General features: G+C 38.6%; 1 protein-coding gene across 1 annotated transcript; it reads left to right on the top strand.

Moving 5' to 3' along the window:
* Positions 1–4784: 4784 nt before the first annotated feature.
* Positions 4785–92126, top strand: GREB1 (growth regulating estrogen receptor binding 1). Its single transcript, XM_066547204.1, has 33 exons — positions 4785–4964; positions 37237–37393; positions 41498–41623; positions 42333–42509; positions 49190–49372; positions 49649–49792; positions 51083–51208; positions 53113–53235; positions 54101–54238; positions 54405–54590; positions 55104–55454; positions 56167–56295; positions 57867–57992; positions 58444–58641; positions 58732–58912; positions 60396–60588; positions 61175–61311; positions 62425–62764; positions 64329–64444; positions 65146–65345; positions 67078–67167; positions 68549–69123; positions 76116–76218; positions 76934–77092; positions 78805–78947; positions 79705–79866; positions 81618–81822; positions 82646–82820; positions 83737–83955; positions 86247–86382; positions 86930–87130; positions 88603–88741; positions 90394–92126. The coding sequence occupies exons 2-33, from the start codon at positions 37237–37239 to the stop codon at positions 90555–90557; spliced, it is 5802 nt and encodes a 1933-aa protein (XP_066403301.1). The 5' UTR covers positions 4785–4964; the 3' UTR covers positions 90558–92126.
* The last annotated feature ends 23151 nt before the right edge of the window (positions 92127–115277 follow it).

Here is a 115277-nt window from a genome sequence, read left to right as displayed (position 1 = left end):
GTGTGAGTTTGAGGGAAGATTTGAGTCAGTTAATCCGAGCAGCACAGTGCTAAACAGCATTTGTTTTTTTCATGTCGTGAATGACACTTAAAAGTCATGGATGTGGTATCACATTGGGGAATAGGGTTTAGTTCATGATATAAACTGAAGCTCCTGCTTCTTCTGCCTGTAATTCAGAAAGAAGATTATATAGATGGAAAAAGGACCCTTAAGGTGACATTAGGGTTGTGTAAATAGCAAGTCCTTGCTGTATATGAACACTGGTGTCTTACTGAAAAAGTTCAGAGAATATTGTGTTCTTAGGAAGGTTTGGAAATTTGACAGTAAGCCATCTGCCATGGTCTGACAGAGCCTGGGGGTTTCTAGGCAAAGATCTTTACAGAGCCTGCTGGATGTTTTCATCCATGCTAAGGAATTTATCAACAGAAGAAGATTCCTATTGCAAAAGGTCATTATTATATTGTTTGTATCTTTTCTGTGGCAGAGGAAGTGCCCTGATATATTCCCTGATATATTTAATTTTGTCAACTTTAAATGTATGGAAAAGTTGAAGTACGTTCTTGTAAGGTGGTTGTCTTTATATCATGAGTTTAAAAGTATCCTTGAAATTAATTGGGGTTTTTTTTGGTTGTTTTGGGTTTTTTTTTGTGTGGTTTTGTTTTGTTTTGTTTTATTTGGGTTTTTGTTTTATTTTTGGGGGTTTGTTTGGGGTTTTTTGTGGTTTTTTGGGGTTTTTTTTTGTTTGTTTGTTTTTGGTTTGGTTCAGCTTTTTTGGGGATTTTTGGATGGGTTTTTTAGAATTTATTTTATTATTTAATTTTACCTTATAATGTGAAAAAGTGTTATACAGTACCTACTTGAAATAAGAGTAGCTTGCTGTTATGTGTTATGCAGTGAGATTTATGATTTAGCACAAAAAGCATAAAAGTAATTCAAGCCTAACACATTGGCCACTTCCATCCTTTCCTCCAGTTTCTCACTCTCTAATAGCAGTGAGAACTTGAAATGGATGAGAAATGTTGGGGCACCTGTTTGTGCTGAGGGAAGGTGTAGGAGAAAGAGATTCTGGGATAGTGGGTTACCTGCTACTGTGAGGCAAGCTGTAGACAGATGCTGGAAAAACAGAAACCACTGGAAAAACTCAGGTACTTGTTTCCATTTTTGAGGCATCTGCATTCCTCCATGCTCTGCTAGTACAGCCCCAGTGCTTCCATGTCTTACCATCAGGGAGTAACACCCCTTGTGAACAGGTCCCAGGCCTCCAGTATGATGAGATCACCTCCAGCCCCAGAGGAGTAAAGCTAAGCAGACTTTTCTGCCTCTCTTCTCATCCTTCCCTTCCTCTCACATTTCCACCACAAGCAAAATGGAAGGTAGCTATTACAAGTGAATGGTAATACTGTTGTTTTACCATTACTCATTGTTTTACCATTGAGGAATGGCAAAATGCAGTTTTGCCCACAATACTGAGGAACCTTAGAATCAGGGATTCATTTAGGTTGGAATAGACCTCTAAGATCATCAAGTCCAACCATTAACTCAGCACTGCCAAGTCCACCACTAAACCATGTCCCTGTGTGCCACGTTGGCACATCTTCTAAATACCTTCAGGAATGGCAACTTAACCACTTCCCTGGACAGCTTGTTCCAAAGCTTGACAACCCTTTGGGTGAAGAAGTTTCCCCTAATATCCAATCTAAACCTCCTCTGGTGCTACTTGAGGCTGTTTCCTCTCATCCTCTCTCTTATTACTTGGAAAAAGAGACCAACACTCCCCTCCCTCATTTCAACCTCTTTACAGGTGGTTGTAGAGAGTGATTTGGTCTCCTTGAACCTCCTTTTCTTCACCTTGAGTTGGTTCTGGATCAGAAGACAAATTCTAATAAATAATAATAAATTACTAATTGTAAATGACAATTTATATAATTACAGGAAAGCAAAAATGATCAGGTTTTTACAGCAGTGACTTCTATAATTTTAACTTGTTAGAAAAAATGAAGGAATTCTTTTTCAAATATGTTCCCTAATCATGTAATTTGGTACTCCACAATTCCTGTGTTATGGCAAACTGGAAGAATTTCTTTTCAGTGTGTTTTTTCCATATTATTCTCAACTAAATATCTCAATAGATATTTATCATCTCAGTTGCCAGTTTTCCAAATTGAAGATTCTTAACCTATGTAATCTGTTTTGTGTGGAAGTTATTTCAAATCTCTAGTCACTCTTGTATGCTGCTTTTCTGTTCTGCTGTAGCCTTTTCAAATGTGACATTTGAAAGGAATAACACTGTAATCTGAAAGGGAAAAAAAAGCAGGGGGGAAAGGAAATTTTTCCCCCAGCATGAGAACAATAAAGCTGTGGATCAGATTGTCTAGAAATGTTGTATAATCTTCAACCTTGGAAGTTTCCAAGACACAACTGGATAAAGCCCTCAGTAACCTCACTGCATAGCTGACTTGTCTTTGACTGTGAGACTGGGTTAGACACAGCCAGTGGTCCCTTCCAAGAGGCTACCTATGATCCCATGATCAAATACCCAGTCAGGGTACCAGCAGTCTTAAATGTAGACTTAATGCAATGTCAAACTGATGTTTTCTTCTTTATTCTCTATTCTTTCCCTAAAACATTGTGTGTGCCTTTTTGCCAACTGGTGAGCATTGAGCTGTTTAGAGAAAACTGTCTATGGTGCTCAAGCCCCTCTTTACTAAGTGGGTAGGAGACCATTATTACGCGCATAGTTGGCAGTTGTATCCAGAGCAGGGAAAAAAGCATCAAAGGGTGGTATTGTGAAGTGTGGTGTTGGGAGCAACATCCCTCCCATCTCTCTGTGCCAAGTTACTTTCCTGAATGTGGACAAAAGCAGATAGTAAGGAGAAAGTTTGTTTGGGATTGTTTGGATCTGTGGCTGCTGCTGTTGGCTGAAGGAGTGGCAAAAACATTGGTTCAAAGGGAGCAAGTTGTCTGCTGCAAGGGAAAAGGACTGCGCTTCATGCCACTGGCGTGTCTATTGCACCTGCACTGGAGAGACTCAGCAGAGTTGGACCCAGTTTTAGCTCCCTGACCATTCTTCTCCTGCTCTCTGGATAGGTGACTCTTCTGGCAAGCTGCTTTTGTTCTTCCACTGATCTCCAAATCTCTGTAGAATACCCAGACTGTCAGCATCTTGGCTCTGAGTGCCACAGTGGCTTGTTAGAACCACAAGGCACATATTTTCTTGGATATCCATTGTTTTTCATTTATTAGTACTTAATTTAACCTGGCCTTTCAATAATCCACTGTTGTGAGATATGCCTGCAACATTTCACTGTCTATGTTTGTGTATCTTGAATAATTTTCTGTCACTTCAGTGTTCTGTGCTGCACAAGGTTATCAAGCTTCATTAAAGTCGTGTTCACCTCATCAGTCAGCCATTGGTGATCCACTCTTATATAGCACTCTTCTACTACTGAAGTTGGTTTAAGGTATATATATATAGGTCTTAAGCTTATAGCTGGTAGTTCAGCAGTTTTGTATTTTGTGTAAAAAACCTCTGGTCCTGATGATACGTTACTTCCTAGTGATCTGTCTGTTCTAAAGCTTCCTTTGCTTTAGAAAGAAGTTCTGACCTTCAGAAATTGTGCTGACAAATGTGACATCTCTGGAGCGTTCTAGAAAAGAACATAGATGATTTTATAGAGATATTTTAGTACCAAAATAGTTAGAAATCTTATTCTCTCTCCTTGTTTTAGCCTTTTTTATTTTTGATGTTTATCTGTTCTTAAAACAAAACCTCTGACTTAGCACAGATTAGGAGTGCCATGGTTTGGTGGCCATACATCACTGGCGAGAGCCAGAAGCGTCTCCAGACCTCCAGAGGGAGACCCTGTCCACCTAAATAAGGTGTGCAACCTTAAGCAGTCAAGATCTTTTAGAAGTCTTCAGCATCCCTTACCTCTCTCCACAGTCTCTGTAACAAACATAAACACTTCATAAGGACTGTTTTGTCATGTGTCTAAAATTAGGTCCTTAAGAAAAATATTCTGGTTAGCTGTAATTATATGTGACTTTTGGGAGCCATGTACTGATTGCCTGAAAGAGCTCCTAATCACCGTAACTGCTCAAAGTGAAAAAAGACCCCTTGAACACATTTGTCATTCAAGCTGAAAAGTCAGAATACTTGTTCTGGTGTTTTCTGTGATCTTAAAGGGGTTATTTCTTAGCTCATAATCTTAAAAAATATTACTGATTACTGGCTTTGCAGGGGAAAAGTTTCTTTACAAAAAAGCTATTTAGCATAAAGCTCAAGAAACAAAGAGTAAGTAAAAGACAGTAGGTAAACTGGATTTGGGAGATAACTTGCTATCCGGGGCACTTTTCTTTATCTGTATAGATCTCTTAAACTAATCTCCAAGTGGCAGGCTTTGGCTACTGTGACTTGACTTTCTAAATTATTTTTTTTTAACACACAGATAAACCCCTAAAGTTTCCAATTTCCCCAAAAGGCTTCCACTTTCCCTTTGTATCCCCAGTCCTCCCTATGCATTTTCTATTTTATAACTCTTTTTTCCCCGGGGCTGGTGAAATTGTCTGCACTTTAGATCCCAGAGCCGACCAAGGCACGTCTGGTTGGGAAGATACCATATTCCGTGGGAAGCAGGGGTGAGGATGCCTGGGCGGAGAGGAAAAGGCGGGGGAAGGGTGAGGGGTTGTATTCTTGACCTTAGGTAGCTGGTGCTGAGAGGTAGCGCATTGTGTGGGAGCGCAGAGAGAGCTGGAGCTCTCTGTGGATGGGAAGGAGGGAGCAAGGAGGAGGGAGGAGGAAGCTGGGACAGCGAGGGGGGAGGAGGAGGAGGAGGGAGCAGCATCTCTATCTTTCTTTGCAGACCACGCTGCTAAACAGCGAGGGGAGGCTCATGCTTCCCTAATGTTCATCACTCCCTGCTTCCAGCGTGGTCGCAGACAGAGCAACAAAGAGGGTCTCAGAGGTAAGAGCCGTGCAACTTGCAAAGCTGTAGCTTCTGCCAAAATAAGGGGAAGCAGCACCAATAATAGAGAGAAAAGCTTATCAGCACCTGGGAATGCTCCGAGACGGCGGGGGGGTAAGTGGAAACCCAGGGCTCCTGAAGGTTAGGGAAGTGTTAGTCCCAGCAGCAGCAGCAGCAGCAGGAGCAGCAGCAGGAGCGGAGTGAGAGGGGAGCAGGGCAGGTCCAGGGGGATCGGGACAGCAGCCAGCAGTGCTGAGCTGCGGGCAGCTCGAGTCCAGCTGCCTGGTGGGAAGAGGAGGGAATGGGTATAACTGGTACATGGATAAATGGGACTTAGCAAGGGATAGAAATAGTTTATTTACCCAAAATATAGTTTTGGAGTGAACAAAACAATCCATTACTTTGCGCGTGTCAGAAGAGAAGAAAAAAAAAAAAGTGAAGTTTAAGTCTGCATATTGTTTTGACTTTTTTTTTACCTGAAAGTTTGATTTTTAATTTTAGGACAACGTGTCAGATCAAAAATGCACTTAATAGCAACAAGAAGGAAAAAGGACAACATTCCAAAAATAAATGTGCTTTTGTGCTTTTAAAGTCAAACAAAATGGGCTGTTTGACAATTATTTTAAGAAAATATTTGTGATACCAAAACAAGGCATGGTGTTTGACCAGAGAAATACTGTTTCATTTCATTTAGGAAAAAATCAAACCACAATTTTATACTTGCCTGAAATGAAATTTCTAGTTTTGTGTTTTCATCCACTCAGACTAAAAAATCAGCAATTAGTTTAGGTGTATTTGTAAAGTGAAATGTTTATTTTTACTTGTGGGTACTGGAATCTTAAATGAAGGAGACAGAATCTATAGCATCTCTACATTGCAAAAATTGATGTTTGCTTTTTTTCTTGTGCTTTGTCTCATTTACTTTACTTTTTGAGGTATGGGCTACATTGGTTTTGATCTAATATTTCATAGACCCTTCTGAAATTATTAATTAATAAAAGTTATATTGTCAGTGTTTGTTGTTAAACATGTAGAATAGAACTGCAAACAGAGAAGATTAACAGTGGTTAGTATGTCTTATGAATGAGAGTCTTCAGGACCTAATGTTGGGTTTTGTTTGGTTTTTTGTTTGTTTTTGGTTTTGTTTTGTTGGAGTTTTTTTTCTGTAAAACATAGAATCATTCTTGGAAGCTGGACATTCTGGAATATTTGTGCTTAATTGGAAGTTTTTGTGTTTTCATTTCAACATTAGGTAATTAAAATAGCTGTAGTGAGTTGATTTGTTGTTTGAGGGAGGAAATTGGAGCCACCTCTCTGGTGCATTGGGAACTTGGAGGTGGTAGAGCTACATTTGATTTGCTTTTTTGTCAGTGTAAATTTACTGCTACATGGCACATCAGATCAGCATCAGGGTCTGTACTGGTCTACATTGCCTCATTTTTCTTATAAATGAGAGAAAAGCCACATCACAGCAATGGGACTTCTCTTCCATCAGTTTTTACAATGATCTTAATTGCTATTTCAGGGCTTATTTAATTTATATTATTATTTTCAAAATATAAATAGGAGTCTGACATTGCTCACCATGTCTGGTATGGTAGTTATCATCTCTAGCTTTGAAATTTACTTAAGTTAGTAAACGATCAGGGTTTTTATTATAAAAGAAAAACAAAATAACTTGCTTTCCTGTCAGCCCACCCCCTTGCTTATACAACTAATTTGGCTTTGTTTGGTGGGTTTTTTAAAAATTTTTTATTCTATCTTTTGATTTTCTGACTTAGAAACAACTGATAAATTTTTGAAACCTCTTGTTCTGTTTTGTCCTCAATGTACAGCTGTTTAAGAAAATATTGAATTAATTGAGGCCTTAAAAGTGATCTTTTGTTTCCTTAGAAAACCTAAATGTACTATGCACAAAATGATATTTTTACTTTTCGGTTTTGACTACAGTTTTGATTTTCTGTGGTGTCTGTTAAAAACTCACTTTGGAAAGTTTTAGCTGTGTTAGATGCATAAAGAAACAGTAATAAAAGAACCCAAACGCAAATCTACCATTGCAGGTAAATTTCATTTGAAGCTAACATTCTTTTCTACTTAGACAATAGTTAGCTATTTTTCTCTTAAAACAACTTTCCATGAATTGTATTGTTCTTGAAGTTTATAAGGGCTGGATGCAAAGCTCCCTTAAGTCAGGAAGAGACATTTCATAGACTTCAAATGGCTTTGGATCAGGCCTGTCACGTGAGATTAGCTCCTGACAGAAGATGTAATAAGCACAAGCCCAGAAAGGAATGATTTAGGGATGGAATTTCACTCAGGCTGTGATAATCTTTGTGTTGTGAATATCTCTTAGTCACAATGTTTTTATTTTCTGTTTTTCCTTGGTATTTGGAATCTAGGGTTTTTCTTCTCACTTATGCCTCAAGTCTATTGTCTATTTGTGTCTGTATTTAAATTCCTTGTTAGGGTGGTCTGTCTTTGGATACAATAGCTCTGAATCTCTCAGATGAGATTTCATGTTACTCAATAAAACTATGCATAATATGCACAAAGTTAAGGAAAGAGTTTTCTAATGTGAAATACCAAGTTAAAAACAATGGTTTGAATTCTGTTTTTCCTTGTTAAACCAAAAGAATGTATTCTGTATGAGAAATTACTGGCTTTCATAGTTTCTCTTTTAATAAAACAACACCTGTCCCCAAAACCCAGAAGATACTGCTCTATAAAATGTGAAAAGTGGCAAAGCAAGACATTTACAATTTTTCTGCATTTGAACCTTATGGAACTTGCACTCTGTAAAAGTAACCATGAGAAAAACAGCAGGATTTTGTTTAACAAAATAAAAGGAGAGCATTTTACAGCAGAGTTAAGTGAAGTGACCTTTGGATTAGGAAGTTGTAAACTTTAAAAGGTGATTCTTACTAATAAATCAAAGCCTGTGAGACTCCCAGACCCTCTAGTGATGCTGGACATAGTTATCTTTAGGGGAAAAGTGCCTTTGGTTCTTATTGATTGTGGTTTTTCTAATGAATACAAAGCCTGCAAGGTGAATGATAAGTGATCTCTCACTCCTTTTTTTCGCCTTCATGCAAAATAAAGCATTTACTTACTATCAGCTGAGATCAGGCAGAGCCAGAGGTTTATTTCATGTGAATGAAAGCTACATGAGGGGCATAAAAGGCTAGTGGAACTACAATAATACAAAATCTACATGAAAACATGCCTACTTTTACAAAATCATGCCTGCATTTGTATATTCCACATGTGCACAGGGAAAGTATTGCTTCCTGAACTACAGCTGAATATTTCTTCGCTTTTTTCCCCACACAGACTATGGTTCATGATTCAGTCAGTCAGGAAATCTGACTAAATCTTGCAAACTTCTTTTATGCAGATTGTGGCAGGAAATACTATAATTTACTAAGGAAATTCAAATGTATCCCTAATGCTCATTTTATAGATATTTGTGGCTGTAACTTTATAATTATACTTAAGGATTCCAAAGATTGTTGGTTTGTTTTCAGTTTGTCTTTATTTGCCATTACCCATGTGCTGCCTTTCATGTTTAAATATTTATGTGAGGAATAAAGGAAGTCTAAGAAGTAACATTGGCGCTGGTGTATGTCTGAAGAAACAGTAAAAGAAAATTGCCATTTATCTACATTGTATACTGTAGAAAAAATGTTGTAAAATATAAATACTGATCAAGTGTTTTATGAAGAAAATACCTTTTTTTCTAGTTGAACAGCACAGCAGTACTTCATGTACTAAAAGCAATCTAATAATTATGTTGATGGCATATTTATATAATTATGCAGCAGATAAAAATGAAAAATTATTTGTAGAAAGTTTATTAACATCACAGGAAAGATGTATAGTAAAAACATGGAATCATAGGATATCTCAATGGAGAAGACACTTATACACATCATCAGGTCTAACTCCCTGCTCCTTGGAGGACAACCTAAAACTAACATAACTAAGAGTGTCATCCAGACACTTCTTGAACTCTGTCAGGCTTGGTGCTGTGACCCTGTGCTAGTGTCCAACCATCCTCTCAGTGAGAAACTTTTTCCTAATGTCCAACATGATGCTGTCTTTCCCTGGTTCAGCTTCATTCCATTCCTTCAGCCACTCCCCTAAATTCTTGTCTTTGACACCATCTTGTCACCCTCCTCTGGACAGACTCTAGTAGTTTGATGTCCTTCCTAAGTTGAGGCACCCAAAATTGCACACAGCATTGGAGGTGGGGCTGCACTACTGCAGTGCCCAGAGGGACAATCACTGCCCTCGACAGGCTTGCTATGGCTTGTAGGACATGGCTGGCCCTTGTGGCTGCCAGAGCACACCCAGATTCACATTTCCATTGATCCAAACCCTCAGATCTCTTTCTGTGGGGCTGCTCTCCAGCCCAGTTTGTATGTTTAACCAGAAATGCCCCATCCTAGATGGAAAATCCAGCACTTGCTCTTATTAAATTTCCTGTAGTTGGTGATTGTGCTGCTTCCTAATCTCTGCAGGTGTCTCTCTATATTAGGCCTCTAGACCCTCGACTGACTCCACAGCTCCTCCAGTGTTTTCCAGCAAACTTACTCCTGTGTCCAGATAATTTATACGAATGTTGAATAACACTGGCCCTAAAATTGAGCCCTGTTGAACCCTGCAGCTGACTGGCTGCCAGCCTGATGACACCCCATGTACTATAACTCTTTGAGCCTTCATTATGTCATCTTAGAAAAAGATGTGATCTTACAAGAATCTTCAAGAGACTTTTGTCTTCAAAATGACAGTGACTTTTGTTCTGTATGAAATAGAAGTTATGTAACTGTCTTGAGCATCTTTGAAGTATCATCTGGGAATTTCACAGTATTGTAACTTAGAGAAGACAACCTGCCTTTTTCTCCCTGCCTAAGGCAGCAAGGAAATTAAGAAAGGCATGAAATCAGAATTATAACAACTTCAATTTTTAGAGTATCTCCTATTTGCCTACACTAGACCACTGATGAACATTATTACCCATATGTTCATGTGGCCTCCACTTGATCTGTACACTATTTCTTTTGTAATTTGTGCATAAACAGTTTACAGCCTAGACAGACAACATGTGTTTTAACTTATGTAAATTACCCTGGCCTAAGTGTGTCCATGCCTCTTCAGCTGCTCAGTCATAGCTACTCATGGCTAAAAGCTTTTGTTTTTGAGGCCTTAAGAAACAAGGAGACCTTCAGTTACTTTGCACTAAACCACTTCTATTTTGAAAGATGTGTTTCCAGCTTCGTGCTCAACATATCTTTAATTTTTCTGCCATTTACTTCCTCTTTCATCAAACCAAATCATAGTCTTATTTTCTTTTAGAGGGTTGGGAAGGTGGAAGTGGAATTTTTGGCAAGCTGTTAATTTAGTGTACTGGTCTACAATCCTACATCTGCCAGTTCAACTGTGACATGGGGAGGTTTAATACAGGAGGGAAAAAAGCTCCTGTTCAGAGAAATAATAGGAGGAACAACTAGAAAATCAGGCTGTGTTGCTGTTTTCTGGGGAGATGTGCTTAGCACTGGTGACAGAATAAAAGGGAAATACTGTCTTTTCCTTGGTATTATTAAGCAGGCATTGGGTTTGCTGATGCAAAAATTAGTATTACTCATACCAGTTCAGATAGCTGTGTTAATGAATTTCTTTGGTTAATGGACCTGACTTTGCTCTTCCACTGATTATTCCTTTTTTTCTGATATGTTCCTGCCATATATTTCTATAGCTTAATTCACATATGTTTTGTATGATCTAAAAGATTGCTTCATCTGGGTAATTTTGTGCTCCCATGCATCGGAGTTATGAAGCCATAACATCACTATGCATATGGATGTTTTTGTATGGAGGCTCAATCTATCTGTGGACTGCCTTCCCATATGGGGAAGCCAATGATTCCAGGTACTGTACATATCATAGTAGATACCTGTCTTTATTTGCAGTTTGGTTGATTACTAGAGAGCTTAGAAAATTGTAATATTCTCCAGCTATAATGCAGGTCTTCTTCTGAATTTCTCACTGCATATGTTATAAAATAGATGTCCCTAATAAAGACTGAGATAATGACTTTAAAATACTCAGAAAAGGCAAATGCTTCATTATACCTGTGCATTTCAGCATTTAGTTATTACTGTGCCATAAAGGATCCCTACAATCTCAAAAGGTCAGGTCCCATTTTTCAGTTAAGATACCAACATCTGTACATTTCAGGCAGTGATTGTGGATAGTCTTCTGTAGATTTTCATATGTCTTTCCTTGTGTGTATGTCTTCTTTTATTCAATGAAGTTTCCCAATATGTTCTGATGCTTATTTTTATTTTATTTTATTTTATTTTATTTTATTTTATTTTATTTTATTTTATTTTATTTTATTTTATTTTATTTTATTTTATTTTATTTTATTTTATTTTATTTTTATTCAGCCAGCATTTCATATGCACAAGGGAAAGACAAAGACAGCTGAGGGATCCACTTGAGAGTATCAGTTGGTGTGAAAAAGAGTGCAGCAAGGGGGGAAGGTGACTTGGCTTGAGTTCATTCCCAGGTTTCAGCCCACTGACAATGTTCACTGTGTGAATTGTGTTCTCTCTTGGGTTCTCTTTAAGGGAAATCCAATGATTTCCCTCTGAGGCAAAACTTAAGCATTATTCTGGAGCTAATTTATTTCAAAGGCTGCTCCCACTCAGCAAAGTGGATGACACAATTACCTATGACTCTCCTAATCCCACGTGATTTTCTAATACTTTTGAAGTAGGTCTTGTATCCTGGGTGTGATGTGATGCAACATTCCCGTTCATGTATCACAAGCTTTTAGTTCCATGCCAAAAAATGCTGCTCTGATAAAAGCTTCCATACAGCCTGCATAATAATGAAATTAAACTGAGTGGGAGAAGGACCACACAGAAATGCTTATGTCAGGGCCATGGAGGCCCAGCTGAGGCCCAGAGACACTTTGGCCCAGCATCAGGTGATGTGAACACGGTCCTGCATTGTGAATGCAGGCGATTCTCCAGCCCTGGACATAAAGGCCTGGCATCTCTTCCTGGGCCAGATGCTTGTAGCAGTAGAGGTGTAAGGTCATGCTGACAGGTCAGTCTGGGTGGGAAGTCATGGTGTATAGGCTGGCAGCAAGAAAACAAAGCTTTATGGATGGAAGCTATTCCCGTTTCAAATTAGCTATACTGCTTCACTGTATTTTTACTGCTAAGTGGCATTGCTTTTGTGTGTAATTTGGTTTCTTTGGCATTGTGCTCACTTTCTAAAGACAAAAGGCTGTCTCAAATTCAAGCTAAATCTTACTCAGTTGGAATGATCCCTTTAACCTTGCAAATGAGATCTTAATCTATAGGGAAAACTTTCTGAGTTTTGTTTGTTTGTTTGTTTTTCATTGTGTGCTTCTGTGGGTCCAGGATGAAATAAAGTTTTCTTCTTAAGGTGCAATTTTTGATACATCCAATTAGAAATTTCTTTCACGGTTGTATTTTTTTAGGTTATGTAGTAAGAGTCTGGAAACTTCTAAAGATGATGTCACAATGGCGAAAGAATAGTCTGACAAACAGCAGGACTTCAAAGGAATAATCTATTTCTTATATCTTCTACCTACATCAGAATTAAGTGTAGCTGCAGCCACAGAATTTGCCAACACTCAGGGCTGTGTATAAATGCATGCACATGAAAAGCTAGTGTGTTTTACTAAGGATTTATTCCCACATCCTCTTCTGACTGCAACTGTGCTGGCTGAGATGGTTCCTAATAACCATAGTTCTTGTAAAGCTCTGCCTCCAATAACTCCTTACTGTACTTCTGCCAGAGAGGTGACTGTGCCAACAGAGCTGCTCCTGTGCATGGCTCCTAATCCATTCCTCTTGAATTGAATAGATCTGCTGAAGATCTATTACTATAACAGTGTTAACTTCTTTTTACTAAAGAGAGTCAGAGATTGCTCGCAAGGAAAACAATGTATATAAAACAGGCAGGGCAATAATTTCCCACATCAGAGGAGTAATGAGCCTCTATAAAATAGATTGTAATCTTCAGTGGGCACTGCCAGAACTGGAAGATTTGTTGATGGCCATTTAATTTATGTCACTGATTTTTCAGTATTTTCCTCTTGCTATATAGGTATGACCTTAGGTTTGTATACATGGTGCCTGTTCACAGGTAGTTTGTGTTAGCCATGGTCAGGATTCAGTTAAATGAAAATATTTATAGACTTGGGGTTCATTAAGTTTCTTCCCCCCTGGTTTAACTTTATCTGTTTTACATTCTTGCCAGAGCTGCTCTGAGGGCTCTGTACTGATTCAGAATCTGGGCTCCTGTTCTTTTTAAACACATGCAATTTATTTTAAAAATAATGAGATTAAACACTGAAAATAAATCATCAGGATCTATCACTGAACAGAAATCCTTGGGGTCTGGTTTAATTCAAAACCCACCAAAATCAGAAAGATCCATTAGAACAGCCCTTATGTGGCTATTATCAGCATTTTGTCTGAGAACTTTATGAATTCCTAAACTCTTTAAAAATTCCTTTTTTTCCCCTTTTTGCTACTTTTTTTTCTTGTTTGTTTATGCCCTATTTTTTATGGTAGTAAACTAATAGAAAGAAGAGAGTTTTTGAAGATCTCAAGATTCTTGGCTGTTTGAATCCCGTACAATTCCTTTTGTGAATTCAGTTTCACTCTTTTCTGGCAGACATTAAAATAAATAAACATTGGCTGAGCTGAGTAGATAATATTAGGTGATTTAGAGCTGGCTTTAAAACAAGCATTATTAATCCCAGTGTTTGCATAATAAATGATGAATAGTTTAGTTTTTAAAATGTTGACATTTATCTGTTATTCTATATCTGTTGCATTAACACTGGTACATCATTGACTTTTAAATTATGAGGAATATTATCAGTGTAGAAAACAGTGGTATTGATGCCAGTTTGAAAAAAAAATCAGTGCAAAACAATTTATGATTTGGGCATAGTTTATTAAAGATAGTTTAGAAGCTTGTATACTGTGAAATCCATCACATTTTGGACCAGACTTTGTCCTCATTTCAAGCTAAAGTACTTCATGGCAGGATAATATTTTAGCACTGTGTTACAAAAAATTGTTGTCAAAGCACAAGAGACTGAATATAAATACTAGTTTGGCTAAACTCCAAATTTGTGCATACATATGGATTGTCAGTAGGTTGGTCTTGTTAAGCGGTTTTACACGTATATGTGATTTCACTTACATATTTGGAGTGGGTCTTCAGCAGGACCTCCCATAAGAGTAAAGGAGAGAAGGGTGTTTCTCTAGGTGTTTGCCTGACTTCTAGTGTTTTAGCTGGATGTGTACTATTTCTGTTTGACCATTTTGTCCAATTTCAGTCCCTCAGAAAGGTGAAAAATGAAATTGTCTAAAAGCACCCGTGATAATCTCTGGTAGTTTCATGGAAAATTATTCTCTAAATATTCTGGGAAACAGGGGAAAAGTGATCCAATTATCAATCACACAGGTGTGTAGAGAGCAAAACAGTTTGAAAAAATGTTAAAATCACCTTTCTTTTTAAAATATGAATGAATAGAAAATTATATCTGTCCTTAACATACAGCATGCACACCATTTAAAATGTATAAGTTTATTGAATGAAGTTATGTCTGCAAGCAACATCTGCATGTTAGAAGTAGAAATCTGTGTGACACTGGCTAGGTAGAAATACTCTGGGTACATGTGCACATTATGATGACAATGTCAAGGCACTTTAGACAGAGTGGTTGGCTTTTAGAAGGCAGATGTTTGAGAATGGTTTCAAAACCAGAAAATCAAAGGCTTTTTTTTTTTCTTGTTGACAATTTTCCTTCTACTCTTTTTGTAAAATCTTCGTGTTCCCACAGGTACATTAGGATACAAAGCAATTTTGAAAAGCAAAATAAATCCTTAGTTTATTGGCTAAATTTGGAAACAATTTTTTTGACATTTCTGACCATCCTTCAAATAAGGATGTCAGAGTGCAGAGGTCAGGGTATAGAAGCCTTGGGATATCAAAAGGTGGTGAGAAGAATGGCTGGGATTTCCAGCAGCCTGAGAATACTCTTTTGTCTCTGGTGGTCGGTTGTCGAGGATGATGCCTGTGGACATCAAAGAAATGTACAAACAGTGTTATCAAGGCCTGTCCTTTGCCCCCTGCCATGTAATGGGCCTCTTTTCAGGAAAACATTGGGAAAGCTGCGAAAGCGAGCTGTCCTATCATAGTGCTATTAATTCAGCAAGAAAGCGGATCAATAACATTTGCACTAACCAGTAAAACAATCAGTTAGTTTCTAAAAATGCAGATTAGTCAAGCTTGTAAATTAGACGCTGCACATCCAAAAATCAATTTTAATTTTTTTTTTTTTCATAATGTGTGTGTAATGAGACCTTAGTTTCAAAGAATTTTTTGCCTTCTTGGAAATACTATGGAGAACTGGTCTGAGAAAATGAAACAAAACAAATCCCCTATCTTCCTTTAACACTTGCAAAGGGGTTTGGTTTGTGGGGTGGTTTGTTTGGTTGGTTTTATTAATGTGTTATATGTACTGAGGTATTGTTTAAAACAAAAGGGAGCCAGTATTTCATGCAATTCATGCTTGAAATATTGACTTTGATGCCTGGAAGAGTTATGCCAACATTTTAAAGATAATATATTTCAAATCCATTCAACCTTTTAATATACTGATGAAGGAAGACCTATTGTGAGCTGTGTGTGCTAAATGCAATAAAATGTTATGAGAAAAAAAAAACAACAAACCCCAACTGTTTACTTCTTGTAATATTGTATTTCTTTTTAGAGATCAGAGCTTTAAAAACCCTCAGTTTTGAAAAGAAATATTGCAAATTCTAGTGGAGAGCAGCTGGGGTGAATAATCTGGTCCTGAACCATGTAACAGCTTATTAAGCCTAAAATAGGGACTAACAGAGAGGAAGGCAGCCTAGAAATAGGCTTGTGCTGGTGATTCCTATGAACCAAACTCTGGGGTTTTTTAGCTGATTCAGAGCCAGTGATAGTGCCTGTGTCATTATGCAATGCTGCTGCCATTCTTGAACTAAGTAGACACAATGTAAAAGACATTCTTCACAGGACTGAGGGCTCAGAAAAATTTGTGACTATGGATCAGTCTCTATAAATATTTGACAAACTCAGTTTTTTGCATTCCCTGCTGTGCACATTTTGCTAAGAGTATATTATTAATGAGAATGTACTTGAAATCTTTGATAAAATTAGACCACATGAATACACATAATTGCATTATTGTCATAAGAAAACTACATGAATTCAATATGAAGATACTTAAACCAAGTGGTAATGTAAATAATAAATGTAAAACTGGGGTCGAATCGACAGCACACCTAAATAGAGGAAATTGGAGCTGTGATTTTTCAGCACGTGGTTATGTGACATCTTTAAATACAGCTAAAAGTGTAAGTGCAATGTGCTTTTGAAAGTCTGAAATGAAACTGTTTAAGGAGCATGTGTTTCTCTGCCATACTTCATTTTACTGTAATTTAGGAGTGAAGAGAAAACTTTTATATAAACCTATGAGTTAAGTATAACTAGGAGAACATGGATAATAATATCATTGTTGCTGCATTAAAGTTTATAACAAGCAACTGATGTGCTGGGATAATTGTTATTTATTTGGATGGATATTGAAAACTGGCATTTGGGGCTGCTAATATGACTCATCATTACTATCTTCCTGTACCCTCATTTAGTAAAGAAGATGAAGAGCTGCAGATGTGCTTGTGTGCTTGAGTGACTGCAGAGAGGCTACATGATCATATTCATTTTCCTTGCTCTGGAGAGCAAGGAAAGAGAGTCCAAATGCTTTTCACTTTCAGAGTATGGATCTTGAACACAGATACTATGTATTCCATAGTTAGTATATTTTATAATAGATCATATAGTGCTACCTCTGGAAAAAAACATGGAAAACAAAGTATTGCATCTATCTCCTATAGCATTTTAACCTTTTTCTTACTACATCTGTGGTTTTTTTCCTTGTCATAGTTGCATCCTGATTTTGCAAACTTCTCTGTCCTTAACTTTTCACAAGAGAATATTTTCAGTGAGTGAAAAACATCCTTCTCTATTAATTGGAGAGGTACAGACTTGGTGGATGGAGTGTTCAATGCATGAAACGTTAGTAGGGTCTGTTGTGATAGGACAAGGAGTAATAGTTTAAAAAAAAGAGGTTAGATTAAGATTAGATATATAAGGAAGGAGGTTTTTTTGATAGAAGTGGTGAAACACCAGCATAAATTGTCCAGAGAGATGGTAGTAGCCTGTCCCTGGAAACATTCAAAGTCAGGTTGGATGGTCCTGTAAGTGACATGGTCAGGTTGGAGATATTCCTGCTTGTGGCAGGGAGGTTGGACTAGATGACCTTAAAAGGTTGTTTCCAAAGCAAAACTTTCTGTGATTCCATGGTTCAATGTTTTTCTTTGTGGAAGAAGCAGGATAGCCACTGGAATTATCATGAAACAGAACTGAAATGAAGAAATGGCTTGCTGTTATTGCTGCTTATCTTCTGGCATTTTGTTTTTCTTTGTTTTTGATATGGTACAATCAGATTAGTTAATTCAAATAGTTAAATTTGAATTTTATGATAATTTCTGAGGAAGTGGTCTCCTATGGTCTTCTGTTTTGATCTAACAGTTTTTCAGAAGAGTTTTGATTGTGGATATCTAGAGAGGTATTGATTACTAATATCTTTGAATTCTGTCACAAATTTATAAGAAAGAATCCTATAAGAAACCTGTTACATACCATGGGAAAATGCACGAGAATTTGGGTAATATGAAAGAAAGTGAAAAGCAAGTGCTGCTGGATAACACACGTTTTGTGTTTGGAGAAGTTGCCACCTATGTTTGGATGACAGTGCAACAAACTGTATCACCTCCCATTCAAGATGAAGTTCCTGTCTTTAATTTCTGTATTTTAAATTAAGGCTCATTATTACTTAGCTCTTCTCTTTAATGTGTGCTGAAACACATGTTTAGTCTGACTTGCCTCAGAAAATGAAGAGTACAGTCAGTGCTCATTGATACTGCACAATGATGGGACAGAGTAAGGGAGAGGAAGTAAAAACAATTTAAAACATATAAACTAATAAGGATACACATAAAAAATGTGAACCTGTTTGTGAAGAGAATGGGAATAGCCTAAAGAAATTTGCTGCTGAGTGGCATGAGCAGCATTACTCTCAATAGTGTTGTGCGTAACCAAAGGCAGGAAGCAAACACAAGGTTTAAATTATAGTTTGGACAATCTACCCACAGCAAATCAGGAGCTGATGTAGAAGCTTTACTATTATAATGAACCAGATATTCAGCTTGTTTCTATATTTACTTAATCTATGAAGTTTAAAGGTAAAGAAAACAATGTCTCTTATTGCATGGGTATATGTGCAGCTGCAATATCATTATAGTGTCTACAGGTTTGCAACAGTCTCAAAATGCAACCTCTTCATCTTTTTAACAATGATAATTTTAAAGCCTAGTGCTGTCCAAGTGCCAGTATTAGTTGTTTCATTGTTCAATATTCCAATTCTTGGAAAGGGGAGGTAGGTGGAATTGGAATTATGGATATAATTTTTGGGGAGGGCATTGAGAGTAAAAAGTTTTAAAATGACAATGAGTAAAAAAGAAGTCAGAGAAAGGAGGACAAAGGAGGGAAAACTGTGACCAGAGTGCACATGGACTTGAAGGCAGAGTCTGAAAGGCTAAGGAAGGCAGTTTGTGGTGGGCCTGAGCTGAAACTCCCAGTCAGAGGGGTTCCTGGTACAGTTTTGGCCTGTGGCACTCAATAGTCTTCCAGGCAGTGCTTGGGCTGGGAATGGCATGCACCAGGGACTGCTCCCAGAGCACATGGACCTCACATGCTGTCCCAGCAGCCTCTCCCCACTAAAGCATTTCCACAGCCGTTCCCTTCCACACTGTGAAGGCACCACTGTGATGACTTGCAGCACAGCCCCGGCCCTGGTCAAAATTCTGACTCATACCACACTCAATGTGCCCACAAAGCCACAGGGCACTACATGTATTCAGAGGAGTGGGCATAACTGTGCCAGCACCAGTGGCCTGGTTTTATCTAGCAGTATAGACATGGCAAAAGAGCAACATTCCCTGTTTGTATGTAGCTGATAAGTGGATGGGGTTCCTGAGAAGCTGCAACCTCACCTGAGTGGGAGTGGTTGCCTTTTTGAGTAGTGCTAATGGCAGGGGCTTCATCTGTATGCACCTTCTGATAAACTCATTTCTCTGGAGTCTATCACTAAGGGCTGTTGAATGGGGCATACAGAGAAGTCACTAATAGCAATAACTAAAAGTTACATTTCTGCATAAGGGTCATATTTTGTCTTTGCCTTTTATGCAAAATTCTTGTGAGGTCATGCAAGTAGAGTGATGAATGTCAATTAATGAAGGAAACTACAGTATATACACAACTAAGTGTTGTGCATTGATAGCTGAATCTCAGCCTGAGAACACATAAGATTCTCTGTGTGTGTGTGTGTGTGTGTGTGTGTGTGTGTGTATGTGTAGGTATTAATAGGTATGTATGCACAGGTATTTCCTACCCACCTGATTTATTTTTATCCATCACTGGGATGTAGCTATTGCTTGAAAAGCACTTCTTTATAGCATACTGGGACACTGTTGTGTGAAAAAAACAAACCAAAGTGATACGTGGAATTTATTTAAAGGAAGCAAAAGCTTCAAAACTGCTTATAAAGTAAAAACCTATTCAATCAGAGAAAGTTCTGTAAAGCTCTGCTTTGGTAAAGGATATCACCTTAATGGGAAGAGGCTATTCATGTAGTATATAGACTGGTAATTGAATGCAGGAGATGATGAGGCCAAGATAATTATGTTTATTTTTCCAAGTTCATAATGTTAAGCACTGAAAGAAGTCATCAGTCAGAGTGTTAGGAAGAGTGACTTAGATAACAGAATTCTAGAAGAGGTAGGGTTATTTTCTGTGAACCAGTTATTCCTACCTTTTCTTCTTCAGAATTTTTAGCACAGGAGACAGTGAAGAAGGATAATATTTCAATCTGAAAGTGACCTGGGCCCTCCTATAGGCTTGACTCATACTTTTCTTTAGGCAGAGATGATGTTCCTAAGACAGCTTGTAAACAAGCAATAGTTATGATTATTCCCCAGTAATTTTTCACATATTTCCCTGCATAGGATAAATTCTTGAGAACACTTCATTTACAGTTCATCCCATATTCTGTCATAGAGGTAGTGTTTGGGCACCTTTGATAGGATGTTTTTCTTTATTCTTCAGGCAGGTGAACTACTCAGAATCAAAGACAGTTGAAGCTTTCAAAGTTTTTATTAGAAGTTTAAATTTGTTTCCAGCTGATCTTGTGCTAACATTTCTGAATGCATCATCTTCATGCTTTCAAATTATACCATAGATTGTGATATTTTTCGGAAAGAGCCTTTATCAAATGTCTAATAAAAAGATTGTCCTTTATGTGAAATGATTACTGCTATTGGAAAAATTATATTTGTGTGTAAAATATCCTGGATATATAATTACAGGGAAAATAGATGCTGGCAGTTGTGTAAGAGCCACCCATTAAAAGAAATTTGCTTTTACATAAAACTTTTTCCTAGCATGTCAGTTGGTGCAATCTGTCCAGCTGTGGTGTTTCAGACATATCATTTTGTACTGTTCCTGCTGACTGTTTAGAGTGCTGTTCCATTCTTTCATCCAGTCACATGAACTCTGTTCTTTTAGTGTCTCTCGATCATGAGAGACTGTTCTCTGCTGCAGGGACAATGTACAATGGGTAATACTCAAATGTGAGAGCAATGCCCAGCATTTCTGAAAAATGTGAGACACTATCAACCAACTGAAATAATACTATGGACAATTTGTACTGCCTTTTTAAATAGATCTATTGCTCTGGATTGCCTTTCCTACTAACACTTCTTATGTATATGTTGCAGAACATGCAATCGTGATTTCAAAAAAGGACAAGGCAAAATGTCAAACAATAAAAAAAGTCATAATGACAGTGTTTCCCCTCCAGCTTCTTTTTTGTAGTACGATGTGTCAAAAATGCTAAAGATTTTAATATTGCTTAGCATAATGTCAGAAATCACACATCTGTCAAACTGAGTCCTAATTTTGTTGAAAAATTTGTTATCATACTGGCATACTTGGGTCCAGAATAGCTTTTTGATAAATACTTAGAATAAAAGAGCAAACATTATACTTGATTATGTGATTATGTAATGAATACTTGCTTTTAAAACATTTTACTACTTTTTCCATAGGTCAGCAGCAGCATATATAGTCACTATGCTATTGCAGCACCATATTTTGGCTGTCCAGAATGCTAAACTAAAGTAGATTTTGTAGGACCTTTGCCTCTGCAATTTGACACTCAGTATTCTGTATAAAGTGAAGTTTTGAGACCTTGGAAACTGCATTGAATTTTATCTGGTGGTAGCATAATAAAAGTATTTTCACACTGTAATATGTTCACAGTAGGTAACTTTAATGTTAGTTGAAAAATATCAGTTGAAAAGTGCAATTATTTTAATATATGAGAAAATGATGAAAAATTTATCCCTTTGTATTTTTTGCTTGGGGTGTATTGATAGACTAAACTTGTTTACATGGCTGTGCTGTTTTGAATTAGATATACTAAAACCTAAAGATTAAATGATTCTTAAGAACAGAATGAGAAAAAGGATACAAAGTTTGCAAAATAATGTCTATAGCTCCTCCAAATAAATGCCTGTTGTTTTTATCTATAAAAAAACAGGGGCAGCTGGCTTCCCAGTCCTTAGTACTATTTATTCTATTTGCAAATACGAGACCTGTTTCAATTTTGGTTTTTAATGTTAGAAAAATCCCTATGTTTGAGTCTCTCTTCCAGCTTTCTTGTAATGCCCTTTTAGGCACTGGAAGGCATTCTAAGGTTTCCCCAGAGCCTTCTCCTCTCCTGGGCTGAACAACCTGAACACTCCCAGCCTGTCTCCATGGCAGAGGTGCTCCATTCCTCTGATCATCTTTGTGACCTCCTGTGGACTCACTCCAACAGGTCCATGTCCTTCTTGTGCAGGGACCCCAGAGCTGATGCAGCCCTGCAGGTGGGGTCTCAGCAGAGCAGAGCAGAGCAGAGGGACAGAATCCCTCCCTCACCTGCTGCCCACACTGCTTTGGATGCAGCCCAGGACATGTTTGCCTTTCTGGGCTGCCTTTCATGTGCAAGGGCGCATGGCTGGGTCATGTTGATTTTGTTACTGCAGCTCAATTAAGGAGCAGTAGAGAAACACAACAGGAGATGTGAAAACTTTATGCTTTATTTTTCCTCATCTATGGCTTATAGTTTTTCAAAAGTGACAGGGAATTTCTAGCACTACCCAAATAAGGAAAAAATATCTATTTTTTGTCAGAAAACTTACTTTGAAGATTGTTTTTATGTGACCATACAGTTAGGCTTTCCAAGTAGAATTACAGAAATAGAATGATTTATTTCTCTAAACTCCATATGCATTTCAACATTTAAATGAAATAATAAATGAGCTGCATTCAAATCTGCACTTTTCCACAGTTTGACACTGAAATTTTTGAACTCAGACTCTTAAAAGAATTTAGATAACATTACCTGGCATGGATTTAATTTGTTATTAGAGATTCAGATGCTGCTACACTAATTTCACTTCAGACTGTAAATCTGAATGTAAGTCAGTAAAATGGAGGAAGATACCCTTACTTCCCTGTTGTTCTCTGGGGGTGATATTAAGTAATCACTGAAGTATTCAGGAATTGTGATACATAGTCCATGATCTGAAAGAAGAGAAATTGGATGTTGTGGTGTCTCTCAAAAATAATGTGGTACAGTTTTTAAGTGAGATTGAACACTATACTGTTGTGAGCATTCTCAATTAATGCATCCAAATATACAGCACTAAGGTCTTTAGTATTATAAGTGACCAGATGATAGAATTATTAAGAAAAAAATATACAAACCCAAGGTGAACTAAAGAGATTAAAACTCTAATGATTCATAGTGATTCCTTCCAAAGAATATGTGGAGCTTGGAAATATACATAAGTGGCAAATTGGGAAATGGGTACAAAGCAAGGCAATGAGTGGGGATGGTATGAATATCTTCAGTAATTTGCAGTGGAATAGCCTCCTCTCTGGCTCAGTAGCTGGAGAGAGGCAGTGGGTTAGCACAGGCATATCAAATCCCACACCCTAAGCACAGGATTTGTTCAATTAGTTTCAGTTCACGTTCGCAGCAGAATGCAATGTGCCTGCTCCCCAGGTATGAGATGGTGCCATGTCTCATCTCCTGACCCAATGTACTGTACAGCATCCTCCATCACATGGCTTGGCATACGAGGTCTTTCACAAAGAGAGTGCAGAAAGTTGAGAGTTCTTAAGAGCTGTTTTTCTAAGCACTCAAAGGGATGTTACTCATCCTGAAGGTTCAGAGGCTTTTTTGCCCATTACAATTACTACAGATGAAGGAACACTCTTAAAGAAGTGTTTTGAACAGTTAGAGTCTTTAATAGCTACAGAAGTATGGGTCAGGCTGTAGCTTTCAAGTTTTTAAAAAATGGTCTGTGAAAATTTATTTAAGATTTTTACACAGATACAGCATGACTGAATATGTGGTAGATGCTTTTGTGCAGTGTGGGAATAAAAATCAAATGTGAGTAAGACATGAAAGCAGCAACAATTTGTGACTGTTAAGAGTGATGAAGAAACAGATGTGACATTCTGAAACATTCCTGTTGTGCCCTGAAGAAAGGAAGGATTTTTCTGGTGTAGGTTGTACCAGTTGTAAAGCAATGTGTCTGATTAATAATGCATTCTGTTAAAAAGGAATGAGAGGTTTGCTGAAATATGATTCATTGTTGTCTGTTGCAGTAATTAAGTCTGTTGCTTGCCTTGAGGTCAGCATGACCCTGTTTATTTTAATTTTTCAGTCTGTGGGGAAAGGAGGGCCTTATTTAACTACTTGTGGAACTAAACCTGAGTGCACAGTGCCTGGATGTAAACCAGTGTGTACACAGTGAGATCAGGTGATGGGGAGCTGGAAGCAAACTGGAAGCAGCTGAGTCACTTAACAATCTAGATGTAGCCATAGTTGTGCCAGTTTTTGACTTTGAGAGTAGGATTTTGAGATGGAGGATGTGATTCTGTGTCTTGTTTATGTGCTTCTTTTGCAATTTGAGATGCCCTCAGGTATCCTGCCTGGCATGATCTCCTGCAGATGTTTGTGGTGCCTGTGTTGCTGCCTCAGATACCCTGGAGCATATCAAAGAGCACTAAACATCCTTGTGTAAGCAACTGAATTGAGCCCCAAGACTCCTCAATCTAGACGTCTTCGTGCAGCTACAGCTGCAGTGCCTTGTGGTCAGTGAAGCCAAGTGTGGTCACTGGAGCTGGGGCAGGGAGTCAGCTCATGTTGAGCTAAATAAACACTGGCAGCTGGTCAGCTGAATCATCTCTCAGATCTCTCTCAGATCCCTTGGTTTTATTGATTATAATGGAAATTTCTGCCTAGTGAAACAGTAGATATCTGGAATCTAATTCACATGTAGGTGCCTGGTTTCGTGGTTTGCCCACTGGTTTACCTGAGGTGTCAGTAAAAGACTGGCACAAATGACAGAGGACTTGCTGCAGAACTCTGCATCTTTGGAGCACAGTCAGAATGCAGGCAGAACTACCCAGAACATCTCCAAGTTAGACAATGCCTGTGGTTAGGCAGCTGAACTGCAGTCTGTATTTCTAGGTGATCTTAAAGATCTCCTTCTGTGCATCTTCTAAGTACAAGACTGAGCATGTTTCTCATGGAGGAGACAGTCTGGGCTCCACATAAGTACCCTCCATACCAGTGTGGTATGTATTTTTAGCTTATATAGATGATATTTTATGTAACATTTCATACACTCTCCAGTAATATTTCTGTATAAACCCAAAAGGCAGGTGTGCCTACAGCTTTTAAAAACATTTTGAGAAGAAAAATAGTTGTCTCACAATTAAACCAGTCATTCTGATTGGCAGGACCCAGTTTTAGTTCTTTCATACACAGTCTGCATGCAAAATGCTTCAAATAATAAGTTCTTGGGGACTTTCCAAGTAACAGTCTCCACTTTACCTGCAAAAGCTGCTGGCTAAATCAGTGATTTGATCATAAACAACCTCTCATTTTCTTGGGGGAAAAAAAACCCCAAAACATTAAACTTTAAAATCATATCTTAATTTTCCTTTCTGATTGCACAGGAGACAACTTATTCCTCATTCTGCCTCATAAATGCATGTCCTGGGAAATTGTTTTTATGATGCCATTTATCATTTTTGTGCTCGTGTGCTTTAGACTTTTGAAAATCTTGTAACCCTGAGGTTACAACCTCAAGATACATGCTGTGTTTCACTTCTATTCCAGTGTTCTCAATATGTGAAAAACATGTCTTATAGAGTCCTGTAAAATATTATTCTCTTCTTTAATGCCTAGGGTACAAGGTTACAATTTTACATACCTTTTGTTGGGATAATTATATGAGCAGCTTTCCCCTAACAACTGTTCTGTCAATTCATCACTTACTTACATTACTGACTCATTTCACACAGATTCAGCAGCTCATTTCAGCAGGCAGAGCCCCTCTTTTCCAGTCAATGTGGTATCAGCAGCTGCATAGTGACTGACTCTTCACTGCTTCTGTATACAAAATCTCTTATACATAAACTCCATGCTCATTGCCCATTCCTGGAATTCCTGCTCTGGCTACTAATCAAACACAATAGAGCCCTTTGTGCCCTCTTGCCCTTTCTTCTCCTCTGGAACTTCTTTTCCATGCTTATATCCAAAGCAGGCAGGCTTCTTTTCCTTTCTGCATTCCATTCCTGGATATCAGGTTAACATGTTCTTCTTTAACATCTCCCCTATGCTAATATTGTTTAACAGTGATGTGGTGCTTCCAGCCACAAAGCAAAGTCAGAGACAGACACTGCAGCATCCTAGATGTCATTCTAAAAAACATCCTGGGCAGTGCATCCTAGAGAAATTTTGCTTGTGAATGCACTACAGCTATGGGGCAAATATGTTAGGCTGGCATTAGTCAAGTTATACTTCTTTAAAAGGTGAATTTCCTGGCTTTTTTTTTGGTTGGCCTGGTAAATTATTAAAAGTGACTCTTTCAAAAATCACCTCTCACACACATATCTATTTCTTGCAATGTTTGTTTTCCTTTTGGATTTCTCTAAACTTTGGCTATCAATATAATACTTCAAGTGCCAGTTTGGTTAAGCTAATATATTGAAAATACACAGTTGTACAGTGCTGGTAGGAAACCAGTCAGTCATTCCTGCATTTCTTGGCTGAAAGAATTCGTTCCCTACTTCCAAATGAATGGCTGAGGTCTCCTGTATCTGGTGTCAAATATAGAACATTTATAAAGCTTCTAGTTCACTTCCATAGAAACAGAAAAAGATACCAATCACTCTCCTAAATAATTATTTACTACTTTCTGGACAGTTTCTCTTTCAGGTTCTTCAATGGAGTGCTTTTATCTAAAATCTAAGAATAGAATTGACTAGACTAGAGTAGAGCCTGTCAGTTGAAAGAGACCCACAGTGATCATCCAGTACAACTACCTGACCAGTTCAGGGCCAATCAAAAATTAAAGCATGTTGAGTATATAGAGAAAGCATATATTAAAAAAAATTACTAAAGAAACAATGAAAACTTGCAATTAATATGAAAATTGTTTTCAGTGAAAGCATTAAATCACCAAAGTTCCTAACATTTTAAAGCTTCAAGAAGGTTTAAAATTCAGGTTTTTCCCTCTTATGTTACAGAAGAATCAGAAATTGTATCTTTCAAATTTTAAAATATTATTTAAAGCATTTTTATAGAAAAAGATACTATTCTCACCATCCTCCCTAGCCATGTACTGGTACTTTCCTTTTGCAAATATTAATGGCCATATACTTTATGCATAGCTAGATGAGGGATCTGATCTAGCAAAACATGACCCTACAAAAACTATGAGTCTTCAGTTATATCAGCTGACATCAATGCCACTGAACAACAGAGGGAGAATATACAATCAGCAGGGAGAGATGTTGCTTTTCAGCAGTAACCTGAGTACAGAGTATCTTGAGCCAGTCATGAAACCATGTCCTGAGAGTGAAGGGTGAAAATCAAGTTTCACAAGCTGTACCAAAAATACTCTGCATATAAGGTTACACAGAAACTTAATTCAACTGGGAGCCAAGACTCCCAGTGCTTGATTCAAGTAAAATCAAGTGCTTGATTTTACTAATTTCAGTAATATTTAACTGAGTTTAAAATCAAACATGGATCTGAACCTTGCATGACTTGGAGATGCAAGAAAAAGAAAATTCAATTATCAGAATTATTGCTTTTATCTTCTGAAATTATTTTGTTACCTAAAGAAATGTTTGATAAATATGTTTTTATGAGAAACATTCTCTGTACCTGTACTTTAGCTGTATCTTGAAAAGATGCAGTGTTTGTTTAAATATGATGCAACAGCTGTTTCTTTGTATATCCAGTGTTGTATTGAACATGTTCTCTCAAATATTGTTTTGACTTCCTATCCTTTTGTACAGGAGATATGGGCAAAGTACCAACACAAAGACACAAAGATAATATTGCTACATACCTGATTCCATTCTCCTGTTAATCTTTTCTTCTGTTAGCAAAAAAAATACCTACAGCACATACTTCATGCTTTCTTTAGTGATTTTGATATCTATGTAGTACAAAAGGACACACTTATTTCTTAAAAACCCCATACTGTTTCAGTCCTTCCAAAAGCCTCCAACAAAACTGTTGATTTTAATAATGTTTCAGACTGATAGATTCCTGTGTGCCTGGCTGGGAGCACCATGACCCAGCACAGCACTTTTGTATTAATAAGACATAAAGTCAGACCATTTATCATTTAGTATAGCCAGTACACAGAGAACAGCTTGCCAGGGTATATTGTGGTCTCATTACTTAGTTTTTGCCACAGTTGCAGAAGAGATAGCTTTGAAATCTTCTTGTGCTCTACTGTGACAGGAGAGTGTTTGTGTCATGGTGACCTGACTGAGTTGTTCAGTTGTGCACTGTGCTGACTCAGGAGCCTTAAGTGTGCTCACCAGTTTGCCAAGCAGCACTCTCCTAAATGAAACAAAAAAGAAAACTCCACAAATCCTAATCACTGGCAGTTAGTATAGATGTAAGGTATTCAGCACTGCAGTCAGGACATGAAACTTCAGGAGTCATTTACTGGAAGTTGCTGAGGAGCACGCGCTTTCAGTACGGTACAGTATATTTTCTATTGTATATTTCCATACTGAGAAATACTGTTACTGTTTAATAAAAATATTAATATATCATAACATATACCATCTTATATTGGTTACTGTTCAAATATAATATTCGTGAGACATTTTACAGCTAATAAGAATGCTTTAACTATATTAATTTGTCTGCATTTTTTGTCTCTTGTTTGCTGTTCTTGGTTTGAGTGATTTCCTCTTAGGAAAACTTTGAAATACTAAAAGTTCAGACAACTTGAATTTTTAAACCCTCAAAGTAGACAACTCATATAAAACTGCTAAGTTCACTTTCTTAAATGAATTAAATTTGAGGATTCACTGATACTTTTAACTAAAGATATTTGATTAATGCTTTGGATTGCATATTTTTGTTTGCAAATGTTTCTTATTTAATGCATTTTCACCATATAATACTTGTGCAATCAATCTCCTGATTGAGTAAACCTTGAGGTTCAGAGCTATTTGTAATGTGATACACTCATCTACAGATGTATTTGCTATCCACAGATGGTGAGGTACATTTTAAACCACTCTCATTGTATTTGTGTCCACTCTTTGTTCATTAGATGGAAAATATGACCTAGATTCAGTAGAGTGTGCTCTGCTATTAGACATCAGTGAAGCTCTCTTCAAGCAGTGAGGCCATTTGCTGTGAATGAGGTGGAGCCTCTGAACCTGGGCACTGTGTGTGCATCCTTAGAGAGCTGCCACAGGCACTGGCTCTGCCTCTGCTGCCCTGGCAGATGGCTCCAAAGTGTGTTTAAGCTGTCGTTTCTGGTATCTCTGTGTGCATGTGGCTGCTGCACTGCTTCCAGGGATGAGCCTGGAGGGGTGGGGGTAGGAATGAGTCTGGAGGCTTGGGGGAAGGAAAAGCAAAAGTCTGGTTTTGAGGATGGCTCAAAAAGCTAACCAGTACAATCAGTACAGCTTTACTCTTTGTATACTCCTTTTGGACTTGGAAAAGATTCTTGGAAACACTCTATAGTACCAGTAACCAGAAGAAAGAGTAGTATTGGTTTCCTAGAATTTTCTTCAGAAAATATGCATTTCAAGATTATCTCTCTCCTGACTTGCCAATCTGCTCCCTACTGCTTTACTCTGAGATCTCAAGTGGCTCTTCTCCAAGCACTGAAGGAGATGTCTGAGACAGGTCTTGGAGAGGGAGTTGTGTCTCCTTAGGTAATAGTGAGAGAGCCTTTGCAATGCCCCAGACCTGTACAACTTGGAGATAATTTTTACTAATTTCCCAGTCACCACTTTGATCATTGGTTCCTAGCCCTGATTTGTGGCACCTCCATCCCTCCCTTTCTCCTCCCTCTGCTTGATTTCTTCCTGCTGCTTAACAAGCTCAATTGGTTTTATGTATGTAATTCTTTTTTTGTTTTTTTTTTTTTTTTTTAAGAGAGTTTGAAGGTGGCCTCTGAAAGAATTGCTTTCATCCAAAGCCAGGAGCTGATCAAAGCAATGCACAAAAGGCAAATGGGAGCCAAGGCAGTGCTGTCTGACCAGCCACAGGATCAGGGTTCTGTGCTGGAGAAATAGTAAAGCAAATCAGCTGCACTATACTGGAATCTCTGATAAGGGATTTTCTCTCCAGTGACACCTGCAGAGTTTACGAAATCCCGTAGGAAAATCAAGGAAATCTGTATCAGAATACATTCTTTCTTGCAGAGAGGAATGTGAAAGCATTTACAGGATGAAGTGCCACTGCCTTAATATATTTATTGCCATATCATGTATTAGGCTCAGTCTGCATTATTAATACAACACTGGACTCACCCAGCTCACATTTATTTTTATCAAGTGGCTCCTTGGCCCAGTTGTCAGGATATAAAGGAATGACAAGTCTTTGAAAAGAAGGTTCATGCTAAAACAAGAAGCAAATAAATGAAAACCAGTGTCATCATTATATCTAAAATAGACTTCCAGTGGAAATTAAAATAGATTAATAATAGATGCTAAGTCACTTTTAAAAAGTCTAAGATTTCTTCTGAATTCTTTTTGCAGATACAGATTTTTATCAGGCATCAGTCCCAATAGTGCTTATGATTATGATTTTTTTAAAACTTGAAGAGTAATCCAATATATAGCTTTTAACAAAGGATTTCTGTTATGAGCAATTTGAACTTCAGCATTTTTGCTTCTCTTTAAAATAAAGTGTCATTTTAGCACAAAACAGTACTTTAAATGTCTCAGAAAAAAATCAACTCTGGTTTGAGAGTAGGCATAAGAGTTACTAGGGTGAAGGAAGCTTAAGTTTTCTGTCACTATAAAGGAAGACCAAACTTTGTGTTAAAACCAAAATAGTCTTTCATCCTTAATTAATTACAGGAATCTGATTGCAATTGGAGGTTTCTGTTTCCCCAGAAAACTACAGTGTAGGCTGTCCCAGCTTGGATTCCTTGTCATTAAATTGCCAACATACCTTAGTCCAGGTCCCCTAGCACAGCTGTATATTTAAATGAGTTTATGACAACTTAGATTGCTCTGGATTTCGTCAGGCTTTTTTTTGTTGTTGTTGTTCAATGTAAAGTTGAATTTTTATGAGAAGTTTTTTTTTGTTGTTTTGTTTTGGTTTTTGTTGTTTTTTTTTCCAGACATATCAGGAAATTATTTTTTCCTTTTTCTATAGAAATTATTCATTTAATTTCATTCATATGTTCCCTGCATGAATTATAGTATTTAAATTGAAAAAATGAACACTCAGAAGTAATGCTTATTGGATTTGCAGTTGAAAAATTTCAGCAAAAAAAATAAGAAAACACTTTTTTTTAAAGCTGTCTTTATTATGGCCAAAATGGATGTGAAATAAATCCATAGTAAGAATGATCCATTAACAAAATTTATTTACTTCCTGCCTGAAGAAAAAAGAAAGCAATAGCTTTTTTATAGTGTTTTATTAAGGTGGTTTAACACTGATTTGTCCAAGTTTGTTTTCATCCTTTTTTATATTTAGGAAATGGACTTGATTTTTCAGTAGGTGGGGGAATTTTCCTGTATTGAATTTCATTGCAAAAGTGTCTGTATTAATCTCTGCAACAATCTCCTGAGAATACAGACATTTCCCAGTTATTTACTTGTGCAGTGAGTGAGAGAACTGATTTCAGTGGTTAATATAAGGAATGTGGCTTGGAATCTAGAGTTGCCAAAAAAAAAAGGGCTTGACACCTTTCAATCTGTGCTCTTGTTCCAACATCCTGTTGCTTGGAAACATGAGTCAGGGGAGGAAATCATCTCATTGTTGATGCGGGAGAAAATCCCTGTCTGCAGTCAGCCTGATTTTCAAAATCAAAGAAGAGCTCAGATAAAAATTAAAAGCAAACAGAAGGTGAACAGAAGGGGTAGAGAGACATTTACTAGTCTTGTTACAGTATATTTGTTTTATGGAAGCAGCAGCAGAATTGTTCTTGGCTGTGTAAAGGTGGTAGGATTAAGTTCTCTGTGACCTGTCATCAACCTCAGTCAGAGTCTCTGTGTTTCATCATGAGCTTCTATCCAAATTTTTTGGAAACCATTAAGTGTAATCTGGACTGGTGTTTAGATAGCATTTCTTATATAAGTCCACAAGACATATGGAAGTTCTAAGATCTGGTAACAGAGAATGAGCTAGAATTTCTGGCAAAGGTAACAGTGGTTTTATTTAAAGGTTTTATGTTGCATTTAAAATGTAATAGGCCAAATGGGGTCTACTGAACTGCCAAACTTTTGTCATATGTGAAACACGGAATGACTAGAGACTTCTCATTCATCTGACAGTTTTACTGCTGAGGAATAAATTACTTCCCTGAAGAAGTGGATTTCAATCAACAGATCCATAAATGACTACTGATTTTATTATTGTTGATATTGCTAGAGTTGGGCTCAGGAAAGAATTGTAATTTCATTTCTTAGCGTCTTTTGAAGCTTGAAAATTTCTCTTTCAGGGTAAGACTAACAGACAAAAATCAAACCTTTCTTGAAGATTTTGGTGAAAATCATTTTGTAAAATGTTGGTCTGGAAGTAATCTCAAATGAGGTGATGGTTCCCACGCTCCAGTGTTATATTATAAACATCAATCTTATGAGCCCTTTTTTTCCCCTCTCTCTTACTGCCAAGTCAGTCTGGCAGAATAGTGAGGAAAGAGATTTGACTTCCAGAAACTAGCATTTTTCTCAGAAATTGGCAATAATCCATCTCTTTACAATGCTTTTAGGTGGTTTTGTACTGACAGAGAAAAAGCTTTGTAAATTGCTTCTACAAGTGATAATTTTGTGGTCCATGAACAACTAGGTTGATTTCTGGAAGAATAATTTTTAATTTCTCTTTGCCCAGATGGTCTGTAGCTGTATTACTAAATGAAACAATTGAAGGAGATATTTCTGTGTGCCAGAAATCAATTTTCTGTTGTAATGTCATGGCATAACTCTGGTGCTTGTACTCCCTCTCTTCAGTAGTTCCCAGACACACTTCAGGAGTCACAATGGACCAGTGACTGTTCCTGAAGGGCATTTTGGATGGAGTAACCTTATTTTGAGACTAGTAGTAAAGACAACATATAATACTTTATTGTGTCTTGTGGGGGCTGAAAATCAGACTGTCTTTTAGTTCTCCTGAATCAAGAATTTTATATATCCTGTGGGAGTAGATTTCATGTAACCTGTGGGAAATAAATACCACACAGTATCACTTCCACATGTGACATTAATATAGACATTAATATAGGAGATTAAAAATAATTTATCCTTCCAAATCCAAAGCTAGAGATAACACTGTAATTACAGATAGCTTCATGAAAATAAAGGAGTAAATTGTGATGTTTCATGGCTGGACTGAATCCACGAGGAGGATTTTGCAGGATGTATTGCTACCATTGAAGAGAATCAGTTTTGTGCTGTCTCCAAATTTATTTTTCTTCTTATAGTCATATTTACATATGCGTCCCTACCCTAAGATTTCTTTTTTCTTAGACTGATCAGTAGAGACTTTACTGATCTTTACAAATATTGATGGATTTTAGGTGTTACTCAATAAATATAATTATATCCAAAGGGTAAAAGGATGATAGAACTTTTTTGGTCCTATTCTGTTAACAAATTGTTAACCTGCAGTAAACAACGCTTTCTCCCTCCTCGCAGAAAAAAATTGATAGATAGCCTTTTAGATACCTAAATCCCATGTCCATGCAAACAAATCCTTTCTTTCTATGCAAGCAAAAAACTGTCTTTTGCCATAGTGATAGCAAATTCTATTGGAGAGCATGAGAGCATCTTGCTATTCTCCTCTTAGAAATGATACAATAGAAAGTACTCTGTTAAACTGTTTCAAAAGAATGAAGGCTGGCTGCTGAAACGGGGAAAAAATTCACTGCTAAAAAGCAATAATGAAAGGATTAATATAATCAAGTAGCAGTATAAATTATGTTGCATAATGCAAAAATCTTGCAACTTAATATGAATCATTCCCACCTGTAACAATTTGTAACTTGTATCTAAGGCTGAATTTCTTAGTAATCAACCAGATTAATTTCCTAATTTACAGCTTAATTACCCTGATTATTTTTTTAAGTCAACATAACACAGCCCACATATACTCTTTAGTTTTCTCAGTTTCTGCTGAGGGCAGGCTTCATTTATCAGTGTGTTTCAATGGGAGTTGTTAAAAGCCCTGGATTACTTGCCATGCTCTAAAGTCCATAGCATTCCTTAGGATACTCAGTCTGTCCTAGGTGTAGGATTAATTTTGTCCAGAATTGCTGTGCTAGACCTTCAGTCTTCACAAAACACTGGCGCTTCTCACGGCAAAAAGTCAGTAAAGTGCTGCTGTCTGTTCCACTGTGCACAAGATCTCCCTGTGTGATCTGGGTGCTGGCCCTGAATGTCCTCCTGCTCCTGGCCATCGCCCTCTCTTGCTGTGGCCAGTCATTGTCATGGCTCTCCTGGCTGAGGGAACTCCTTACTGAAATCACAGCAGGGGAGGGCAGGCTCATAGCAGGTTTTCTTAAGCCCTGACTAGTTCAACTGCAGTTGAACTTGAAGTTGATTCTAACCGTGACAGACATTCACCCTTAAGAAGGTCCCCATTTTTTTAATTACATAGTCCCTGCTTACCACTGAAATGCTGGTAGTTCTTTATTTGGAATTTGAGATGCTTCTTTAAGTGACTAACAAACTTTAGCTCACATTTTTAGATGCCTGGACTTAGCATCTCTCTTTGCCAGCATTATCCATGGATTTCTAAGGCATTGTCCTGACCTGCTTCATTTGTGCCTGCAATTTTTTCTTAGGCTCCCTAGTGGATCAGAGTGTTTTTTGTCTTTTTATCATGCTTTTATGAGGCTCTTCCTGGTCCAGCTCTTTGCCTTTTTTTCTCCTCCTTATATTGGCAAGTATTTTGCTCTGCATGCTCTCCATGGAAACTGACCATGTGACAGCGAGATGCCCTTTGATTTATCAGTAGATGGGGTTGAGGGCCATCCTTCTGTGTCAGTGTATGGGGATTTTTTAGTAGACCATCTATGTGCATGTCTTGGACTTTCACAAGCATTTGCAAGTTTAGCCTATGGCACTCAGTTGTACCCAAGAGAAACATAAATCAGTGCTGAGGTCATTGAAGCAGGGACACAGGACTCAGTTTTTGCTTCCTGATGCCATGGAGTCAGCAATTGTCAATTCAGAGACCACAGTCTGAGCAGCTCTAAAGAAAAGAGGGGATGACAACTGTCTTATAGCTAGTGTGAAATGGTTTCTCCCTTGTTTGCTTTGGAGAAGTAATTTCTTTTGTGGTTGAGAGTCAGCGGGGCTCTGAACAGCAGAGACTAGTGCTGGCAAAAAAGCTCCTGTAATGCCCATTTTCTGGTTCCAGTGGTGTGTGTTTGATGATAAAAAATGGCTAAAAAATATTTATCACATCTTCCAAAATAGGTTGCTGGGTATGTGATTGTGTTTACACTATGATTTAAGATCACACAAACACATGAGATCTTACAAATCCAGAAAGTGTATTTTTGTTTCTTTTTAACAACCCATTCACAAAATTAAATAAGCTGCCTAATAAGCAAACAAACATGCTTGTGTTGCACAGAATTCCAAAACCTGCCTCTTTCACAAATAATATAATCTTAACTGATTCCTTATCTGTAACATCACATTGATAAAATGCTGGTTTCTGCCATCCTCAGGATTAAATACAAGATTTCTCTTCTGACCACTTGTAAATCCTGAGCAAGCATTCAGCATTGGATATAATTAATTTCAGAGCTGACCTGGGGTTTCCTGCATATACCTTTGATAAAGCTTGTTAAGGACATTTCTGATGTTAGGCTTTTCTCATTCTCTTCAGCTGCCTTTGGTGTAGGGGGAAGCAATACTCAAAAGGATCCAAAGGGTTCCTACCAGTGTGGGATGGGAACTGTGAGAAGCTTTCTGTGTTGGAGGAGAAGATGCAGCCTGATTTCCATACTAGTAGTAAACATCTCTAATAGGCTTTGCATCTTCCTGTTTGCCCCTTACTAAATGGATACATTAGTACTATTCAGTGCAACTCCTCTGATTTTGTGTATACACATGAATATTTTGTTAGTAGTGCCTTCTTTTAGTTTAATAATTTTCTTCAATACTGCCTCCATTGTTTTATTGTTCTCATTATGGTTCTGTTAATACTGTATATATCTATTATAGCAATTTTATATCATGTAGTACTAGCTATACTCTCTATACAGTATTAACATGATACAAACAAGTTCACTAAAATATGATTATATATGTAAAATATGCTTTACAAAGTCATGGAAGGATATCCAAATCAACAAGTTTGTATGTTGTTCCCTTCAAAGCCCTTTTCCCATGACAAGCAGTATGTGGTTTCACAGTGGTTTTCCTTTTGCTTGACTGATTCCTATGGGATGCTTCTCAACAGGGGAATTTCCCAAGCAGCATCCAGGGTTGAGGAGGGGCTGTTCAGGGTTTAGGAATTACTGCCACAAACAGGAAGCGTTTCATGCTTTCTATTCACAGTTACTTGAGGAGGGAAAGGACATGGGGCCCAGGGCAAGAGCTACTTTGTAATAGGGAAAGAAAGCTGACATGGCTTTTGGTTACATCAGTTCATTGTGTTCCCTGTAGAAAGTAGGTGTCAGTTAATTCCATGGAATATTCAGCTGGAATAGACTGCCTGCTCAGTGACAGATTGAATAAATTACATGGTTTCACTAAAAGTAAAGTCCTAATAAATAAGTGAATGCAATATCAATGCATGTGGATGGATACTGTTTCATTAAAAAAAAAAAAAAGAAGCAAAAAGGTGCTGTTTTTTACAAGGAAAAATACTGTTTAGGGTGAAAAGTAAAAGTTATATTTCACCCTCTGTGGGTTACAGCAATGTTACATTATTTATGAGACAGCACCTCTGAAAGAAATTAACTGCTTTAGCCAGGTTCAGCCATGATGGACCTTGCAAAGAAAAGTACACAAAACTGTGCTATTGCCCAGATCATTTTTCTGCTCAAATCGCTTGAAATAGAAAGGCTGTTTAACAATAGACCAATGACTATTGAAAGTACCTCTCCTCAATTGCTATATAAATCAAGGAATTACTTGAATCAGATTTCTAATCACTTTTTCAAGAAGGTGCCAAAGCTTGCTGCCTTTCTGCTGAATTAGAGAAAGCTGTTACTCTTAGATAACTTCCTGTAATTTACCAGCAGGATCTGCTCAGTGACTGCTGCAGTCAGTGTTCTTTGCCTTTCTTTGTGGACAATGGAGCATTTCTCTTTCATGAGAAATGTTGAGCCTGGTATCAGCATGCAGTGATGGAGTTCTGAGTGCTTAAATTGTAAAATCTTTCTTTCTTTTTTTTTTTTTTTCTCTTCCTGTCTCTTTTGCCTTTATTTTTTTTGTTTGTTTGTTTTTGGAGAAGATGGGAAATTCTTACGCTGGCCAGCTCAAGACAACACGGTTTGAAGAAGTGTTGCATAATTCCATCGAGGCCTCTCTCCGCTCAAACAACTTAGTTCCCAGACCAATCTTTTCTCAGTTGTATTTGGAAGCTGAACAGCAACTATCATCATTGGAAGGTAGGAAAAAATGGAATTTCTATTTCTGTCAAAGGCAATTCTGCTATTTACTCAGCCATGGCCCAGCATACACATTTTAAATAATAATATGAAAAAGCATAAGTTTTTATTTGGATTTTTTTATGAGCTGCAAATATATATGCATTAGAATTGGATTAAAAATACAAAATGCACTGTCTTTTATTTTGAAAAAAATAAGCCACTTGCTCAGATTCATCTATACATGTAAATTGAAGTTCTAGGAATTGTTCCATTACATTTGTGAGAAGTCTTTGGAGATTTGGAAAAGAAATCTGTTATCCTATAATTTATTATATACTGCTCAAAGTCACGCAGTAAATGGTAGAAAACCCATAATAGATTTGTAAAACACATATGCTAAGACTGATTTTCAATGTGCACAAATACAGCAGAAATATTTTTTAGCTTTTGAGATGGTTTATAATTACTTCAGGCATAATATTTGTAGTTATTCTGTGGTTGCAAAGGTAAAATTTAGGATGCGTACTCTCACAAACCCTGCACAAGTTGATATTTAACAAATAGGATTTCTCACTGAATTTGTGTGTGTGTTTACAGAAGGCTGCTTTCTCAGTAATGCAGTTTAAATGAACTGTATGGATCTGCTAAACAAACTCATGGTGCAGTTTGGTGTCTGTTACTTGTGGTGGTCTCGTGGTTTCCAGTGAGTTTTCTGGTGTGTGCATAACACTGGCATGGTAGTGTAAGGTTATGTTTAATAATTTGATTATTTAGTCATTTCTGTCAAGAGGGTGGAGTTTAATGTCTTTTGTCCACACCTACTTTCCCTGTCATACTTTGCTGCTGTTACTGAGAAATGCATAAAGGTCCACAGTAACACACACACACACACAAAATCAGGCCAAGGAGTAGTAACAGATAAAAGTATTTTGCACAGATTAAAGTCTTTGCTATTGCCTCACAGTGACAGCTGCGAATATTTCTTGAAAAAAAAATCTGCTTGCACATCATTAATAATTTCCTCTTTTCTTCTTTTTTTTTTTTTTTGCTAATATAGGACAAAATAATGAATATACAATAATTGTTTAAATATATTTGCTGTTTATTCCCCGCACAAAATGTTCCTTCTATCAAACCCTTCCCTAAGAATTTAATAAAGTTCCATGGTAGCTGTGATGTCACAAAATTGATTATGACATCAGTTGGGAAAGATAGCACAGGAGCAGATGCATTGTTCAGGAACAAAAGTACAATTTCACACTTCTGTAGTTTCTTTCTTTCTTTCAAGATTTTCAAAGAACTTTGCAAACCTTGAGGGGCTGATTCTGTGTTCACTGTAGTTAATGGAAACAGAATGAAGTGTAATTAAAAGTCTCATAACAGCCTGGCAGAAAGCATTCCTTTCATGAAAGTTTCAGACAAGGGGAACTCTGAAGTGACCTATAATGGAGTGCCTCCTAGGTTGTTCCTCAGGTGGAAGAGGTCTTCAGGCTGCTCTTACATACTGCAGCCTCGTCAGAAATTGAATCTTCCACTTCTAGCTACACGAATCCCTATGCTCTGAGGGCCAGGAGGCTCCTGAATCAGAGAGACATCCTAGGGGGCTTGTGTAATGCCAATGAAACCCTTTACAGGTGGCAGCAGCTCATGCTTGAGTGCTTTATCTTTTACTCTTTCCTCTTTTGAACTGAAAATGCTGTAGCTCTCTTATTTCTTAGTCTCCACTTCCATTTTCCATTTCTTTCTTAAATCAGCTGTTATGGTTAACAAACCTCACAGTTTACCTCTATCCAAAAGGGAAATAAAACATATCCTGTTCTGTTCTCTTCATCTATCCATACATTCCCATTTCCTTCCTTTTCATGAATTTTGCCATCTTTTGGATCTTCCATTGTGCTAATTTAGTACATAAACCCAGCAAAAGGAAAAGAGGAAATTGGTCACATTTTTTTCCTTAGTTGGATTTTTTGCTGGTTAGCAAGCTGGGATGGCTCAGGAAAGGCTCCATTAAGTGTCAGAGCTGGCACAAAGGGAGGGAAGGAAGGAAGGAAGGAAGGAAGGAAGGAAGGAAGGAAGGAAGGAAGGAAGGAAGGAAGGAAGGAAGGAAGGAAGGAAGGAAGGAAGGAAGGAAGGAAGGAAGGAAGGAAGGAAGGAAGGAAGGAAGGAAGGAAGGAAGGAAGGAAGGAAGGAAGGAAGGAAGGAAGGAAGGAAGGAAGGAAGGAAGGAAGGAAGGAAGGAAGGAAGGAAGGAAGGAAGGAAGGAAGGAAGGGATTCAGCCCTTTTGCATTGCATTTGGATATTAGTCACGGTTATGTCATAACACATAACTTACCCTTTACTTAAATAGCATAGATGAAGAGTTTCATTCTTCCCTTCATTCAATTGCAGCATTTTTGTCTTTAGACCATGCCCTTAAAATAGTTGTATTTAGTGTTCTGTTCTTAGTTATGTGCACCACACAACTGGAGCTTAATGTTCAGAGATCAAAAGTAAACGTACCCTTCAAATCCTCTTCTAGATTGGACTGTAAATCTTAAGGACCTTGACAGATAAATCTTTAGACTCCAGATTTACTTTCTCCTCTGTAGCTCTCATTTATCCTATAGTAGTTTTCTAGATGACTGTGCAATACTTTGTCAATAAAATAAAAGGATATTCTGAGGAGGGTCATAGGAAAGAAAAGAGAAATCCTTGATGATATCCTGTGAGATTCTTAGTACCTGACCCAAAGCCAATTCAAGCAAAGAGATTATGTCCAGTTGTCACTGGGCTTTGGAGGATGACTGCTCTGCTTCACTGTTTTTCTGTTTCAAGACTAAAACCTGAATCAACAGTGTAATTTCAGTGCCTAACTGCTCTTTTACTTGCCCAAGTACAAGCAGCTATTCAGCTTCCTGCTGGTCTTCAAGTACCTGCATCCCTTCATGACCCAGTTTTGCCAGTGGAAGCTCTTGCTGTGTTTGCTGCAGGCATGTCCCTACACACCCCTAGAAGCCTACAAGCCTAAGACAAACCCCACTGGGTTCATTTAATACTTGTGCACTGTCTCTCTTGTATGTAAAATGTTCCTCAGTCCTGTCTGTGGAAATGTCTTCCCCATTCTCCAGTTAATTGCTCTCCTCTGCTTGCCCCATTTGTCCCGTTTGCAGGAGCGTGTCTGAGCCAGAAGAGGGGATGGAGCCATTGGTCAGTATGGTCAGTTTTGCTGGAGTTGTTGAATCATTCATGAAAAAGCCATCGTCCTTTGGGTGGAGAGAAGAGGCCAGTCTCTAGTTGAAGGGGTGAAACACACAGCAATAAAGCCCTTTGAAAACACCTAACACATTCTAAAAATTGAAGCTTACATCATGTATTCCTCTCCAGCATTCAGTACTACCTCCATAGTGCCTCTTGGACTTGCACAGTCCAAGCACAGGCTGGAGTGAATAATTTTCCTGAGCATCTGCCTTTCCTTGACACTGTACAGGGAGTGTTGGTGCATTACTGGGAGCTCTGGATTCTGGTACGAGACAGACGGGCTGAGAATTAGGTGTTCTTGTCATGGCATCATCTGTGGTGAAGCAAGTTTCTAGTAGGAACTGTTTTTTCACTGTCCTGTACAAAACCAAGGACATGGTCAATGCCTAATTAATAAATTCTGTACTTGGACTGTAGCCAGGACATTCTAAAGTGTCAAGAAGTAATGGCTTTGGGTTTTATTGGCTGTTAATATTATAAACAAAGGATACAGTTACACTGTTTTGATCACAAGAGATCAAGCATTAGAAGCTAGTCCCCTAAAAATTGTGCACTTATATTAAAATAATGGGATTTAAAAATTAATACGTTGAGGCTTCTTTCTATTTTTACTTCAGGTGCAGTTGAGTCATGTTTTTGAACTTCTTTTGCACAGGAGCTAACATCTTTATTTTCTTGGTGAAAGACATTCTATCATAAGCATGACTGGAAGTTGGAGCTTTAAGGAATAACAACTATCAAGAGTTGGCAACAGTAAAGTCATTGTCAAGAGAAGAGAATCCAGTTTGCTGTAATACTTTCTGTAGCTGGGTCACCCTGTTCACTCACTGATTTGTTGCCAGCATTTTCTGGTGTCCAAGTCATTTTTGCTATGATAATTTGCAGCAGGCAGCAGAGCAGATAATGAGGAAGAAGAAGAAGAAGAGGAGGAAGAAGAAGGCTCAGAATCAAGTAGTCCTCCTGTTTCTTACCAGGTGAAGCCTCCCCCAGAAGGATGTTGCACTACTGATGGTAAGTATACCAACCGTGCTGTCAGAAGCCTTTGCCCTACTGAAAAGGGTAGAATTTGGGCTATTTCCCCTATAATTTGTCAGAATGAGATAATCTATATGATATAAAAATCCTAAAAATGTCAGTGTTCATTACCTGCTCGATAAGGCTGGATGGCTCTCAGTTACTCTTCTGTTTGACAGGGTCTTTGTTCAGTGTCAGATAAGCATTTGTGTTGGAATGCCTGGCACAAGGACAGAACTTCTGTTCTCTTAGGCAACATAGCCTTTAAATTGATGACTTTGCAGGCATAGCATTTGCGAAAATGAGTGTGATAATTCTTACTGCTTTATCACCACTCTTTCCTGCTTAAAGTGTATTAAGTGTAAAAAATATTTGAAAACCCAGGAAAAGCTGGTGAAATTCACCAGATTTTGAGACCTATTTTCTCCCTTTTTGAATGTCTCACCTAAGTTATGATGATAGTGATGATAGTAGTCCCATAAATATGTAGGTTACAAACTATTACCAAGAGAAACTTCATTGCGCATTTTGTTTATGGCTGACCAAACCGAGGGAAGAAAATTCTCTTTTAGTATGCCCTTGATCTCAGTGGGTAAGAGTTTTGCTTTCATAAAAAATATAGGAAGTCCTTTAACAAAGACAACTGTGAGCAGGAAACAAAAACATCTTTTCAACTTAAAATAAGTTGAATTGGTTTTTTTTCTAGGTTTCTGCCAGGCTGGTAAAGATTTGAGACTGGTTTCAATTTCTAATGAACACATTGAGGTGCCATCCGGATTTTTACTTGTTGGTGCAAAGTCACCAAATTTACCTGATCACCTCTTAGTGTGTGCTGTGGATAAAAGATTCCTGCCAGATGACAACGGGCGCAATGCCCTGCTGGGTGAGTGTCTGGCTGCAGTAACTGGGTTCTTCTGTGGCTTCAGTTAATAGCTAATTGCGTTTTTGGGTTCAGCAGATCTTATTTCTGTTACACATCTACAGTAATGCTCACAGGTCATGCACAAGAAGACAAGAAGTCAGAGCTGGCTGTGTTTGCTTTGGAAAGATGCAGAGTGAGCCACTTCATTAGAGATGCTTCATCACCTTCTGTCCATCAGGCCAAGGCTAAAGTCATTATTTGGCTGGGGCATGTCCTAGTTGCTGGAACTGCACATCTGGTAACTGGACTGGTTGAACTGCTGCCTGTGTCTATTGTAGCTTTCCAAATATAGATGTGTACAGACTGTAGGCCTGTCAAGTGGAAATTTCAGGCTCCTATATACATATAAACAGTTTAATGATAGTTTAGACCACAAAAAATAATGACCATTTCAATTTACCTCTTTGAGATAGGGATAATATTCTCCACTGTGTTTGAACAATAGCCTGGGTTCTGTTCCTAACCAATGACTTCTTGCTATCATCATATAAATAAATATGAGTGATTATAAGTTGAAATTTTTCCCATATATGCAATCAATTAACATTGTGTGTTTGAAAAATACTCTTAGTAGGAATCTACAATTTATTGGGTTTAATCTACTTAAAAGTTTAATTTCTGACATAAAAAGATCCTTCTTCTGATATAAAAATAGATCCTTCTATCTATTTTTATTATAGTCTTTCTGATTGCCATTAACTTCATCCAAATCAAGCCAAATAGGGAAAACCTGCAATCATGTGAGTTACTTAAATGAATATTAATGTTACTAAAATGGAATATTTTTTATATTGGGAAAGGTGGTGAATAACTGGAGGGGGAACTCATTTTTCAATCAGACACTCTCAGGTATATGTACATTGTTTTCAGAGTTCACAAAAAAATGATGCATCATATATTTGTGCACCACTCTGAGCTTTGAATAGCAAAAGGGAAACATTTCCCAAGAATTTTAAGAGGTTTCTTTCACAAACACTGAGGGATATGACATGAGCTCAGTTGTTATCTCAGTTTGAGCAGCTCTCCAAGGCATTTGGGTTGACAGTGGAGTGTGAAGGTGCATAATGTGATCCTATGTACAGTAATTTCTTTTCCTATGTGATCTTGTAGAGTTGGATTGGTCACAGTGCATTTGACCAGTGATTGTAAAAGAATTAGGAGGGTTGTAAATCACCCACGTGTTGTCATTTTAAAGATAAAGACAGGAATGTTGTACCACTCAAGTCATTCAGTGCTAGCACTATTAACAGCTTAAGCTCCTTAGGCTGTTAGCAGAGAGGAAGTAGTGTATTTGTTAATTGCGTGCTAAACAAGAACAGAAAAAGGCAACAGGAACATAATTGGGAGGGTTTTATGCTACTTGCATCCTCAGTTTGCTTATTTAATACATTTTAGTTTCCTGAAACCATTTAAACGCTTATTTTTGACTGTTGTTATACACTTAAACCCCAGTTAACCATATTCTTTTGCAGAGAATTCTAGTATGTCTGTAGTATGACTTTTATGTGTTCTACAACAAGCTCAAATACAAAAGAGCTTACATGCTTTAAGATCTGAATTCTTCATCTGGAAGGTGGAGATAAAATAATGTTCCTGATCCCTAACCTAATGAAAAAAATTATGTATCATAATACATAATTTAATAAAAAAATAATGTCATGCTAGCATGAGATAGTATACTCTTTGTACAATAGGTCATACTGTGGATAGAAATGATTGCTTGATTCAGGTTTTCATATCCCAGTGCAAGTCAAATCAGGGGAAGTAAAATTAGAAGTAGACATGAGTAGTCTGATGGTTTTGGACACATAGTGGGATATAAGCCAGAACCATCATTGCTCTAAATAATCTCCAAATGTAGCACAGTGATCTCTGTCTGGCAGTAGATTTAAATTGAAAACACACCATATGAAGAAGGGAAACAATTAAGTGTCTTGCTTTTCAAGACAGCATAGAAGCCTTATTTTTGGTATTCTGAGTTCTGTCAAACATATTGGCCTTTTGAAACAGCATGGAAAGTGGTCCCTTCAAGCCTTTGTAAGCTTAGAGGGAAATTGAATTGGATTCATTTTGAATTGAAATTAGCTGTCATGAGTCAGAGTATATATCCCACACTTTTAGCAAGGCTTGTTGGTGATACAGACACAGCATTTGTAACCCTTCAGCCTCACTGTTTTTTTTTACCTAATTCATGTTTTTCCTCTTAATATACTGTATTTTTGTAAGGCAGCTGTTCCTCAGTACTGTTGACTTTTTTCAAAAGAGTTTATATAAAGAGAGAAGACACCAATGATTCACCCAATAGTTTCCTGGTTTCTTATGGTCTGCTGCATGTGTTTGTGAAGCTGCCTGTGGATTGTACAAAAAGACCTGAAGAAAGCAGGAAATGTCTCAGTAATTTCAGGGCCAGATTTTGACTTTATATCTTGTTCCCATTTGGGAATGTTGATATTCCTCTGAGGCATGTGCCATTTTATTGATAATGCTACCAAGTTGTCCCATGAATCAAGGCAGATGTGCTTGTGATTTGAAAGTCATTTCTATTGGAGGTTGTTTTGTTTTTTAGTTTTTACAGTTGATGTATTATTCCATAGGAAGACAACCTCAGCAGTTTCTGGAAAAAAATATATTTTTGATAAGGAAAATGTCTCTAGGCATGTTCCTCATCTGATTCTGTTAATCATGTTAGATCGCAGATTTAACTGCTTTGCAAAACAGATGCAGGTTTTTGCCTTTAGGAAGCTGTTTCTTGGGTTCTTTGCAGTCTAAAGGAATGCTTAGATGGAGGAAGTGATCTGTGATAGTGAGATATTTATTATTTCCTAATTAAAGCAGCAAACATGTATCACTCCCAAAACTAGTTTTTCTCTTCTTTTGGTTTTTTTTTTTTTTTCCTAGCTCTTGCTATTCAGGGGTGTCTCTCATTATAAACAAAGCAGCTATTCACCTATCATCTTCCAAAAGACCAAACAGCTGCCTACTTTCCTATCAGGAAACAAGAAATGTTGTTGTTTTCTTTTTTTTCTGTAGGACCCTGAGGTCAGAAGGACAGAGGAAAAGATTAGTTTGCTTGCATTGTAAGCTGTATGTAAGAGGAAAACATTGTAGTATAAAATACTGTGACTGCTTCTTATAAATATGCAATGATCTGTTGGGCTTTTGTAGCAGTACTGAGTTGCCATACAATGGAGCTCTCTGCCCTGACCATATTGATTTTATTCATTTTTTAAACTTAGGACTTCAGTCTTCAAATTGAGTGGTCCTGAGTAGGTGGGAAAACCATCAAGCATTGTCAGTGTTTGACTGCCTTTTTCTATGAATAGAACTGAAAAGAAGAAATACTTGTGGTGAAAAGCTGAAAATACAATCATTCTTTGTTTAAACAAGCTGCAAACTTTCCAGCAAAATATTAATGCTAATTAAAAGCCTATTACTCATTTAAAAGAAAAAGAAAATTTTCTACTACTTTATGAAAGATTTGACTATGAAATATCAAGTGGGTGTCCTTCCATTCTGAACTCCTCTCTTTATCCCTACACAAGCTCACTGTTGATCCAAAGGAACCATTTTATCAGTGAGAAGGTGGGTCAGGTTTCATAACCTTTTGGTCCAAGGTCCTTCTTCAGAGCACAAGGTCCCTGCTGTGGAAGAGCTTTTTAAATTATGGACAATTGATTATTGTGATGTGAGCAAATTCAAGCAAATGCATATGACAAATCACAGATGCAATCAAACACCTTCTGATTAAACAAACTTCAGAGGGGAGCAGCCTTTAGTCACAACTGAGCCGAGCTCAGTATGAACCAATGACCGAAAGGTGAAAGGCTTTTAGCCCCTAAACTCCAGGCATTGATTTCTAATTCTCTTGTGAAATCAATCCCATGACATAGATATATTGGGTCACCTTATGGCTGACCCAAGTCCCCTGACCTTTGTGCTCTCTGTAATGTATGGAAGAATATTTAATGCAGCTTGTTTATGAAACAAGCTGTCCCCTCTGTCAGCTGCTGCCTTGGGCCATGGCATGAACAGGGCATTCAGAGGAGGATGATGAAATGTTTGGGTTCTCAGTGTTACTCAATCTGCCACATAAAATGCTCTGAGCAGGGGTGGCAGAGCCCTGCAATGAGAAATGACTGAACAGCATCTTATTGCACTGGAACTATAAGAGCATGCTGTGTTCTATCTGTGGTTTCAGGGCTGAGCTGCATTAATGAAGCAATGGCTGTCACCAAGGAGTGTCAGTCACAGGGAATGGATGGAAAAGGATGTTGGCAAGAGCTTACAAGAAAGGACTGAGTCACACTCAGAGGGCTGGAGAAACTAGATGTGGAAGTTGACAATTTAACTTAAAGGAAAATTAAAAAATAAACTTTTAAAATGTCCTCCAAGGGCTTTTCAAAACAAGTGGTCAATTTAGATCTGTTTAATCTTTACTAGCCTCACCTTATGCTATATAGAGTGTAAACTAATTTTCCAGTAGATGCTGCAGAGTTAAGAATAGGTGATAAGGGCAAAAGGTTTTTTTCAGGTAAAAGTTACTGCTAAATCTGGTTTGGGCAGATGTAATTTACAGAAGTGATCTGAAAATCTGAAGTCCAAATGACAAGATTTTCTGTCTGCTGTCCAACTTGGATTGAACAAATACTTCAATATATGGCTTTGTCAAGTTGCTTTGTCAAGACACTGCCAGCAAAATGGTAAAACCTGGAAAAGCGTACTTTTGGAAAAAAATAAAGAGTAAATTTGAAAACATGCTCCATCTTGCAGGTGGCCACCAGGCAAAAATTGCAGTGCTGCTGCTGTGATGCTCTGTGTGCTGCTAAATAGATGGGAAGTCTTCATTTACCAGCAAAAACATTTTTGATGATTTCTTAATCGGCATAAAATGCATGCAAACTCTACAGCTTTTGCCACATCCGTTCTAATTTTGTTTCCTTTTGTTGTTGCTTTTATTGCAGCTACTCAAAGCTCTGTGATGTTAGACAGATGCTTTTGTGCTGACTGATATAACACAGAGGATTCTGCAGAGTCATGACTTGTCCTGATTTTATGAGTCACAATGACTTTTATCATCCTACTGACTAGGATCAGAGAGATAATAGGCAGCTTTCAATGGTTGTTAGCACTTGTTCCCATGGATACCAGACCAATCTCCACATCAACTTTAGTTTTTAATAAATTCTTCTGAACCTTTTGAAAACTAATGAAAGTGCTCGGGTTGAAAACCAAACAACAGGTGTTTACAGGGAATTATGTTTCAGTGTTTGTACTTTACAAAAAGTAAAAAGCATTGACCATTAGTTTGTAAATTTAATTGTTTGAGATATGTGATGGAAATAATAAATTTCATAAATGTCTCTTAATTTGATTTACCATATTATTGATCCTTTATTCCAGTTTTTTCTTGGACAATGGTATTGTCCACCTTATGTGTAATACATTTTACCATGTTTCAATTCACTGAATAGAAAGGAATGCTTAGATGGAGGAATAGACCCTGAATAGACCCTTCTCAATTCCTGTTATTACACATAAAAATGTACATTACATATGATTAAAATTAAAGAAAAGGTCATACTTCAGGTCATGTGTAGGGAACAGAGAGAAAATTTCCATGGGGAAGATTATCTTTTAATTGCTCAGTATAGGATGATAATAATAATAATAATAATAAGTATTTTCAGATAGTTGCATTAGTCTGATGAAGATGAAAATATCTTAAGAAATACTTTGTAAAATGGACAAAAGAAAGAAGAATCTTAAGGCAGCTGTGGGAGCAATGCCCTTTATTTCCGATGCTAATGACATCAGCACATGAGCCCCTTGTTGAGGCCCAGGCTGTGTATCTCAGAATGAGAGGAAATGGCAGTATCCCTGGAAATGCCCCATCAAGCCTGAGTACAAAAAGCTTTACGGGGAAGGACTGTGTCTCTGTTGTGTCTATAAAGTTGCAGACACTTTGTTCCTGTAATCATAAATAGTTTCAACTGCTGTGAAGTGCTGACACAGTTCAACCATAATTTGACAAAGCTATTTTAAATTAATAGCCCAGGAATGCTTTAGTAGTTTCTCCTCTCTAAAACCGTGTCTGTAGTAGGAACTTGATACTTCAATATGTTTAGATTTATCTAAATATAGTAGGTTAAATATACTTAATTTCTTGAGACTTAATTGCATGTTTCATTGAATTGAGTGAAGTGAAATTCAGTGAAATTGAATGATATGTCAGTGAAAACTGAAAGAGAAGTGAAGCATGTACGTACTGTGGTGCTGAATATGGCTGGGGTTAAGCAATTGACTCAGAGCTCTTCAGTCAGACACTTATCACAGATAGGTAATAAATAGGAACTGTGATATTTTTCTATGGGAGAAAATGAAAAATATGACCCATTTTATTTGTTTTTTAAATGTGTGGCTGTGTTTTTGCAGTCTGTTATCTGAAGTACAATACACTTTCTGTACAAAGTGCAAATACTTTTTTTGAGGAAAATGGTAATAAAAATTTCATTCTGTGAAAAAAAACCAACCAAAAACCCCAAACCTAAATACAGCCTTTCCTCTGGAAAGAGTCATGTTTGAATGTTATTAATAGTGACCCACATATCTCATTGGATTATGTATATTGTTTATTTTATCAGGCTTCTCTGGCAATTGCGTTGGCTGTGGCAAGAAGGGTTTCTGCTACTTTACAGAATTCTCAAATCACATTAATCTTAAACTGACCACTCAGCCCAAGAAACAGAAACACTTAAAGTATTATCTGGTCAGGAATGCACAGGGAGCTCTGACCAAAGGATCTGTAATCTGCTGGAAAGGGGCAGGTAAGATAATGAAGCTGTCTTCCTCGAGCTCTGGTTTTCATCACCCAAGCTTAGCTATTATGGGGTCTGGTGTCTGTGTAAAGCCTAAGAGAGATCCTTTGAAAGACTCCCTAAAGCCAGGTGACTGCTGGAGCAGCTGTAAAAGCCATTGTCTGACCCAATATGAGCCTGGCATGTCTGAAGATGGTCTGTCATTCCAAGTGCTGTAGCCTCTAAGCAGTTCATGTGTGAAATTATCAGAAAGATAAAGAAAGTTTTTTTTTTTTTTTTGTTAAGAGTTCAGAGGCCGGCAGTCTTCAACCAGTACCTGCTCAAGCACCTTGTTCCAATTTCCAGAAAGCTCAGGCCTCTCAGGAAGCACCTCCAGTGAGCCTCTCCCACCTGCAAATCCCAGTGCTCCAGCTGGGACTCAGCAAACAGGTACCTCTTGGAAGGAAAACACGCCGGGGTTCCACTTCCACTTAACTCTTCTGTGCTTGGTGTATTTGGGTACTTGTACTTGTATGAAAGCAAAGACAAACAAACAAGTGAGCACATTGCCTAATAAAACAAGTTGAATAGAATTAGAGATCTATTACAAACAAAGAAAGCAATTATTCCTTGAAGGCTTCTTGCTGTTCATTTTCTCACATCAGGTTTATGTAAAAAAGGTTAGCAAGTAGTAAATAGGTATTCTGCAGTTTACTCACAGTTGAACCAAACCAAAATGTTTAAAAAAGCCTTTATTTCTGAAATGTTTTTCCAGCTGCCACTTGTCTGGTCACAGATGACAACTGTTACAGGATCCAGTGTAATTTTAGCTGTTTTTGTCTGATCCAGTCTATTTTATGCTATGACTAGAATCCTTTTCAAAACAGACAGTATATGGGCATCAGCTTAAAAGCTTGTGAATTTTTTCTTCTGCTGAGAAAAGTAACTTTAATATTAAAAAACAAACTAATGGTTAGTATCTGTAACTTTCTTTGTATTAAAAATTTTTTTTCTGACCTTTACTTTTCCATTAACTTGACATAAATGAAATATGATAGATGACAGTAGCTAGAGTCATCCCTCTGAGCTTCTTATAATGAAAACAGCTCTTTAGTGTCTTGTGACTATTACAGGTTTTTCCTGGGTTTTTACATAGTGGAGCTAAGCAGGGCATCTGTAGTGGTTATATTCTTTATTCTCTGTGTGAGATAGAAGCCTGTTAAATGGTTGTGATCTGAAATACTGGTGCCCTTCCAGAAAAAAATCATCAATCTCTTTATGATAACAGATTGCCTTTTTTTTTTTCTCATATTTTACAAAAAAAGCTACATTAATTACAAACATATTAGGTTTGAGAATGCCTCCCCCTTTTTTCTTTATTTTTTTTTAATGCAGCATAGTTCAAAAAATCTTAGAGAAACATTGGGATGGAGGCTTAGTAAATTTTAAACATGTCTCCTTTGCCTGGTTCTTGAGTAAACTTTATGTAAGAGCCAGGGTCATGCAAAGAAGTTGCAGCTTCGGACATATGCATTTAATTGAAGAGTCAGATTTTGCCCAGGCACTTAATTGGGAGTGGGAGGTCAGAAGTGGATTGTTTCATTCAGCATTGTATTCACTCTTGAGCAGATCCCAATGGCTCTATTTAAGTAAATGATGAAATGATTGGTTTGTTATATCAACTGAGGATCTTGACCTAGAAATGTTTAATGTGAACACTTTGGGTTTTTTCCTTGTCAGCTGCAGCCGTAGATCACATCCCTTCAACAGCTGCATTCAGCTCAGCAGTTTATAATGGCAAGGAATCACCTAAACAACAGTTGATGAAAAATAACCTGTCTGCTCTGACAAGACCTTCAGTTTTAGGTATTTGTATGGATTTGTTGTTTAATCACCCTAAACTCTATGTGTATAACAGAAGCATTGAACAAATTATATCATGATTTTAATTTCCTGAATGAATAGAAATTGCCATTCCCTTCCAAGTCCTTTCTGACCACAATACCATTTTCTGTATTAATTTCCAGGGGAAAAAATTCTTTAGATGTTTTCAGCCACAGTTTTGTTACAGTTCATAATATTAGCTGGATGTTTTCCTCATATTTACAGTTCATTATTTTAATAGAGACACAGACCAGATTCTGAATCCAGGTTCCTAAGGAATGTATCTATTTGCATCGATTTCACCAACAGATTCTGTGAAGGGAATTAAGGAATTTTTATAAGTAATCACTCATAAGATGATTCTTATTGCAGTTCCTATTGAACTGTTGCAGTTCACCTTGGGATGGAGAGCTAGACTTTGTCAACCAGCTCCAAATTCAATAAATTGTCCTCACTATAGCATTATTATTAGGATTTTTGTTAATTGTTTTCTGTCCCAAACTGTGTCACTGGCTTGTATAAGGAAGAAAGTTAGTTTTCACTGTGGCTAGAATCAAACTATAGCTCTATTTTAGGATAAGTCTTCCCAAGTTTCCCTGCTGGCATCACAGACAAATTCTCCTTCTCTGCCCATTCAGGCTCTTAATCTCTTTTTTCCATGCAGCAGCACATTATTGCTAATTCATTTCAGAAGGATTTATTTCACATATCAACATATCTTCACGAAAGAGCACAGCACTGTCAAATAAAAAATCCTTTGTATTGCTCTAAGTATCTTGTGACCTTGTCCCAGGCAATGCCAGGAAACCAAGTGAAAGGATGAGCAGCAAAATGGCCAAAGGCTGCCCTCGTGTGGCAAAAGCGTCAGGGACAAAGTCACTGGAAATCTGTGTCTGAGGGTCTGCAAGAGAACCATCTTCTTCTAGATCTGAAGGCCTCGGGTTTATCTTTAGTTTTAATACATTTTTCAAAATTAAACCCACACTTTTTATATTAAATTCTTATGTTGCCTCGCATTTTATGTGGGACTAATTGTTCTGCCAGGAGGTACAGCCTTGGCAGGGTGAAGCAGTGCTATGACCTTGGTTTGGTCATGTCCAAAACCAGAAATTGCTCAATCCTGCAAGTTTCTGAGCAATTCCTGGAGGACCACTGACTCGAAATAATTGGAAATACTTGGTGTTAGTGGAGGCTTATCATTCTAGGAGTTTGCAGGAGTGCACAAGGAGACTCAAGAAAATGATGAAAGAAAATTAAAGAAGTTAGTCATCAGGATCTCCTAGAGAAACTGTGAGAAAATTGCTTTCACAGAAAAAAAAAATTGAAGGTATTTATCAGTAGGAGGAAGGTGTAGAAGTAGTTTGATAGGAGTTAATATGGAATAACAAAAAACCAAAGAGGAATCAGCAAGAAGTGGCAAAAATCCTGTAAATGGGAAAATTGTTGAAAATAACTCAGATGTTTATTACTATTACTCTGAAACCCTTGGGAACATTATTTTTTAGTAAGTTACATGTAACACTGTGTCATGTGTTCAGAAATAAAAGGAGCAAAATGTCCACAGTCTTGACTTCAAAACATTAATACTTTTAAGTATTCTTAGTATGTCTCTTACTGTACTTATAATGTATTTTTCTTAGTAGAGAGAAAGCATTGGTATAAGATAAGGAAAATCTGGATAATAAGGAGTTCTCTGCACCAGAAATTTCCAAGAAATTTCATCAGGACAAAACAAAGTAAAATAAACCACACAAAATTATTATATTCATAGACTTGATCTTTTCTACTACCATACTCATTGAATACATTCAGTTTCTCAAAATATATTGAATTACCATGCACAAACCTGTATACATTTTATTCTAATATTTCTCTGAAACATTTAGGCACATTAACAAATTCAGGGCCTCCAAAAAAGCGCCATAAAGGTTGGTCACCAGAATCTCCATCATCCACTGAAACTTGGAACTTGCAGCTCAATCCACAGGCTTCAAACAGAATTAAAAATGGTAAGCTATATCCAAAGTAATGATTTTGTCTCATTATTCAGAAAATAATGGGGGGAAAGAGGCATTATTTTAAAGACACATGCAGATTCATATGAGAGATTTCTCTGTGCTCACCTTGATGCTTTATTTCCATTGATTTTGAGGCTCTGAGCCTAACTCTCCTTAGGTTCTAATCACGGAGTCATTAACAAATCCCAACCAATACCTGGGTCCATTTTTAGACACCAAAATGCCTTTGGAATAATGAAATTAGTATAATAACTCAGGTACATAATAATTGTACCATTCATTGTTTTAATTATTTGTCACAATATTTGTGGCACTTGGATTGTATAGTCCAGCCACAGACAAGAGTGACATGCAGTGAAATAAACCCAGCTTCCCCAAAATATTTTCTTTTAATGTACTATTTTTTATATTAAAATTACTATAAAGAAGTTATGCCTGAGCAAATATTGAATCATGTGTTTTTCTTTCTTCTTATAGCAATAAAAACTGTTTAGAATGAGTGAAACTAAATATATCACATAGAACTCACAAATCATAGCTATACATGTAATCACAACTACACAATATCCCATAGATCTCTCTATTTATGCATTCATACCTGGAACTGTTTATTTATAAACATTTCAAAATCTTTAGATGCATATGTGTTGTCCAGTGTTGCAATGACATGATTAGTCCTCCAAGACACTGAGCATAACAGTGTGGGTTGTAGTAACAGGTCATGAGCTGCTTGATGGAGCCACAAAAAGCAGTTAATGCTGATAGCGGATGTGGGTGTGAGATGATGCTGGATAACTTCTCTTTGAGGAAATCCTTACCAGACCTAACTCCAGAAATAATTTGTCTAAAATCTCAGATGGAGGAAGCCTGTCATCTTTACCACATTCTGCTTTGGTGGGACCAGCCTCCTCTCCAATGGTGGGCTCGGGAGAACCAGTCTCAGTTCCTGACAACTTGCTGAAAATCTGTAAAGCAAAACCAGTTATTTTTAAAGGTAAATCCCTCAACCTCACAACAAGGCCTCTATTTTTTGCAAGAGATGTAAAAATGTATCCCACTCCTAAACAGTATCCATTTAAAGGTGTGACTATTAAAACTGTTTAATGTACATATGAAAAGTGACAAAATTAATGTAATGTGTACATGCATTTATTTTGTAGGTCATGGAAACTTTCCATATCTCTGTGGGAACATTAATGATGTGATAGTGAGTCCTTTGCTGTATACCTGTTACAGAAATTCACAGTCTTTATCTAGAGCATATGAACAATATGGTGCATCCACAATACAGCCTATTTCTGAGGAAATGCAGCTGTTACTGACTGTCTACTACCTTGTTCAACTAGGTAAGATTGTTCTACATCCAGGCAGACTACTTGAATGTATTACATGCAGGCAAATTATAAGGGGAATATTAGGGCAGACCAGTACTAAATATGAGTTTTTGATAATATAATATTAAACTATTTCATTCATGGTTTTGGAACAAAATGAAGTGGCTATATTTTGAAGGCCAGACAGATTGAGTTATAAATATACAAAGTTTATTTTCTGCATCTGGGACCTCAGCAATGAAAATTAAAGTTCTTGCAGACAATCTGTGGTTTAGAAGTGTGCTGAGACAGGCAGCACTCAACCTCTTAAATATTTCTAATTACTGGTACTCAGGTTCAAATTAGGGCAGCTTTATGAGTATCACAAAGGCGTTTCAAAATGAAAAATTTGCTTTACATCTGCAAAAGGCAACAGAGTCATGCATGCGGAAATCTGAAGCTTTTTTTTTGAAAATAAGTTTTTAACTCAACTGTTCTGTTTAATTGTTTCATAATCTTTCCCTCTTATTATTTTATTTTTTTTAGCTGCAGACCAGGTCCCCTTGATTGAGGATTTGGAGCAGATATTCATGCGCTCCTGGCGGGAGTCGCACCTGTGTGAAATCCGTCAGTACCAGCAGGCTGTTCCCCAGCCCTTCCCCCAGCTGCCCAGCCCCATCACCCCGGTGACCTCAGCCCAGCTGCCCTGGCTGGCAGGGCTGGCAGCCAGCTCCTGCAATGACAGTGTCCATATCATTGAGTGCAGCTACTCCCTGGCAGAAGGGCTTTCTGAAATGTTTAAGCTCCTCATGGAAGGAAAGTTAACAAAGACAAACTATGTGGTGATCATATGTGCCAGTAGGAACCGAGCCATTGACTCCTGCATTGTGATAACAGGTAATATCCCAAGGATCTATCTCCTTGCAAGCCAGAGCAGTTCAGCACTTGAGGGGTTTGGTTGGAGTTCCAGTGAGTTGCCTCACAAAGCAGAGCTTTGGCCAACCAGTCATGGTCTTTGATGAAGCCAAGCTGACCCTGCACAGCTGGGTCTTTCCCCAGCCACCTTCTGCCTGTGTTGCCCATTTTTTCACCAAAGCATCTCAGCCAACAAGGCTGCAAACAAGAAATAGTGAGTTCCAGCACACACAGTGCATAAAGCTCTCCTGCTCTGTGCAATATTACTGCAGGGAACCTTTCCTTAGCTTCTAAAAGATGGTCTTTCAATGTCATTCCCTTCAACAACCTGCTCACAATTAAATAAATTATCTGAATGGCCATTCAAAGATTCAATGTGATTGTAAGATAGTTGGCAATTCCTTTCAATATTATTTAGTCTTTTTTATATCCTGTATCAATGAATACTTTCCAAACTGGGAATTAAATACAAAGAATTGTAAAACATGAATCTATTTTACATGTGTCTGGTGCATATATGTGTTGGAGATATAAAAGACTCATAAAGACTTATCTCTGCCATTTTTGTATGTGTGGTATTCATTTACATTTAGTTGTAGAGTATTTATATTATGACTTAGAAGAACATTCTTAACTAGTTTGAAGAGTTTTCAAAATTCCTTTTTTTTTTTCTTTTTTTTTTTTTGTCTTTTAGGAAAATATCAGGCAAGAGTTCTGTCTGAGAGCATGCTCAGTCCTTCAGACTACCAGAAAGAAGTTAACTATCAGCTGGTCACAGGGAAGGTGGAAACTCTGGGGTCCTTCTTTAGCACACTCTGCCCAGGTACCTAACAAATTGTAAAGAGGCTTGTTTCCAAATCCCTGAAACTTCTAAATATGAGAAAACACCTGTGCTCATTTCCTTACCAGAAGGAAGACACTATTAGAAATACATGAAAAATGCAGGGGAAAAAAAAAAAGTTGTGAAAGTACAGTTGAATTGAAATTCCTCCTGAAAGTGTCAGTTTCTAAAATCCATTGGTTTCATAAAAATAGGCCAGCAAACAGCTGAGCATATTATTCTTAGCTATGCAAATCCATCCTTACATTATGTAATTCCATATGCATATGAATGTATAAATTCTTTTACCCTAAGCATTTAGAGCAGAATAGATCAGAGCTATTTTATGAAAGGTGGGATTTGCCCCTTCAACATACCATACTTTAAACCTGATTGTGATGCCTGGGACAGAGAGGAAAATTGCAGAGAGACTGGATCATTTTTTAAGTGAGTGTACTGAGAATTACAACAGGCAGGATTATGTGGGCATAGATCAAGCTGTGTGGAAGGTTAAATCACAACTAGGGCAAATGCAGCATATTTGTCAGGATTAATGAGATGTCACAGTCTTCTTTGCCATTCTCATCATGTTGTTAAATAGATCACAAGAACCCTTCTGAATGTGTCATGATATTTTGAGTGGTCACTTAAGGGAATCTCATTTTCCTTAAATCATCTTGTAGTTATGTATTGTTTATCTTAGTATCTTCAAAGTATGGTTCTCAAAAGCAGAGAACCGCAGAGAGATATAGAGTTCTCTGCAGCTGCTATTGTTTAGCAATATTATTGTTTAGTTGTTATTGTTCAGCTGTTGTGTAGCAGAACAAGTAAATGAGCATCCTAAAAATAGTTGCCACCATATTCACTGGACTGCTCTGCACAGGACAGGCCCTGCCTTTCTGAGCTCACTGCAAACATGCTCAAACATCTTTTCAGCTGCTGAGAAAATACCTGGGGATAGATCAAGCTGTGTGCCTGGGTCAGGCATATTGTACTCTCTGCATAGCTTTCATCTTTTAAGTAAGGCCCTTGCTCTATAGAAATGGGTATGTTTGCAGATATTCAATACTTCAATAAAATACACCTTGCTTGCTTCAGCATTGACTCGTGTTTTTCTTTTGGCTGTATTAGAAATTATTTTTCTTTCTGTCTCTCAAAAATGTTAGTTTTAAAAATGTTTATCAGATTTTTCTCAATTTCCTTGTAATCCTTGTTAATGAACAGTATGGATCCATGGTCTGAACATAAACTAAGCCAGTTTTATGTCATTGTTGCTGGTTTGCATCAAGGCCTTAATGTTAGTTTTCTACCACATTCCATAAATGTCCTAGCTGGTCAGCAGAGAGGATTTGTCATTCTCTGGTCTGGTTTTCATTTTACTAGTGATACTCTGTAAAAAGAGATGCAATAGAAAATAACAAGAGGGTTCCTGTATAAAACAGCCAATAAGCCAAGGGCAGGATCGCTAGCAAATATATATATATAAAGGTTTTAAGATCTACAAAACAAAATCAATATGAAATGCAGCTCTTTTTAACATGGATGTTTATTCCACTGTCCCTTCCATTTGACAGAGGGTGACATTGATCTTTTGTTGGAAAAATTTTATCAAGAAAACCAAGGGCACATCTCTTCATCACTTTCTGCTTCAGTGAATAAACCAACAGCAGTGAATGGAGCTGGAACAGCTGTGTGTACAAGTAAGTGGGGAGGATGTTCTAAAGAGGTAACAGAGTAGGGCACTGGACACCAAGTTCTGGGTGCACAGTTAGATCCCTCTGGGCAGAGCCCAGAAGGAAAAGGTCCTGAGGCAAACAGCAACTCATGTCTTGCAATATTCAGATTTACACTGATGGATGTTCTGCTTCATTCCACTGGGTGTTACAGTGGTTGAAGCTGTAAGTTGTACTTCTTTGGTAGCAGAATGCTATTGTTTAAATTCACTTTTAGGTCTCTGACACTTTACAGGACCAGTATGTCCAAATGCAGAAAGATTTCTTTGCTTATTCTCTATAGATTTTCATAAATGAACTCCTGTAAATAAGCAAAATACTTTAAAGAGTAGATCAGTTATTCTTTGCCAGACTCTTAACATTTTACATTAGATTAGACTTTGGGCATATATCTAAACAGAATTTTGCCTTTTTCCAGGTTATGAGATTGAACGACATGAAATTCGTCCATTCCAGCTAGCAGTGGCTCAGAAATTGCTGTCTCATATTTGCTCAATTGCTGACTCCAGCACTCAAAATCTTGATTTGGGTTCCTTCGAGAAAATTGATTTCTTGATTTGTGTTCCACCCTCCGAAGTGACTTACCAACAGACTTTGTTTCATCTCTGGCACTCAGGTGCTCATTAATTAGCTTTATTTTAGATTTACACAACATCCTTAGATGTAGCCATATCCAGAAATACTGACACTTGTTCTGTTCTTTTAGGTATATTATTAGAACTTGGATTAGAAAAGGAACACCTTACAAAGCAGAGAGTGGAACAGTATGTTATGAAACTAGATGCAGAAGCCCAAATTAAATTCAAAATCTTTTTACAAAACTCTATGCAGAATCCACACACACTGTTTGTCCTAATCCATGATCATGCACACTGGGATCTAATGAGGTAAGAAAACTGTAACTTGTTTTTAGAGAAATTATTATTATCTGCATTATATCTCAAGATTAGTTTTCAGATTTATCCCTCCCTTCATTTTTGTTTGCAACTTTCTGCTAACTCTGCTTCCCCATGCATTGAATAAACATTATTTAAGGTCCTTCATGATTTAGTCTTACCCTGCTTATTATATTGTGCCTCAGTGGAACATTTCAGCTTTTTTGCTCCACATTCTTATCTACTTTCAGCACAGCTATTATTTTTTTTGGCTGTTTGTCCTTTGTTCAGTGAAAGTACACAGAGCTCCTGATCCTCTGTTACTGTCCTCTGGGCTGTAAAATTTGCAAAACCTCAACCCAGTGAGTAGAAAACTAGTGAGCCAACACTACTGCCTATTTTTTTAACTGACTAAAAGTTTTGCAGTTCTTTTCTATCCAAAATCAGTGACTTGTAAGAATTGAAAGCTTCTGTGGATTCTTAGTGATGCCAGGTAGAGTTCTGAGGGAAAGAGAAAGGTTCTTGTCCAGTGTTTACCAAGTTTCCCATCAGCTCACTCACGTAACTCATTGCTTCCCTCTTCCCTCGCAAAGCTCTGTTTCCATAAATTCTCAACAACCTGCCTGCTGACAAGTGGGGCTGCTTTTGCTGTCTGGTTCTGAGACTCTTGGGGAGGTTGGAAAACATTCTGAACTCCAGAAACACCAACATATTCCAACTTTGAGATTGTGGTAGTGTTTCTGAAACCAAACACTAGAATCTTGCTTGTGAATGAAGTGAGGTCTTGTCTTTTACACTGGTTAACAATGATGACTTTCAATGAAACTGCATCTGAGGGTTTCCTCTTCAGCTCCCCTGTCTTAGGAACTTACATGGACTTTTACAGCTGTCCCAGCCTTTGAGGCATTTATTCATTTATTCCTTGAGTGGTAGAGAAGTACCTGTGTTGCTGCTCAACCCTGTTTTCTGTCTAATAAAGATACATAGGCAGGTGAATGCCAAAAATTCAGTAGCATTAATTTGGGCTGAAATTTTGCTCAGGAGCAAGGAATTGACTGTCAGTATTCTGTGATACTGTGATTTGCTCTAAGAATAAATATTCATTTTTTCTCTTTTTCTATAATCTGTACTTTTCTATCTTGATTTTGTAGGTTAGAATTATCCCTTGTTAAGGGCAGCACTAACAATCAAAGTTACTACAGGACTATGTGTCTATTGGTAACTTCCATGTTAGCTTCCTTTCCTACTTTATCTCCCATATTCTGGTAGCTGCAAGGGATTGGTAATTTGCTAGTTAGAGAGCTTATCAGACTCACCAAAATTTTTACTTGCAATGAAATAATTTGCATTTTCTTCTCTGCAACAATTTCAGGGTAAAAGAAGAGCCCTAAATTCCTTTAACTTTGATTTCACATCCAGGTTTAAGCTATTACACAGACACAAATATTCCCTTTTGCTGATCACTTTGGAGAGTTTTGGGTTTCTTTTTTTGCAGTGCTATGCATAGTCTTTATCCTCAAACAGAGCTGTCGACAGGACTTGTTGATAGACTGTTGAACTGCAGGGAGGTGAAAGAGGCACCAAATATTGTGACCCTCCATGTGACTTCCTTCCCCTACGCGCTGCAGACACAGCACACTCATATCAGCCCTTACAATGAGATCCACTGGCCTTCTTCATACAGCAATGTAAGATGGATGCTTTGAGATGCTTTTCTGAGCTTTTCATGAGTTATTTTCCATTTATGTCCTTAATAAAACAGTGAAGTCCCCATGATTTTTGTAAACAAGAGTGAAGTTTGCATGACATCCTGTTCAGTCTGTGGCAAGTTCATTTTTCCTTTTTTATCCTTTCTAGCTTTCTTTTTCTTCATTCCTTTTATATTTTCCATAAACTTTAGTAGCTCTGCTAAATATTTTTGAGCTACATAAATGGAAATCATCTTCAGTTCTGTCTCTATTGCATTACTGCATACATATATGTACATACATGGATTTTCTTCATATATATGCATATTTAGTCTATATAGCTGGTCTGTCTGTGTGTATGGATTTATGGGGAGAGAGAAAGAAATGAGGAAAAATTGGGTCAAATTTTCATTCTCTCAAAATAGCTAATTCTGTTTCTTTCTCTTCTTGTTTTAATATGTCTGAGTAGATGTATGTTTATTAGAGAATGTGATTGTAAGTATATCAAGATACCAATGGTTAATCACTCATAAATTAATTATTTATAGACTTTATCCTTGTATTTTTATTGCTTCATTTGCTCTAGGGTGTAGATTTATACCATGAAAACAAGAAATACTTTGGACTGTCAGAATTCATTGAGTCCACCCTCTCTGGACATAGCATTCCACTGCTTCGGTACGACAGCTCTTTTGAAGCAATGGTCATGGCTTTGGGAAAGAGGTATGGGGCCCTCCTTTGTTTAACATGGGAAACTTAGGAAGTCCTTTTTAGGGCCTTGAGTTATTAGCTAGAAGATCATTTTATTTATTTATTTATTTTACTTCTCTCTGTCTTACACATCATTTACATATGCAAGGCGTTTCACCTGTTCTAATTTCTCCAATGTATTTAGTATATACTGGGCTTGCAGTGTCATCAGTTGAGGCTGTCTCTTACTATGAGCATGCACACTGCTTAGCCCCATTTACAATGTGTTCTTGTTGTGACCTGTAACTCCTCTATATTGTAATAATCTAAAATTGTATCATCACATAATTTTAAATGTGTTATTACTTTTGTCCAATATTATCACTTGCTGGCCCTGGCTGATTTTGATTTTGAGTATACTGCACTTGGAACACAAAGAGAAGTTAGATATATCACTGTGGCAGGTACACATAAATCAGAAATAAAATCTTCACAGCAAGCCATAGTAACAATTCTGAGCAAGCCATAGCAAGCACTCTTTACTGTGCACCTGGGTTTCATTTCTGTGAAAATCAGAACACAAGAAGCTATTGGATATCCATGGATCACCTTTCCATAAACTGGGGATTGAGATAGGGTGTAGCTGGCCTTGGGAAGTTGGAGTGCTCACTGGTTGCTGCCTACATATTCAGTCCTCTTGAACACAAGAGTAAATTGGTTCAGGGCTTCAGTAAGAAAACAAGAGAAACACCCAATCTCTCTCTGCCCCTTGAGAATGGCACACAATGAAGAATACTATTCTTATTGATAAGAAAATGTAATTTTGTTTGATGATATTAGTGAGTGCCTCCGCTAATATTGTGTGATAAATTTTGTAACAGCAGTAAGGTATTGATAAACTAAAGTGATGTAACTTTACTGGACTACTTGCTTGTAAACTTTTGTGAAGAGAAATGATGAGACAACATCAGTTCTGATTGTGAAATGATGCCTTGCAAATACTCTACAACTGCAATTGATGAGATTCTGTTGTACAGTAGATACAAAGGATTCGTTACAGGAGAAAATCCTGAGTTTACTATATTTTGTAAAAAATAGCTTTTTCACATCACCCTTTAATACTCTTTAATTCACCATTTATTTCAGGTTCCCAAGATTACACAGTGCAGTGATAAGGACTTTTGTCCTCATCCAACACTACTCTGCAGCTATGATGGCAGTGTGTGGTCTTTCTCAGATGAAGAATTACACCTCAGTTGAAACTCTGGAAATCACCCAAAATCTAATAAACTCTTCAAGACAATGTCCTAGTGGCCATGGCCTCATGGTCGTGTTGAGAATTCCATGTATCCCTCTGGCTGCAGTGGCATATGAACGTCTGTATAATGTAAGGGAAAGACTAGCCCTTGAAGATAACTTTGAAATAATCCTGGGAAATCCTAATTCTGGAATCACCATTGGGAAGCACTTTGTGGAACAATTGAAGGTAAATTGCAGAATGGCATGTGCTGGGAAGCTTCCTTAGATGGGTAGGTGGGCAGACTTTACTGGTGACAGATATGGCCATAAACTGAAGTGTGGAGTCCTAAAGTAAAACCAAAAACTGCAATGAGGAGCATGACTTTTACCTTTTACACATACTGTCTATGACACCTTTCCTGTCCTGCCTATGGTTAATGCTCAGTGAAGTATTAACTAATACAATTAGCACTTGACTTCCAGTAGCAACCCTCAGAAACAGCTGAAATGCTTTTATCTAAAGGGACTGTGAGATATACATTAAAAAGACAAGTAAAATGTTCAGATTTAGCTGAATTTTCTCACAAAAACATCACAGTGCAAAAAGATTTTAATCAGTGACTAGTTGATTTAAATTGAGTTAAATTATTCTTGTCACCAGCAGGGGACAGGAAGACCGATTTACTTGATCAGTGATGGTAGTTAAGGATCCTAGAGCACTCTGGTGTTCACAGTTTGGGATTTTATGCTTTCTGAATCATGTCTTGGTTTATGGATTAATTTATATCCTTTAAGTCCAGAATCATGAGTCATCTGTTTAAAAAAAAAAGTGTCCTTTGCTCTTCCTAAAATTACCATCTTCTGATCACCAAAGCAAAAATGTATTTCCTCGAGAATGTTGTAATATCTATATATGTTATACTGTTTACTCTGTTTGATCCAATTTTTTGATTAAGTCATTTGAGATCCAGAGCCTAATGCTGATCTCATTCTGCTATTAATTAGGCATCACTTACTCTGAAAAATCAGAATTAGTTCTGAGTCACATCCTGATTATGTTCTCTGACATGTATAGAGGGGAACATGAGCAGATGTCAGAGGTGAGTTGTTGTACTGTTGATCATACCATAGATGCTTCTTATCTGTAGATCAGTCTCACAGCAGAAAGGACTGACTGGTGAGTAAAGCAATACAGCCTGAGGCTGAGCAGTCAAACAATATATGGACTTGTAAGATTTCTCATAAAGATACCAGGAAAACTGATAGCTTTAGGGGAGAGTGGGAGACTCCAGAGGGCTGTAAATAGGGACAGTGGTGTGTGTTGAACACTTCCAGCTTTCTCTTGTTCCTCTAAGGTGAAAAAGTCTCATTTCTAGCTTAGTTTCTTCCTTGGATTCAGACATCCATATATTATCTGCCTCAAGAAGCCTCTGTATTCTCTTCTCTCCCCCAAAACTCCTGCTCAGCTTTACTCTCCATTGCGCCATATTTGCCATATGCCCTGGTCTCAGTGCTGTCTATGCAGGCTGGAACATACTGTCCCAATGTGCTCAGACTAACAGCAGGCAGACTGCTGCCTGTAATGCTCTAGAAACTGTGAGAGCTATCTGTTTTGAATTGGGCTCTGCAGTGTGGCTTCTCTTCCACTGTACAAGTGGGTTATTATAATGGATGATAAAGAATGTCTTTCTGTCTTTTTATTTGATATAGATATATCTAAAATATATATATGTATATATAAAAACTATTATATAGTTACAGATAAGTCCAACATATAGATATATCCAACAGGGTTTCTCTACCTTGTACAGATCTGGCAGAAAATTGAAGATGTAAATTGGAGGCCACAGACCTATTTGGAATTGGAAGGTTTGCCTTGCATCTTGATTTTTAGTGGGATGGATCCACAAGGGGAGTCTTTGCCACGGTAAGAAGATCCACTCTTTTCTCAGTGGCAGTGTTTTATCCATTGCTTATCAAATACTTAAAGATTAACTGTGTGATTACTTGTGTGAGAGGAGAACAGATTTCAGTGTCGATGTGTTTCTTTGCCATTTTTGGGGCAGTTTTTATATCATAAATGCAACCCCATATTATTGATAATAAACTTCTGTTTATACAAAGACATAAATAGCTTCAAAAATATTATGAGTTATCCCAATTTAGAGGAGAGAATGGGTATGTTAAAGAAAAGAAGTATAGCTGCTTAGGTTTCTTTAGGGTAGCTGAGAAATCTGCTGATGATGGTTGTATGTGTGCCCCAGGATGTGTGGAGTGCCTTCTGGAATGGCAGCTGGAAGTGAGACAGGATGCCCTGGGGCACTACATGCTTTTGTATGTTCAACTGAATCCTATTCTGTGGGTGTTAGGTTTAGAATCCAAATGATTATTCTTTTTCTTACGCTGATGCTAATGTTCAGTGCAGTAAATTAAGTTGTGTAATTGGGTTAAGAGAAAGAAAAGTGTATGCACCACAGTGGTAAGCTTATTAAGCACAAAATATTGTCTTCTATCTCATCCCTCATTGAAGCAAATTGTGAAAAAATTCCCCTTTGGCTGTGTTTCTTAAAGAGACAAGGCAGTAGAGTACAGTGAGTTTTCACAGTAGCTTCTCCTGTTTCTCTCCAGATCACTGAGATACTGTGACCTGCGTTTAATAAATTCATCTTCTTTGGTACGGACAAGCCTGGAGCAAGAACTTGGTTTGGCAGCATACTTTGTGAGCTCAGAAATTCACACAGAGAAACCAGTTGTGAATGATGTGTTAGAAAGTGACCCAGAGAAACTAAGCAGTACTGACAATGAAGATGAAGAAATAGCAACAGAAGGTATTTTTTATTACTGGTAATAAAAGAAGCTGTAAAATGAGTGAAAATGATTAGCAAAAGCAGCAATGTAAGGGTGAGGTTTTCTCACTTTAGTCTTACTGAGTGAGCTCTGCTCCTTAGTTTTGTTTCATCTCATTGAACCTCTGTTTCCTCGCCTGCTGCTGATGCATTTTAACTTCTTGCAGTTCTACTGCTGTATCTGTTATCTCTCTGTTTTCTGGCTCCCTCCTGTGTTCCTCCTTTGCCCTGTGTGTTCTGACAGCCACAAAGTGGAGCTCGAGTAGGAGCACCAGGTGACACTGTTCAGAGGACCCTGTGCATCTCCCTCCTCAGCAGGGAAGGGTGAGATTTGCTGTCTGAGAAGCAGCAGCAGCAGTGACTGCGTCCCTACCCTCAGTGGCAGCTCCAACTAAACTGTTCCTGGTGCTACTGAACCTATCCTTACAATGATGTCAGTGATAAAGATTCCTTTCAAGGAAACAGCTGAGTAGTCCCTACCTTGTAAGGTGTTAAATAGTATGGATAGAAAATATATCTCAACATAGAAACTTCTGAGTTCTCCTTGCAAATGCTCATGAATTCAAATTAACAGTGTAGAGTTGGTGAATTCATAATATCTTAAGAAACCAATTGAGAACATACAAGTATGTAAAACCCAACAATAATTTACCCGTTTTTTTGAGTTATAATTGATGGACATTATCAGTTATTTATTAGTTCTTTACACTTTTCTTTACTATCTATTGTGCCTATGGAAAACAAAGGATTTTTATCCCTGTAAAGTATTTAAATCTCAAACAACTTGCCTTCATTTCTTTTTTATACTATGAGGAGGAAGAAACCCAATTACCTTCCAAGTTCACCTAGGAAGTTCTTACTCACTGAAAATGACAGCAGAACAAGCTGAACAAAAATACTTTCTTTAATCCAATATGGACTCTTCATAGAGGAATGAAATGCCTGAGGTCATACTCAAAGTGTGTTCAAGAGATGCCTGCTTCAGATGTGATTGGTACTCCTTGCAATGAGCAGTTCTGTCCATTTAGTTGAAGTATGCTGAGATTGTATGTGATATGAGTCAAATGGGCTCCTGTGATGTCTAAGGCTGCTCTCCTAGTCCATGAAGTATGGTGTGATCATCCAGAGTCCAGTTCAGAGCATGTGAGATAGGCTTACAGTCTAAGTTTGCTGATGGCAGTGCTTATGGCTCAGTTTACCACGTTAACACTGTACAGAAACAAGCATTTTAACTTAGGAGCCTGAGCTAGGAATCTCAAGTGAATGATGGCCATCCACCTGAGGATTTTCATCACCAAAAGCTGAGATATAATCTGGCCCTAAAACTGTGTGGGGCAGGAGGTAATTTTATAACATACTGACAAAACAGAGCTTGTTGCCTCCTGGTTTCCCTGACACTGGAATTGTGGGGAATGTAAGACATGGGTTGGAAAGAAACCATGGTTGAGACAGGCCTAGATATTACCAGCTCCTGGTTCAGCACTGATTTTTGTGAAGCTACTGCAGCTCAGCACAGGTAAATTAGACTGTAGGCTGATCCGATATTCTGTGGTGGGAACAGATACTCTCCATACTGGAAACAGTGTCAGGATGAGGACAAACCCCACACAAACCCTTCTGTACTTCTCCTTATTTTGACAATATAGCTGTGACTTAGAGGATTACCTAAATTATATTTTGATTTTGTTTTCCCTTACTATCATTCATGAAACAGGTTCTACTTCAGAAAAGAGAAGTCCTATGAAAAGAGAAAGATCACGTTCCCATGACTCTGCATCTTCATCTCTCTCTTCAAAAGCTTCCAGTAAGATCATAAGATCATCTCTGTTAATTTAAGTTTAGGACATAAAAGAGACCTTAGCTTATTTGATAAATAATAAAAGGCATAAATCACTAAGGTTTTGATCAAGCCTACTTTAATGGGATCACTTAAGATGACTAGAAAATACAGGGATTAGGCTTCTGAAATATAGAAAATAGGATATTTTCTTGCTTGAAAAATTAACATGCCATGGAGTGCTCAAACTAGGTGCTTCCATGTGGTCTGCCCCATGGCTCTGTGCCCTCAGTACATCTGTGGTCAAAGAAATATTTTTATTTCACTTTTTTTCTGTGCCCCTGGATACTGGTATTTTGAGGGATGTCACACTGGTGTTACTTGCAGCCGTTCACAGTGCTGGTGACACTTTTGTGTTTGTAGCTAATGGCTATTATTGACTACTTTAGATTAATAGACAGAGGATAGCATTTCTTGAAATCAGGAGAAACTACTGACTTTTATTTGTTCAAAATGTGGGTGTTTTTTGAGAACCAGCATGGTTGTTTTCATCATGAGGGGAAATGTGGTTTAATGTATGTTCAGCCTTAGGCACATATTTCTAATACTTTGTGTAAACTGATTCCACAAGCAGTTCTCTGTCTACTTTAAAGACTGTGACATATTTGCATGCCCTCTTTCACTAAGTGTTAAAGAACCATTTAACATGTGTTAAGCTTTCAAGAAATCTTAATAGTTAAAATATATATAGCATAAAAATATATAGCTTTCAGAAAATCCACAGTTATCTGCAGGGTATATCTACATCACATATTGCCAGCCAACATTCATGAGTTCAGTATGTCCTCTGAGCTGACCCAAAGCTCTGTGAATGCACTAATGCATTATGTAGCACCAGGTGCTTGAGGGCTGCCAGGTTTTATTAGATCAGCCTAAGTGCTGGAGTGACCCAGACATGGGTGTTAGGAGAGAGCTGACTCAGAGGACTGTTTTTAGATGTCAGTCTGAGCAGACATTTCTGTAGTGTGGTAGGGTAATAGCCTGGAAGTACTTATTTCCTTCAAAGCATTTAAACAATGGTTTTAGTAATTTTGTATTTGTCTTGAATGATTAAAGTATCTGGTGAGCACCTTCAGCAAGAAGTGTATGAGGGAAATAGAGGACAGAGCAATCACTGACATCTTTCCTATGCACTTCAGGACTTTAGAAGCCACTTTCTGCATTGAAACAAATACTACAAACCAGTCCCATTATGGCTTCCTGTACGAGGAAGGTCAAAGCAAGAAGAGGAGCAATGTTTGCTGGACAATGTATCAAGAGGATTATTTGTTGTGTTTTGTTTAACTGTGGCATTGACTAGAGGAGATAGTTGCACCGTGTTAAAATACAATTTCTCTTTTAATTACAGCATTCTGCACTGAGTCATCCCCTCCCCAAGCCCTAAGTAACAGCACTGAAGAAAGTACAAATAACTATGAAAGGCAGAAGCAGAAAGTAGACAAGGGGGCACAAACAACAATCAGCAAACACTTGCCACCAGTAACTGAACAGCTGGATATGAAACAAAACATAAAAAGTACCCAAGTCTCCACCACCTCATCATCCTCCCCACCTTTCTCCTCCTCCTCTTCCTCCTCTGCACCTACTCATAACTCCTTCATCCTACAGACATCTCAATGCTCCTTGACCAAAGCATCTAAACAGCCTCCCATAGTTTTCCTGCCCAAACTGGTTTATGACATTATTACTTCTACAGACAGCAGTGGACTTCCCAAATCCTCTTCCCTCTTGCCTTACCATTCTGTTATGTGGGCAAGTTCTTTTCGTCCCCTTATGAGCAAGATGATGACGTGCACGGAGCAGTCCCTGTACTACCGCCAGTGGACAGTTCCCAAGCCAATCCACATGGACTACAACAACAGAAATGAGGGCAGAATGGACACCTTTCACCCAAGGAGACTGCTGCTGAGTGGGCCACCACAGGTGTGTAAAAAGAACAAGGTATTATCACTGATTAATTTGTTTAAGTTTATCATAAGCTCAGAAAAAATATTTAGTCCTTATTATTCATACCCAAAGGTGTGGGGGGTTTTTTGAAGAGTAAATTATGTGTATTTTATTTCCTAATCCCTTCTAATAGAAAATATCATCCTTTCTTTACTGTTAGCCTGAGTTTCAATACAGAGAAGCTGCAGCAATATTCACTTTGTCAGTCTCTCTCCATTAAAATGTGTTAAAGACAGTTTGCTCAAGAGATAGATTTCATGTGTAATTTCAGTTTGTTAAAGTTGCACATGCATTTATGTTTTAAATAAAGATCAAAGATCTTGACAAAGCCACTTTCTTATGATCAATGTGAAAGCAGCTGAGTTTGTAATTAAATTATTTTGTTTCTTTTTGACAGCAGACAGAAATAGAAGCTGTTGTAAATAATACATGCAAGAAGGCCAGTTCAAAGTAACAGAGCCATATTTAAAAGATGAATGGCTGACCCAGGAGATTTTTTACATTACTTTGAAAATATATATGAAAATTGATCTAGTTCTAAGAAGTTAATTCTCATGTAAATTCTCCAGGAATGTTTAGCACTTATCTCTGAGCAAGGTATCTCCTAGTTAAGTGCACATATTACAGGCTAAAGGTAGAATTGTGTCTCATGTTTTACTGCAATATGAAGCAACAAGATAGGAAGAGGCACTGTGCCTGCTGAGAGCAGATATATTTCCTGTCAACCTCACAAGTCAAACAGGATAAATGCAAACCAAGACAAAGGTGTTTCGAGTTACTGTAACATCAACCCAAAGAATTAATCCAAAGACAGTTACTGAATTAGATTGTCACATGATCCACTCTTCTATGCCCATCCATGGCAAAAAGCAACTGCATATTGCTATCTGTTACATTATTGTTTTCCATTGTGTACCTAAATATACAGGGCAGAGGGAGCATAAATGAACCCTTCATATTGGGAATTCCCACAGATGTTACTCTGAGTCACAAAGGATTCCAGAAACCGAGGATCAGTTTTTCACTGTTCATTCCTTTGATCTAAATAGTTTGTGTTTGCCAAATATTGAGGTGTTATGTGATCAAGAAACTGAATTTCATACTCAGCTGCAGCATAAAACGGAATACAATGTGGAGAGAGATGTGCATTTTCATCCCAAAAAAACCCCCAAAATGACAGGCTGTAACAAAAGGACAGGCTTTAACTTCCGTTAGAATTTTATATTGCGTTCACATCAAACCCCATAAAGATATGATTCTGAAAGCCATCCTAAACATTCAGATTAACCAATAAGAAATTTTTTCTTTGGTATTTGAGTCCCAAATGTAAATTGTGGATCTCAGAAGAGTCATTCAGAGACTTCTGACAGCATACTACACATGGTGAGAAGGTTTTGATAGTTCACACACCTGATATTTGCAATTTAACTAACTGTTATCAAACAGATAGCTTGTTTATTTGTCAGCCCACTTTTCGCTATCAAATCTCTGGTTTTTTTTCCAAGTATGGAATAGGCCTCTTGTTCACCCTCTGTACAGCTGTGAATTTCAGCCTTGGTAACAATTTTTTTATTTGAAACTCCATCTCTTTTTCAGCTGTCTTCACAATGCAGGTCATTTCCTAGTGTTGTATGGGGTCCTACAGTTGGATTAGTTCCTAAAGGATGCTTTTTATATGTTTATTCATTTTATATTCCTCAGTTCTTTCTGAAGAATATACCTGTTTCACACAGAACAAATTCATGCTCATCAAATCAGGAGTATCATATCTTCTTCCTAAATATAAAAATGTCGGCTTATATATTAATTTAATAGAATTTTCTATTTATTATTCCATGGAAATCTCTTAATTTATTTCTATCTTCATGGAAAAACCCAGCAACTTTTTCTACCTTTACTATTTTAACCTCCCAAAGTACTTAAAATGCCTGTAAACCAAACAAACAGTTTGGTTTAAAAGTATGTGGGTTAATTTAAGGTATAACAGTGCAGTGTTTCTTGAAGGGAATAGTAGCAATAAAATGTGCAATAATTAGAATTACCCTTGTCTTTTGAAAAGAAATAATTTTCCTTCCTGAAGTAGGTTTTATTCATTTTTTTTGATAATATTAACATTTCACATAGACTTAATACTTACTGCATCAAGAGGTATAGGCAGAAATCAAAACAATTATTAGACAGCTCATATCTAAATGTTGATAACATCTCAGCCAAAGTGTAATATTGCCAGAGTAGTATCTTCCCAAAAATTAGTAATTACTTGTTTTCTTTATCAGGCAGTGATTCCTTTACTAAAATTTAAATCAGGAAGCAATTTTCTGATTAAAATGAAAAATGCTAAATCAACAGAGCAAGAAAACATTAGAGAATCAAAATGACAATTCTCACTGTCAGGGAAATTAGTAACAAAATATGCTCATCCTTCTCTCACAGAGATATTTTACCCTATGTGCTGGTCAAGATATTTTGCTGGAAGACTTGACGCATTTTTACAAGGACAGTTATGTACATTAGAAGGCAATAAATGTCTTATTTTTACAATAGGCTTTAGGAAATGCAGTAAAAACTGGATAGGTATGGACTAATTTATCTGTAATTAGCTCACATGATCAAAGTGAAGCCATTGGTTAGTGAGTATAATTTAATATACATCACCATGAGCAATACGTATTGTATCTATGGCTCAACATCTGTTCCCTGGTACCCCCATGCAAATGCCTATATGGAATTCTAAATTCCCTCAAGTATTTTTTCTTCAGAACATTCATCTTAAAGTTCCCCAAACTGCAAATCAGGGTTTCATATGTTCAGTTTTTTAACTGGATTTTACAATTTAGAACTGGCATTTTCCTGAAGTGTGGAAGCTGCTGGTGAGCACAGCTCACTCCTGTGGCACCACATCCAGGGAATGGAGCAAGCATGTCTTAAGACACTTCCTGAAGAAGAAAACTGCTGCCCATTTAATTACTCTAACTTTATTAAAAACTCATTACAATGAGTGTATACACCATTCAGCTTATATAAGAAAAATATTAGGGAAATATTTAATATATCTATTATTAGCTGTATTTTAGAAGAATGTAGCATGTGGAAACATGGAGAAGAGCCATCAACATTTAACCAACTGTCTGTGGATCATCAGCATGTTTTCTGCAAATCATCATTGATTCACAGCCCTCAGTTTGAAAACCACTGTCATGATATGTGAAGAACTGTCTTACCTGGAAATTAGAATAGAAAAGCCTTTTGGAATTATTTCCCCTTTCACCATATTTCTCCAAATATGAGACCTGAAATCAGATGATGCTTTATACCAACATGTAAGAATAATAAAATACTTCTAGTGGTCCTGGTGTCCAGCATCTGGAACAAGTTAAAAAAGGAAGCTCATTACTGTTGCATGTTCTACAACAGCACTTTTGAATGTCATTCCCTGGATGCTTGGAGGGACACATGCAGTTTATTTCACTGGAATGCTCTCTCTCAGATTCTTGATTGGTTTGCACCCTATGCTTGATATCTATGGCAAGCAAAGTTCAGTGGTCAAAATCTTTGGAGAGTTTTCCCCTTCTCTTTGGTAATATATGTCTTTGATAGAAAAACTAGACCTTCATATATATGTCAAATTTTCTTCAGGAAAAAAATTGAATTCATATTCCTTCCTCTTCCTCATGGATGAAGAGCTTCAGAGTAAGCATATTCTTAGTATTTTAAGGGCTACATAATCCATGACATTAAGGATGAGAATGGAAACAAACCCCCTAAATCTCATCAGGCCCCAAATTCCCTAGTTATCATCAGTTTTCAAAAGATTTGAGATTTTCATTTCTTAGTCTTCTGGGATTTTCTTCTTCCAAGTCTGATTCTTCAGATGTCTGTCTTCTAAAGTCAGATAGACAGGAACAAATTGAGTAATACTTCCATTATTTGGAAATATTGCCCCCCAAATGCCTTATCTTACAAAGCACTGAGCACTGCCACATGTTTGAGGAACCTTTTTTCTGGAAAGCAGAGCAGTTTGTCATAGTGGCCCCTCTCATGTACATTTTGTTTCAGAAATTGTAAAAATACACCCCAGTTCTAGGTTCCTTCAGTCTTTTAATCTGTTCGCAACTTTGTATTCAGAGCAAGGACAGCATATAGGGAAAAACACCTTGCTCAGAGTACTTCCTTACCAGCTGTTGTCATTATTAATATATCATGCTTAGCCCAGAGTCACCAGTTGGGATCAGCACAGCATTGTGCTTGACTTCCCTAAAGCCATGTAAAGCTGCAGACCAATCAGGTATCCACGTTAAATTTTCTTTTCAGATCTCCTGTTTATTGCAGTTAGGAGATAGGGGATGGGCAAGATCCCCTTATGCAGAGCATTATGCTTCAAAGGTGTGCATACCCTGCTTGCAGGATCTCTTTGTAGCTACTTACAGTGCACAAACTCTTGGAAAAAGGGGTAGTGACAGATGGGGCAAGATGGGGAGTTGTAGATGTAGAAGTTGTGGTTTCTGATTGTTATTCCATTTATTTTCAAATTTTATTTTCAAACAAAGAAAAAGTCTCTATGCTATTCCATTTTGCCTGGAGATGGTACACATATAAAACAGTACAATTAATTTTAGAGGTGCATTTAGCTATCTGGGGATGTTACAAGTTCACTTGTTCAAGATTCTTCCCTTCTGGAGTAAATGCTGATTGTAAATGAGATGTCATTCATTTCTCATTTTCTTTTTGAAAATCTTCTGAAAATTAAAAAGGTGTTCTCTCTTTCACCAGTTCATTTCTTGAGCAGTAAATGCAGGCAAATGTGCTAGTGAATGGAGTCCAAATATGAATGCTGCATGTGCTCAGCCCAATCTCTGGCAGGGAAACATTCTAATAACATGGAGATATTCCTGAAATTTCCCAACAGCTTTTTACATACAGCATTGCTCATATCTAGCAGTTCATATAACTCAGAGTACTGAATTGGAAACCTTTAATGTGACAGATAGAGATTGGGTAAGATCTGATGCATGCAGTGGCCTAAGTGCATGCATTAGATTAGTGGTGTAGCACTTGTCATCCTGTGGTTCCACCATTTTTGACTCATGACCCTACAGTTTGTGTACACTTGAGCCTGGTGACTGATGCTTTTCATCTCAGCACCATGCAGCAGTAGCCTCATCACTCCCACACACATTCTGAAATACATGAGTTGGATAGAATAAAATTTTAATGCATACCGAAAAGACAAAGTAAGGCTTTCAACATGTTGTTCTGTTGACAATTCTAAGTATATACTTCAAACAGACTAAGAATTAATTTTTCTATAGATATCTAATATCAACGAGAAAGGTGTGCTTTTGATAAATGATCTCTTGTTTGAAATTTGGAAACTGTTAATATATCAGGCTACCCTGTGTTTAATGAAAAGATGATTAGAGGCACTTTAAAAGAGTATGTTCATAAGAGAATAAAAAGGTAGTCTCAGACATGAGGAAAACAAATGAAAGTATTTTCTTTGTTTGCCTCAGATGTGGGAAAATAAGATGGTTTTGTTTTAGCTCCTCAATGAGTAGCCATTGTTTATAAGTTTAGAACCTTGTTCCAGGGTCAGAGGAAAAAATTCTTATCAGTTTCAATGGAGTTTACATAAAAAACAAAACTGGGAGTTAGAAACATCTGGTCCATGGGCTGACTATAGTCCATGCTGTCATTTCCTCTACTTGAAGTTACTCTTTTTTAAGTGTTACTCCAGTATGACAGAGTTGTATGCTGACATTGGATTCTCAACAGAGAACGGGGATAATGAGACCCTTATCCACCCTTTGCAAGCAACTGTTCGAACTGCAGTCTGATATGAGAAACAGATAATGAGCTTTGACCAAAACAAACGTCTCTTGCTTCGAATTTAAAGTCTCCCTTCCTCAAGTGTTGAGAGAAAATTAAAATTTTTCTTGTCATAGACGGAAAACAGTAACTTAAGTAATCTGTTTAGCAATTCCAACACCCTATGCTTCTGACATGTCCTAGCAGTAATGGAAGTGAAGCTGGGTTTTCAATTCAGTAGTAACATAGACCTAATCCAAAATCTGATGCCACTTTGTGAAATCAGACAGTTGCTGTCCAATGTGTTGTAACTGATCTATGTGTTAACCTCCCCTGTACAGCCCACACACACACAATATCATGGTTTTTGAAGGGGCCTGCTTGGATATGGCCTTATTTACTTGATGTTATCATCAGCAAACTACCTGTGAAAGACAGAACAACCCATTGAGTAAATCACTGGCTGTGGCTTAAACCTTCCAGCATACTCTTGATGTAGCAAAGGGAAAATTTATACACTGTGTTGATGGGGTGAAAAAGAAAGGAGAAAGTTGTATTTTAAGATAATTTTTAAATGGACTTTTAGAGGGTAATTTTAAAAGATTGGAAGGGAAATATTGTATTTTCAGCATGAGAACAGGACATTGACATTGTTTCACATACCATGTCCTTCCAGAGTGGAAGTGGCCAGCAGGAGCTCTCCCACGGATGTGTTGCCACTTTTACTCCTCAGGAGAGTGACTGAATTCAGTAGCAGGCAGTGTACTGGTGAATCATATGGAAATGAAAGGCTTGGGATAATTCTTTAGTTATCTTGTAATTCGAGGGTTCTTTGTACATTTTATGAGCCTCTGTGATTTTTAAATGTTCATTGCCTGTGTAGAACCTATAACATCAGGAGAGAAAATTCTTGTCTCTGGGCCTGTAATTAGACCTGTGATATAAAATGTGTTTTCCAGCTAGGCTCCTGCACAGAGAGAATAAAACTGTTGAACATTATGCTTTTCATTTATGCCAAGGAATATACAAATAACAAAGATATCCAAGTCCTGAATATTAACATTCAGTTTCACCACAGCTACAATTTCCAGATATGTGGAAAACTAATATAATGAAAAGCAAAATTTTACACTTTTTTCTTTTCCTAATTTGTATGTTTACAGATAGGGAAAACGGGTGCCTACCTGCAGTTCCTCAGTATTTTGTCCCGAATGCTGATTAGACTGACAGAAGTGGATGTTTATGATGAGGAAGAAATCAACATCAGTAAGTTCCTGGTATAAAAATATTCTGGAGACAATAGAAAATTGTTATGCTAAATTGAAATATAGTTGTCTGTATATTCTATACCTATTCTATCCTATTCACCTTTGCAATTGCTTTACATTATATAAATACTGTAAGAAAAATTTTCTGTGATCTTCAACTGATACTTAAGAATATATTATTATTTTATTAATTGTTTAGAATTTAAGCAAAGAACATACCTCTGGTTTTTGTGGAAAGGGATCAACAGCATTTATGTATATTAAATGATATCCAGCCATTGGTCTTCAGTGTAGAATTGGAATTAACTTCTGTGGTAAAGCATATAAAAGGAATCATTGAAATTTTGCCAGATTTATACCCTGAGGAGCAATGTCATATTTTCTTATTACACAAGATTACCCGAGGGAAGGAAGTTTCTGCTCTCTAATATCTAATTTTAGTCCAAACTTGCTTTATTTACAGTATATTACTGCTCTGTGTTCCCAGATGTATTTCTGTCAGACAGGACATGAAGATAAATTTTTAAAAGGTAGAGTTGCATTGAGGTGCAAGGTTCATTTGTGCAAAAGTTTACCTCAGTGCATAATGATATTGTGTCATCAGACTAATGAAAGACAAAATGAAGCAGGAATAACAGGTACAGCAAAAACATCTATAGCAATATAAAGAGCTTTAAAAAATTCTGAATTCTTATTTTTCAATACTATCATAGACATAAAAGAAGAATCTGATCAATACTACCATCAACCTGGAGATATGTGGCCAGATTTGGATACATTTAAGAAGATGCCTTTTGACTACACCATCCATGACCCAAAATATGAAGATGCAAGTCTGATTTGTTCAAAGCTTCAGACTATAGACAGTGAAGGTTAGAATTTTTAAAATCTGATTGGTACACATCTATGTATTTATTTGTATTTAATGTGAGAATCCTGTTAAATTTTTAAGCAGAGTTAAAATATCAGAATTGCTTTTGATTAAGTAATAGTGAAAAAAGATTTCAAGTTTTCCAGATGAAGTACCAGAGTATGACCCATATAAATTACTTAAGGAATATTATATGGATAGTCTTTCATTAAAAAAGCTCTAATTCCTCAATAAGTTTGTGCATTTGAATGATTTTATAAAGTAGCATTGTCCTGCTCTGTAGCAATGCAATGATTTATGTGCATAAAGTTAGCTTTGTATTTAAAAGTATCTATAGGTTTATTTTTTAGGTTTTAGGTTAGGTTTGGAAAGCATGAGATGAACATGCTCAGACCTAGATTCCTGGAGTATTGGTGTGTGAATTAGTGCTCTGAATTAGCCAGCTGGACATACAGAGGCCCGTGGGAGTGGGTAGCAGGGAGGAAACCCTGCGGTTCAGAAAGGCCTTGGCAGGCTGGAGAAGTGGAGCCTCAGGAACAGGACCCTGTTGAACAGTTCATCCAATGTGCCCCTTGCACTTGGGATAGAATAACTTTATTCAGCTGTACAAGTTTGGGGCCAGCTCTAGAGACAGCAGCTTTGATAAAGGTGACTTGATGGTGCTGGTTGACAACAATTAAACATGAGTCACCAGTTCTCCACTGGGTCAATGGCTTACTAATAACCTAGCAACAGGTCAAGGGAAGTGATTATTCTTCTGTGATGGCAACTCTAAGGCCATATCTGGGTATTCTGTCAAGTTTTTGGCTTCCCAATATGAGAAAGACATTGACATCGAGAAGTGAGGCCAGTAAGCAGCCACTAAGACGTGGAGAAAATTGGAGTGAATTGGGTTTGTTTCATCTAGGGATGTCTAGCAGGTGCATCTGAATGCTGTCTTCAATTTCCTAATGGGAATTTATAGAAAAAAACTACTATAGATACACAGCATAAGGACAAGAGACAACAGACACAAGTTGCAATATGGGAAATTACAATTAGATTGTATGAAAAATATTTGCAGAATAAAAAGTAGTCAAACTATGGAGCAGGTTGCCCAGAGAGATTATGAAAGCTTCACTCTTGGTGATTTTTGAAACTTAACATGACAATGAAAAGCTTTGAGCAGCCTGATCTGATGCTAAAAATCTGAGTGGAAGATTAAATAACAAAGTCCTTTTCAGCAGAAAATATACCTCATCTTCCCTCAGTCTCTCACAAAGAGGATCCTTTGAAAAATATGGATATACTTGAAGGATCAACATCACTAAATTGCCAAATTAATTTCACATAATCTCCTGTGATGTCTGTCACAGAATGGCAAATGTCATAAGGCTCTTTATTACTATTCATTGGTTTTGTAAACATTCTATCAATAATAGCAACAATGAAAATTTTAATGATCAGGCATTGCTTACTTCTCAGCCTTATGTGACATCTGTAGTGAATTACCATAATCAAGAATTTGTAGATAATTCCTTGAAGCTCTCTTTGCTGTACATAGTAATTTATAAAATATACTGTGCTCAGAATGAAATTCATGGTTTGTTTTGTATGTGTTTTATATTGCCATTTTCCTAGAAGCTGCTTTCGGTGACAGAAACAGTCTGTCACAAGAGAATACATTCTATCCTTGAATATATGTTACATTTAATTTGTTTCTTTTCTTAATAGACAGATCAATGAGCAGGAGACAGGAAGATATGTACACATGCCGTCAAACAACCAGGATGAGATTGTCCAAGTATGCAGCGTACAACACCTACCATCACTGTGAGCAGTGTCATCAGTACATGGGGTTCAATCCCAGGTACCAGGTAAAGATGTCCAGGTGTTACTCTGCAGATCAGAAGCTGAAGCACTCACAACCCAAACACAGTTTGTGTACATTCACTGTATTTTGATTGGCTTAGAAGTTGTGTTTGTGTACACATACAGCTGATTTACAGATTTTGTATTTCTAGAGGTTTGCCTGCCTTGGCTAGGTTGCAGTTTGGGGAGCTCAGAGGACCGACCCTTGTGTCATTTATGCTAGTTTATTTGGTGCTGTGATCTGCATGTGTACTTCCAGTTAAAATTACTTTCCCAGTAAGATTTCCACTGGGCTTTGTTTAAGTGGAAAAGTTTGCACCTAAGTGACTGCAACAGGTGCTACTTCTGATACAGGAGTAGTCCAGCACAGAGTAGTCAATGTGTGGTATACGACTTGCTTTTACTCAGAATAACCCTCTAATTTCTTGCCTGTTTTAATGTGAGGAAGAAAGTGTCAGCAATGCAAATACTGTTTTTATGTGCCAGTATTACTGAAAGCCAGGAGGGGCCTGTAAGTATTGGTGCCATCTGCAAGATGAAACTGAAACAGTTTCAAAAGAGGGAACACTTTAATCTGTATTTTTTTAGTGTAAACTCTAGCCTAGGGATTATTGCTTAACACTTATGAATAATGAAGCTAAATCTAATGTCATACAGTAAGTGACTGTAATCTCTTTTGCAATGTTGTAAATGTATATAAACTACACTGAGACCTTGTAGTTTGACTTTAACTGGAATTATCATATTTTTTCTCATCCTTAGATTTATGAGTCGACTCTGCATGCATTTGCCTTTTCCTATTCTATGCTGGGAGAAGAAATACAGCTGCATTTTATCATTCCAAAATCAAAGGAGCATCATTTTGTCTTTAGCCAACCAGGAAGACAGCTGGAAAGTATGAGGCTGCCGCTAGTCACAGATAAGGTAGCTGGATTATTTTTATTTATATTTATGGCCATATATGGGAGAGAGACACCACCAATTTCAAAATTTGTTGAATTAGTATTCTCTATACTACTATTGCTACTGTCAAGAGACAATGAAGATGTCCTTATGCTAAGCTTGTATTTTCTCCCAGAAAGGGATATGTGAAAAAAAATTTTGAGACACCAAAAAGCTCTATCTTTTGGTCATAGTCTAGGTTGATCCTTTGGTATAAACAGTCTTATCTGTAACAAAAGGTCTTTGGTTATGGGTTTAAGATGTTAAAGTGAGAATAGTTTCTGCAAAGAAACTCAAAGATATTATTTCATTTATTATACCATTAGTACGAGGAAGCATTTTTTCCTGTAGAGAAAAAGCAGTGGAATATCCTGTTTTATGCTGCATAAATGCTTAGTTACTTTAATATAAAAATAATGCTTTCAAAGAATCTTAGTCATGGTTTCAAGACTGTATAAAGAATTACATTTCATGCTTGTAGAAAGGTATCTATTTGACAGGCTCTAACCACAGAATCACAGAATAAATGAGTTGGAAGGGACCCACAAGGATCATTGAGTCCAACTGCTGGCCGTGCACTGCACCATCCCCAGGAGCCACACCCTGTGCCTGAGAGCACTGTCCAAACACTTCTTGAGCTCTGTCAGGCTGGTGCTGTGACCACTTCCCTGGGGAGCCTGTTTCAGTGCCTAAACCACCCCTGACACAACTTGAGACCATTTACTCAGGTCCTGTCCCTGCTCACCACAGAGAAGAGATCAGTGCCTGCCCCTCCTCTTCCCCTCATCAGGAAGTTGTAACTGCAGTGAGGTTTCCTCTCAGTTTCCTCCAGGCTGAACAGAAAGTTACCTCAGCTACTCCTCACACGCCTTCCCCTCATGGCTCTTCACCATCTTTGCTGCCCTCCTTTGGACACTCTCTAATGTTTTTCTTATATTGTGGTGTCCAAAACTGCACAGAATAGTCAAGGTGAGGCCACACAGGTGCAGAGATGTTGACCTTTACAGAGATTCCTGATGCCCACGTCTAAGGTGAAGCTGTGCCTTGCTCAGGCCACACTGCTTGGAGTATTGAAGCAATTTGTGGAACAGCAGTAAGCAGTATAGCACTTCTATCCTGGAGAAAATAAGCTGCTTCCAATAAACACTTATAAATCAGTATCACCCTCCAGTTGAAGTTTTAAATAGAAGAACCAAGACAGCAACACAACAGCAATGTAAGAATGACATCTCCTGCTCTCCCTCACCCAGTAAACTTGTGCTTGGCTACATGGTCGGAGCTGTGCACTGGGTCCTTGTGGATTCTTTTCTTGCTTCTGCCACTGGCCTGGTTGAGGCTTTGACATTTAAAGACTATTCTCCCTTTACTTCTTTTTCTATTCCCTTGCTCCAGTCAGAAGAGTTGTACTGTAGTTTTGGAGTAAGGTGTTTCTTGCAGTCCTATATCGTATGGACCTAAATCCTCTTGCAGATCTATCCTCAAGGTACCTCTGCACTTGGCAGGCCAAGGTTAGTAGTCCTGTCCATCCGACCACACTCTTATTGGTCAATTAAGCTAATGATAGAGTTTTCTTTTTTCCAATTCTTACAAAAGTTGTTTATTTTCCTGTCAAGGAAGTTTAAAATGTGTCAGTTTGTCTAGTGTTAGTGTATCTGAATTATTCTCCTGAAGAATCTATTTCTCCTTTTTCTGTCCAGATTAATACAGAAGCTCACAGTTCTTTTTACCCACAGAGTGAAGATTACATAAAAAGTCCCACTTTCACTCCCACCACTGGCCGTCATGAACATGGACTTTTCAATTTATATCATGCAATGGATGGAGCCAGTCATTTGCATGTTTTAGTTGTCAAGGAGTATGAAATGGCCATATATAAGAAGTATTGGCCCAACCACATCATGCTCGTTCTTCCAAGCATTTTCAACAGTGCAGGAGTAGGTAAGTGTAACAAGAGGTTCTAAAAAATGTGGACACACAACTTGGGTCCTTAGGTGTTGTTATTTGACAGTGCAACGTAGTCCCACAGCTTGCAGCTAGGATGTCTGATCTGGTGATCTGTATTCCCTCTGAAGACAATGTGTCACAGCTGAAGATACACTTCTCTTCATCCAGGACACCTAGAACAAGCTCAATGAGTTGCACCCTAAAAATACTTAATTCTTCTATTGTCTTTGAAAGAAGCTGAGGGTGTTAAAGCTCAGATGGAGTTTCACAATTTCCACAATTTCACTTGTGGAAATAAGTTGCATGCTATTTGCATGGGCAGTGATGCTCTGGTTGGTTACATCCCTCAGGAAGGTTCTGCTAATATAACATCTGTGAAATATTAAACCCTTTTCTTGTGCTGCTGGAACACCTTATATACAGCAGTAGTGACATACATTTAAAGTAGATCATCAGGGACAATTTCCAGTGTCATTCACTGAAATGAATGAGTTAGAGATGTCAACATCTCTAACTCTTTGCACTAAGAGATGCTAATGAACACAAATATTGTCTTGTGAAAGAATTTGTCACTAAATCCTTAAGACACTAGAAAATCTTTACCACAGAAGTCATGCCTCATTTTTCATCCTTGCCAATGTGGTTCTTTAAGTCACTTGCTTGGCAAGTTGGCTGTGGGTGGTGGTTGGGTTAAAATCTTCAAAGTGATTTATACCCTTGTCTGTGCAGAAATATTCACTTCAAAAGGCTTCTTCTTCAAAAAGCAAACAGTTTCTGCCCCTATTTTTATTCTGGTGGTTTATGTCCATGGTTTCAGGTGCTGCACACTTCCTGATTAAAGAGTTGTCATATCATAACCTGGAGCTTGAACGGAATCGGCAGGAAGAGCTGGGGATAAAACCCCAGGATATTTGGCCTTTCATTGTCATTTCAGATGACTCCTGTGTTATGTGGAATGCAGTAGAAGTTGATTGTTCAGGAGACAGGAAAAGGTAAAATGTGTAATATATGCTTTTTCATCCGATCCCTCTTAACCTTTCTCTGCATGTAATTTTGTTTGCTACACTACAACTTCTACCCTGTACAAGCAGAGAATTATATTTGCTCAAGGAGAGTACTTTCCTAGGTATCTGTCTTTGCATAACATGTAGTGTCCTGTCCCCTGAGGATTTACGTGCCCTGCAGTCATTGCTGTTCAAGCTAGAGTTACTTGGACTGCAGATTTCAGACCCTGTACACACTCCCTGACACACTGGACAACATGGACACTCACATGTCCATTTTTCACCAGATTTTTCTAGGGAAGATAAATGAAGCTAAGCTAAGTTCTGTGCAAGTTGTGCAACTGATTTCCTTTGGCTCTTTTGTCAGTCCCAGTCTGTATGTCTCCTTTATGAGTTCCCCAAATCCCTGAACTAGCATTTTTGTTTTCATTGCTTTAGAATATTGTTTGTGCTAGATATTTTTATCTATTCCATGAACAGATTATACAGAATTTATAGCAAACTTTCAGAGAGAATGACATTTGATGAAAACTGAGATTTATGGACTCTAGGGGTGGGCTGGAAGGATCTTAATACTTTGTGCTTAAGTTATGGCACAAGTCAGCAACTCTCCAAGATTCATTGGAATATTATCTAGGTAACTTTAAAAGTTCATATATCTGAGTGAATATTTTGAGAGATGTAGACTAAATTACAGATGTGTCATACCATCCCCACCACATAAGCACTAGTTAATTTTAACTATAGTGAGAGACAAAAAAATACAGTCAAGTAAGACAACACTGAAGTTATCTGCCTGAAAGTCATAACAACTTCCAACTGTTAAGAATTGCTCTTCAGCAGAAAGAGATTCTGAATGTTCTCTATATATTTTAAAATTAACACATTTTCATAATTATTGTAGTGACTATACATGGACTGAAAGGAATGTTTCCCTGAAGCAAATTCTGCAACACATTGAAGCAACTCCCAATGTCACTCATTATGCCCTAATTGGAATGAGAAAATGGTCCAGTAAAACAAACAGTGCTGAGATCAAGGAACCATTCTCCTGCTGCCATGTGCATGACTTCATTATGCTGAATGTGGATCTGACACAGAATGTACAGTACAATCAGAACAGGTAAGTGAATCAGTAGCACTTTTCAGCAGAGGTGATGAATCAAATAAAGGGTTTTTTACAAAAACAAAGCTTAAACAAAGCTCTTGTTTTTTTAGGGAAATTGTGAATGGAATACAGACAGTTTTTGTTTTCTTACTGGTGATTCAAATCCTTCCCAGGCTGCCAGAAGTTGGAAAAAGACTTTAATTTCTATAGTTCCAAATAAAATAGTGATAACAAAGTGACAGGATAGACATAGACAGCAGTGTACTCTGCAGTATTGGTCTACTCCAAGTGGCCTTTGGTAAATAATGTACTTCCTTTCTTGTCTGCCTAACTGCTCTCCCTTCCAAAGGCAACAGGGATATATGCATGAATGGTGCATAACCAAATCTCATTCAGATATATATATGTCTGGGCATTTTACCCTTAGTAGCACAACAGTGCAGCATACCACATGTGTGCTCATCAGGACAATCAGAAGAAAAGAATAAATAAGTCTTGTTCACATTGGTGGTTGTTTCTCACATTCAGCTATCTCAGAAATCCCACTTTTTCTGTTATCGTGCCACTTAGGATATATCAGATTTTAATTTTCTCATGCACAGCATTACCACAGTTGACAGAACTGTATTCACTAGGTTCATAGTCTCACAGAATTTCACTGATCTGTGTGAAATAAACTATGGGTTTCCTCCCATTTCTGAGGGACATGCATTTATAACAACAGAATGAAGTGTATATATATCACTAGAGGTGGGATTCGCTTGTCTAAAACTGGTCTTTCAGTGCCTTAGAATATGGAAGACATCCATATGGGGCTGGCAGGTATGACATGAAATGTGTGGTTTTCTGCAAGCTGTGTGGGATAGCCCAGGTAATTAAAATGGCTCTAAGTTACACTTGGGTAACTGAAAGTCAGTCACTGTGCTTTTCAGAAGAACTCTGCTAACTCAGGAAGATGTCTTTTGAGGCCCAAGCTTACTTATAACTGCAGGGAAGCATTCTGCATTCATTATGCTCTGAATAAACAGATGTTCTATATTTCTATTGTCACCAGCCTAACATCTTAAAAGAACAAATTTGCCCCTGTGCATCTCCTAGTAGAGAACTGTGCTCCCAGGCTGCCTAAGTGTGTTACCTTATGAAGCATTATGTATGAAGGGCAAATGGAGACAATGACAATAAAGCAAAATTATATGAGTACAAGCAACAATGTAAAAATGTCAGGAATGCCACATCACACAACCCATTTCCTGCCTCTGTCTTTGAACCACAGGAGGCTCAGGTTAATCCTGTGTGGGTACTGCTGACTGTGAAGTATTGTATGGCATTCCAAGCCTGGGCAAGAAAAAAGGTACATTTTAAAACCCAGAGGCAGTGACAGTCAGGGATATCAAATAACCATGTAGATATTGCTAAGATCAAAGAAAAAACTTAAAAAACTTATAATTGAATGCCATGTTTCTCACTGGTGTTGACTGTTGCACTGGTTGCCCAGTTAGCTTAAATTCAAGCCCGGGATGTCAATCCAATGGTTCTGTACATCATCTTGTTTCCTTTGTAAGAAATATATTCAAATTGAAGAACTGATCCTGAATTTTTCAGAGATCAGAGTATTTGAAGTTAGTCAGCTTTAGGAGTTTACCTTTTATTCTATTCCCTCATATTTTTTAAATGGGTCAAATTTAGCTGAGGGATGTTTGCCCTCATTCTGCTTAATCTTTTCCTGTGTCTCAGCAGTTCTCTTGTATAAAGACTACCTACCTTCAAATAGTTTTCGTTTCTAAAATACAATTACATTAGTTCTGTAGAGGAACATTGAAAAAATTGCTAGCTATTCATATTCTGAGGGGAAAATGAGTAGTCAGATACTTCTGTGAATTTGATAAATTAAACGTAAGGCTTGATCCCTTTCCTTGGAAGTCAAAGGAATTAATCTCCTTGACTGTATTTGGGGTAGTAATGTATGTAACAATTCCTTATGACTCCATTATTGTAGTAAAAAGGCAAAAAAATGTTTTAACTCCTGGGTATTTTCCTTAGCAATTTACTGCCTTTCCATTTTATGCTTTTGATCCTTTCCCTCCCTAAGTGCTTTCCCCCCTCATTCTGGTCTTCTCAAACTGATGCTAGCCTAGTTTATTACTAGAAAACTGAATCCCCTTTCCCTGACTGATAGGCACTGGTGGAGGGTCAGTATGTTTGATATCTGTCCTTTCTATGGTGCTGATCAAAGGCTCTGAGTGCTTGTATTTGTCAGTGTGTGATGAGAAACATTCCTCTGACCTGCTGTGATTTTTTCTTTCCAGATTTACATGTGATGATGTTGACTTCAATTTGCGTGTCCACAGTGCTGGGCTCCTCATCTCTCGGTTCAACCACTTCAGTGTCATGAAAAAGCAAATTGCAGTTGGAGGACAACGATCCTTCCACATAAAGTCTAAGGTGGGCACTGAGACCTCTGTTGCACTGTGGTTAAAATTCTGTTTTCCTTTCTTGTCTTTTTTTAACTAGGAGACCTGAGGTATTTTGGTGCATCATCTGTTGCCAGTAATGGGGTATGTCTGCCACGTGGGGCTTTTTTCAGTATTTTTTTTCTGAAATCCACAATATTCTTGTCATAATTACAATTTTCTATAATGGTTTTCCTTCAAAACTTTGAAAAACACATAAAGTGTCTCTGCAATCCAAGTAACCATTCACTATGTGGATTTTATCTACAGCTATAGAATCATTCAACTTTATGTGACTTTATAGGTAGGAGTACTTTGAGTTCAAAGAAGAAACCTCAAAGACTGTAAACACAAATATAATTTTATGAAACTGAAACTGAAACTGTTTTGGTGGCAGATATTTTTTGCTGAACAGCTTTTTTTCTTATGTAAAACTTAGATTTGTAGGGTAGAGATGTATTTCATACAAACCAGAATTCACAACATGTACAGTTTGATGGATTAAGATTGATCTGTACAAGAAATATTTTTCCTCACAGGTGTCTGACAATCCAGTTTCCATCTCCCCTGCTCAGTACATTTGTGCTCCTGACAGCAAGCACACCTTCTTGGCAGCACCTGCTCAGTTGCTCCTTGAGAAGTATCTCCAGTACCACAGCCATCGCTTCTTCCCTCTCTCACTGAAGAACTATAGCCATCCAGTGCTGTCTGTGGACTGTTACCTTAACTTAGGACCACAGGTACTGAACAAAACAATCTCCAAGTAGCTCTAGAAACATGTAGGCTCTGTTTTGGATGGGTTATTGATGTATTGCTTTGAAGAATGAGGCACATTCCTATAACGTTAAAATCGAATTCTTAGTCCCATAGAGACATTGTCAGAGGCTTGAACTAAAGTATGTGGAGAGAAATCCCAGTATTGTCCTAAATACTAATATAGTCTGTGAAGTGCTTTCTCAATCTGCTATAATTTGGCTCTTCCTACAGAAAATTTCTTCCACAAGAGGGTTTTACAAATACTAGATAACCCTTAGAAAGCACTTCAAATATACAGATGTTTTAGTTCACTTCAGACTGATAAGATGGGGCAGAGAATCAAATATTAAACAACCAGTGGGAATGGGAGACACTGAAATAGGTCTCAGGAGCTGTTGGCTCTCTCTGATAAGTCTGGATCTAAAGCCAAGGTCGTAATTCAACTCAAATACGTCAATAGAAATTTGTACTAGGGTGGTGTGGTTCAGGAGAGAGGGACTGTTTTTATCTCTTCACTGAATACCAAATGAAATTCAGTCTTTCTGGATTTACTGAACTTCTCTTCCAAAGAGCTGTGTAATAACCTTCCCATGTATGCTGTTCCCACAACATTTTGAGTTCTTAGGCTTTTGTTTCCACCATCTTTGGAAAAACAAGCTTTGTGGGAGGGCATTGTACTGTTACTGTCCTCATCCATTGCATCCTTGTGCTCTAACCCATTCAGCACATGAAATTATTTCACTTTCATTTGGAATTGCTGCCTGAACTGTAATATGATACAACAGGATTGAAGGAATATGGAATAGGCATACTGGTACAGAGTCTTAGTTGCTGAGGTTCAGCCTTCCTCCTCCACTCAATCATGCTGATCCATGCCAGATGAGGATGTATCCCAGCTAAGTAGTACAGTGGCACTTTTGAAACTAAGCCATGTGTGGAAGATACCCTTAATCTGAATTTATAAATCCTGAAAGAGTGCTGTAAATATTCCTGTTCCTGGTAGATTTCAGGAGTAGCCATAAAAACAAACTAGGCAAGAGGAAACCTCATAAATTCATGTATATGAATAACTCTACTGACTTGAGTAATCCTTGAGTAATCATAGTGTAAATGAAATTTGGAATTTCTAGGGGTTCTTTTCATGTCTGACTGTAGAGTTATTGTATTTACTCACAACAGCATTATGGTTGTGGGGAGCTATTGTTACTGCAGCTTTCAGACTCTATCACATAATAATAATAATAATAATAATAATAATAATAATAATAATAATAATAATAATAATAATAGTGCTTATGTATATTGTTAATAAGTAGTGCTATGTTTTGGAAGGAACTATAAAGCTCACAATATTTGGAGTTGGAAAGAAAATCTGAATTTGAATCAAGTGCAGATACTGGAAGCTTCATATGGAAGCTCTAAAGATGTTAATGTTTTTCCACTCTCTCCCAATCAGATTGCAGTTTGCTATGTGAGTTCTCGGCCTCATTCTCTGAATATCAGTTCCTCTGGTTTGACATTCAGTGGTCTCCTGCTGTACCTCTGTGACTCCTTTGTTGTGGCTAGCTTCTTGAAGAAGTTTCATTTTCTTAAAGGTGAGCTGCAATAATTTCATTACAAAGAATTAGGTGGCATGGTCTCTGAGAATGTGGGGGAAATCTATTTTATCTGTGTTTTAAATCTATTCTATTTATTTAATATATATGCATTTATACATATATGCATGTATTCATATTCTTCTTTATATGTCCCAACTTTGATGCTTGATCATGCTGGCTCTGCACTGTAGTAAACTGGTATATAGCAGTGCTATAAGTTCTGCAGATTTCTAAGTGGGAAGGAATGTTGGATCCATATCATCATGCCTAGAGTATGTGCACAACTCTTACTCTGTTTGAAAACTGATTATGCATGAAGCATTTACCTACTGTGATCTTACAGCTTTGTAAAATTTTGATGGAAAATAGGTGATTGACAAGCATCTGTCAAAATCTATTTCCTATTTTTAGAAATAGAAACTGGCTCATTTACGATTTATTCCTGATACCCAGTTTCTCCATGCAAACCTTATGATGCTGTGCAGCAGTGGAGACAACTAATTTCCACTTGTGTTGCAGACAGTTCCATTGCAAACTTCCTTTGGATCCTCCTGCTGCTATCTTAGGCATTTGGTGCTCTGGGGCTTTGTTTCCCTCAGCTATGACTGTCACTGGGAGAAGAGCACTGTGGTTAGTGCCTCTTGAAACTGACAGAGTTGTTATAAACTGCTGTGTTCTTCGTTGCAGCTAAAACAGAGGCTACCAGTCAGTCTCATTTTGCCAGTCAATAAACCAGTCAATTTTTATATCATGTAGCATAAAGTATGTTTGCTTTGGGATTTCTCCATCTCCCCTGCCAGTCTGCTTGATTTTCTAACCCGTCACATAAGAATTAAACATAATGTGACTCTGTCTTGTTTCTTTTTATTATATTCACTGGAATTTTTTGTCTCAGGCATTACCACTTACCTCACCATTTCTCATTTAGATTACTGTATGCTGGTGAGGTAATTATTTTCTCTTAAAGGAGGACTTTTCTCAGCAGCCATGAAGCCATGCATGCAAGTTAAAGTGGTTATCAGCATGCCAGACGGGACAGTTGGCATTGGTTACTGAAGTATCATTTTTTTAGTTTGGCATTCTGGGTTTGCTTGTGTCTGTAGCCACATAGACCAGATTCTTTCTTGCTAGGACATGAGTTTACCAATCCAAAAACCACTAAAATTTGTGATTAGTTTTAAAGACATGTTTAGACCATTTCTGGGCAGCAAAGCACAAAGAGCTTAGTCAGCCATCACAGTGATTGCCATGTGAGTTTTGCTGAGTGAGGGTTTCACGCAACAAAGGTAATGATCAGGAGGGCTACAATAGGAATGGATGTAGGGGTTTTATCTGGTTTGTGTCAGGACTCTTAGACCTCCTTAGACCTGCCAGTTTTACCTTTCCTACCCTAAGGATCATGGAAAGTGCTTCTAGTCCTGTTTACTAGGTGATTATGAGGTACCTCAAGTTACACAAGAAGATCCTGACAAATAGGTAGCTGAACATAGCTCTCCTCAAGTCCTACCTGAGTGGTTTAATTTTCTCCCAAGCCCATTTGTAACTCCTGATGTGAAAGGAGTGGAGTTCTCCATGCAGGGTGGTGGGAGGTGGGTGATCTCAGAACAAAGGGGATATTCACATGAGTTTCTTTTGAACTGTTTGCCCAGGTGCCACGCTGTGTGTGATTTGCCAGGATCGCAATTCTCTCCGCCAGACTGTTGTCCGGCTGGAGCTGGAAGATGAGTGGCAGTTCCGCCTGCGGGACGAGTTCCAGACTGCCAACGCCAAAGAGGACAGACCACTTTTCTTCCTGACTGGACGACATATTTAATTGAAAAGAGACACATTTCCTGAATGACACAAGACACTAATTGCCACCATCTCATGAAATTACTTTTGAGAGACTCTGCTTTCTGAACAGAAACAGGACTGTTTTCTGTTGTTTATTAGAATGATATCTAATCAGACAGCTTAAGATCATATTTACAAACATTGAAGTGACTTTTCTAATTTCATGTTCTGATGGAATTCATCCCTAATTCTTGGTAGAGACACAGAGACTTACATGGTGGAAAGCATTTCATAGCAGAAGAGAGGTCAATGAGTGCACTTCTTCTGTGACAAAGAAGACCACATGCAAGTTCATAAAGAAAAGGGTTAGGAATCTTTTTGCACATTCCAGAAATAGGAAATGTAAATTTAGGAGCAGGTTCTGGTTTACAAGTCCTATTTATCAGTCAGCATAGGGCAACAGGAGCTGGTACAGTTCAGTAGTATACTGCTTCTGATTGATCCAGATAGGCTTTTTACATGAAGATTTCTAAAGTATATTTCTTTAACAGCAGGAACTCAGTTGAAGCTTTAATTTTTGGAATAAGTGCCACACTGGATAGTTTTACCATGCAGGACTGTTGGAGAGGAAGATTAACTATATGTCTGGTTTTATTAGCATAAGGAAGAGAGTTAGCAAGGTAGATGTTAAAATGAGATCTGGACATTTAAACCTGAAACTGATATTAACTTGAATAACTGAAGAGATCAAATGGTGATACTGACCTGCAAGTGATTTATTTCTAGAACAGTGATGTTTTGTGACTAAATTGTAGACTGGCTGTAGACTTCAAGCTGAGGCAAGTGCACTCAGGAAAGCCTATGAAATGGTTCTAAAACACTCCCAATACACTTTCTGGGGATATTTTCTTGCCAAGGTGCTTCAAAGGAGTGAGAAAATGGAGATTACAATGCTGAGAAATTCAGGTGAAAATCTAAACCCATGTTTTTGAACAGCACCGGGCATTGTGGTATTTCGTGCGCTGTAGATGTTAAATCAGTGGTCACTGTCCTTGTCTTGGTGTTTGGGAATGCTGTCTAAGCTGCAACTTCCTGTTTGTCTTTATGGAATCAGTGTTAATGTCACTCAGTCAAGGTGTAGGAAGGATGAGTATAGACATTGTCAGAGGATATCTAATATTTGGGCAGGCCTTTCTTGATGGATACACCAATGAGGGGATCATTGGCTTTATACCGATGAAATGCCATTGGGTGGCTGAGTCTGTAACTCAGGCCAAGTACTGGCCTTCAAATGCAGGCATCTGCATGACTGTGCCAAAGAGCTAATTTAGGTTAATTTACAGAGGAAATGTAAGTTCTGTAAGTTGTGAATTCTGTAAGAGATGTGGATTGCTATCTACAAGGAAACTGCTGGCAATCAGTGTGCTTCTATATTTCATTGTTTGTGTTTCAGAGTGAGAATTCACTTTAAGTTTTGTGAAGGAAGGTGAGCATTGACCTATGTAAATAGTATTACTGTTCAGTTTTCATCAGGTGATTAGTTAATTTAAACTTTTTTTAAGGAAGTGTGACATTTATGTCTTTATAAATAAAGTTCATGCTTCATGGACATCTGTCTTGGTTATGTACTGGACCAATAAGTACACACACTTTTGTAGTGGAAAAAAACAGAGGAAAAGCACTGGCTGAAAGGAGTTAATATAATTAAGGAATGACCTGAACTGATCAAGAGAAAATACAGTTCTTCTTAATGGCCTACATCATAACACAGCCTCAAAAGTATAAGGATTTTTGAAAGAACTCAGATTGAAAGACAGTGAGTTGAAATTTCTTTTCCTGTAACCAAATATTTAAACAACTTACACCAAGTGTCCATTAACTTTTTTCTGTTTTAGGTCTGATATTTGCTTTGTCAGTCTCTAGACATCCATTTTCTCCAAGAAACTAAAAAAACCCTAAAATACAGAATAATAATAAAAAAAAATCACATTCTTTCTTAACATTCTTTTCTGCCACAAAGTTTCCAAAACTTTGACAAAATACAGCTGACAGTCACCTGAAGCCATCATACTCCTGAGTGTTGTTTCATGTTAACCTTTTTCTCCATACGGTATATCTGATAGGGGTCCCAGGGCCTGGCCTCAGCAGACCTGTGTCCATTGTGTGACCAAGTGCAATCATTCTCCATCATGGACTATATTTATGAGCAATTGTATCTGATGAAAGTTTCATGCACAGCCCATTGCCTTGGAGAGCACACCCTGTAATAAGACCAGATATGCCCTTACTCTGACCAAAATGCAGGTAATTCCTGTCATGCTGTTGGAGCATCTGTGCACCCACATGGTAGAAAAACACAGCATTTTTCCCACGGGAGGCCAAAAAATGATGGTGGATGACTCAGGGAGAGACAGCCTCCAGAGCCCCATCCAAAAGTTTCCTTATCCCTGACCTAGTTTACAAGCTAAGCCCCCCTAAAGTGTAAGGCTTTCATGGAGAGGGCAACGTACGTTTTGTGTCCAGCTGGGACTCTGAGATGATGAAGTAATACAGATAAATAATAATGATAAATTACTGTTTGGGTGGGACTGGCATCCTGTGCTGCAACCATTGCTGCTATAGTTCTTTACCATATGTGCATGTATGGGGCTGGGAACCCAGGTCCCAGGTCCACACTTCTCTTGTCTTTCTTTTGTGAGAAGGAATCACTGGCTTTCAGTCCCAGTGACCTTTGTGAGAAAACTTGGCCCATGCCCATTATGCACACAAAACTTTTAAGCATTTCCTATCTGGTTTTGGATGTGGCAAGAAAGCAGAACTCTGCATTCTGTGGATTCACTTGACAATGTGATAGCAAACAAACTTTTTATAGCCTCTGCCTTCTTCTCTAGCACCTTCCATGCTTTCTGATTTAATCATCCACTATTATCACCTGCAGATAGTATTATTAGCATGTTCTGAATTGTCAGTCAGAGGGAGAAGTAGTTTATGATTCAGCTTCTGTAAAAGACAGAGTCCAAATATAGAGAAGGTTATTGGAAAGCTGACATTATTTTCCTTCTTACCATCCTCTCTTCTCTGTTAAAGAGCTCTTCACAAGCACTTAAGCACTAATATCTGGTATCTAATCACTGGAGGACGTAAGGGATTTCATCCCTCCCTAGCAAGTGCCTCCTGTTGTGGTGACAGGGAATGTACAGATCTCAGCTCCCACTCTGCATCTAAAAGCAGTTGCTAAACATTGCTTATGGGGGGGTTGCTTTTCAAAGGCTGTATCTGTGACACTCTATGGTGGAAGGTATCACTCACACAAAAAGGAAGGTACAACAAACCCAAAGGATGGGTTAAGGGGACAGCTCTACAGGGTAGAAATTGAAGAGCAAGTGAAATGGGGACTGTGAATTGATCCAGCAGCATGGAAGAAGTTGGGTGGTAAGTAGAACTCCTGGCTGCAGTCGGAAGTGTTTGCAGGGGCACAAGGACCCTGGGCAGGGACTATGTGCAGTGTGAAAGAATCTGGATTTCCATGGAAGTTGGAATTCATGTGGGTGTCATGAGCACCCAACCCAACAGGACCCAGCTGTCTGCCATGGGCTGCTGCTCTGGTCTGGCTGTGAGGGTGAGTGAGGATTGCCAGCCATCCCTCCTTCCTGGGGTCCATCCCCCAGCCACAACCCAGTGCCTGTGCCAGAAATGACTGTGCCAGAGCTGTTTCTCAGGGTGGTAAAGCACTGCAATTACCATAAGGCCCAACCTCTGCTGGCATCCCTCTGCCATGCGTGGCTTGCCCAGAGAGCAGAGCCCTGCACCCTGCTGGGCACCCACGGCCCCATGGCACAGCCTCTCACCACACCACACCCAGCTGCCATGCTGCCTTTCCACCCTCCTGCCAGAGTCCTCCTCTCCCACACCATCCCCTCAGCAGCCAGTCTTAATAATTCATCAGCTACCACTGAAATATTGTGGATACTCTGGTGTGAAAAAAAAAAAAATCCATATTCTTCCCTTTTTCCACCTTCCTTAAGGGTACAGCTCTTCAGTGAAAAGTAAAACTAGTCCCAACCATCCTCTGCCTGGTGACTCTGTTCTGTCACTTATCCTTGCTCCAGTCTACACCTGAATAAATACTCAGTGGTTCTGGTAGTTTGCAAATGCTTTTAGAACATTTCCAGTCCTGTTTTGACAGCTCCCAAAATAACCATTGATGATTGTGGAGGACACAACTCTGGCAGTTCTGAGGCAATAGTCCAAATGCTGACATTGTCCACTGCTGACATATTATTTGGCTAGGAAGTGGTGAGGTGTCAGATATAACAGTGAGACTCCTGTGCTGTGAGAAGAAGGCATTGGGAATCAACTGCCATGATTTTAAGAAAGACCTCATAAAGCAGCTTCATACATAAATGTGGTTTAGATTAAAATCCTCAAGGAAACAGAAATTTTTGATTTAGATTTACATAGGAATATAAACTGAAGGAAATTTCTCCACACTTGTTACATGACCAATGTATTGATTATGCACTTAAATGCTGAAGTATTATGAAGTAATATATATATATAAGAGTATTATTCTGTCAGTGTGAGCTGTTGTGCTGTGGAAAATGATGACTGGCATCATTAACAATAATTAAGCAGTATTCTTTATACTTAGAGACAACAGGACTGACAGGAAAGTGGGCTTTTACTTGTTGCTACCTATCAGAATAATTAACAGCTAGGAGGACAGATATTGGCTCAGAGGTTATTGCAGTAATCACAGGGCTGATTCTGCATCATAAGATACCCTTTCATAAATGGGCTTTTGCAAACACATAGAACCTTTTCTTTTATGTGGATGGTGTGATTTCTCTCTACTAGGCCTTAAATTATTCTTGTAAATACTTTTTATTTATCAACCATAAATCTCAAAGTTTGGCACCTGTGGTGGGGCAGCTGGCAGCCCTGTGTACCCTTCTTAAGTCCCCCACTGGAATCATGTTTGGTCTGAATTTGTAGCATCTTGAACTTTACCTCTGCAGGAGATGTAAAAAGGGAGAGCTATGACTCAGTATTTCTGTTAGGTAGATTTTCTTTCTGCTTTCTCAGTATAGCTTTCTTAATATACATGATGCTATAAATTTACATAGGTGTTTATGAGACAAAAGCCTTTACAGAAAGAAAATAGAGAGAGAGAAGCTCCATAAGATTTGTCCATGGAAACTACTGTGATGTGAAAAGCAACTAATTTAGGAGAGTGATGCTGTTCCAGTACAGTAGAGTTGTGATTGTATTTAAAAATATCTTAAATTACTCTTTAGGTTGAAAAATTATTCTATTAAACAATAAGATGACAGTTATCAGTTCAGCAAAAGAAAGTTCACATAGAGGCTATCATGAACTAATATTTCTATATTTAAATATTCTATTCATTATTCTATTAAATTATTCTATTAAAAATAAGATTACTGTTATCAGTTCAGCAAAAGAAAGTTCACATAGAGGCTACCATGAGCTAATATTTCTATTTTTAAATATTCTGGAGTGATTACAATTTTTTTTTCTTCTCATGATACAGCACTTGCAAATGCTGTTTATGAAAAGCAACTTGCTCCTCTTTAACCTGTGTCATGTAGTGAAATCACAGGACACTGTTTAAAACTGGAATCAAAACTTCTGTTTATAGTGCATAATTATCCAGTGAAACTTGTTGTTAGAGGATGTCACAGAGGCTATGGGCTGAGGAGGACTCCAAAAACTGATGTGAAGCCTACATGAACTGTGAGTCTTGAGAACATTTTCTGTGAATTTTGTGTCAGCTACAACTCCACCTTTGTCTTTGGTTGAAAACACCAACTGGGGAAGTAGCAACAAAGCTGTGAAGTCCAGACAGTGCAAAAATGGGAAGGGAGTGAGGGAAAAGCAGCTGCTGGGGTGGTTGGGGAATACTGGGAAATGGGTAAAGAAACTGTGGCCTGGCTGTGTGGGTGTGACAGCAAGAAGGTGGTGTGGGGAGCAGGTAGTGGGGATGAGAACCTTGGGAAAAGTCTGGGAAACATTGCCATCATTTATGCAAATTATGGAGAAAGGTCCTTTTACATCTAGCAAAATCATTATTCCATTTATGGGTGTATTGATCAGAAGTGTTTGGTGATGGTCACCCTTGGACATGGATACCAGATGCACTGATCTGGAACAGCAGCCACTGGATTCATCTATTGTTGCCAAGGGGAAATGCCCACACTTGTTAGTGCTTCCTGGGGAAAGCAGGAAGTTCCTGAAATCGGATGGTACAGAAAATGACAAAGGCTTCAGGAATACAGTGTGCTGGGAAAGATGCACGCCCACTTCTTGAAGAATTTGATAAATAAACATTATGCAGCATATAACAATTATTTAAATGCTATTTCTGATAGATTGTTATACTTACTCATCACAGCTTGAAAGAAAATTTATCAGAAGAAATGGGTGGAACAGTGGAAAATTACTCCAGCAAACAGTGGTTCCTATCTTTTAAATTTGGTGAATAGACCTTTCAGCAGGGGCAGGAATGCCATTGAAATTCATTAGGCGTGGCATTTCCCTGTTTATCTGAAATGAGAAGAATTGTATTGAATTTCCTTCCCCAAAATTGTTCCAGAAAGAAAATGCGATTTGTCAGATAGCTAATAAACGAGTTTCTGTGCTTGCAGTCTTAACATTTGGTGTACAACAGAAACCAGTAACTTGAGCATCTTGGTAACTCAAGTGCTGTGCTATTTTCTCTTGGAAGAGTTCCTCTACAACTGGAGGGTGACTTGGCTATTGGGCCACTTCAGATTCAGAGTTTCTAATGTGAAGTGTGAAAGAGTCTAAGTAAGCATCATCTTTTCTGATGATTAGATCTCTTCCAGATGCCTTTCACGTCAGTGTCCTGTCATCCTAAGACACCCATCAGGTGGAAAGTCAGTCCATCAGGGACTGGCTGCAGTGGGGCAGTGCCAGGGTTTCAGGAGCAGGAGCAGGTCAGAGCCAGCAGCAGGAGGCTGTGTGACAGTGCTGGAGGGATGCTGAGGGAGCCCAGCAGGACCCCATAGGCCCAGGGAGCAACTGGAGTGAGCTGAGACTGGGTTGCCTGCATCTAATGCTTGTCCTGTGATATAAACTGGCACTTCCTTTGCCATGCCAGGCATTCAGAGCAGTTTGGCAGCTGTGTTAGTTTTGGTTAATACACAGGAATAACACTCATTCCCAATACTCCCAAAGCTTAATGGCAACTCCATGCAGCAATGAATTTAACTCTCAGCTGGAATACCACAGCTCTTCTTGAGACCTCAGAATACATTGTTTTAGGAAAGTATTTCAGACTTTAAACAGTCTTGCATGTTGTATTTTGGGATAAGGAAGATGACAGAGGCAAGAACAGCTGATGCTGATGTTGCTGTTGAAAACAACACACTGTCCAGCCATGGCCTGTGATACCCCAATCCTCCAGCTGACAATGCCTGGTGGGCTGCACAGAGGGCTGTCACTTTTTAGTCCTTTCTATCTGCTGCCTACTTAGTGACACTCACAGTGTCACAGTGAGAGACCACATGCTGGCAACAGCCTATTTCTCTACTCTATGCCTTATTTCCAGTGCTTTTCCATTGATTGATTATTTTCCTACTCACTGAATTTGCAAATAGCCTAGGGTTAAGTATGAAGCATAGCTTGGCATATTTGTTCATTTGATAACTGTTATCAGCTCACAGTTAATGTCAGGACTCTCCTGCAGTGGGGTGCTATAAATGGCCCATTTCATTACATAAGAGTGGAAAGATTTAGAAGCCAAAGCCAAAGCCAGACCTGTAACAGAAGGGTTCAGGGATTTTGATAGCAACTTTATTTTACCAGCTACTGCAGAGGGATGATAAATAACAAAATTCAAGCCACAGGCTGTGAGTGTGAAAGTGTATCATAGCTGTGATTTAGTGGTCAGTTTGAACACAAAACCTCAGGCTGTATCTTGGCGGCAAGGCTGCTATTTCTGCCAGCTGCCAGAAGTGAGTTCAAGATGCTGGACCCAGCTGTCCTCTCAGACAGAGCCAGAAGTCTCAAAATTCAGGACAAGTTTATCTGATAAGCAGTGTGTGATCTGCGTGGATCTGTGTGGATTCTACATACTGGTATCAAACTAGGCACAAACAGAAAATGAAAAGGAACAAATGGAAACAAAAATTATTGTCTTTCAAATATTATTGCACAGAGGAACAGGAAAGTTGTGCTGCCTTCTCACTCATACAGTTACAGTTGTGGGGTTGTGCAGCTGTGCAGAAAGGCAGAATTAGATTGTGGTATTAGGAACCTGTCTTGAAAAAAAAATTAAACTATTAAAATCCATTCAAAATATGATCAATGATAGTAATAAAATGTTGGCAATAAAAATTCCTTGTATTCTGTTTCTGGAACTTATAACTCAGTAAACTGTCTGACCATAAAATCTTACATGAAAGTTAGGATACTGACTGGAAGTGAATTTGTGTTTTTCAGGCTCTAATTTTTCACTGAACCTTTTGACTGAGCTAGAGCACTTAAGGAGTCAGTTGCAAGGAAAGTGTTCTCTGGTTTACTGAGCTCAGGTTTCTTGCTCTGACTGTGCTTCCAAGAACTTCAGCAGGTAAAATTAGCAAGAGCATGATCACTGCGAAATTATATTCTCTGGAGCTTTGTTGTCTACAGCTAAAATCTGAAGGCAGCTTTTTTGTATATGGCAGAAACCAGCAGTGGCTTTAGCAGTGTATGTGAAGAACAGGGAAAAACTACCAGCTCAGGATGTCGTCTGAGGAGGAGGAACATCCAGAGACCCCCATTGGCTCCCCTTGGTCTTGGGTAAGAGACTCTGCCCTAAGGTGGCATAAATAACACTTAAAGCTTTAGAAAAAAGTAACAAGTTGTGCTGTGTGACCCTCAGTAGTACTGAGTATCAGCATTTTTAGTCTCCTGTTAAAGTCTGTGTTTGATCAATGGTTTGGTTATCTCTTCTAGTTCAGCTTGTGGACTTAAAAAAAAAAAGAACTGAATGGGGAAAACCTTATTTTGCTTCTACTGTGTATGTCAGGTTCTACAAGAAAACCTGACTGATTCTGTACTGTCTGCTTTGCTGTCTCACTGGCTGTGCAAAGATACACTGTTGAAAGGTAGCTTTTAGGTATAATGGAGGGAAAAGGATATACAGAACAGTGTTAACGTTTGCTCTGGAGGTCTGCATTAAAAAAAGAGCCAGTGAAATACAAAATTTTTTCTCAGTAAGACTAAAGCTGCCTTAATGAAATACAATCTGCACTGATGCCCCCCTAATAGTGGCTTCATGGTCCTGTGTTTTAACGTCTGGGCTGATGCCTAATGCTGCTGGAGAGGATGTGGGTCAGTAGAGGTTTCTGGCAGAAAGACAGAGGATGAGTTCCCTCTGAAGAGACTTTGGGTAGAAATAGGAACAGCTCTACTGAATCTCCTGGCAATTGACTAAGTTTCAGGAAAAGGCAGGATGGGTTATAACCAAGGCTTTAAATTACTTTTGAAAAAGCATTAAAGTGGTTTAAAAACAATTATATGCTTTGAAATTAATATTTAAGGTTTCATATATGCTTTTCATATATTTTTATAGACACACACATCTATAATTTTTCAGGGAATGACAATATTTGAAATGGTTTCTAAATATGGCCAGGCATGAATGTGTGTCCAGAACTAATATGTCCTGCAGGTACCCAAGGATTATCTGAGACTTTTGCTTGTTGAAGGTAGAATACATACAATAAAATGGTTAAGCTAATGATAGAAACATTCATTTAAAGTAGTCTCATATTTGGAGGAACATGTAGGGAAGGTGACACAGCTTTCCTGGTATTTGTGTGTTGGTAGATGCCTGTTTTTGATAGATAGGAAGATAGTTTATAGGTGTTGATTTCTAAATTAAACATAGGTGGTAACTTTCTATTTCTACAGAAAATTCCCTACAGACTGAGCAGAATGGAAGCTGGGTGGGAGAGATGGGACTGATTAGTTCAGTGATGGTTGGAGCACTAAGGAACATCAAGACTATGTTCAATATAAACCAAACTGAGAAGGAACAAAGAAGTCAGGGATTTTATTTTTTTCTTTAAACTTCAAATATCATTAAACTCCTGGCTTTCACCTGTATTAAAAATTAAGATATCCTACACAACACTTTAACTATTGCATTTGTATGATGTGCACTTTAGCTTTAGTTTCCTGCTAGAAATTTCCTTCACATATAAGTCTCTCAAATTGCCAAGTGGGATCCAAATTGCATGGATCCCACTGCTCCTTTGAACAATCTGCTCTACAGTGAATGTGTAAGTTTCATTACAAGCTAAATAAACAGTGTTATTCAGCATGTAAAGAATATCAGATTTCTGATAGAAATAGATGTGCTAAATATCATTTGAAACTGTTCTATTGGCCTTTACGAGCTGCTGACTCTGGGCTTCTGCTGAGGACATCAGAAAAGAAGAGCCACTTACCTCTACAGATTTACTGAAGTGGTTCTGCCTATCACTATAGGAGAGTACAGAAAACATTTTTGTCCTTGGAGACGATGGCAGAATACATATATTAGAGAATATTAAAAGCTCATCACAGAAAGCCCCTTCATAAAAGGATTCCCTAGGTACACAAATAAAAATATATGAGCCCCAGGCTTTGAAATGCAGCATGTGATTAAAAATTTATCTGCTTCCAGAAGCAAAAATTTTTTTTTGTAAGCATTTAGACTTCAAACTTCCTCTGATTTATCATGATGTTGCAAGAGGACCAAACAAATATGATGTCATACAGACATTTGCTTTCCCTAGGGTTAGGAATGAGGTTGTACACTTACGTCCTTTCCAGAGGAGGAATAAATAAAAATAACAAATAAATTAAGCATCACTGAGAGAACCTGATATAACATGTGGGGATGGTGGTCAAAACTGGGCCTATCAAAACCTAGCAGACATCAAGGAGAACTCTGCAAATTCCTGCCTCAAATACAAGCTTCCTATACTGTCCAAGGCTAAATTCATGTTTTATTTGCTAGGGTTTCAAATTATTAGGTAGCTGTGCTCTAAGATCTCTGCTCAAGACCTTCATGTTCAGAAGAATTTCTACAACTTTCACCTGCACCACAAGGAGCATTTGTAAAAACACTCCCTGAGCCACATGCACTGGGTACCCAAATTAAACAGGCACACTAGAAAATTGTAACTTTCATTTTCTTACTCTACATAAAATTTTTAGGTTCATTTGACCTGAATCTTTTGTTGTGTTTTGAGACCCTTTGGGAGAAGCCTTCCAGAAATGCAACACCTTGCTGCAGTCACTGTCTGCTGCCAGTGCTGCTGCTGCAGTTGATGCTGTTGTGGGAGAGGGACTGGAGAGGGACTCCTCAGGGCAAGTTTCCATCATTCTCTTCCCACTTCCCAGTCCCAGTGACAAACCACTGGTCATGACAAAGCATTGGCACTTCTCTGGGGCTGCAGACAGCCCTAGATTTACCAGAATTCCAGTGGGGTTAGCAATTTAAGTAGCATCAATTTCTTTGGAAATGGAAGAACTGTATGTTTCTCACTGTGAGGCTTTTACTGCACTAGACAGCTTGAACAGCTGTCCTGGGTATGGCAGAAGGAGCAGGGTTGGTCAGAGGTGCTCTCACCCCACCAGAGCTGTGCTGGCCCAGAGCAGCCAGAGGCAGAGCCCACTTGCCCAGGGGCTGCAACAGGCTGCTTACAGCCAGGACACCCACGGCTACTCCAACAGCAGGGCTGTTCCCAGCTGTCCCTGCAAATGGCAATGCCCTGGGCTCTGGGACTGCTCCATCCCATGGACCTTTGCTGGGGAAGGATCTCCTCCCATGGGGCCTGATTCCTCCCCTATGGCTGATCTGTACCACTTTGGGCACAGGGATCAACTGTACCTATGCACCCTATGCACAGGGGCCATGCTGTTGGCTCTCCTTTTGTTTTATTTTGGTGGCCTTTTTGCAGCCATCTCCTGCATAGACTCCAGACTTTCCAGGGGCAGGAGCATCTTTCCCCACAGTGGCCTTTCCCTGCCATGCCTGGCAGGTTGGCAGCAGCAGCAGGGGGAGCAGGTGCCACTCCTTGCTCCCATTTTGGAGGGTTGACCCTTCAGAGGTTAGAGGATGTATTTTTGCAAGGGTAAATAAGTCTCAACTTCACTGCAGATCTGCTTTCCTCCAGTATCAAGCACGTGTGCTGCCTTCCCACCTACTGAAAAACAAACAGTAAGTTGAACCCGGACCCTTCCGTGTGGTTCACTCTGGGGGAGCTGACTGCAGGCCAAGTCCTTTTGCATTTTATTTAGGGCAGGTTGTGGGAGGTCATTCTGTATCTGGAGATCATGTCTCAGAGATCATGCCCTGTCTTAATATAGATCTGAAAGTTCAGCTTGGTCCATGGGGATGAAAGGCAGTGAGGGCCATGAGTGGCTGTCAGCTGCTTCACCCTCCAGCTCCTGTCACCTCACTGCCTTTGCACCATAACAATGTGCATGATGAGTAATGCTTTTATAACACTTATTTATCTCATGCTGCCATAAATGCAAACAGAGTGTCAACCTCTCTGTTTCTGAGTCAGTCCCCTACTCTTTGAAGTGGTCTGTGACAACTCAGTCTCACCTGGGTAGGAGTCTGCACCTTGTCAAGGCCACAGTCCAAGGACTGGTCAGCCCAAGTTGAGCTTCAGCAGCTCCAACTGAGCAGCTAAACAAAACCTACTGAGGTCTAGGCTGCAAATGTAAAACACTTTGAAAAGTGGAGCAGATTAGGAAAAACCCAATCCAAACAGACAGAAAGCACAAACACATCTCCAAGAACCAAAGCTGTGTTAAACCCTGAGATTTTTGAAAGCAGTGATAGATATTTGTTTCTTGCTATGGGCTTTTAGATGTCTGCATTAAAAAAATTATCAAGCTGTTACCAGTCATGGCAAAGGTTAAAACTCTTTTCAATTTAAAGTCCCCTATCTCTGGGAGGTAAGAAAAAGCTTCATGAAAGCCAGCACAAGTCTGACACTTCCACTTCATCTTCCCAAAGAGCTTCTGCTCCAAATAAATGAGCAGATAAGGGCTGGGCTGTCATCAGCTGAGCATTTCCCACAGACATCACAACAAGGGGCCATGGTGTTGGCACCTCAGAATGTGTCCCCTCTGTTTTTAATGCACACAAGCTGGGGAGATCATTGAAAAGCCTGAATGGCAAAATGGTTCAGAAAATACAGAACTGTCTTCTACTTCACTTGAAATTACATATTTGAGGTGGGGAATACGTTAAGGAAATAGGATCAAGCAAGCTTGGGGATCTCAACACTTTTACAGAGTTAGAAATAATTTAGAAATTGCAAATGGAGCTGCATATAGAGAAACCCTGAAGAGACAGGAGCAGAAAGCAAAGCTGTGCTTGCCTGTGGAGCAAAGGAGCAATGAGAAGAGAAAGACATGTTTTACTCAAAGCCTCATGCATGGCCATCCTGTCAGAGCACACTGCCTCACTCTGCCCCATGCTCCCGGTTCAGATGCCCTGTATATTAGAACTGAGGTAAATGCCACCTGGGATTGCAGTTCCTGAAATGAGGAATAGAAGTGACCCCAAGACCTTCCTCAGAATCAATTTTCTCTCTTTTGGTACCAGTAGCCACACTCATAGGAAAATCAGCCACTAATTTTATGAGAATTTACCAGTATAATAACATATATATTAATGCAGAGAGAAAAAGAAGTTCCTGAAACTGTTTCCCCTTTGATCTATGATCTATATTGTCCCAAATGAAGCTGACAGTTTCTGCTGTGACTTAATCACCATCCCTGAGTTCTTTACATCTGTGCTGGAGCCTGCCAGTGCTGTACTGGGATGGTTTCCCTGCAAAGCTGACAGCAAAGGAGAGCCTTCACTCAGCTTTGCAGAGCCTCTTTGTGTTCTGTCTTGTAGGGATGAATTTTGTGGGCTTCAGCATGAGTTTTGTTCAGTTTCAGCTTCTCGTGACGCTGCCATGGTGCTCAGGGGCAGGAGGCAAAAGCCTGTTTATCCCTCAGTCGTACCATTTAGAAGTTACAGCTCTTTAAATCTTCACCAAGTACTAAACTGTGATTTTTATCTTTACAGTCCCTCAGGAAGTTCATCATCAGAACCACAGACCACAGCACAAACAGGCAATCATTTACTCTATATTACAGGCACTGTTACCAGGCAATGGAGACATGCCTGCTCACAATAAATTCTTCATCCTCCATTCAGAAAAGCCAAGAAGAGAGAACCTGATGGAGGCATTTATGCATTTTTCATTTTTTCTTGTCCTCTTTTCCCTCTTTTCCTTTTTGTCCTTCTGTCTTCTGAATTTCACAAAGCTTTGGTCTGATCTTGTAGAAATGCTGGTTTTGTGGCTTTGCAGAGAAATGCTCTGCTATAATAGAAGAGCAAATTGTTCTTTGCCCAACCAGAATGGGGAACAAGGAATTGCATGGCTGCTTCCAAGCAAGGGAGGCCAGGCAGGAAGCAGCCCCCTTTCATGAAGGTTTAAGTCAACAAGGAAAAAAACTGCAAAAGGACAGACTGCACACTGGCAGCTGGTCTGATAAATCTTTTTTTTATTCAGGCCCACTCTCTCTTTGAGTGAACTGTATCAATATTCTAAGAAAGACTGCTGAGAGGAGAAAGTTTGCAGGATTAGTCTAGAAATTAATCCAGTACACAGAGAATTGCTACTTTTCTTTGCTCCTTCTTTACTCCTTCAGTAAACTTGGAGCCTTTGAACCAAATGGCAGATATTTGATCCATGGATCAGGTGAATAGTTTTAGCATATTCTTCTTTTAAATGCCGAGCTAGCAATGTGTCTGCATAGCAACACAGACAAAAAATACAATCTTTTTTATTCTAACCCAATCTATAGTAGTTGTTTCAATTAAGTGATTCATTAATGTTATGTGATCTAGGCCAAAACAGTCACATTGTAAAAATATGTAATAAGGAAAAAAAATTAGTGAGAATAGATGTTTCATAAAGGTTATTTATTAGAATTTCCTCAAGCTCTTCTGGGCTACAAAATATCCTAAAATTAAAGAAGTATTTTCCTATAAATTTTCATGAACAAGTGATAAGCCCCAGTTCTGCTCTCTCCTGCATTTGCAGAAGTTGTATTTCTGCCAAAAGACTTTTATAGTGAGGGATTTTTAAATCAAAAGTGCCCTCCAGTGGTCCCACATATTATTTTTGGCTGACACCTGATATGTATCTTCCCCTTCTTAGAAATGAGGCCATATGATATTTAACAGTTTGTAACAAGTAAAACAGATTAAATTGGATATACTCTTTAAAAAAAGGTCAGATAATTTGGATGTATCCTTATATTGAGATATTTTGTATACCTTCTAACCAGTTTGAAAGCTTTTAACTTACTCACTTTTAATTTTTTTAATCTCAGGAGTGTTTTTTCCTGCATTGTGCGGGGGTTTTCTCTCTGCTCACCCTCTGCACGTGGTACAGCTTTGACTCTAACACCATCCATATTGCAATCTGCTACATGACAGAGGTGACCTTTGAAAAGCAAACAATATATCATCAGGCAACTCAAGGGTAATACTTTACTTACACAAGCAATAAGGAATTCAGCATAGCTTTGCTAATAAAATAATTAATTTTCCTTTAAAATCTGGAAATTTTGATGGATTACCCTATCTTTTTCTAAGTATTTTAGGATTCCATGGACTCATTATTTCTTGGATATTTTAAGGCAGAGAAGGATCAGGGAGAGGTATAAACTGAGGCTTTGTGGGATTTCCATCTCAGTAAATATCTCTGATAAATCCCTGGAGTTCAAGGACTTTTTTTCATTATAAATTTCTGAGCCCCTCCACTCTGCCAGTTTTGCTTAGAGGTTTTTATGAGTCAAAAGCATCTGAGGGGCAGCATTCCTTCAGAGGGACACTTTGGAAATTCAATGCAAAAATACTTTTTAATTAAATAATTAGCAATAAATATTTTATTTGAAAACTCTTTTCCAAAACAATAGTTTTCTTAATCTGTTTTAACCTTATTAAACAAAAACAAAAACAAAAAACAAAACCAAAACCAAACAAAAAAACCCCAAAAACCCAATAAAAAGCCAGATTAAACCTGAAGGAGAGTTTCCCCAGTGGGTATTTAAATGTCCTTCATCATTAATTCCTTATTGGATTCACTGTATGAGTCCTGGTGCTTTTGGAAGGTCAGTGGAAATGCGACAGTCATTGCAAGTGAGCTAACTTAAAGCAGTGACAGACATGACCTTGGACAGAAAAAGTGGGTGCTCCTAAATCCCTTCTCCTGGAAATCTAATGTTGTCTGTGCAACAGAGGCCAAAACTTGAATATAAGTGAAGGCAGACTTGACTCTCAGCTAAGACTGAGAAATGAGCTGTGGCTCTTGCCCTGGTCAGAGCAGTGCTGGCCCCAGACAGGATGACAAAGCTGTTTTTCCCTCATGCTGCTGGATGAGTTTCAATAACCCTCTGCAACTTTCTCAGCTGCTCCATCTGTTGCAAAGGGATTATGCTAATAACACCTTTTGCAATATAGTGCAACATTCACCAGGCTGTGCTGTGTGTGAGCAGGGTAATGCAGTTTATAAATAAACACAATCATACTTTTTCCCCTTCTATGTGAAAAGTAACACTAAGTGAAAGGAATTTAAATGAAAGAAGATGTTAGCCCTATTTTTCATCAATTTCCCTTCCTGCTTCCCTCCAGCAGCTGTATTAGACTTGTAAAGGACAAGCCCATGAAGATGGGCACAGATCACAGCAACACCTGTGTATTAAATCCATGCTAGAAGGTTAATGTTTTCTTCAAAATTAATACACTTTCTCTCTTTTTCCCCCCTAGGACAGCAGGTTATAGATAGTCAGGGACCTAATGGTAAAACTGACAACCAGGTAGTTTTCTTTAACTCCTGCTTATGTGACTAACTCACTAGTTTTTTCTTCCTCCCTTGGTCAGTACTGCACAAATCCCAATAGATCAGGAAATAGTACAGAAAAGAGAGCTCTGCCAGGACCTAGGAAACAAAAAGAAGATGGATGGTGGAAGGAATGGCATTTTATCTTGGCATAACTCTGTGACAGTCAAAAAGGTGGTTTATTAATAGTGGTTTGGCAGACATACTATACCAACACTTCATGACTGCAAGAAGACCAAAGCAGGTGTCTAATTTCCTGCAGGCAGCCTGTGCCTGAGGGGTGGCAGCTTTTTGCAGCAGGAGAGGCAATAGTCAGGTTTCCTCAGTTTTCTTGGCAGCTCTGGGCAGCTGGGTAGGAGAAGGAAGTTTCTGCAATGGATGCAGAACTATGAGGATGTTCTGGACTGAGAATTAACCCAGCTCTTACTGCAGGATCCAGACACTTGGCTTTTGCTTGGGCTGGGCACTTGTATGTAGCCTGTAAGCAGGAAATGACAAACAAGCAGAACAGCCTGTGGGGATGCAGCCAGGTTTGACAGAAAGGCTGGGAACAGAGGGGGTTAATGGTGAGGGTGAAGCAGAGTTGGAGGGTGAGGGTAGACAGATCCAGGGCCATGGAGACACTGGCTGATGGGGAAAAGGCCTCCCTTCCACACAGCACCCACGCAAGCTGTAGGCGAGAGCTGGGCTGCTTTCAGCCCAGCAATGCTTTTCCTCAGCTTTTGGCAGGAACTGGAAGGAGCCTTTGCCCTTCACTGAGGAGGGCTGCCAAACACCAGAGACATCAGCATCTAGCCCTTCCTCACATGGCATCTGGGGAAGAAACTTCAGTCTCCAGGGATTCCCACGGGTTCCCTGGGGCTCTCACCTCCCATTTTCTGGTGGATTCATTTGATCTCCACCCACACTGGAGGGAAAAAAAAAAAGGAACAAAATAGGATGCTGCAGGTTTGTTACATCATTTCAGTGGAAAGATAGATTTGGTTTGAATCCACTGAAGGATTTATTTCTACAGTCCAAAGGGAACAATCCTGTTGGAGTAACTCAGTCCTTGGAATTGTCTCTGTCTGCACTCCCTACAGAGGGAAGTGTGAGCTCACTTAGGTTTCCTCTACGGTTTGGGAAGATGTTACTCACTAAGAATCTGTGCAACATGTACACATGGGAGAGGCAGTTCCTCACTTTAACTGGCTTTTCTCAGTTCAGAGCCTTTGAACAGTGGTCTTAATTGCTTGGCAACACCAGTAGTTTATTTTCTGCTTTGTAAATCCTCAGACAAGCATTCCTGAAACCAGGCTGGAGCAAACATACCTCCTGACAACTTGCTGGCCTTATGGTAGCTGTGCATTATGTTCCTGACCCTGAATACATGTCAAACAAACCCCTCAGCTCATCCTAGGCTGCCTACATTAATGATGACTTGTTCCTTCTTATATGAATAAAGTTGGTGGCAAGTAGCAGAGAGTGAATGACTATCCAGACTTTTGAATGGTAAGATTTGGGAAAACTTCACTTAAATGAAAGAGTATTTCACAAAAGAGGCATCCTGTCACAACCTTTTCATTTTGTCCCTGTACAGTGTGTGACAAGTGAGCCCCAATTAAAGCTTCAAAGCACTGTTGAAGGCCAAGAAACAGCAGTATAGAATGTGAGTCTTAGTGAATCTTCTTTTTCTTTATAAAGCCTAGGGTAATTTGATATTTCTTTATAAACTCTGTGATAATTTAATGCTGCAACAAAGGAAGCTCCTTTGACTGCTAAACTGTTTTTCAGGGTGTATTTGCACTTGCTTTCACTTTTTCAATGACTATGAGAGCTTTGCTTGAAGAGAAGTTGATTTTGATGGAAGTGGTATGCTCTAGGTGAGATACAAAAGTAGATCTATCCTGTGAGGAAAAAGGATGGAAAATGTAATGGGAAAGAATAGCAAGCAGTTATGAAAATGATCTTTCCAAGGCAGGTCAGAGTTACATTTAGAGAAGAAAACTTTGTATTTAAATGCTCTGTGTCATGCCATGCTAAGGAAGCTTAAATGCTCTAATGGTGCAACACTCTCTGTGGATTAATTAGAAAGGGAATCCAGGCAATACCATCTTTTCTTAGGACTGTTTAAGGTAAAAAGGGCAGCTCCAGGATCTAACCCCACTTAAAGTGGCCTTGAAGTTAAGGGGAACAATTCTCCCACCTTAAAGTGAGACAGGTACATCTGGGTTGAATATAGTAGGATTCTTACATTAAATATCTTTGAATTAGATACCATGGAGACTCCAAATCCAGTGCTATCTCACAAACACATGCACTATATTACAGCCCAGAGAAAGGATATTTTTCTATTCAACTAATGCCACATGATGAAGGCTGTGGCCTGGGTGAAAAAGGCTCTGAAAAGGTAAAGTCTTGTGTTGGCACCTCAAGTGAAATAAGAACAGCTGGACCTATGTGCTTGCCCTCTGCAGGAATCCCTTCACATAGGAATAATTACATTATGGGCACTGCATAATGAAGTGAAAACAAGGAAATATGCAGGAGCCTGCTACAGTGAAGAGATTATTCTTGCCACCATCTTTCTTTTTGCTGACTACTTAATCTGTGAAGTTAGTTTAAAAATGAATCCTGCCAGTCTGGAGTACCAGGAGGTGTTAATTTCTCACAGAACAATTAACAATCCTTCACCCACTGAAGTCAGGAGAACCTTTAAAGTCCAAAGTAGTCAATAAAAGATTATTCACAAAATGGAGCTTTGAATGTTCCTGTGATATAACTTCTGGGAAAATCATTCCAGTGTAGGTAACAGAAACAGCACTTGGGATCCTCCACTGACTCTGGTGGATCTCTGACGGCCTTGACTGTGTTGCTAGATGCTGGGGGAGGTTTGGAGGTGGAGGTCTGTCTCTCCATAGTGTCCTTAAAAAATAAAGGCAAAAAAGACAGTCCCAAAGCATTCCTAAGGGCAGCTGGTTGTGCTCTATCAATCCAGCACTGCTTCACCATCAGCATAGCTGCAGTGGCAGCTTCAGGAGTGTAAAATAAACACTTGTGGTTGCTCTACTCTTGAACCAGCCAGCCCTTTGTGGAGCATCCACTGATTACAAACTTCATTCTCTGCAGCCAGGGATCTGTAAAACTTCACCCATAGTACTGCCCTGCCTGGAGAAAAACTGTATGACATTTAGCAAAGAGACTGATGGCTGCCAGGCCACTGAGCCTTGTTTAGGCAAAACACTGAAGAAAGTAGGAGGAGAGGCAGAAAACTTCTAAAAGTGTGACATTGTGACATGGCAAAAGAATTTCAAAGCCAGTGCTGTTATTTTAGTATTAATTAAAGCCCAGTCAAGCCCAAGTCAATAATCAAGGGATTATTAACATTTAAAAACTATTTCTAAATACTTTTAAAGCTTTCTGCGTGAACAAGTACTAAATGTGCACCACAGAAAAAATGTTCCTGGCCCACTGCGTTCTGAGATGCTTCTTTCCAAGAATTTTATTCAAACACTTCCTCTTGTTCTGCACATGCTGTTTTTCTTCTAGTCAGCAATGTTGCAGCATATATTGATTGGATTTTATGACTGCCTTCTTCCTAGAAACAGTCCTGAACAATTTGTAGCATTAGTGAGAAAAACAAATCACTTGCAATGAAGAGGCACGCTCCCCTCTTCTTTATTTTCTGCCCTTCTGGACAAGAGCCAGCAGGGAGCTGCTTCCAAAGTCTATTTATGAACATGTGTTTACTTTTGCATACACGCAGTCTTTACTACATGTGAGCCCTGTGTACTGAACCAATGAAGTCAGGAACTGTGAAAATTGAGAAATTCGCTTTCATAACAGTAGTCTGAGTTGATAATGTTTCTCTATTTTATATTAAAAAAACAGAAGCAGAGTGAGGTTAGCCGGGTTGTGCAGCAGAGCACAGACAGCCTGCAATAGTGCCAGGCGCAATGGAAGTTTCCAAACTTCCTGACCTACCCCTCAGACGCAGGATTGTTTTTCCTCTTCTGTTCCACTCCAGAAATCTGATCTTGGGACACAAAGTCTCTTCATATTACAAACATACCTATGTTCCACAAAATGACATAAACTTTCTCCCTAAAAAGCTGTGACTAGCAAATCCCTTAAAAAACCCCTACAAAACCTACACACAATACAGTTTTTTCTGCTGTTAGGAATTTGCATGTGAGGCTTTAATATTTGAATGCTTGAAGGGCTTCAAAGAACAGCAAGCCTACCTGACTTTTTTTTCCCCCTAGATGGACAAAGTGGAAAAAACCCCATGTATATTTTAATTCAATCACACTTGAATGGAGGCTTGTTATGACCCTATCAAGCCTGTCATGAAGCCATACATTAAAACCTGTTTTGCCCATCACTGTTGGTGCCCTTGATGACTCTGGACAGTGACTAATGTGCAAGTACTTACATACCAGTACTGACTTGATGGAACTTCCCTCTGTGGCAAAATTTAATATTCTTTGAATGAATTGCATTCTGATGGGAGGCTTCCCACAAATCAATGGACAGGGGGACGGGAAGCATCACTGGCAGCCTAAAATAGCTATGATACACAGAGGGAAGACCTCTGAGTAAGTCTACAAGCAAACAAAATAAATAAACAGAGAGAATAAAAAGCCCAGCTAGGTTTTACAGGTCAGGCCCAGATGTGGCCATTACCACCCACCTGCCATGACTTTTATGCCTATGGAGGGAGCTACTGTAGGCAAATGGACAAAGGGTTCAATCATAACATGAAAAGTTCATGCAGCTTTTCAGTGTACAGCACAGTTTTTTGCTGTCATCTTCCTAACCCCATCACCACTCTTGAAATTCATGCCTAAAATTGCACAGAAAACAAATGGCATCAGGGAAATGCCCCTTGCCGAAGGCTCCCCACAAGCTTCTATAAGGTATTTGTACAAGGTGTTTGTATGTGACCCATGGCAAAGTTTGCTAGCAAGCAAAAACACAGTCTGTGCCTGGTACTATTTGAAGAGCAGGCACAGCACAGCAGCAGCAGCTTTGCTCTGTGTACTGCTGGGTGCTGGGGATCCAGCATGTGGCACAAACCCAGTTCCCTCAAGTCTTTAAACAAGCCTGCTGCCAGTTCAGCTCTGCTGCCATACCTGTTTGACCAGAATCCCTCTGAACTAAATCAGGAACTTCTTGATAGTTCCTTCCTTTCTTCTCTTCAGAGAGTCCTCTGTTTACATGACTGAGCATGTATCTGTGTCTCAGACTGAACATCAGTGGGCCAGATGAGTTTTGTTTGCTCTGTATCATGAAAACTCAAAATGAACAGATTCTCTGTGGTTACAGATCCTACATTCAGCCAGATCTAGCTCTGAACTCCTTTGCCTTGCAATTAACAATGAGGGTCGGGATGACCCAAAGCCCCACCAAGCCTAAGCCATGGTGGAGCGTCAATACTGCAGCTGTGCAGCTCGACCACCCACCAGCTTTCTGCCCCTGGCTGTGAGGAGGAGCAGCCATTTTCACTCTTCTCTGGTGAAGGGCATGTATTGTCCTCCTCTGTGCTCTGGGGAAAGCCGTGGGTAGCAGCTGCCATGTCCAGAGCTGATGGAGAAGCCGCTCAGGAAGGCCTCTGGCTCTGGAAAGGTTGATGCCATGAGGGAGGGTGGGGTGAACATCAGGTGATGTGAATACATCACCTCATGAAACACCTTTTGGTAGCCTAGGGTGGTTCCTAAGAGAAACATTCCCAGGTGCAGTGTTAACTGCAGCCTTTAAAACATCCGACAAAATCAAGTGCCGGGGGGGGGGGTGGTGGGGCCACCCCCTCTGCCAATGGCAGCCAAACAGGCCCTGCCCTGCTGAACGGTCTGCGGGAGGTGACAAAACAGCCTTTATCAGCATGCCTTGCAAGATGTTAGATAAACAGCTGATAATTCTCTCTGTGAGCGACTAGGGTGAGGTTAAGAAAAGGGAGGAGCTCAGCAGGAAAAATACAGAGCTGGCGTGAGGCTCTTTCAGGGTGTATTTCAAAGACCAGGTTCCCTCTGTTAACCCAGCCCTGGGATGTTCTCAGTGAGGTTTCTGGCTAAATGAGCAGCTTCATAGTGTCTTACTTGCAGTCCTTAGTTTTATCTTTATTTCAAAGTCACTTCACAGTGTGGTGAGCAAACCAGCATGCCTGAGCTCTCCTGAGCTCTCCTGCAGTTTGCAGCAGCTTCAGGACAGAAATGCCACGGGTATTCTCACTTTTTTTTTTCCCTTTAATTTATAGGCTGGATTATTACAAAGTATTCAGTTTACATCTGGATTTCAAAATCATTTAGGAAGTTGATGTAGTACACTGGGAGATGAACTCATTGAGAGCAGCCCTGCAGAGAAGGACTTGGGGGTTCTGGTGGATGAAGAGCTGCACAGGAACTGGCAATGTGCACTTTCAGCCCCGAAAGCCAAATGTATCCTGGGCTCTGTCAAAAGGAGCTGTGGTGAGACCGTGCCTTCAGTGCTGCATCCAGATCTGGGGTCCTCAGTGAAGGAAAGACATGGACCTCTTTTTGCAGCAAGTCTAGAGGAGGGACACAAAAATGCTGGAACACCTCTCCTATGAAGACTGGCTGAGAGGGTTGAGATTGTTCAGCCTGGAGAAGAAGAGGTTCTGAGGAAATCTTAGATTTGCCTTCCAGTACTTGAAAGGAACTATAAAAAAAGGGAGAACAACTTTTTGCATGAGCAGGCAGCGATCAGATAAGGGGAAACAGTTTTAAACTAGAAGTGGAGAGATTTATATTTTAGGAAAAAAAAATCTGTACTGTGAGGAGTGAGGCACTGGCACAGGTTCCCAGAGAAGCTCTTAATGCTCTGTCCTTGGAAGCATACAAGGCCAGGTTGGATGGGAATTTGAACAATCTGGTGTAGTGTGTGACATCCCTCCCCATGGTGGTGGGCAATTGGAACTAAATGGTCTTTAAGGTCCCTTCCAAGCCAAGCCCTTCTATGATTACAATGCGGGTATCCATGTTTTCAGCAAGGAAAGGACAGGGAGAACACTGCTCATGCTGCAAGAGCTGCCCTGGCACCCATGCTGTCTCCAGAGAAATAGAGGCTGTGAGGGCTGGGCAAGCAAGAAGACTCCAAATTGCCATGATCTTCCCACCCTACACCTGTTCCTCTGTCTCCATGTATGCCTTGGGACCCTGGAGCTACCAGAGTGCTTGAGCATAATGGCTCCTTTGACTTTGGACCAGGTTTGAGTGAGGCAGTTAAACAGAACTGGTTCCTTGTTATGCTTCCTCTGCTTCATATGATAAAACTTGACTCTGGCTTCCATATTCTTAAAGTTCTTAAACTGTTTGGTGGTCATCTTCATGGGCAGCAGCTCCCATGTTGTCTCCTACAGACCAGTGGCTTTATTTTGGTAACCTTCTTATAGAAGATAAATATAGACAAGGGTGTTTTTGTTTGGAGCGTTAGAACATCAAGCCATTTAACTAGGAACTCACTACTGAAGTTTCTGACAGAACTCTTGGTAGTTACATTTTTTTTCCCACATTATTTACTGATGTCCCAAGCTTTGTCTGACTAGTTACAACCTCTCCAGGAAAATTAAAGTTGTCAGTCAAATCTGACTTATTTGAGAAGCTAGGAAATGGTTTTCTTACTTTAGGTCACTTAGAAAGGCATTATGATCATGTGGCAATTGGATTGTCATCTTACCTTGAAAGAAGGTGGCCCTCCTTCCTCTTTGTTCCTAAAAATTACTCTGTAGTGGAGATAGCATCTCCTCCCAAAAGGTACCTACTCTGGTTCTCTGTGAAAGAACAGACCAGCTGCTTTGTACTAGGCACCCATACTGCAGG

The sequence above is a fragment of the Molothrus aeneus genome, chromosome 3 (genome assembly GCF_037042795.1).
Source record: "Molothrus aeneus isolate 106 chromosome 3, BPBGC_Maene_1.0, whole genome shotgun sequence".
NCBI classification, from domain to species: Eukaryota; Metazoa; Chordata; class Aves; order Passeriformes; family Icteridae; genus Molothrus; species Molothrus aeneus.
The sequence above is the reverse complement of the archived record's forward strand: the minus strand, read 5'-3'. Positions and strand labels throughout refer to the sequence as shown.

Excerpts from the sequence above, each read along its gene's own strand:
- GREB1 (XM_066547204.1), top strand. The coding sequence starts at position 37,237 with ATGGGAAATTCTTACGCTGGCCAGCTCAAGACAACACGGTTTGAAGAA. Across the intron at positions 82,821-83,736 it reads TGTTCAGGAGACAGGAAAAG|TGACTATACATGGACTGAAA; the intron begins GTAAAATGTGTA and ends TAATTATTGTAG. Across the intron at positions 83,956-86,246 it reads GTACAGTACAATCAGAACAG|ATTTACATGTGATGATGTTG; the intron begins GTAAGTGAATCA and ends TTTTCTTTCCAG.